General features: G+C 45.5%; 12 protein-coding genes across 18 annotated transcripts in view; 5 read left to right on the top strand and 7 right to left on the bottom strand.

The window, feature by feature from the left end:
• The window catches only part of runx1t1 (RUNX1 partner transcriptional co-repressor 1), a 47901-nt gene extending 34054 nt beyond the window's left edge, over nucleotides 1-13847 (top strand). The window contains exons 5-11 of one of the 3 annotated variants that reach the window (XM_084695930.1): nucleotides 3689-3870; nucleotides 7602-7915; nucleotides 8838-8926; nucleotides 9419-9614; nucleotides 9864-9932; nucleotides 12444-12634; nucleotides 13509-13847. In XM_084695930.1, the coding sequence (XP_084552056.1) occupies nucleotides 3689-3870; nucleotides 7602-7915; nucleotides 8838-8926; nucleotides 9419-9614; nucleotides 9864-9932; nucleotides 12444-12634; nucleotides 13509-13823 (1356 nt within the window). In that variant the 3' untranslated portion in view covers nucleotides 13824-13847. Of the gene's footprint in view, nucleotides 1-3688; nucleotides 3871-7601; nucleotides 7916-8837; nucleotides 8936-9400; nucleotides 9615-9863; nucleotides 9933-12443; nucleotides 12635-13508 lie in introns of all 3 variants that reach the window. The other 2 variants (XM_084695928.1, XM_084695929.1) reach the window with 2 other exon arrangements.
• Nucleotides 13848-33292: 19445 nt separating this feature from the next.
• lrrc69 (leucine rich repeat containing 69) lies at nucleotides 33293-36883 on the bottom strand. Of its 2 annotated transcripts, XM_084697095.1 has the most exons (9): nucleotides 36388-36883; nucleotides 36114-36240; nucleotides 35939-36011; nucleotides 35644-35839; nucleotides 35418-35483; nucleotides 35244-35315; nucleotides 34921-35022; nucleotides 34431-34610; nucleotides 33293-34029 (listed from the first exon to the last, which is right to left on the bottom strand). In XM_084697095.1, exons 1-9 carry the CDS (start codon nucleotides 36562-36564, stop codon nucleotides 33907-33909), a joined length of 1116 nt encoding a protein of 371 aa, XP_084553221.1. In that variant the 5' UTR covers nucleotides 36565-36883; the 3' UTR covers nucleotides 33293-33906. The 2 variants fall into 2 exon arrangements, with proteins under 2 accessions (XP_084553221.1, XP_084553222.1); XM_084697096.1 differs by lacking the exon at nucleotides 35418-35483 and having other exon boundaries at nucleotides 33298-34029.
• Nucleotides 36884-37015: 132 nt separating this feature from the next.
• otud6b (OTU deubiquitinase 6B) lies at nucleotides 37016-39958 on the bottom strand. Of its 2 annotated transcripts, XM_084697097.1 has the most exons (9): nucleotides 39867-39958; nucleotides 39701-39776; nucleotides 39159-39313; nucleotides 38978-39082; nucleotides 38538-38738; nucleotides 38192-38312; nucleotides 37983-38044; nucleotides 37663-37769; nucleotides 37016-37441 (listed from the first exon to the last, which is right to left on the bottom strand). In XM_084697097.1, exons 1-9 carry the CDS (start codon nucleotides 39900-39902, stop codon nucleotides 37357-37359), a joined length of 948 nt encoding a protein of 315 aa, XP_084553223.1. In that variant the 5' UTR covers nucleotides 39903-39958; the 3' UTR covers nucleotides 37016-37356. The 2 variants fall into 2 exon arrangements, with proteins under 2 accessions (XP_084553223.1, XP_084553224.1); XM_084697098.1 differs by having other exon boundaries at nucleotides 39701-39927.
• Nucleotides 39959-40491: 533 nt separating this feature from the next.
• Nucleotides 40492-52003, top strand: pip4p2 (phosphatidylinositol-4,5-bisphosphate 4-phosphatase 2). 2 transcript variants are annotated; one of them, XM_084697193.1, is made up of 8 exons: nucleotides 40492-40730; nucleotides 45672-45820; nucleotides 47200-47306; nucleotides 47583-47706; nucleotides 48304-48381; nucleotides 48922-48974; nucleotides 50090-50180; nucleotides 50546-52003. In XM_084697193.1, exons 1-8 carry the CDS (start codon nucleotides 40625-40627, stop codon nucleotides 50687-50689), a joined length of 852 nt encoding a protein of 283 aa, XP_084553319.1. In that variant the 5' UTR covers nucleotides 40492-40624; the 3' UTR covers nucleotides 50690-52003. The 2 variants fall into 2 exon arrangements, with proteins under 2 accessions (XP_084553319.1, XP_084553320.1); XM_084697194.1 differs by lacking the exon at nucleotides 48304-48381 and having other exon boundaries at nucleotides 40494-40730.
• A 1010-nt stretch (nucleotides 52004-53013) lies between these two features.
• necab1 (N-terminal EF-hand calcium binding protein 1) lies at nucleotides 53014-73923 on the bottom strand. The gene is made up of 13 exons (XM_084695503.1): nucleotides 73721-73923; nucleotides 71237-71261; nucleotides 69995-70103; nucleotides 68077-68102; nucleotides 67637-67734; nucleotides 63181-63317; nucleotides 58497-58618; nucleotides 57868-57944; nucleotides 57477-57530; nucleotides 55888-56000; nucleotides 55205-55282; nucleotides 54164-54255; nucleotides 53014-53592 (listed from the first exon to the last, which is right to left on the bottom strand). The coding sequence occupies exons 1-13, from the start codon at nucleotides 73805-73807 to the stop codon at nucleotides 53564-53566; spliced, it is 1047 nt and encodes a 348-aa protein (XP_084551629.1). The 5' UTR covers nucleotides 73808-73923; the 3' UTR covers nucleotides 53014-53563.
• Nucleotides 73924-76015: 2092 nt separating this feature from the next.
• Nucleotides 76016-85870, top strand: tmem64 (transmembrane protein 64). Its single transcript, XM_084695917.1, has 3 exons — nucleotides 76016-77565; nucleotides 80959-81114; nucleotides 82799-85870. The coding sequence occupies exons 1-3, from the start codon at nucleotides 76870-76872 to the stop codon at nucleotides 82982-82984; spliced, it is 1038 nt and encodes a 345-aa protein (XP_084552043.1). The 5' UTR covers nucleotides 76016-76869; the 3' UTR covers nucleotides 82985-85870.
• Nucleotides 85871-89836: 3966 nt separating this feature from the next.
• On the bottom strand, nucleotides 89837-93489 carry tdp2b (tyrosyl-DNA phosphodiesterase 2b). Of its 2 annotated transcripts, XM_084695916.1 has the most exons (8): nucleotides 93427-93489; nucleotides 93132-93289; nucleotides 92861-92982; nucleotides 92507-92692; nucleotides 92197-92288; nucleotides 91957-92075; nucleotides 91261-91431; nucleotides 89837-90746 (listed from the first exon to the last, which is right to left on the bottom strand). In XM_084695916.1, exons 2-8 carry the CDS (start codon nucleotides 93279-93281, stop codon nucleotides 90453-90455), a joined length of 1134 nt encoding a protein of 377 aa, XP_084552042.1. In that variant the 5' UTR covers nucleotides 93282-93289; nucleotides 93427-93489; the 3' UTR covers nucleotides 89837-90452. The 2 variants fall into 2 exon arrangements, with proteins under 2 accessions (XP_084552042.1, XP_084552041.1); XM_084695915.1 differs by lacking the exon at nucleotides 93427-93489 and having other exon boundaries at nucleotides 93132-93378.
• Nucleotides 93490-93562: 73 nt separating this feature from the next.
• acot13 (acyl-CoA thioesterase 13) lies at nucleotides 93563-94639 on the top strand. Its single transcript, XM_084695921.1, has 3 exons — nucleotides 93563-93723; nucleotides 93928-94112; nucleotides 94260-94639. Exons 1-3 carry the CDS (start codon nucleotides 93640-93642, stop codon nucleotides 94417-94419), a joined length of 429 nt encoding a protein of 142 aa, XP_084552047.1. The 5' UTR covers nucleotides 93563-93639; the 3' UTR covers nucleotides 94420-94639.
• Nucleotides 94640-94644: 5 nt separating this feature from the next.
• Nucleotides 94645-99212, bottom strand: c4h6orf62 (chromosome 4 C6orf62 homolog). Its single transcript, XM_084695918.1, has 5 exons — nucleotides 97699-99212; nucleotides 97221-97397; nucleotides 96921-97046; nucleotides 96554-96688; nucleotides 94645-95946 (listed from the first exon to the last, which is right to left on the bottom strand). Exons 1-5 carry the CDS (start codon nucleotides 97825-97827, stop codon nucleotides 95821-95823), a joined length of 693 nt encoding a protein of 230 aa, XP_084552044.1. The 5' UTR covers nucleotides 97828-99212; the 3' UTR covers nucleotides 94645-95820.
• Nucleotides 99213-99290: 78 nt separating this feature from the next.
• gmnn (geminin DNA replication inhibitor) lies at nucleotides 99291-102923 on the top strand. Its single transcript, XM_084695919.1, has 7 exons — nucleotides 99291-99450; nucleotides 99885-99955; nucleotides 101159-101260; nucleotides 101486-101630; nucleotides 101914-101996; nucleotides 102259-102369; nucleotides 102481-102923. Exons 2-7 carry the CDS (start codon nucleotides 99902-99904, stop codon nucleotides 102634-102636), a joined length of 651 nt encoding a protein of 216 aa, XP_084552045.1. The 5' UTR covers nucleotides 99291-99450; nucleotides 99885-99901; the 3' UTR covers nucleotides 102637-102923.
• Nucleotides 102924-102977: 54 nt separating this feature from the next.
• LOC146295170 (armadillo-like helical domain-containing protein 2) lies at nucleotides 102978-104143 on the bottom strand. The gene is made up of 3 exons (XM_084695920.1): nucleotides 103945-104143; nucleotides 103441-103622; nucleotides 102978-103229 (listed from the first exon to the last, which is right to left on the bottom strand). Exons 1-3 carry the CDS (start codon nucleotides 104141-104143, stop codon nucleotides 102978-102980), a joined length of 633 nt encoding a protein of 210 aa, XP_084552046.1.
• Nucleotides 104144-104519: 376 nt separating this feature from the next.
• Nucleotides 104520-135522, bottom strand: ripor2 (RHO family interacting cell polarization regulator 2). The gene is made up of 22 exons (XM_084695914.1): nucleotides 135314-135522; nucleotides 122397-122517; nucleotides 120682-120834; nucleotides 120303-120381; nucleotides 119893-119916; nucleotides 119500-119553; nucleotides 113913-114062; nucleotides 113637-113700; nucleotides 113283-113326; nucleotides 112922-113047; nucleotides 112635-112783; nucleotides 112199-112328; nucleotides 110497-111210; nucleotides 110093-110274; nucleotides 109414-109579; nucleotides 109194-109326; nucleotides 108800-108961; nucleotides 108246-108416; nucleotides 107885-108087; nucleotides 107520-107603; nucleotides 106799-106889; nucleotides 104520-106605 (listed from the first exon to the last, which is right to left on the bottom strand). The coding sequence occupies exons 2-22, from the start codon at nucleotides 122489-122491 to the stop codon at nucleotides 106505-106507; spliced, it is 3075 nt and encodes a 1024-aa protein (XP_084552040.1). The 5' UTR covers nucleotides 122492-122517; nucleotides 135314-135522; the 3' UTR covers nucleotides 104520-106504.
• Between the last annotated feature and the right edge of the window lie 3497 nt (nucleotides 135523-139019).

The following is a 139019-nucleotide window of genomic DNA, read 5'->3' as shown; positions in this document are numbered from 1 at the left end:
AAAAATAAGTGCTAAAGGGAAGAAACCATAAGAGCATGTAGTTAAGCAAGTTACCATTAAACAACACAAATCCCTAAGTGCAAGTGTACCTGTAGGAAAGCAATAACATAGGATTAACTAAAATATCATACAACAGTTTAAATCAGCTACCATTAACCAACAAGAGCAACAGTCTAAGCAAGAGGCATACATGTTTATCCCATGAGCCGCGCTGCCTTGAATTTCCTGTTCCTTAGCGTGTGTGTGTGCGTGTGTGTCTGTGTGTCTGTGATTTGAAGGATTCTTATGTGCATGTGTGTCTCGCTATACATGCATTAGCATCTGGTGTGTGTAAACCAACTTGTATTTGATCAGAAAAAGAAACAGATAGAGTGATTTGAACTGACATAACCTCAGCAACCATAGCAAATGCTGGGTTTGGCTGCATCACAATGTGCCTTTATTCTGTGTTGGAGGGCTAGGGCCCGGCTCCCAAATTGATTTTTCTCTCCAGCTAAATTTGGAGGCGTTATTTCCCATTTTGGACTATAAGCACTGTAACATGAGAGAAGGTACTGGAGTGACTAACATTTACTTGTGCCCTTGATTCATTGCATTTGTCAGTGAGACCTGGGTTATTTCCATAATTCTTGGGCTGTGTGTGTGGGTCTGTGTGGATGTTTGTGTGTGTGGGTCTGTGTGTGTGTGTGTGCGTGTGTGTGCGTATTTGCGTGTGTGTTTATTGAGACTGAGGGACTCAAAGAAACATTCTGGACTAACTTGAGATTTGTATCAATGCCCTATTCAATCACTCGAACCACTCAGATAGGCAAATCGTGATCTTCCACTGAGATTGGATGATGTGTGAGCCGTAATGGTGCTCAGGTGAAAGACAGCAAACGGGTTTTGTTTTGGTTGAGCGTGAGAAACGGCTGGGAGGTATGGAGGCACAGGGCTCCTGTGTGGGTGCTGTGTGGGGCCGTGTCCACATCGGGCTGGGATCACATCTTTGTTGACGGATAGAAAACATTGAAAACCAGAGAACGCAGAACCCCTCTCACTGGACTCTCTCTAAACCTCTCGCTGAATACGTTTAAGATCTCCAAAAAACTCTCCATGTATAAATAGTATAAATAAGCGATTCATATTATAAATACACTCTCTCCCCCTCTGCCTCACACTGTCCCTCTCTTCTCCCTCCCTCCCTCCCTCCCTTTCTGCACCCTTTCTGCACCCCCCCTCCCTCCCTTTCTGCACCCTCCCTCCCTCCCTTTCTGCACCCTCTCTCCCTCCCTCCTCTCTGATTGACAGCGACATAACGCGGTTGTTATTTACGACAGCCAGACCGCACAGTCCCCTGTCCCTGAACACGGCTACCACAGAGGGCCTTGTGCCTCCTAGCCTCCCGGTGACATTACTCTCAGCTCCATCGCGGCCATCGGACGCCCTGCCCCAAATTGGTCCCAACAGAGACGTCTAACTGGTTGTGGACGGATAGTGAGGCGAACCGGGACCTTTCTTTCTCCATACTCGCTTTTTCTTTCCTTCGTGGGTCTCTATCTCATTCTATCCTCTATTGTATTGTATTGTCTTCTCTCTCTCTCTCTCTCTCTCTCTCTCTCTCTCTCTCTCTCTCTCTCTCTCTCTCTCTCTTCCCACTCTCCCTCTCTCTCTCTCTCTCTCTTTCCCACTCTCCCTCTCTCTCTCTCTCTCTCTCTCATTCCCCTGCGCTCTCCTGGCCATATGGTCTCTGTATTACTGAGTCGGAAGGGAGGGCCGAAATCAAAGATGCAACTTTTCAGGGTTTTTTCCGCCTCTCCCAAGCGCTCTCTCGCTTTGTCTCTCTCGTTCTCCCTCGTCTAATTTTAGTGCTTTCCCTCAACGGAGCCTTTAATACCTGGGACCATATGGTGAGGGGGAGTTGGGAGATGTGTGTGTGTGCGTGTGTGAAGGGGCTTTTATAGGTACGCAGAAGCCCAGCTGCAACAACGTGCACCAGGACAGGTGGGGGGGGGGGGGGGGGATTCATTAAGCTAATGTTACCTATTAATTTTTTTTCTCCCCATTGTAAAGTTGCTTGCTTTAGTGTTGCAGTGACTTCAAGGTTCTTAGAAAAACAACCTTCAGGACATCGCCCATAGCAAAGTAGCACCATGCGTCTGTGTACATTCAAGGGAGAGAGGGTATGATGTGCATTATATGGGAGGATCAATTTTGTTTAACATGTTGCAAACACATGACTGTTTTACAACCCTAGATAGTAAAAGCTGAATCCTCGCAGCATCTACAAAATGCGGTTGTTCTATGTGTAAGCATTTATAGTGGGATACCATCATAAACGCGTCACCGTAAACACAATATGGAAAGATTGGCCCAGTTCGGATCCAGTCCCAGCAAATCTCATCAAGTCCGGTTGGTGCGAGAGGGAAGATGACTCGGCTAAACGAACGCTGCAATTATGAGGACCTCCTGATTAACACAAGCAAGCGTTCACCGGGGTCAAAACGATCCATTTTTCTTTTCTTTCTCAGAGGGAAGTCAGAAGGGTAATTATCGTCGTAAACTGGAGATGGATCATTGAGTCTGACAGCTGTGAGGAAGGACAGTAGAGAACGATCTGCGTTTTTCTCCGCCGGCAGGTCAATAACTACTATGTTGTGGTGAAATATGGAGTCAAGAGCGCATCCTCAATATTGGACCAGTTTGGACTTTGGATTGGACGCAAGTGGTCATTTGGGAGGATCGGGGAGCCGCAATGTAGAGAGGCAGAGAGCGAAAGACAAAGGAAGAGGGAGAGGAGGAGCAGAAGGGTGAGGAGAAGAGTGCGAGCCGTCTGCGCGCGACAAAAACGAGAGGGTTAGGAGCGAGGGGAAGATGAGCGGGGACAAAGAAAGCCAGACAAAGTAACAGTTCCGTCGTTCCCGGAAAGGCCAGTGCCGATCTGGACGCGGCAAATGGCCCCCTTCTGACTCCCCCACTTCGTAACGAGAATGACACTACCCTTTCATCATGTCGCCTCGGAAAACTCTCCATCAGGCTTCTTTGAAGTCACACGGGCGTAACTGGCAAAACCTCTCAAGAGCGTCTTCAGAAGAAAGCAGGACCACCCCCCGTCCTCCCATGCCCCTTCCCTCAATCCCCCATCCGGCTCTCGTTACCTCACCAGAATGAAAGGACGAGACAGAAAGGAGTGAAAATACCTGCTATTTCCGACCCCTCTGCTTTGAAGGTGGCACTCTGTGTTTCCTTCTCTCTTTTTTGCAGAGAGACCCCGGGAGGACTAATGCATGCTGGGTCAGTGACAGGAAGCTGGGGTCTTGATGGAAATGGGGAACAGTGCACTGAAGGGGGAAGTGACACGGCAAAATAGTCTTCTGCTCTCACTGAAAAGGAACTTGAGAGTTTCTAATTTCAAAGGTCAACCAAGTGTTCTGCAAAGCACCTTGTGTGTGTGTGTGTGTGTGTGTGTGTGTGTGTGTGTGAGAGAGTTCTTTACCTCAGTAGACCTGTCGCAAAAAGGCTTTTTCGTGAATGACTGACTGATGAATTGATGAATAACCACCAACACTCGTTTTTTACCCTATTACAGAAACCCCGACGTCCGTTTCCCCACTTGGCAGAAGCGATGCTTCTCGTCTGTATCTCTGCACCTTGACACACTGAAAAAGCAGCTTCAACCTCCAGCGCTAACCACCGTCTCCCCCTACAGGCCAACCTGCCGCTACTGCAGCGGGAGCTCCTCCACTGCGCCCGGCTGGCCAAGCAGAACCCGGCCCAGTATCTGGCCCAGCACGAGCAGCTCCTCCTGGACACCAGCACCTCCTCGCCCGTGGACTCCTCCGAGCTCATGCTGGACGTCAACGACAACGGCAAGAGGAGGACGCCCGACAGGTGAGTGTTAGGTTCCGTGGGGACCGTTGGGTTGAACGTGGGGAACCGCCGGTTCCACACAGTGTGGCGCATGCCCGTCATTTGGGAACGGGGCTGACAACCGATGGATGATGGATGAGTCCGTCAGTGGCGCTGCGATCCTAATAACAGGAGAAGCAGGTCTAATGATATGCTTCTTGGTAAAGGGGATGCCGAGGGGTTTGAGTCTTGTGCCGTAACTGCTCCGAGGCAGACAGGAGATGGACCTGTCAAGAATATGAGATGTTATGTTCTGCGCCGGGGTGCATCCTTTCAGCACTCTGTGCCTTGTGGCGTGGCTCATTGGGTTTGTCAGCTCCTCTCCTTAATGGTGCACAACCAGCTGTGTCCACCAAGACTGAGATGCGTGAGTCAGGGCCAAACTCCCATCTGGAGAACGGAGTGCAGTGTGTGTGCGTGTGTGTGTAATGTGAGTGTGTGTGCAGGTGTGTGCGTGTGTGTGTCCACGTCACCGTGTGTGTGTGTTGAGTTGAAGTAAGACTCGGGCTCTGTCCGGGGTCCCTGGCCCTCCGCTCCTCAGCCCAGCAGAAGGGAGCTGAGACGAGCGATCCAGGGAACGTGAAGACCGTAAAACCCGGCCGAGGCCTCCAGACTGGCAGTCTCTAGTCAAGCCTCCAGAGAGGCAGACAACCGATATTCCATATTCCGGCCATAACGCTGAGGCCGATGTGTGCTTTTCGAATTGTGAGAGGAAAATTCCAACGGAGATAACTTTTTTTTGTTGTTTATCATATATATATATATATATATATATATATATATATATATATGTGTGTACATATAAGCAGGGAGACCTTTTACTTTTTATATTTGCTGAGGGGAAAAAAGAAAGGAATAGAGGATCAGGTATGAATAATTCTCACCTCAGTTCCCAGAGGTTGGTTGAGCTGCCTTCTTTTCTGTAATACCTGCATATTTGCTGCTGTGTGCGGCGCAGAGGGTGAGCCTATGGGGAGGTAGGTATGTGTGTGTTAGCACGGAAGATATGCAGTTTTATGTCTGTACGTGTGTGTGAGTGGGTATGTGTGCACGCTTGCGTCTATCCATGCATTCGCTCACCTATGAGGTCGGGCATGTTGGCGTGCATCTAAGTGTGTGTATGAGTGTGTGTGTGTGTGTGTTTGTGTACACGTGCATGTGTGTGTGTGTGTGTGAGCCTGGGGAGATGTGCTAACACATACAGATGAGCCCTCCACACCAATCCGGCTAGCTAAGCACCTCTTGTTTCTGCTTACCTCTGCTCTGCTTCCTTATTGGACCCCAAGCAAAGGGATATCGGAATTTGAATGGAAATTTCACTGGTCCTTAATCACAGAATACAATGCATGGTCAATTCCCCTCTGATTAATATCACAGGCCTTGGGGAATTGGTTAGGAATACACATTGCACCTCGGAGTGCTGTGCCTTTTTGCATTGCGGAAGTCTTGCACATGTTTGTTTCCTTCCCCAAGTAAGGTTTGTGTAAGAGTCAATGTAGTCATTCTCATCCTAGGTTATGTATACCGTATTGCCGCATAGTCATTTGAATAACTATGGACCAGCTCTATACCCTCTACCCAGCTCTATACCCTCCGCAGAGTCCTGGAGGGTACATGGGAGTTCGCCCAACCAGTCTACACATGTTTTGTGGATTTGGAAAAGGCGTTCGACCGTGTCCCTGGGGGGCTCATGTGGGGGAGTACGGGGTACCGGATTCCCTGATCGGGGCTGTCCGGTCCCTGTACGACCGGTGCCAGAGTTTGGTCCGCATTGCCGGTAATACGTCAAACTTGTTTCCGGTGAGAGTTGTACTCCCCCAGGGCTGCCCTTTGTCACCGATTCTGTTCATTACCTATATGGACAGGATTTCTAGGCGTAGCCAGGGCGTTGAGGGGGTCCGGTTTGGTGACCTCAGGATCGGGTCGCTGCTTTTTGCAGATGATGTGGTCCTGTTGGCTTCATCGGGCCGCGAGCTTCAGCTCTCACTGGAGCGGTTCGCAACCGATTGCGAAGCGGCTGGGATGCGAATCAGCACCTCCAAATCTGAGGCCATGGTTATCGACCGGAGAAGGGTGGAGTGCCATCTCCGGGTCGGGGAGGAGATCTTGACCCAAGCGGAGGAGTTTAAGTATTTCGGGGTCTTGTTCACGAGTGACGGAAGAATGGAGCGCGAGATTGACAGGCGGATCGGTGCGGCGTCCGCGGTGGTGCGGGCTCTGCATCGGTCCGTTGTGGTGAAGAAGGAGCTGAGTCGAAAGGCGAAGCTCTCTATTTACCAGTCAATCTACGTTCCTACCCTCACCTATGGTCACAAACTCTGGGTAGTGACCAAAAGAACGAGATCACGAATACAAGCGGCCGAAATGAGCTTTCTCCGCAGCGTGTCCGGGCTCTCCCTTAGAGATAGGGTGAGAAGCTTGGTCATCCGGGAGGGGCTCAGAGAAGAACCGCTGGAGGGACTATGTCTCTCGGCTGGCCTGGGAACGCCTTGGGGTCCCCCAGGAAGAGCTGGTGGAAGTGGCCGGGGAGAGGGAAGTCTTGGGCCTCCCTGCTTAGGTTGCTGCCCCCGCGACCCGACCCCCGGAAAAGCGGTAGATAACGACGACGGCGACGTTATTTGAATAAGCCAATAAAGTATGGATAGAACTGCTGCACCCTAGAAAAGGGGAAGACAATTGTGCCTATGCATACAAACAGATTGTGTGTGTGTGTGTGTCTATGTGTAAGCATGAGTGTGAGTGCCTGCCCTTGAGTTTGTGTGTGGTTCTGCTTGTTTGTGTGTGTACAGTGTATGTGTTAGCGTGCGTGTGCCTATGTATGTGTTTACAAATCAGCATTGTTGCAGACCGGGACAGCCACTGGCACAGTGTGTGTGTGTGTGTGTGTGTGTGGGGGGGGGGGGGGCGGGGGGATAATAGAGGAAGAGGGTGCAGGGAAGGGAGCAGGGAGGGATGGAACATATGGACTGCCAGGGTTGAGCATTAGGAAACCATAAAAAACTGCTCATTAAGAAGTTCAATCTGTTTCTGTGGAGGGAAATGAGAACTGAGAAAGAGAGAGAGAGAGAGAGAGAGAGAGAGAGAGAGAGAGAGAGAGAGAGAGAGAGAGAGAGAGAGAGAGAGAGAGAGGGAGAGAGAGAAAAAAAGCGTGAGATAGAGAGTGAGAGAGATAAGGGGATGGGAGGAAGGGCTAGAGGGGTTTAACCCTGAAATGTCAATAGGCACACACGTGCACATGAACACACACACACACACCTGTATTACACACACCAAGGGGTAACTTTTCCCTGAAACAGCCTCAACAATTTACCACCAGATTCCCCAGGTGCAAAGTATATGTGTGTGTATCATGCCATGAAGATCATTCTTAGGAGGACTGTTGAGCTGTAGAAAAACGGACCTTTCTGCTTATTTCCTCCTTCCTTCTTCTCCTTTCCCCCCTTTTCCTTTTCTCTCCCCACCGCCTCTTCCTTCCGCCTCTTTCCCCTCCTCCTCCCCCTCTCATTTTCCAATCGTCTTTTCTCATCTCTTTCTCCTCTTACCCCGCCTCCCACTTTTACATCCTCCTTCCCTTCCTCTTCACCCCTCGCCTCTTCCTCCTTCCACCTGATATCCTCCACCTATCTCCTTTTCTTTTCCGTCCTCCTCACCCTCTTCCCACCCCCCCCCCCACCCTCTCGCTCCACCCCCCCCCCCCCACTCCCCTTCCTCAGAACCAAAGAGAATGGATTTGGGCCTGAGCGGGACTCCCTCCACGCGGAGCACCCCAACAAGAGGCCCTGCACCATCAGCCCGGGCCAGCGCTTCAGCCCGTCAAACGGCCTCTCCTCCTACCAGCCCAACGGGGGTCTGGCCCACCCCACGCCCCCGCACCCGCCGCCCCACCCGCCACAGCACTACCGCCTGGACGACATGGCCATTGCCCACCACTACCGTGACTCGCCCTACCGCCACCCGCCCAACCACAATCACAACCACCGCGGTGGCGGCGGGGGCGCGGAGCTGAGGGAGAGGCCACGGCCGCTGGGTACGAGCCCCCCCCCTGGGGAGGGAGGGAGGGAGGGAGGGAGGGAGGGAGGGAGGGAGGGAGGGAGGGAGGGAGGGAGGGAGGGAGGGAGGGAGGGAGGGAGGGAGGGAGGGAGGGAGGGAGGGAGGGAGGGAGGGAGGGAGGGAGGGAGGGAGGGAGGGAGGGAGGGAGGGAGGGAGGGAGGGAGGGATTAAGGTTGAGTTGAGGAAGCAGGAAGCAGACAGAGGTGGGAGGTGAGAAAGGGGGAGAGGGGAAGTGAAGGAGTGTCAGAGCCTGGGGGGGTTATACAGAGGCAGGGGGCTGGGGGGAGGGGTTGGGGATGGGGTCATGGTTGGGAGGGGGGTGGGATCACTGCACAAATAAAGAAGAATCTGTCTTGAGTGTATCGCGGTGTGGATGAGGCTTAAGCTTCAGCCCTCAGTGCATGTGACTAGTTGGGTCTAAAAATACCAAAGACATTAACCATGTCTGGCCCAGTGATGGATGTCTATGAGAATGTGTGTTAGCTTCATCAGTGTGGGTCTCACTCACCAGCTAGGTGGTTATCCCCTCAGGCTAGTTCTGGAGATGGAAGAGATGAGGTGGGGGTGAGGGGGTGGAGGGAAGGAGAGAGGGGTGAAGGCAGTGTGTCATCCGGGAGCTAATGAATGATGGACAGACAGGAAGAAGGAATATTCCATGCGGGTCTGTCCATGAGCGGGCAGCAACTGACTAGCTCTCTCTCACTCTCGCCCCCATTTTTCCTAACCCTCTATTTATCTTCCCCCCCCCGCCCCCCCTCCGTCCCATCCCTCCATTTCCCCTCTGTCCGTCGTATCTCTATCTTACTCTCTTCGATATCCATTCCATCGCTTGGCCTTCCATCCATCTCTCTTCCCTTTTTATCCCTCCATTCCCTCCCTCCTCTTCTATCGCTTCACAGGGATGCATGGGGGGAGTCGACAGGAAGAGGTCATTGACCACAGACTCACAGAGAGGGAATGGGCCGAGGAGTGGAAACACCTTGACCATGTAAGAAAAGTAATAACATTTTTTTATTACTATACTGTGCCTAGTCCACCTCTAGCTCTTTCTGTGACTACAGAGTCGGTGTGTCGCTTGAAAAGATGATGAAAAGAATTGGGGGGGGGGGGGGGGGGATTCAATACTTTTGTTTGAGAATGACTACGTACTGCTGTAGCCAAGGTTGACTTAAAGAGAGATAAGCATTTTGGAAAAGGGAGAAAACGTTTTTATATGCGAGTGTGCACTTACAGTACTTCGATCGCGTGCGGCCCTCAGTTTGAACGATTTCGGGGGCATTCACGTTGGAGTACCTCGCGCGGCGGGGGGGCGGGTTTGTGGGTGTGTATGTGTGTCGACAAGCAGTTCAGCTCAGAACGGGGGGGGAGGGGGGCGACGCGCGGACGGCTCGTTGTCATTGGTGTGTGTCTGTGTGGCAGTTCAGCCCTAGTGAAGCCTCTGTCTGTGTGTGCGTGTACTCAGCGCCTTGCCCCTCCACAGCTCCTCAACTGCATCATGGACATGGTGGAGAAGACGCGCCGCTCGCTCACCGTGCTGCGCCGCTGCCAGGAGGCCGACCGCGAGGAGCTCAACTATTGGATCAGGCGCTACAGCGACGCCGAGGACCTGAAGAAGGGCACTGGCAGCAGCCAATCGCGGCAGCAGAGCCCGGCCGGACAGGAGACCGCCACGCCAGGTACGGATCACTTGAACGAAAGCGGAATTTCCGCTATGTCGTTTTTGCCTTCTAGGTCCTTACTGTAGACTTTCAAACGGCCTCAGCTGGAACATAGAGGTTAGAGGGATAGAGCACAGAGGTTAACTGGTTAGCGTTTGGATTAGTAGTTTGCGGTATGGTTGTTTATAGTTCGAGTCGAACATTGTTGGTGTTTGATCCTGACAGATGACATGACTGTGTGTGTGTATGTGTGTGTGTGCCTTTCAGAGATCCACAGGGAGCTCATGCACAGGCCCGTGTCTGGTTATGTTCCAGAAGAGATCTGGAAGAAAGCCGGTGAGTGGCCCTCACGCCCCACTGAGAGCGTCCTGTAACACGCACCCAATGAAGTCACACACACACACATTGTTTATCACACCAGCATGGTTCCAGGGTTCACGCTGAATTCTTCCCCCATACGTTCGATACTTTTGCATTGGCAAAGATTGTCACACGGCGCTCTCCCTAGCGTTTTGCGACCGCGTAGTTATTAGCAAGCTTCTAAACCCAAAACAGGTGTCCTTTTCATCTGTCTGCGGCATTCAAACACGTATTATTCAAACAGAAACACTGCTATTCTCTGACTAAGAGCCTCCCTTTAGAATGTTAACGCCTAGAGCACTCAGCCTCTCCTCAACTAGAGACTCTAAAGCTACAGACACAGAAGCCTTGGACGGAGTTCTACACACTAGAGAAAGAATACTACATGGATTATACAATAGTAAGCCTGGAAGACAGAGTTTCTCTGTATGAGGTTTGCACACTCCAAATATGATGTCAGATCATGAAATGGTTTTAACGGTTCTGTATTTTTTCCTTTTTTTAAAGCTTGAGTAATCCAACCTCATTTTTTACAGCAGTCTAATGGTTTAGCTATTAGAGGTACAGAAGCATGAATTCTGCTGTTGTTTTTTGTAACCGAGGCTGGTTTGTCATACCATAAGAGATTTTTATAATACAGTAAAACATTTACCAGATCATATTTATAAAGCGAGCTGATTTATTTAAAAGACTTCATGGTTCCACACTGAAATAGACTGACCTGGAATGGTCGTTATTGATGTTCTTGGACAGCAGCTACGATGTTCTAAACTGCTGAGGGAATGTTCTAGAATATCAGGAAGAGTTCTGTGAAAGGCAATCTCATATGTGTATCTACCAGTCAATGGCACTTCTTTGAAACCCCCGAGGGAAAGGAAATTGACGCCCTTGCTTGACCAAGCGTGATGTGTGAAAGATACTCTGAACAAGTAATATGCATTTAAATTGAATTGAGTAGCACAGCCGTGACTCGACTACCAGCTCTCTTCCCTTCAGACTGATCTTCCATCTGTGGTGTTTGGTGTAATCACACTTCCCTGCACAAGGCATATATCAAGAAGCACTGAACAATTTCCATGACCTCAGACTTCACAGTAGATTTAAGTTCCAGTGGAGAGAGAAAAAAAAACAATTTAGCTCAATCACAATAGAGAAAATGTCTACCTTTATGAAATAGCTTATACGTGCAGATGAATGTAGATGTTTTGATATGGTGTAATGTAAAGGCAGCATGCCTCTCCAATTGAGGGGAGGACAACTGGGCTATTGGAAGATGGAAATATATTGGCTAGAAAGAGGTGTATGGGTTCCTTGTTTCATCCATGTTTGTGACACAATCTTTTTTTAGTCCGCTGTATTATTTTCAATATAATATTGTGGTGTGAAAGTGACAGCTTTGAATACGTTCTACAGAGGTTTGCAAAATTACATTCTTTACACAACGGCAGACTGCAGTGAATACATCTGTTTCAGTGGGCTAAATGTTTACAGTCGGTGATAAATATTCAAGCACCTTGCACGATGCCCTGCCGGTTCCCCACATTCCACGCTGCATGGGCCTTTGGGATCACAATGGAAATGCATATAAATTGCTTGATTTGCATACACAATTAGTCCAGTTACTGCCTTGATGGGAGCAAACAAAAGAGAACTGCCTGGCTTTGACGTTCAGCTGGAATTCCACTGTTTAACACCCACGCTTTCAGGTTAGCGAGCACGCAGGCAGAAAATTACTCAAAAGTTGTTACATTGCTTTTTTTTTGATTACCTGAGATCAATGCCATTGCACCTTTACACAGAAGTTTCAATATAAATCGAAAGCAAAACAATACCAACAAAAAGGTATTTCTATGATGTTTACCCATTGTAATCAAAGACAGGAATCATCAGTCCAATTAATTTTGCAATTAGGCATACACGTGAATTCTAAACATCATGCATTCACTTGCTAGTGGATCAAACCAATTACACATGCTACATTTTTTTTTTCAAAGGCATGTGCTAATTGGTCTTTGATATGCAAAGACAATAATTCGTTTCAACTTAGCTCTCAGTTCACAGTCCTTCCTTTACAAACGCCTGAGCTACAGGAAATAAGGGAATTAGTGTTTAAAATCAAGTAGGACACATGAAATCCGCAAGAACAAGAACAAAATCCTTTGTTCTTGTTGAAAGTTCAGGCTTTAGTAGATAAAAGGAGCAGTCTCACTTTGTCAACATCTCAGGTTTAAAAGACTCCAAATTCAAATACTGAGTCGTATTTGGAAAAGGAAAAGTGACAGCAGATGCATTAATCTACAGGTGTAAAGTAAGCGAACCTGGGTCCTTCAAACCCGGCGACAGACTTAACCTGACTTGATGAAGTGTTTGGCTCCTTCAAAACCACGCTAGCCTTGTCAGGGGCAGCGAGCTGGCTAAGAAGGTACAAGGATCTCACCGTGGTTTGTCAGCTGGGTATTTGAGGTCCTCTCCCGCCCTGTCTTTCAGAAGAGGCTGTGAACGAGGTGAAGAGGCAGGCCATGTCGGAGCTCCAGAAGGCCGTGGCGGAAGCCGAGCGCAAGGCCCACGACATGATCAGCACCGAGCGCGCCAAGATGGAGCGCACTGTGGCCGAGGCCAAGAGACAGGCGGCCGAAGACGCGCTCACGGTCATCAACCAGCAGGAAGACTCCAGCGAGGTAGAACCCCCCCCCCCCCCCAATTCCCACAACCTCCATCCTTTTAACGAGTCATTCATTATGTATCAAGTATTCCAATGCTCATTTCTGAACTGATGATCTTGTTAGCTTTTAAAGCTTTAATACCACAAGGTAGAGGACGATTAGTTGTCACCATGATCACTCCGAAGGCAAAGGAAGATCTTAACGGAAGCTTAAGAGAAACAGCAAACCAATGAGATGACCAACGCAGTCAAGTCTGTCTGTGCCAACCCCCACCACAAACACTCCTCTTTGCTCCGCCCCCCCACATTCGCTACCGTGTTTGGAAAGGTAGTGCAGATTTGTCATTGGGAAACTGAGAACGCAGAGCATCAGCTACTAATTGCTGTTGGTAACCTCAGTGGTTAATCAGTTGGGGGGGGGGGGGGGGGATCGGACGCAGACACACATCTGACTTTGATTGCGAGAGTCATGTTTACCGAAGGGGGTGGAGGGGGCGGGGGGGTCGCTCCCTTTTTCAAACCTCCCCAAATCAGGTTCAGGAGCTGTTTATAACTGTGGTCTGCCGTCTCTGGTGCACCAACATGCTGTCGTAATTGTCCACGTCGTTAGCTTGAAGAAGGTATACAGAAAGGCCTCAGGTGTAATCTCAACCAGAGCTTGATCTCCTCTCTAGTTTGGGAGGAGCTAACGTGTTACTAATGTGCCTTGGTAAATCATTTTTATTTGAATCGATTCAGCAAGGGAAAAGGAGATATCAATGTTTGTTTGTTTTTCCTGTCCTTGAACATGAGTATCAAATACTGTGCGGAATGTGTTAAAATGACTTTTATGACTGTTAGCGTTTTGAACGTGGTTGTAACCCACTTTTCTCTCCTATCCATCCATTTAGAGCTGTTGGAACTGTGGGCGCAAGGCGAGCGAGACTTGCAGCGGCTGCAACACAGCTCGCTACTGCGGCTCCTTCTGCCAGCACAAGGACTGGGAAAAGCACCACCACGTGTGTGGCCAAACCCTCCAGGCCCAGCAACAGCAACAAGGAGGAGGGGCTGCCCCGGGGCCCGAGACCCCCGCCCCAGTCAGCTCCTCCTCTGCCACCCCGAGCAGCGGGGCCGGTAGTCCGGCCGCAACCCCGCCTGCCAACGCCACCCCTCGCTCTGCTACCCCAGGCACCCCCTCCACCGCCCTCGAAACCGCGGCGCGCTAATAATGGCAGACGCTCAACCCCCCCCCCCCCCCCCCCCCCACGTATACTCCATTGTCCCTAACTCTCCTCACCTGCCCCAACCCCCAACGTGACTGTCTCACTTGCCTCACTTACTCAAAGATGCTAATGCTAAAGCGAATGTGCTAACAAAGAGAGATGGCGACGATCTATCTATCTTGGACGGAGTAGTGACCACAAAGCAGTAAGAGCTCCATATCGGGTCATATTGACTTGCCATGATTCAAGAACGCAAAGATATTCTTTGTTTTTTAATTATTAAATGTCCTTCAACCTTTACTATCGCTATTATTGTTGTCTATGTTGTCGTTGTTGTTGATGTCATTGTTGCTTATCTTCCGTTTCCTGTAAATATGAACGTAAAGAGACTGAGCAGAAAGAGTGGTTAACTCCAGACAAGTATATCTGACCTCCCCATTTCTTTTCTTTTTCTAACAAATTGCTTCTATTTCCTGTACCTGGGATATGAAACGAGTTGACCTCACAAAAGACACTTTACCAAACAACATACCAAGGGATTACGACATGACTTAGCTGTAGCCGTGTCAAGCTAAAGACCACCAGTCCTCTGCTAAAGAAAATCAGCAGACCCATGTGTCCTGGAGGGCGGAGAGACAGGCCGACTGGACAGAAGAGGAGCAGACACACATTTTGGCCAGAAGGATGGACGCTGAATCTCTGGGTTGCAAACTGGGCTTCTACAAGAACAGGGCAGATGTGCACCAGATTGTGAAGAACCCCAGCTGTTCATCCTGTGCCCCCCCTCCCCCTACTACCCTCCCTCCCCTTCCCACTACCCCCTCCCCCTGACTTTTAATAATATCCAGGTCAATGGGCTGGGAAACACAAAGCTGTCGTACTGAAGGATGGCAAAGGCAAAGGGAATAGCAATCTCGGATGGGACATAAATCTTTACCTTACATGTGGAGGGGGTACTCTTGTCTAGAGAATCTTTGGGCGATGTCATCGGATAAAGGAACAGCTTACAAGAAAGGTAGTCATCAGCCCACCCGTGTGCAAAACTGTCAGAACCTCACAATGACAGCCACTGACAACCAAGGGCTGACACACCACAACACCATGACACATCCCGGTGTCTTTCTCCCCAGACTCTGGACAGTGTAGACCTTCGTACCCAACTCTAAGCCCGCCAATATTCCTCTATACTATTATGTTTTCCTCCTTGTAGATCTCCCAGTGTTTAACATTTCTGTCCTGTGGCGTCACCGATGGTTATTTATTGTATATGTGTTGGACGCTTGTGGAAATACATAGTACTTTAAACAGTCACTACTTTTTGGTCCTCATATCCCTCTTCTAGCCAGTACAAAAAGAGAAAAAAAAAATGAAACATAACTTTTCTGAGCTGCTTTTCTATTTATGTGTGTAAATGGTAGTTCCTTAGTAGTTCTTTGAGAAGGAAAGATGCATTTTATTTTTTATCTGTTTGATTTTTCATTTTTTATTGGTCGTAATTTTTTTGTCCTCAAGAAAAGACACGCTATATCTCAGAGCTGCTACCACAGTCTGAACCAGATTTTTTTCTGAGAACTAGCATGTTTCATGGAATGCTAACCTTTTAATGTTTTTGTACAAGGGACGTACATAAATGTATTTGCACTGTCACAAAGGTTATTTCAGCATGCTTATTTTGTCAAAACTTGTTTTTCAGGTATAGTGCCATGCTTCACCAATTTTTGTATGTAATGCTAGCGTACCTGTTCCGTGCATTTATTTTTATTTTGTAAAGCTGGAAACGTGTAAACACAACCCACTTATTGTTAATATTTAGTTTTGGTTTGTTTTTTCCTGACCAAGATGTCATAACTTTTACTTTAAATAGTTACAGACAGTGCATGCACATGACTGAACATTTGTTCAAGTATTTGTTGTTATTTTTCACAAAAAAAGAAGAAAAAACTCTTTAAAAAAATCTCTACAAAACTAACTATCCAAATGCAAAGGTGTAGATTCAGATTGACAGCTTTAACAATGCAGAGCACCAGGTAACACACAGTATTAACACAAGTTAAAAAATGTGGACGACAGCCAAAGACTGACACCAAGGACCAAATCCTGACTCAAGATATAAAAAAAGAGGTTTCTTCAAATAACTGTATGGTTGTTTATTTTTTTGCTGTATTTTTCCAAGCTTTCATGAGTTGGAGTGGTGGATGGCGGTTTCAGTTTCAGACTTTAACCCTTTCCTGTTCAGAAGCATGACCAGCCCTTGCTCAGCTTGTGTGGGCAAACTAAGAATAGTGTTTCACAGCATTGGAGATCATGTCTTACAGTGGAACAGGAGCAATAATACCAAGGGTGTTACATGACAACCGCTGTATCCACGACAATGGATCACTTGTTGTGTTTGTGAGGTCTCCTCCCACCTCTTATGTTAGTGTGCTTTTTCTCTCATTACACAAATATCAGACTTTGCCTCACATCAGCTTTAAGCAGTTGGGGTGTCATGAACCCTCAAAAGGCAAGAGAGTTGCCCGACTTTTCAAAAGTCATTTAAACTCCTGGTTCTTTTCTCAGTGCACGTCGGCAGTTAGATTCCATACAGATAACAACGTCCTCATCTCTGAACTTGATGTCTTCAACACAAGGCTAACAAACCTCAATGATTGGCAGAAAGAGAGCACTTATCCCAACATACACAATGCTCTTTCCCCTAAATACCATGGTGCTGCGTACAAGCGTATTTCACCTTTGACCTCCTGGTGAGTAGGTTCTACACAGGTTTCAGATTGTTCGGAGTATTTTTCTCTCTCCTTCCTCAGCTCTCTCTCGTACAAAACCTGCATTCTTGACTCTAAAGGGTTAAATAATCCAAAAAGGTGTCTGACACCAACTCATGACTCCTCAGAAGCTGTGAAGAAAGCAGCAAAGCTGTTTAACACAAATGTGTTGTATTCAAAAGTATAAACAAGATATGTGTGTTCATTGCTATCAGGGCAAACCTGGGTAAAAACATGAAGAAATTGCTTACCGAGTCCTTGAGAAGCTCTACTTATATCCCTCCTCTCTCTTCTCTTCTCTATGTCTGTTTTGCTACAAATTCCTCTGTGGCAAAAAGTCTCACTCTACCTCTTACAGCACGATAAGAGCACCAGTCAATGAGCAGACACTGGTCTAGTCGAACCAAATGGGCACAAGAGAACAGGAAATGAAACCCAAAGTTGAAGCTCATACAGCTGCAAAACCATATCACTACTTGGTAACAATGCAGACCTCATGAAAAAAAAAAAAAACTTAACGCATAGAATAAAATGAGAAAAAAAAAAGAATAAAGAACTTTTGTTACGTTCCTTTATGCTTGTCACATTTCTAGGATACGTCGAAGCTTTGATTTGTAAATATACAGATCAAATAAACTGTGCTACATATGAGGAAAGTGGCGGATCAGTTTTGAAGATAAAAGCATTGGTTACAGATAAGAAATGGTGTTGTCTCCTTCTCCCTCTTCTCTTTTCTCTTTGTCTCTGTTGTAGGACACGCTTAATGGCTTGTCCACTAGATCTGTTTCAAAGAGGAACAATTCTCAAAATATGAAGCTTGTTGAAAAGATGGATGAAGGCTTGTGAATTTAAGCATGCCAGTTTTTTCAGAAACAGTTTGAGGGGACAATTTTATTTCATTTTCTTATTTCGAAAGAAAACATTGGAAAATTGCCTCGGGGTACAGTTTTAAAGCAAATAACTATAATTTGGGGTAACTCTGGGCCAGGAACGGGGTGGTTGGGAAATTTATTGTGAAAAAACTGAAATGATTTGAACTTGTTGTGCAATACTTAATTCAAACAGGAACCACCAAATTGACTGACCCCAGTGGTTTTAACATCACATGGGTTTAGTACACTCTAGAACTTTGAGTCTACTATGTCATACTTGTGGTTTCTCGTTTCAATTCTTTGTTTTTTTTTCTTTGTTTTTTTTTTTCTTTTTACTTTTTTGGGCTGTAATATATGGTCTGTCAGTCTGTGAATCTTTGCAGTATAATTCTGGTATTGTTGTTCTCTTTACAGTGTAATAAATATGTTAATACCTGCCTTGGAGACTTGAGTTGTGTTCTCTTTGTAGACAGAAAGAGAAAATGAGTCGGTACGTTGTCTCTATACCCAACTTTGTTCCTTGTCTGTGTTCCCCATGGAGGAATAACCAACTCCACGTGTTAAAACATGAAAGCATGAGATGCCCCCTGACGTGTTACTTTAAGTGTGAATGTTTCTTGCAAATATTACTGCAAGCCTAAGCTGTGCTCCGCAAATGCACTGGTTTCTGATTATAGAAAATGTTCCCTTTGAAAGCCACTCAGTTGGTGCTCTCAAAGGCATTATTCCCAAAGCACACTCTCTCCCCGGGTGTCCCTTTAACTGAGCATCTTTAAAATTGCCAAGATTTCAACCCTCTTGAAATGTTGTCAAAGTGGCCTCATCCAATATTTTACCAGGGGATGCAGTCTTCAGGTGTTTTTTGTGGTCTTGTCTGATCATGATTAATGAAAGATGACTATGTTTTCTGAGCCCACAGCACCCATCGGCGGCGTGTTCTCTGTAAAGAGTCCCTCACCCATTAGGTATCGGTACGCAATGTCTTTGAAGTCCTGGGTCCCAGTGTTGCTTTTTGGGAACTTTGATCAGGCTCACAGCTAGCTGCTAAAAGTGGTTCGGTCAGTTGTGGAGTTAGCGAGACACATTGAAAAAAACGGATTGAAGATGATCCCCCTCCACAGACACACGCACACACACCCTTCGATATGACAGTGCATGAGAGGGATTTGATGTTTCAAGGCATCGAGTGTTGTGGCAGTGCATTACTTACCATGCTTTGATGAACACCAACTCTTGAGGTGTCAAAATTATTAAGAAAATTATTAAGAACCAATAATGGGATTTCAGCTGGTAAAAGTGGTTATAAAAAAACAGAAATGTATGGATTTCTTTATTGGATGCACACATAATGACATAAGAAAACATCATAGACATTGATTTCAGGCCAGCTAAAAAGGTTCCAAAGATGATTATTGCAATAGCGTCTTGATGTGTAACATAATTTGAATGTCTTTTTTTCACACACATTTAAAGCAGTTGGGGCGACAGAGTTCTAAGTGACTAGTGGTCAGCCATTTGTATTCCCCTACATATAAATTGTTTAATGTGTCGTCATAATGCTCAAATGTTTCAAGTTATTGAAACATTGAAACAGCTTGAGAAGTTTTCGGCCTGACACAAGTTGCTTTTCCCTTTTCTCGTCTTCCACCGAATTCATATTTCAACTAAATAATGTATTGGTTTAACTGACAAATTCTTGTCTTCTTTTTCCTTTCAAGTTCAAGCTGAATCCTGCTGGTCATGACTCATTGCTGGAGTGTTTGGGCCAGCTCAGCTGTATTAAAAGGCTAGGCAGACACAGTTGACATTGAAAGAGGTGACAGCTGTCAACCAATTAGATTAGGGCCGTTGACAGGAATCATTTAAGCACATTTAGCCACCCCCATCAAAGTCACAATTAACCCACAGATATAGCGGGAGTCTGACCTACCCCCGCACCACCACCCCCATACCTCGCCATTTCTTCCTTCAAAGTTAACAACAAAGAAGCTAGGGACCATGCCGTCGCAACCTCCTCCGGAGTCTGCGACAAACCTTTTTTCGAACCGCTTTCTCTCCCTTTATCTCTCCATATTACCACTTAGACTAGATAAAGCTGGTTGGATGAGCTGCAACGTGGCGATATTACTGCTGCCATTCTCCCAGAAAAGTTCATTGTTAAATTCCATCTCTCTCTCTCTCTCTCTCTCTCTCTCTCTCTCTCTCTCTCTCTCTCTCTCTCTCTCTCTCTCTCTCTCTCTCTCTCTCTCTCTCTCTCTCTCTCTCTCTATCGTATGGCGTTCCACAGCAGACAGGGCTTGAATTAAGCGGCAGTCTGGGAAGCTGCTCTTGGCCGATAACAATACAAATGGATTTTCTCAAACAGAGAAAAACAGCTGTCTCCATTATTTGAATGCTTCACCTTTCCCCGCTCTATTAATTGGGTCTTTGATCACAAGCAGAGGTGCAGAGAGCCTGATAAGAAATAGGTTATTAGTAAAGTAGCCTAGAAGGTCGGCTGTTGGGCGCCGGCGCAGGCTGCGCGCGATGAGATAAAGCGACGGTAATGCTGGTAAGCGCGAGTGGTGGTGAGTGATAGGGCCAAACCCGTATGGCCCTCGCTATGCTTGCAGTGGGAGAAGAGCAATACTCTAGACGCTATGATAGCTAACGCCGGATACAAATTCAACTCCCCGGGATAGAGCGTGGGATTGAACTCCGTAAAGACTGCTTCTAAACGGTTTACAATTATTTTCTCTGCCCTCCCTCTCTCGCTATAAATCAAACCGTGTGTTACAGAGTTTTTCCGCATTATTTGTATTTGATCTGTAAGGTGGCAAAAGTAACCATAGCCCTTGAGGAAAATGTAGTTATAAATTGTAGCCATACTAAATCTCCCAGAAGCCTATTTATTTTAATCACTTCCCAATCCTCGGGGTGATTTGCAACACTTCTCCGGCGAATCTTCAGGAATTCCCTATCTTGTAATCCCTTTTTATTTTTGGTCTCTTTCTCCCCGCAACCAAGGGATAGTGGGCTTGTCTGCAAGGGGACGGCGCTGCATTTGTGTTCCGTTAACGTGGTAAGAACGAGTGCAAGTGTTGATATTAAATGACTGAACACAAGGTTATCTCCTCTCCACACATGCTTGGCTGCCCCAGGCCAGGGTAATCTGCTAATAGCCTTCAGAGTGAATGACATTATTACGAGGCTGAGGGTGAACGTCTCTTCTCGGGGTTGGCTGAGCGATGCACGCGGCCGACAGAGACTATCAGTTTGGACCGAGGAAGCTCACGGTGGATAAGACCGGAACAGAGAGGAGAGCGGGCTATGTTTTAGAGCGGGGAGGAGAGATAACGGGAGAGGGATAGACGGAGGGAATACTGAGAGATTAAAACGTAGAAGTGAGAGAAGAGGGAGAGGAAATAGGAAAAAAGAGAGAGAGAGAAAATAAAGAGCTCTGTGGTAGAGGATGGAATGAAGTAAGGACTAAGGCACCTGCAGGCCAAGGACAAAGTAGACATTGTGTCCTCACAGCCTCTCCTACCAGCAGGTGAGCTCAGGAAGGAGAGAGAGAGAGAGAGAGAGAGAGAGAGAGAGAGAGAGAGAGAGAGAGAGAGAGAGAGAGAGAGAGAGAGAGAGAGAGAGGGAGGGAGGGAGGGAGGGAGGGAGGGAGGGAGGGAGGGAGGGAGGGAGGGAGGAAGGAAGGAAGGAAGGAAGGAAGGAAGGAAGGAAGGAAGGAAGGAAGGAAGGAAGGAAGGAAGGAAGGAAGGAGAAGTAAAGAAAAGATTGAGGCTTTTCAAAGGCTGGGAAAACATGTAATCCATCCAAAACACAGCCTGCTGTTTAACACACACACACAGATATGTAAATCCAAGCCGCGTATCGATACGTAGATTACAAGCCTATGGAACAGTTGTGTATTTGTGTGTGGTATACTGTTGTAGAGGCAGCTTGTTGCGTTAAATGTTCCCTTTTGACTGTACTGTAGGATTGAACACAGTGAAAAACCTGACGCAGCTATACCCAGGCCTCATTTGGAATCAGAAACCAAGAGTTTATAAACGACAAACATCAAATTTGTTATTACTTTTCTTACTTTGTTTTCATTGATTTTATGTAAAGCACCTTGAGCTGCAATTCTTGTATGAAATGTGCTACATAAATAAAGTCTTATTATTATGATTATTATTATTAATATTTTGGACACTGACTTTGTGGGCAGATACGCTTTGTGAAAAGTGCAGACACAAACGCCTTGCGAGGAGCAGAACCCGGGAGTTTCTCGGGCCAATCGGTTCTCCCGCCGGCCCAGGTGATTGATGGGTAATGAGTTCTGAATGAGGAGCGGGCGAGGGCACCACGCTGCTGCCTACTGTGTGTTTAGCACATGATGGATGGCGCTCAGAGATCCCAGCACGCCGCACAGATTTGACGGCGCACGCAAAATCCAGGAACGCGTGTGTTTTTTTGTGTGTGTATGGCTATGGGTGTGTCCGATGACTCAAATCTGGGAAGGTGTGTGCACTGTACAAGAAGTAAGGCTAATCAGGGGAGGTTTGTATGTACTGCATGGACACAGGAACAGCTAAGGGGATCAGGCCGTATTCAACTGAATTCATTCTCGGAGGCGATGTGCACAGATTCACTTTCGGCGCATCCAGTGAGTAGACTTCTTATCAGCGCCAGCACATTGTGTGTCCAATCAGCTGCCATCTGATCTATTCCATTCCATTCCAGGCTAAACCCACCAGGACACCAAGGCCATTTTGCCATGGTGCATTCTGGGAGACTCAACACACTGGAATGTTCCATGCCCATTTTAGACAACACTCCCTCCGGATCGGTTTTATTTTGGATCAAAGACACAAGTAGGGTCTCACCAGTCGACCAATAGATAAATACAGGAGACAAGAAGCAGGAAGGGAGTTTGTCCCTGAAGACGCGTATCTATTTGCGTTTCTAATAGTACTGAGCTAGAGTAAGCTAGATGTTTAGGTCTGAATAGAGATAAGTGAAGACAAATGACCTCCACCACAGTATAACATGTTATGTGGGAAGTTGAACTTCAAAAGATAACTGAAACTTGGTTTCTCTGGAGAATTGGCAGGGGTCTTTTGAACTGAACTGAAGCATCCAGAAGTTGCAGAGGCATCCCTATGAGTTCATTTGTAACCTTGAGACTGGTACATCATTCTATAATGATATAACATAAAAACACAGGACCGTTACCTGAGACTGGCAACTGTCTCTTCCCCTTGATTCCTGTCTAAAGCTGTTTTAGCTCAGGGAGTGCATTTGGAAGCTATGCTGAAAACTCCCTCATAGAGCCTGCTGGGCGTAAAAATTCTGGGATGTGCGTCCACTCGGCAACGCAGGTCAAAATGGAAGCATTACTGGATTTGAACTCTTTGGACTTGACTTAAAGTTGCTGAATGTTACACGGTTTGGGCTATGTTCTCTTAAACCCTTTGAGGGAGTAGTGAGAGCTCCTCTGTGTCTGTCCCAAGCTCCTCGGTGTGCACCTGAGAGGGCTTCCAAAACCGCAAGGTCACCCGCTTCTGCCTTCCTCCCTTCCTTTTTACCTCGCCGTCTCTCTTTAGTTCACTCACCCATACGCAGTCTCAATCCTTCCAGACCCCCCCCCCCAACCCCCCCACCACCACCACCACCCCTACCCTCACACACACTCCCACATACACCATTCCCTGTTCCCCGGGCAGCCGTGGAGCAGTAGAGTGAAACAGGGCACGGGGGGGGTGGGGGGGGGGGGTGGCGGTTGAGGCCTGCTGGCGGTGCCATAAAGGAAGAGGCAGAGATATGAAGGAGAGGTGGAGGGTGGCGGTGGTGGGGGAGGGGAGGGGAGGGGGCAGGAGGAGGTAAATAAGTGCGTCTGACGAGGCGAGGAGTGACGGGACACACCTGAGCCCCTCGCGCTGGCGTGATTAATATGGCGTCCGGGAGACGCGGCGGTGTTAAGCACCCCAGAGAAGCACACCGGGAAATTTATAGCCCCTGCCCGGCACCTTTCTCCCTGCCCCCCCTCCCGCTTCTCAACTCCTCCATCCCTCCTCCACCCCCCTCCCCCTCTCCCCCTGGTCTCTCCCCAGCTGTTCAGCACCTGGATGCTGGCCTGAGAGCCAAAGAAAAAAGCAGGAGAAAGAGAGACACTCGCACATCCATCTCTCCGAGGGGGTATGTGAGGAGGGGGGGAGGGGGGGGAGGGTGAAGGGGGGGTGGGTGTAGGGGTTGGCAGGTGTTTTTCAGGGACCAAGGTGAGCTTTGTGCATAAGTGTGTGTGCACGTGTGTGTGAGTGTGTGTGTGTGGGGGGGGGTGGGCTCTAGGATACAGACTTTGTTGCTTTGCTCCAGAGTGTCCTCAGTGTTGGAGGGCACGCCTCACAAAGGTAACTAACTGCCTGCAGTCAGGGATACAGGTGTTCATCGACTTTTCTATTGTCGCTGTCCTTTAAATCATCGGACTACATGCACAAGGATGAATTCAAACAAACAAACAAACAAATGAAATGGACGACACTTCCATCAGAGTGCCCAAACTCAGCGGTTGACCCAATGCCTGGGTCCTGGCAGCAATGCATGGACTGAATATTAGAAAGTATCACAGCCGTGTTATTTCCATATCTCTCGAGTGCCTTTTAACTTGTTTGTGCTGGTTTGTCAGCGAAGCTGAATATTTCATGCTAATGCAACTTGCATTGCTAACTTTCAGTAGGCAGGAAAGAACACACATTGGATTTTTACAGAAAAAACACTGTATACTACTGTCCCTGTAGAGGCTATGAGATTGGTTTCATTTTGGTGATTATGTATTAATAAGTCTAAATTAAATAGGATGCCCTGCAGGCATGTCAAATTGCCTTCACGACTGGATGATATGTATCTGTTCATGGGATGAATTCTTCATGGCAAATGTTGCTTTTCTTTACACTTTAGGGAATTTCATTTTACAGATTAATTTGAATATTTCGGGGATTGTGTTGTTTTGGGTTTCTCCCAAAACATGCAGAAAGAGGGGAAAAGAAGTGAGACGATGTTATTCCATCACTGACTGTCAAGCAAACATGAAAGTTGAACTGATACACTCAGTAAAACACAAAACCTCATGTATGCAAATGGTTTTAAAAATCCAGTGTCTGATCCTCACTAAAGAAAAATTGTAAAATGGAGGTATTATATATATAGTAATATATGACTTAGTTTATATGATATATACAAATACTAATAAAAATTCCCCCCTGATGTTACTGTGTTGAATGTGAATAGCTCCTCACCCACTTCCAAAGGCCATGTACTCCTCTCTCCACCCAGTCCTCTCATGTAAGCTGCACACATTAGTTCCCTCAGCCAGCAGACACTTAAGGCAGTGCAGCTTTGCCACAGCTGCTCTACTCTTTATCAGCTGAGCAGGTGTCTGAGAGGATAGGCCTGCCAGGTCAAGAGAGGTCTCTTGCCCTCTCCTCTCTTCCTCCCCTCCTCTCTCGCTTTCTCTCTCTCTCTCTCTCTCTCTCTCTCTCTCTCTCTCTCTCTCTCTCTCTCTCACTCTCTCTCTCTCTCTTTCTCTCTCCATCTCTTTCTCTCTCTCCTTCTCTCTCGCTCAGGTTTTTCCAGATCTCATAAAGCTCCCAGTACCTTTTCAAATCAATCTGTGTTGGAATTCCCAAGAATCAGCTTGAGTCCAATTAATCCTGCTCCGGCTCTCATCTCCCGCACAGTGACTACTTTGACTCTGAGCTGAGGGGTCTCCCCCAGACGAGTGCCGACAAGCCCCGACAAAACGTTGCCAATTACCTCCTCTACCCTGTCCTCCTCCTCCTTCCCACCTCCTCCTCTTCGTCCGCTCCCTCCCCTACATCCCCCCGGCTCTTTCTCCACCTCCCGTTCACCTTCCTCCTCGCCCACTTTCCCTCTGCTGATCGCCTCCTCTCCCCTCCGTCCATCAATCCACCCTCCCTCCGTTCATCCTTCCCCCGCTGCCTCCCACATCTAACACAAATGTTTGACCGAGCTGTTCTCACAGGATGATCCAGCTGTGAGGATGATCCAGCTGTGCCAGTGTGAGCAATAGCCGGGTGCGTTTGACGTGATGCATGGTGCAGCCTAATTATATAGATGCTGAATAAATATTTACAGATGGTGAAAGATTTGTCTGTCTACGGGTAGGTCTGGAATAGTGATTTAAGGTTCCTTTTAGCAATGGCAGAAGAAAGTGCCGGAATTCGGTCGTGTCTCCGTGCTGGGAGTGGGAGAGCATTGACAAAGGTGTCGAAAGAAAGTCGGGACCAAAAGCCTGGGTTGGTCAGCATGTTCTCATGTAAGATTGTGTTCTTGTGCATTATGAAAACAACTCTGCTATTCCTGGTCATTTCACTGTACGGAGCCAAACTTAAGCATAAAGAGAGAGTAGGAGAGGGCAAGGGCCCAAGCTTCTTATCCATCTCCCGTTTCACTTTCAGCTTTACGATATGAGCTCGGAGAAGACTTCACTGGGGACTTTTATGGGTTTCAAAGTAAGGAGGGTCATATACAGAGCAGTTCTGTCCTTTGAGTTATCACCATCTCATGGGCAGAGCTGTGAAATACAGAGCCACATGGTGTTTTTATGTTCAACTTGTTTCCTTCCATGTGCTGTACCTGTGTATGTCTGGAGATGTAGCCCGCGTGTGTGTGTGTGTGTGTGCGCTCACCTGCCTGAATCTATGCATGTGTGTGTGTGTGTGTGTGTGTAGGGCCACTACCATCTGGTCAGCTCAGCCTCCGGAGAGCTCCCGGCCAGCTTGCTCACCTGGGCTGTGCCAACCCCCCCCCCCCACACACACACACACACACACATCTGAGCAGCCTGCAAGATGGCGCGCCAGCCAGGCATGGCTGACAGAGGAACAGGAATATAACAATGGCGTGGACCGGCATTCCATACTTTGAAAAAGAAGTGGCACCAGAGACACGTTCCGTCCACGCTGACGTGGGTCTACGGATGCGTCCCCTGCCCGGACCATGTCCAACCCCCCTGGCCCACTGGGGCTCCGTCTACTCACTTGGCCGGAAATCCCGGCTCCCTCTGAAGGGTTGTCCTCTACTATCAATTACCAACCTACCTACCCCCCCCTCCCCTCCCTGCCCTTCCTCCCTTCCCATCAGGCAAGGTGCTGCCTGTCCTCCAGTGCTCCGCCCCCCCCCCCCTCCCCACCAACACCGCAGCAACGGGACAGACACCTGCGGTGTGTTTGTCACCCCTTCCGTCGGCATCTGTCAGCGCGCACGGCGTCGCGGGAGAGAGAGAGGGGGGCCCCCATCTGTTGTCGCGCCGTCGTCTCGCTTCGAAGGGGCAAGCGGGGCGAGGGCCTCTGCGCCGGGGAGCGCTTCTCGGCTCAGCGAGGGTGGGGCCTTTCCCGCTGGGCGTTTCTCCACGGGCACAATGACACGGCAAAACAAGGAATCATCCGGTCGATCGTCCCATTTATAATAGCACATCGATACTGTAGCCCCACTTTCAATCTTGTGCATTTTGTCGAGAAGCTTAGTAAACTCAACTGTTATTAGTTTCATAGAAGAGCTATTCACACACATTGCGTTTTAAGTCGTTTATAGAAGCACATGGAGGATATAAGTACTTAGGTGAAAACTAGGAGATTAAAGGAACCTGCCTGGCTTGACCATTACATTTCTAAACCCTTCCTTTATCAGTCACACAGTCATCCATTCATTGATGTTGGGTTGAAGCTGTCTTGTATAATAAACAGGCAGATGACACAAGGATATAACACCAGAGGAGGCACATCGTATGAAGACATCCATAGCGACAACACAGCTGGAGGGATTGAATGCTTATGGCTCAGTCGTGCAGGCCACAGCCTTGTGAAGGCATGTTTATCTTTCGTCATCTGATCAGCAGCATCAAAAATCAAAAGCGGCGTATTGTTGTGTCGCGAATTGAACAGGCTCTCATACGATTCATTGAAATATGAATTTGCAATGAGGTTGTTTGGAACGGCGTGGCCTGACTGCTAAACCTATTTACCACGTTCTCTCGGGTCTAGAGGAGCGCCTGTTGTTGGGCAAAAGTTATAGTAAAGTCAGTCTTGAGATGTGTTGTTAGTTATCAAGATTTAGGCCTACCTGTCCTTTCGCCTTGTCGGCCATCTTGACTTTACCTATCAACATCACACTTCGAACGTGACACCAAAAAGTTTTGGGCACTCTCAACCTTTAGGGCTCTGTTTGGATGTGACACAGAGAAAGAGAGGGAGGAGAGAATGGGTGCCAGTAAGCAATAAGGGTAAAGGAGAGAGAGATTTTCCGATAATAACCAACACATTCCTCAAGGACGTTTCCCCCCCACCCCCCACGCTCTCTCCCGGCCTCCCATGCTCACTCACCCCAGCCCAGACAGATGTTTGGCCAGCGAAGCCTGGAGCGCCACGGGCACTGTGTGTTCTAGAAAAACCCAGGGACCAGATGTCGCTACCTGGTGTCCGCCAGCCGCCAGGCCAGCCGCTGCTCGCAACACCAGGCATGCTCCCGCACGCCAGGTCACATGACCTTTGGTCGATTCTTTTCAAGCCCTGAAGTGTGCTGGGCCGCCCGTCATAACCCGTGTCAGAATAGAAACATACACAGTCCATGGTTTGTTTGAGTCGTGGTGGGTTTGACATATCCATGTTGAGAGACGTAATTTGTTTAGCCCGATATTCAATACATTATCTTGACTATACATTACATGACCATACATATAACACAACAGGAATATTTCTGATGCAGCCCTGAAAGTGGTTTTCATATGGAAATGCCCTGGAACACTGGAAATATAGAATGGCAAAAGACACTGCAGGAAACAGCAAAATAAATTGACACTGTTAGTAAAAATAAAGCTTTGCAATCGAATTCAAAGGAACATGACTCATGCAATTGCTAGATTCAGTAAAAGCCAGCCAACCATCACAAAGAACCGAAAGGGAATATTTAAAAAAAAGACAGAAAATTGCTATTTGACTTTATTGTAGATGCCATTTCACTTTGTTTTGTAACATAAAAATGTTAATCCTACCTTGGTCCCCAGCCATCACTGAAACCAAGGAAAACTTTGCAGTGTGACTGTAGTGAAAAGCTTATTTGTATGTTTTAGTATTCTGAAAATTGTTGTTTTGCTCAACTACAGTACATATGAGGTTTGTAGCTTGTTGACTTGGACTGACCCAGGACTGTCAGATAACATGCAGACTGAAGCTAGTTGGTCAACCTTTTTACAGCTCATTTGAAATGTTGCTTTGACTGAATACAGTACTAATGTGATCTTATTGCAAAAAATGAATGAATTTAGGACTGTCCGCCTGGGCAGGTTAACTCACACTTGCATTTTCTCATATCAAAGAGACTGGTTACACACAACAAGAACAGGTACACTTGTTATCATCAAGGATCTGAAACTTAGAATTCAGTTTGGCTTTTCATTTCAACAATGCCTTCTTTCGAGTAGGTACCTGCCTTTTTCTTCCTAAGATGCCGCAACATGCTTGTCTGCATCCACCGATGTATTTGCTGAGTGCATTGGGGGAAACAGCAGAGAAACACACTGCCCCCTTGTGTCCACAAAGCAGAACGACAACAACAACAGAGAATTGATTGCAACGACCATCACACTGACAATGCCTTGGTAGTCTGGCAGGCAGCAACTCAATACCAGATCAGCCATTCTGGGACGATGTGAGACAATAGATTGGACTGATTGGAGTGCCAGTCCTCCAGCTTTTTACAGTGGCTCACCGCTTGGTATTGAGTGGCTGTTTTTCTCCCTCTTCAGACAAAAGCCTCTAATACAGCAATCAATGCCTCTTATTTTAATAGCTCCCTCTTATATTGGTAAAACTTGAGAATATCATAAGAGACTGGGAGAAGGGGGGGGTGGGGGAGGAGTTGGAGAGGAATGTGTGAGTGTGTGTGTGTGTGTGTGTGTGTGTGTGTGTGGAGGGGGTTAAATTGATGCCAAGACGTTTTTCTGAAATGAAAACTGTGAAGTGAAAGCAATCATGGATCTCTGGGACTTTTGAGAAATGAGAAATTGAGCTGGTTCGAGGTTTCACGGATGGAGAGAGAATAGAATGCAGATTGTTCTGGAAAGTGTCCTCCTTCCGTTTGGATGACGTTGAAAAAGTACTATTGAGTAACAACCACTTGTATTGACAGTCCTGAACATTCCATCGGAAGGGGACGTTTGAATTAATGTGCGCATGAAAAGTGGTTCAAAATTGACCTCATTTACTTAATTCATCATGCCTTTGTGTTTTCTTTACCCACTTAGCAAAATGGAAGCATATCCTATTAGTAAAATCTGATCGAAAGGCAAATAAATCATGCATACAAAACACAATGCAGAATTGCAGACTCCATAGTAAATAGACCAAGTCTCAGATGACTTCAAGTCATTTGAAAGAGACCAAATATGTTTTCCAACTCATGCATCTCATCTCCAGGACCCGTCGGCATGGCAATTTCACTCCTCCATCAAAGCCACAACGCCCTATACGATCATTAAAACATTCTCTAATAATGGTTCAGCTTTAACTGCAAGAAAAGAGATTGTTTTGACAAAAGTCAAGTGTTTAGCGCGTTATAGTGGAACCAGGCAGTTTTATTGTAAAAAAATTATATATACATTTCCTTCACTGTGCAGTTGAATACAGTTCCTCTTGCTGACAATCACCCCTGCTTTCAGTAAATCGGGCACAGATGTTCCTGGCTTGTGGAGATATGTTTTGCTAAAGTTAGGGTACATAATTGGACACATGACTCAACAGTGAAGCTGGTCTTCCTCTCTGATGTGTTTGAGAGCTCTAGTGTTAAACCACACAGCAGTGTCTAATGTCACGTTAGCAAATCCTAAGTCCATCATCCTCCACTGACAATGCCCAGTCCTTGACAATCATGTCAACAAGGGCCTCATCCAGCTGATTGTATACCTTTAAAATGAACCAAATAAATACTAGTTGCTATGCATAGATATTTAAAATATTGTAACTGTGAATATTTCTTTACATTCATGAATTTATATACATTTGTATTTAACATACGTTGCCCAGGAGGTGCACCAGCAAAAGCAGGAGAGGCAACTGTGTTGATTGAAATGTATTTCTTAGAAGATGACGCAATGTACAGGATAAACACTTTATGTATTTGACTTTGACATTTTCGCCAAAAAAGAATGTTGACCTTTAACACATTTGTATAGGCAGGACCTGCACACTGCCGCAGGTCAATACCTCTTTGTACGTTTGGCGACATCCATGGCTCTTGTCTGTTCACTGAATTGAAAACACCTGTGGGCGGTTCATAGCCGCATGGGCAGCAAAGGCTATCTTGGATTTACTTAAGTCAAAGTTTATTTGACCAGTTGCTGACAGTTGCCTTCGTCAAGGCTGTGCCAAATTGGGGAGTTTATCAGACTTCATCGAACCTAATTTGTCATCACGGGACACACCAAGGTAACAAACACTAATATTGTAGGCTACATTAACATATCTTATTGCTAAAATGAATGTGACTGTCAATGATTCAATATTACATAATAGACTATTTAGTATTTACTGAAACAGAGACCACTCAACACAAATGTAATGAGCCCAGCACCTGTACAATCTCATCCACACACAATTAATGACAATTTACCCTTTATTTGCATATCTCATTTGTTTGTCTTTCAGCTATTGAAACATGAAGCTACGTTGTTCTTGCGAAAGCAAGAGTCTTCACAACAATAAGGCCTACAACAATAAGGCCTATGGGCTTCAAATACAGTCAGTTAAATAGCCAGAGGGAAGGCACAAGGAGACCCCCATGCCTTTTCAATAAATCATAAATTTGCCAGCTATCACTCAACCTCCGAAACACACTAAATTAGAATAGATTTGCAACCAGCTACTTTACATTTACTTTACTCACACCCCACGAGGTAAGACACAGGAGATCCTTTTCACCAAAGGCAATATTCTCTCCTTTTCTTTGTAATTATCCGAGCCAGACTCGCATATTAACATACGGCACGCATGTCAGGAATTTTGCGCGGAGTGTTCAGCCTTCTCCAGTTGGAGTCGCTTGCCTCTCCGTATGGTGTGTCTCCTCCTCCCAGGATAGCGTCAGCCACCAGTTCATCTCCATTAACGTCAATCAAGAGCCACAAAGTTCTTGATTTATGCGGAATGTTTAGGTACTCCCCGAGTACATGTAATATATGCAGCATGAAAAGTGTCTCATCTGTGTTATGAACAAAACACAGGCTTCACATGGAAATTGGGTTAGTGTTTGTGTGGCGGTGGGGGAAACTGATCTAAAACAGAAGGGGGGGGGGGGGGGGAGCAGCTGATAGACTAGGCTGCGTATGAGCAATGTGATTTTGTGTAGAATATATGCATGTATCTGCTGAGGGGCCATACTCCAGACAGACAGGGCCTGGGGCCCCTCTGCCGCTCCTCCGGTGCTTCAGGACCCAACATCTGCTGCCCAGGATAATGCCTGTTCATTTCCGACGACCTCTCTGCTCCACGGCTACCAGGATGCCAACACGGGCCAGTGACCTAAATATAGACTCCCAATGAAATGCAGTCATTAATATGCTATGAAGTGGACACTTCTCTCAATTGGGATTCACAAACAAGTATGAGGGCATGTGTCCTGTGTGGGTGGTTCCTGTGGGACTGTACTTACGTTATTGGTTATTGTAAGCACTGCACTCCAGCCTGCCTCTAGGCCTTCCAGAGAAGATCAGATGGAGCCTGGCCCTGGTGGTGTGTCTATGTCTCCAGGCATGAGACTGCCGAGCCAACGAGCAGAGAACCATGCTGGTGCTCTGTTTAGTTCCACGAGGTTGACCATGGCTTGGCGCACTGCCCTGTCCAATCAACTGCTGGACTGATTGCAAGGGAATTTTGACATTGCTAGGCACACCAACCCGTACGCACACACACTCACATTCGCACACCCCAAACACAAAAGAACAGACCGTTCAAATAGATGATACAGTATATATGACATGGTAGTCCAGAACACTGGATCAATGTCTTTCACGTTCATTTTGAAACTGATTCATAAAAACAATACAAGCAAATGTTTGTGCGAGTGAAAATAAAAGGCAGAGATGGTTGTCTGGACAGAGAGTAGGCTTGTGGCTCTATAATTGGCATGTGATAGATGAAGTACTCTCTCTGCAATGGGGGAGAGAAAAAAGTCATTTTTTTAATGCGTCCAGGGCCACTGGAGCGAGAGAGAAAAAGAGTCATTCTAATGACTGACGACCCAACGGCTATTTCCACTGTCCACCCCTTCTCCCCGCAGTCCTCCTCATTGCCCGCCTCCTAAGTGCACTTTCCCCGCCACTTGGAAAATTGATTGAAACAAAATGTCACAATTATGCCCTGTAGCTCACGGCTTCAATTATTCATCAATTAGGGGGCTTTTTTTCCGGACCTGATTTTTCATTCGGTTTGCGCGAGATGTATGGCTCCCCTGCTGTTAACCAGTCCAAAGTCATTAGTTTCTGGGTTTGCAATTAAACCTGATGCATAATTCATCAGGCCCAACTCTGCCGACACACTGCACAGCGAGCTTGCAAGGCGTGGATGGGAAATTAATTCGGAGAAATGAAGTTTTTCTCGCAGGTTGGAACAGATGCCGCGGCCTGAAGATGGAGATGAGGCATGGAAGCTTAGGTGCGGTAGATCAACTCTGATAAGGGAATAGGATAAGATTAGATATTCACCGCAGCATTACAAATAACCCGTGCAAAATCTGTATATAAAGTGTATTTTTCATTTTTAACACAGTTACATGGCTATACCAGTCATAAATCAATTATAAAAGTGCCATTTTATTATGAATTTGTTATCATAAAAAATAATAGCCTACTCTAAAGGCAAAATACAAAACTATAGGCCTTACGCTATGTGAAATATGTCAAGACAATTCAGTACAATTACTATATTTAATAAGCTCTTTTAGAAGGAATTGATGTTGTACTCAGTCGGCTATTAAAATACTTTTACTAACTAAAATAGGGCATGAAGATTTAAACACTGCAATTCTTAAACATCCTCTGTCGCCACCTACAGCATACTGCAGTTACTACACATCTGCCGAGGCTACATTACATTTACACTTAGTCATTTAGCAGACGCTCTTATCCAGAGCGACTTACAGTAAGTACAGGGACATTCCCCAAGGCAAGTAGGGTGAAGTGCCTTGCCCAAGGACACATTGTCATTTGACACGGTCGGGAATCCAACTGGCAACCTTCAGATTACTAACCCGACTCCCTAACTGCTCAGCCACCTGACTCACTCCCACATTAGAATATAGGACTATTTTGATTGGGCTTGAGGTGTGAATATTTGGCGGCTGGAAAGGCATCAATAAACAAACAGCGTTTTACAGCTTTGAAGTAAAATGTCATTGTTTTGCAGATAGCTTTTAATGATCTTCTCTCTCGACAGAGCCAACACCATAGAAGGAGTGTCCACTCTTGTTGAAGCACTTATATGAACAGAGAAGCACACGAACTGGAATGGTCTGGTGACTCCTTATCCGCATGTCCTAAAACAAAAGCAAGATGAGATCAGACCGTTGGAGACATCCATTAGAGGCCATGTTCCTAACCCCTTCGATTCCCCTATTCTTTCCTTCTCTCTTTCACTGCCATCTGAGTCCTAAAGCCTGGGATATGTTCTACCGGAGGGACCCACATCTTGGAGTTATCATGTCAATAAGAGTTTGAAGAGTTGGGGGGAGAGCTGGAATGCTTCTGCCACTAGGCTGTACACATTCCTAATGTTTTACCACTGAACTCATGCACATTGTGGACACAACTAGGATTATCCTAAAATGAATGAAGTGTTTATTGAATTGAGAAAAAAGCGGAAACAACGAGACATCTCTTACACCTAGCACCTAGGTATGACGATACAAAGCGGCTTCAATGGACCTGAGTGACGTACCTTGTGGAGGTCGATGAACTGGACACACTCAAGCCAGGTGGTCAGGAAGGGCAGGGAGCAGAGGCCACAGAGGCCCCAGCCCCGCAGCGTGCTGGCCAGGGTGGGCCGGCAGAGCAGGGCCTCGTGGACCAGAGAGAACTGGTCCCTGTCCTCCACCAGGATCAACCTGGCAGCCTGCTCCTAGGATCACACAGCAGGCAACGCGGTTGTTCTTAGTTTCACTTCACACTTGGCCTTTATTGTACCAACAAAATCCTGGGTAGATTATTGAAATGACTTTGCCTGAAGATGTTTGAGAGAGTGTAAATGAAGGAACGGTGGAATGTTACTGGTGATTGGCCTTTCAAATGGTGCTTTTTCTCAGGTCAGCTACCAGAATGAACTGCACCACGTCTGGTGACAATTGGCTTCTGGGCGTTTCACAAACAACTATTCCAGATGTGTTGATGGGTACGGCTCAGTTTAGGTTGGGTACACTGGAGTCGTGTACCTTTAATGACAGCACCTCCACCTCTTGCACAGACTCAATCGGTTCACAGGGCACAAAGTTGTTATCTTCACAGTGCAGCTTTCTCAAGTTCATGAACTGAAACTGAACAGCACCATCATCATTGCCTAGTGGATCCATAACAGTTGTCCATATGACATGCCATCCTTACCATCTCTGCAACTGTAGTCTATCATGTCTTGTCTTATACAGTATATCCTGTTTATGTGTCTTTCACTATGCCTGCTTTCAAGAATTACCCCTCTGGGACAAATAGTTATTTGAATTGAACTGAACAAGAAAATAGTGCAATAGTTGGTACTTACATTAACGGGAAACATTGATAAATCGTTGCCAGCCACATCCAGGATTCTAAGACTAGACCAAGATACAATACCCTAAGAATGAGAGAGGAACTTTAGGGGGCAACGTTCAGACTTCCCTTTGAAGTTCAGCATTTGATATGTAAAATTGTAGACTATTAAGATTGTCATACTAACTCCTTCAACTGACAGGCTTGAAGATACAGAAATAGTTTGCTGGACTGTATGATTCCGTACCTTGACCTATTTTCAACAATATTTCATGCACTTAACAAAACAACTATTTGTCATTAGCCTACATACTGACTCAATTAAACAATGTACTTATTGACAGAATGTGACATTTCTGACATGTATTAGTTATTTATTCCTGGGCAAGCGTAGTCCAGAATGGTATCTATACCTCTGGTAAGTCTTTCAGCTTGTTTCTGGCCAGGTATAACCTGGATAAACGTGACAAGTTGTAGAGCTGTTGCGGCAATCGGATCAAATTGTTATTGGTCAAGTTGATCTCCACAAGTGTATCAAGAGAGCACAATTCCACAGGGATCTCCTCCAATCTGTTGTCAGTCACACTGAGGGTTTCAAGTCTAACCAGCCTGAGAAAACAGATGACTGTGGTCATAGAAATGGTCATGTGCAATCGATGATGCAGGTGTTTCATGTTCAAAATATGGTTGAACAAGCTTCATGTGCACCTGTCTATTGCTGATGGCAAGAACTGAATGCAGTTGTGATTCAGATTGAGAATAACCAAGTTAGGGAGTCCACCTAGGAGAAAAACGGAGTGTTGAGATTGGGGTTGTTGACTGATGTAGCTAGGACTAATATGTGGTTCGAGCCCTACGACTGCACTTGTGTGGCAGAACATACCCAACACAGCCGGAGGCAATGACGTGATTTGGTTTCCAAATAGGTAGAGTTTTCTCAAGGAGGTCAAGTACCCCACAACAGATGGAATTTCCTCCAAAGTATTATTTCCCAAGTTCAGTTCTGTCAACTGCATAGCAACAGACAGCAAACAGACAAAGCAACGTTTGAGTAGCACATCAGTGACATATTTTGGGCATGGCTTTGTTTTTAGGCTACAGCAGGACTACAATATTGTTTACTGAAACTGAAGCAAAGTGTACTCATGCGTACTCACGTGCTGCAAAGACTGTAGTTCCACAGGCAAAGTTGTGAGCCAATTGTTGCTAAGCTGTAGTTTTGAAAGATTTGTTAATTTTGAAACGGATTTTGGAACGTGCTTTATCTTCTTCGAGCTCAGATTGAACGATTTTGAATTTGCTTTTAATGCTCCAATAACCACGTTCTCAGCCATTGGATACCCTATCTAGCTAGTCACCTGTAAAACAAGTTACATTTTCCAACCCCAGGCCTTGAGCACGTTACCATAGAAACAAGACGCAATTCCAGTAAATCAAACATTTACGACAATTGCGACATCTAGCGTTTGCCACCACTCAATACAGTATAGAAAGAAAACTTTAGCAGGTCACCTGTCCTAAAAGTTGATTTATATTGATCACAGTGGCGAATAAATACAAATAAAATAATGATATATTTTTGGGGGGGATGACACCTTTCAGAACATCTCACAGTAAATGAGCCCATGTTGGTTAAAACAGTGGAGGTAAAGTCTAAAATCAGGGGACAAATCAAACAACGTATTGTCGCAAAACATAGATAACTACTTTTCTTTTTTAGTACAGTTGATGGCCTATCTTGTGGAAAGTTGCGTTACTATCTGTGCATCAGTTATAATTTACAACCGAGTTTAGATTGTTTTATTGTAGGCCTACAAGTAAATGTCACCATCAACAAACATACAGAAATGTAATTGTTGCATAATGCTGCACATTGCCATCATTACACATTTTCAATAGATTTCGCTAGCATAACATGAGGAATATTTCCATGTTGTTGAAATATGAATGAGCTGTAACGGGTGTCTTCCAATCTTCTGTTGACTGCATCAACTATTCAGTCAATAGCATTCACTTTAGCCAAAGTGTTACACTTAGCAGTTAGTCCTTGCCTCACTAATCCCTCGACTCTTTCATATGGATGGAACAGCAAATCTGACATGTCTGACATCATCCTTTGACTCAGCTCAGCCCTCCTCTTCAATGGCTGACTCTTTCAAGCGCTCCACAGAGTTATAGTGCTCTCCCAGTCCGTAGGCGTGGCGCATGTAACTGAAACACAACAGGGACAATAACTGCAACGTAACATTGACAGAAACTGAAACCATTCGGACCAACATAATAGGAGGAAGAGTCACTACTGCTAACTTGCTATAGCAGTTCATAAATGCGTGCCATCGTGCTCTGCTCCTCTAGCATTCAAATATGTCTTTAAACGTATATTTAAACCCAATCCTGTGGTTGTTAAGTTACAAGTTCATTTAAGAACTTACATAAGGGTGACAGGTGCCTTGTCGTATTCTTCTCCGATCCTGATGGTAGGTGAATCCGCTTGAATCACTTCGATTGGCAGTTGGAGGACTTGGGTCAGAGCTCGTAACTGTGAATAAAAAAGACTTGTGAGCAGTTTGAAGAGGATTGCAGAAATTAAAAGACATAATTGAATATTTACCATTTGCCACATGCTACACATGTCATAAATTATATCACCATCATTTATGTCTTTTATATTTTGGTGGTACGCACCTATGAATTAGCACAGGTGGGTTTCACTCTATATGATTCAGTCATGAATGGTTCTAAATAATCTTACCTCCAGGTGACCACCCCAAGCAGCTGTGTGCTCCACATCGTTGCAGTACTTCTCAAACTCATCTGGAATCAGTCAGGCACACACACACACACACACAAACACAGTCAGACGTAAGCATGGGAAAGGAGATGGGCTTTGATCATGGCCCATGTTCAACACATTTATGACAGGTGACGTCTCCAGGCGTGAGCCCCCAGCTTGGTCCTCACCTGCCGTGTACATGTCCCCAGTGCTGGTGTTGGTGAGGAAGGGGAGGAAGTCATCAGCATGGGTCCTCATTTGCTGGGCGGTGTGAACACGGAGCTCCTTCAGGCTGAGGGTTAAAGAAGGCTGGAATAGAAGAGAATACACTACAATACGACTCATGGGCCTTCATCAAGTCTCACTCCCCTCACACCAAGTGATACTTTTTTTGGGGGGGGGACATGTCATGGTGCCACATCAATGAGTGCTGAGTGAGGTGCCATGAGCAAAAAGACAATGGTAGGACAACGTGACGACACTAGGAAACTGGAGCGGGACAGGAATCGAACCAGCAGCCTTGGGTTTACCTACCACGCCTCTCTGTGCCAGCTGGTCTTCCAAGGCACGGTACATGCAGTGGCCATCAGAGGAGATCTCCCTGATCTGTAACTGTCTCTCTGCCAGCTTCTGAGATAACTTCAGGCCCTCCTGGTGCCTCAAACCAGACAGGTTCTCCACCTCAGCTTCAGCTATGCGGTGCTGCCTCTCCTTCTCCTCTGCGGCCTTCTTGTCCTGACAAGGATAGAGAAAAACCGACTTTCAACTTCTACAAATATAATATATAAGCATATAACATATAAGCTGCACCATGAACCTTAGAAACACATTGCATAGGGGGTTTATATTTAGGACAAAAGATGCATGTTTTAAATGGTAACTCCATGGCTAGAAGAGTAGCTATGTAGTTATTTCACAGTAACCTATGTAAAGCCAATATGCACACATGAGGGATAACAGAAGTTGTAGCTCACCCGCCTCTTCTGGGCCTTAGATACGCGCATTTGCTGGGCATCATTTTGCTCTCCACCGTCCAGAGCAAGAACTTCTACTTCCTGCACCACCTCCTCCACAGCCACCTAGCAAGTTAAGAGTGAACTTCATTTACACTCGGTGACGTTATACAAGGCCCCTAAACAAAGATTGGTCACTTACCTTCACTTTAATATCTGCAATATTATTGATCTGCTTGATTTCTTCTTCGTGCTTTTGGTTGAGCTCTGCCTCTAGTTTGGCAACGTCCTCGGTCAGCTGTTTTCTTCTTTTCTTGTCGTTTTTGGGGACTGCATTTTTCATACTCTGGATTTTAGCTGTCAAAATATGAGCAGATCAAATTGGTTGCAAGCTCCACTCATCCCTCAAGGAACAAATCGAAAGAATGGGATGAGAGAATCGTAGTTAGCAACTCCAGTTCAATTCAATAACTGTCAGTCTGACAGAGGTAAACTACTAGCACTTTAAATACAAACTATTCTGATTCTGATTATCTAGGTCATTAGTAGCTAAACACTAAGCTGATATATGTTAGCTAGCTAACCGTTAGATGGGCTGGCAAGCTAATCAACCTTACTCACACACACACACATTATCAATGGGACTTTCATTGCCAATTCCTCGTGGTTCTTAAAGAAAGTGAAAACATCCAGCAACAAGATAATTCCAACTAGAACTAAATTTACACAGGCTAAATGTGCTACCTTGTAGGTCCTTCTTTTCCTTGCGCTGTTGCTTGGCCAGTATTTCCTCCGGCGACTCTACCTCCTCCATACTGTACTGTTTTACAGATAACAAATCTTAACAATAGGATAGATTGACGATCAATATAGTTTGCTAATTACACATTCGCATTGAGTATTATCTTACACATAGTAATGTTGACCAGTCATCAATTAAAAACATGCTGGTGCGCAGAACGCATCCACACACGACTATGCTTCCGGCAGCTCAGTGAATTCTATTGGTCAAACTCAACTGCACCCTTTGATTGGTTAGGGCTTTCTTTCCGGTCCTGCTAAAGTTTAGGTAACAGATCGTGCGTGCACGCACGGTTGCCTGTGTTTGGTATGGGGAGGTTACATTCAACATATTTACTGTTGAATCACAGGAGGATCCAATACAAATCCTGAATTAATGAGACAACTGACTGTATAGCTGTGACCTATAGCATATAACAGTTCACTAATTACATTTTCCTGTCAAGATCATTCATGTTTCAATAGTTCTGTCTAGGCCTATGGGACATGGTTTTGCATGCATTTACAGTATTTCCATACATTAGGCATACACGTATGCACGGGGATGGGAATAGGCCTCATGTATTCCGGGTCTTTTGGATATTCTTCAGCTATGCAATCATGCGCTAGAGGAGGACAGGCCAAAATATTGATGCCATGTGGCTTGGAGAACTCCTATATTTCTGTGGGGGATCTGTTCATTCTGCATTCCCTTACGCACCCCCTCCAGCTGACGTCTTTAGCCCCACCTCCGAAAAACTGCGTCTCTGGCGCCGAAGCAGTACCGACAATTCGCAGGCTGCCCCTCTCCCAACGAAAGGCTGGAAGCAGGAGAGCAGCCGTTGTCCTCCTTGTTTATTTGTCCGGTTTTTCTAAATCCTTGCAGACATGGCCTCCGATGGCATGGATGAACGATCTCCACTGTTGTCAGCACCGAACTCCGGGAATGTCACACCCACGGCACCGCCGTACTTGCAGGACTCGAGTCCCAGAGGTAAATCAATGTTACCCATGGATGTATGCTGAATCATTTTGGGGCGTATCGTGTTTAGCAATGTTTTGCATAGTGCGTAATTGAAATGAGCCACAGATTCGGTAGGATCTTCCAGACCGGCTACCTAAATGGAGGTGAAACCGTGAGAACTGGAGCAGTGGGTTAAAAATGTAAAGCCTGTATTGTATCATAAAAGTAGCTTCTCTATGCTGCAGAAATGCGTACATCACAAACCGCTTGTATGGTTTTCATGTATAAAGACCTGATAAAACAGATGGATATTCATTTATAAGATTGAGTCGTCGCAACATTTGAAACCTGTCGTCCAGATACAAATCTCAGAAAAGAAGTGTAGCCTTTGTTGAATGTAATTTAGGCCTGTAAATAGATCATGACATCGAATGTTACAATACGGTACTATTTCCAAAATACTTCACTGACCCTGGTGTAGGGTTATAATGCAGACTCAGTTTTGTCTGTATAAGCTACTCATTTTTGGGGGAAGGGGGTACAGCCATATGACTGTAAATAGTATCACATGATACAAATCTGTCAAAGAGCAGTAAGCGTTCGTTTATTTCATCACAGATCTACTAGATTGTCTATTTATCTCATAGTATTGTATGAATTGCGCTGTGATTGCAAAGGTTTCTGAAGTCTGCAGCAGACAACCAAAGAATCAGAGTAAATGCATTTTCATAAGGATCATAGCTAATCATTGCTAATCTCCAAATGCCCACAATGATTATTGACTCACACATGCCAGAGCATTTAGCTGAGGGAATAAGAAGACCTAATATTCCTCCAGTTATGCACTTCAGTTGACATGGTTATACGTATTTTTGAATCAAGTCTGCATACTTCCCATGTTTCTGCACTGAAGTACATGGTGCTCAAACAGGTCTTTGACCTGAATAACCCACCGATCTCAGTGGGATCCTGAAATCCTGAAAAAAAATCCATGAAATTCACCGGGAAATTCTAACAAACACAACCAAAATACTAACTGTAAACAAACGGTAAAAGCTGCAAGAACTGGAAGATAGCCTAGTATGCATATTGAGCCATTGTTCAATATGCCTGATACAGACCATTTAAAAGCCCTTACATTAGCACACAGTACTTGGAGGGTGATTTGATTTGGGGGTTTTTTACAAGCAAAGTGGGTTGAATTAACCTTAAGACTTCAACCTTCAGTCTACCAATACTTTTCCCAGAAAAATAAGGAGTTTGGACATTTTGAGAAGTCATTCAAGCATTGTTTCTATCCAGTTTCAAAGACAACATTATTTATCCTTTGGAAAATGAGTCTAAACGGATTTATCGTACTTTTAATACTCTTTAGGCACATTCTAGGACAAAACGACAGCGAGAAAGTGATTGGAACAGTCTCAACAGTAGAATGTTTAATCGGATGTGAAAATCCATATTTCAACACCGGATCTGATACAGAGTTTGAAACATTGGACTGTAAAAGCCTCTAAGGTAACTGCTACGTTTATTTGATATTCAAATCAAAAATAACCCTTTGTATACTCTTTATGACCTAGTTTCTTTATTTCAACCGTGGATTAAAATGCTTATTCAGTTTCTGTTTGGGATTTCAGAGATTTAAAATAAACATGGTAAATGGGATAATCGGAAAGTATCTGTTATCATGTTAGGCAGAGTATCCCATTGAGAAAAGTTCTGTTATTCAGGAGAGCTCTGGATACAGGGTAGAAGTGCTGATCTGGGATTGAGGAAGTGATGTCGTGAGCTGACAGACTGCTGCTTACCAAGCACAAGTGATAGTAGGAGTAGTGGTCAGCTTTAATCAGAATTAAGATCTGAAAATACTCAACAGATGCTCAAGATGTCAATACAAACTTCCAGTCTGGGTAAAGTGAAAAAAAATTGTATAGTTAGGGTATAAGTTGTTAATTACATAAGCTAATTACAAACTAGTTATAAGGCAGTATCCACAAGCAATAAAGTTACCACAACATGTTTCACTCTTTTAACCTTTTCAACCTTTTATCCAGAAATGGAAGTGATGCATTAATAACATGCATCCTGACATTTAAACCTATTTAAAAGTATGGTAGGCTATTGTACTGTTGGCATGTGTATAAAGAGACATAATACAAAAATATTCAACATGGTGTAATGCTAAGTAGCTGCATTAGGAGCAAGAGTATAACTTTGTAGTCTGAACAGAGATGTACACTCACATAATGGAATATTTACAAGGGAAACCCTGTTCCATTTGCTTTCTTGAAAGTCAACAAGGCCCATGTTATCCATCATCTAACTGTCAGATGCCATCATGGAATCGGCCTTGCATGTCTGTAAGTCTTTGCAAGCACTGAAAGGTAATCTAGACAGGCAACTCTAGCTAGTAGGCCTAGACAGAAACCTACCCACCCATACAATCCCCTGTTACATTCCGAGGGCCACCCATAACCGATACACCCATCCAGGAGAATGCATGGATCCAGACCCACTTAGACACACATTAAATATTCCCTCTCACCCACTCATTGGAACTTTCATTGTAGAAGGCCACACAACCCCCATGTAGTAATAAAACATGTGTGTCTGGAACAACTGGTTGCCACTAGGCATACAGCCATACAGGCAGGCAGACAGACAAGTGGACCAACCACCAGACAGACAAACAGATGGAAGGCTGTCGCTTTGCGGTGGTTGTAAAAATGGTGGCTCGTCTTACAGTACAGCTCAGAGCTGTGTAAGGGCTCTGCAGCGCCCAGCGTCTCCTATTTCTCTCCCCGCCTATCTCAACTCCCAGAGGCACCCCTGGTCTGAGAGACCGAACCGTCAATACGTTACGAAAGCGCCCTGTGAGGCCGTTTTCTGGAGTTCTACCTTTGAGGGTGTCAAAACAGTCTGTCAGAAGCTTTCAGCAGCAGGGACCAAAATACAGTCACGTAACAACTGCTTTTGTGTCTTACTTACAGATTCATTCTGCTGTATGTTGTCTCTCGTTGCATGATATCACATGAGCACTCAGGCTGTCTTGGCCTATAGAAAGATCGAGTAGAGTAGGAAATATGCCGTACCCCAAGCACCTAGCACTAACCTAACATACATCAAACACCTCAAACATTGGCAGGTTTCTGAGTCATCTCTTATTGTGTGACACGTGCCCATACCGCCTTCTACGAGAGAGAGAGAGAGAGAGAGAGAGAGAGAGAGAGAGAGAGATGGCTCAGGTTGTTGAGGGTTTGTGCTGAGTTAGCGGAGGCAGTCCAAACAGAGATGGAGAGTATCCATCTGTCCCTGTGGTGTCACACCTCGCATGGCACTGTCACTGCTGCCAAGGTTAATTACACTTGTTGACGTCCCTATTATCTCCCTGCTCTCTCTCTCTTTAGAAACACATGACCTCTGTTTGTCTTGATCTTACGGTAAAGTAGCATTCATTGAAGTCCTCCTCACACTGTGTGTGTATCATTGTGGATTTATGTGTTAACAGTTTTTGTAACAATTTAGTAACAGTGTTGAAGTGATAGTGTGACTGGGTTATAGAAGAGTACATAATTATGGTAATAGAAGAGAAAAGTTCAGGGCAGTAAATTGTACCCTCTCTAGTTATGTACATGATCTATTAGGAGCAATATTTGTTTTTGCTGAAGATAACTGTGTTCTTTTGGGTGCTTATAGTCACACATTCATTGGTCTGTCTGGACAAGACGCTGGAGAGAATGAGAGAATAGAAAGAGACAGTTTTTCCTCAAACACTAAGGTTCAAGAGAGCCTGCTTGATTCAGTGCCTTGCTAATTGAGAGGGACAGGCCTCTGGCTTTGAAACGGAAGCATTCTCCACTCCTTGTGTGTGGAAGGAGGGCAGAAGAAGGAGAGTAATAGAAGACAGAGAACCAGGAAATGAGTGTAATAGATAGGCCTTATGTAGCGCTGTGTGCATTTAGCAGGGACAGTAGCTGTAGTAAAAGTAGTCTGAGAGAAATCTGTAGTGCAAAACCCTTTAGGAATTCACTGAACAGGTTTAAGTAGGGCTTAGGTGAATAGCTAGAATATTTTTGAGCTATACACTTTACCCCTGTGTTTACTGTACCTACTCTTTAAACAAAGAGATTGGATAGGGTCACACCTAGTTTTTCTTCACGGATGTCAGCACCATGGATGTCTTATGGAATACATAGCATAGCCTTGAAGTATGTATGTGCATGTCTCAACAGGATTTCAGAAAGAAAAAAATGCCTCCAGTGTCTGTAGTCAATGTCTTTTCTGGCCCTTATAGCTAAATAGGGTCTCTGTTTTCTTGTTTTAAATTGTCCTCTTTGTCCTAACGTACACTTGTATTTATTATTTTTGTCTTGCAAGTTTTTACTTGCAACTCAGTAGCCTATGTGTGTGGCCTACAAGCAATGTTAGCTCATACGTCTATCAATCTCAAAATGGCCTCCCTGGAAAACAGTTTTAAAGGATGTTGGGACTGATTTCTCCTGTGAGTGTGTACAGTAAATACAGTGTGTATCTGGTCTCGAGGACCCAAATCCCTAACGGCTGAAAGTGACTATGACGTCTTTACAACTCCTCCATGTGACTCCTCTTCTACAGAACACGTCTGATTTGACTTTTACACTCGCTACATTTGAATCTTTAAAACATAAAACCACTCTCTGGTCACACTGTTTGTAAGAGTAGGTACTAGGCTGTGTCTCCTCTGTTAATGTACATGATTTCAAACCAGGTTTATTAATTTAAATAAAGTTTGTGGTATATGGTAATTCTATGTAGTACTAAATAAATCGTTTTATATCAGTCTGTTTGATATCCTTATCTTCCTTTTAAAACAAAGACACAGTTTACCACCTTTAAATTGTTCAACTCCAAATGCAATTGTGTCCTCAACCCCTGAACATGTATCTCAAACATAGTTTTTCACCCTCTGCCTCTTTCTGCTCCTGTGTTTAGCTGAGCTCCCTCCGCCCTACACAGCCATTGCCAGCCCAGACGCTGGCGGAGTTCCCGTCATTAACTGCCGGGTGTGCCAATCTCTCATCAACCTGGATGGCAAGATGCACCAGCACGTGGTCAAGTGCACCGTGTGTAACGAAGCCACGGTAAGTCCACTGGCCTGCTGCCCGTCAGCCTGGCCTGATCCCCCTGCCCCCCCACTGTGGCCGGGTCAGGGGACAGTGTTGCTGGCAGAGACTGTGGAGATGAGAGGACTGGAGGCTGCGTCTGAGGTCGGCTAGGGGGGGTTGTTTGTCCAGTTATCCTTGAATCCCTTTACTGTAATCTGTCCTCTCCTCTGTGTCTCCTCATAGCCTCTCTCATATGATATTTATTTGCTTGAAAATGACTGTCTGATAAGATGGTGTAGATTAATTAACAAATAGCTGAAGAAATGAATGGCTGAACCAATGATGGGCTGAACATGTGTCTGACTGTATACGAATAGCGGATGGAGCGAATGACCTGCCGAACAAATGGCTGTCTGGAAGAATGGCTGGTTGAAGGAGTGATGGACTGGTGTCAAAGTGAATTGTCAGAAAAGCTGGGGGTTTGATACAGTAGGGAGAGATGAAATGGCGTGTAGCTGTTGCAGAGAGAGAGGAGAAGGAGCTATGTGAGAAAAAGATTGGATGGTGCCTCAATGCAAGGTTTTATGTCTTCCTAAAATGACCCAATACATGTAGGTTCAATGCTATTGAGCTCATTTATGGCTTTGATAATGCATGAAAGGTCATCCCCCCAAAATGTTTTTTCTACATGTATCTCAGTTACTGACTGAGTTTGTTTTTGTTTGAAGGAGTAACTGATATTCTAAAGCAGCTTTTGCTCCAAAACTTAGGAAGATCTTCCTCAGGATTTGTTTAAACATTGCAAGCATGTGGTAAGGAAGGGGCTTCCTCTGCCCTCTGTTTACATAGAGTAGAAGATTCATTCATTACATAATTTTCGGGCCAAAATGGGAGAAGTTCCATGTGTAAAAGCAGTTCTTGCTTTCCTATGTGTCGGTTCAAACTGCATTCCCCAACCTCCTCCTGAATCTCCTCAGCTGAAGGACCAGATATTGAGTGGGTCCATTTGGGCCTCGCCTTAATTAGAGAGTATTAGTATCCCTGTTACTACTCTGTCTCGACATCGATGAGGGTGTCTACTGTTTGGGTAGAGTTTAGCATACAGAACTCAGCACTATATGTAGTTCCAACTACACCTACTGTACAATTTCTACACCAATTAACATAGGATTTAATATACTATGATAGAATAGCAAATTATATACTCAAACCTTTATGCAAACCAGCATTCTGTATCCCAGAGATTACTCTTCGCCTGGTAATTAATCGGATAGGAATGCTGCATATTATGACACAATCAACAAACACGCACTGAATTGTACAGGAGATGATGTAACCGCATACTTCTGAGCTAAGCTATAGCTTAGCAGGAAGACACTGTACAAGGTCATATGTGGTCTTTATTTGGGTTTCAGCCTATCAAGAACCCTCCCACAGGGAAGAAGTACGTGCGATGTCCCTGTAACTGCCTCCTCATCTGTAAAGACACGTCGAGGAGGATAGGGTGCCCCAGGCCCAACTGGTAGGTCATTAAACCGCTTCTGCATGTTTAATCTGACAATCAGGTACATCTGTCATGGACATCTGTCACCTTTAATGTCCCTGAGACGTCTTCACAAGTTGTGTCCTTTTAATACGACTATCGATAGGCGTATCTTGATGGGTTGTTGATGTTTTAGATAAGGTTTGAACATCAAGAATGGGGCGGGACTAAGGGCTGGTTTCGGACGTGGATTGGTTTCTGCAGAATGTTTTTATCGTGTCATTACCCCTGCGACTCTCCCCTGGCCACTCACAGCAGACGCATCATCAACCTGAGCCCGGTGATGGTGATCCCTGAGGAACAGCCTGCCCAGCCCGCCCTGCCCGTTCAGCCAGAGGGCATGAGAGTGGTCTGTGGTCACTGCGGAAACACCTTCCTGGTACGGACTCCCGCCCCAAACATGCCTTGGGACCAATCAGAAGTCTGGCCTACTACTTTTGTCCCCTCCCTTTTTGTGTGTTAGTGTGTGAAAATATGCTAGGTAGAGAGTTACAGCTATTAATATGGAGCTGTAGAATAGGGGGACTGATCTTATCTCTGGATGCTAGGTTTAGTTACAGGTGTTTTTATCAAGCTAGTAGTAACATATTGTTCTTGAATCAGTGGATGAAGTCATTAGATCAGTCCTCAGTTATTTATTATTGTTCATTCTTTAGATTATCATATTCTTCTGTAAGAATATTGTAAATTTGATATCCACATAAGATGCTACCTTTTCCGTATTCAAAGTTGCCCGAACCCATTACTTTTCAGAAATTCTATGGGGAAAGGGGAAAGTAAAATATGAAACGTAAAGGCATACTTTGTCACCTCAAGTATATAATTTACGTAAAAATGTGCTTTGTAACCTGGAACTGAATCTTGTGCTGACCCCTGCCCTTACAAACAAGAGAAGCTCTCCCTGGTTAGTTAGAGCCAAAGTACCCCAGCGTTGTTGATGTGTGCCCGTTGTGCCTGTGCCCGTTGTGCCATCCAGGGCAGTGAGGACTCCAGCCCATCCCAGGCCCCCCCTGGCCTCGCCCTCGATGGCACCCCCCCTCCTTCTGATCAGCAGGTCTACCAGCCTGACAACCCCCTCCACCACCCACCCCCCCCTCCCCACCCCCGGTCTGTTCTGGGTGGACATTAACTACATTAATACCTACATTGGCTAACCCCCCTCCCCCCCCCCCCCCTTCCAACCATTCACAATCGTTAGAATCCAAAATAACCAAAATCATAATCATTAAATGGGGAGGAGGGGGGAATTGTTTATTATGAACACTAATTATTAACATTTTGGTGGTTTTGAGTTCTTCAAATGACACCCGGAGCCCGTTCTCCATCCTTGCTAATCGTAGGATCACCTCAAATGTGGTGGAACGTGGTATTGAGTGGGAGGCGTGCTAACTTGCGGTGAAATCCTTGATCATTTGTGGTTGAAATTTTGCTGGACTTTTAGAGAAACTTAATGTAGAGTAGATCTATGTGTGTGTGTGTGTGTGTGTGTGTGCGTGCGTTTTGTGTATGCATGCAGGTGTGTTTGTGTGTGTACCATCCTCCCTTCTCTCTACCTGAAGCAACTTCAACCACATCTTTATCTTCTCCCTCACAGTGGATGGAACTCCGCTTCAACACGTTAGCCAAGTGCCCACACTGCAAAAAAATGTAAGTGCTCCTATTGTCTGAGTGCTGCGTGTGGGGGGATTCAGTGAGCGTGTGTTAATGTCTTTGTGTGTGTGTGTGTGTGTGTGTCTTTTACTGATTTGTGGGATGCAAAGAAGTACATAACCGGTCAGAACAGCCAGGGAGTGCCACCACAGGCCCCGGACTGTCTGTCAGACAGCCAGAGAACCAGAGAGAAGGTTCCACAGCACCAGGCACTGAAGAGTGTGGTACAAGTTGGGTCAGATGTACAGTGTTTATTGATAGTGATGGTGGGGGAGCAATCAGAAGGCTCTCTGGTAGATGGGCAGAGTGAGCATGCTCTGAACTCTGTGGCCTCATGACAGAGAGGAGAGAGAGAGAAAGAAGAAACAAAGAAAAAGAGAAAAGCGAGGGGGGATTAGGGCCGTTCTAAGCCATAAGAATTGTTACTGATTCCTGAAGAATGCCTGAGTCTAGTCACATGAGGGTCATATGAGAGGTTGTTGGGGGGAAGGCGGGGCGTGCAGGGCCAGTTTGCACTTTTAACCCACCATGGGTGAATAATAGGGGTGAGAGGCTAAGGCTGACCTGGGATCTGATCCTGTGGGCACTGTAAACTTGGACAGTATGAAAGAAGGGGGCTTCCGTTAGCCAATCATGAGAATTCCCTCTCACAAGACTGTGGTGGCAGCTGTTATGCCTGGAGGATGGAGAGGAATGTCAAAATGCCCGGGAGCTTTTAAGACTCATTTGCTGGACTGTGTCATGCAGTTCTGCCTTTATTGAAGTCATGTCTGTATAGTGGTATGATAATATCTCTTAACAGTGTATTATTATAATGATAATGCCTACCCTTACAATATAATTGAGTAAGACTTTATTATCCTGAATGGGGCAATTTGCTTTGGATCTGTAAGTCAACAATCCTACAACAACATCTAACACATGCACATCACACAGCATATCACCTATTCACTACAACAACACCAGTAAAGGTCTTTTTTATGTTTTTAATGTTTAAGTTCAACAGGAAGCAATTTCCAAGTTCAGTTTAGTGATACAAATGTTGAACACAGTAACTAACTTCACCCCTTCAGGCTTCTCTGAGTGTGGACTAACAGGTTTTCTGTCCTCAGATCTTCGGTTGGCAGTGCCCTCCCTAGAAGGCGCTGTTGTGCCTACATCACCGTAGGAATGATCTGCATCTTCATCGGAGTGGGATTAACAGTAAGTAGCACATTCACCCCAACTGAAAACCACATTGTTCCAGACAGCCTTCTTCCACAGTGTATCGTGAGCACGATTACGATCATATCATAATCGCGACAAAGGATCTGCGATAACATATTATTTTTATAAGATCTATAAAAACTATAAGTTACTTCTAAATACTTTTTCAGGTCACATATAATTTGGTTTGCAGACAGCACAGTAACTTGCTAAGAAGTCTTTAATCTGGAATCTATCAAAAATTAAATAACAACCTTTTGTTTTGGGGATGTTTTCTTCCATAAAACAGTAATTAAACTTCATGAAATGATAATAAAACCTCAATGAACCTGTCTCCTCATCGTGTCTCCCGTCTCCGCCAGGTGGGCACCCAGGACTTTGCCAGCCGCTACCACGCCACCTACGTGTCCTGGGCCTTTGCCTACCTGCTGGGCCTCATCTGCCTGATACGAGCCTGCTACTGGGGCGCCATCAAAGTCAGCTACCCAGAGAACAGCTTCGCTTAGGCTGCCACCGCACACGCTGGCACAGCCCGTCCAGAAAGATGGAATGAGAACCCCCACCTTTTTGTATTTACATCTTTCTTCATGTCGTTCCGACTTTGTACAGGTCAAAGGTTGGGTCTGTTTGACGCTGTTTGGTCTGCGAGGACTCAAATCCAGCCTCTGGTTTTTGGTTTAGCGAAATCCATGCAAACTGATGATTGAGATTGATCATAGGATTGATTTTCAGATTTGGAGGAATCGGGTTTTGTTGATACGGCAAAAATGGGAGATTGAAATGAGTTATATTGAAATCAGACAGTGATCAAGCTGGTAATTTAAGATAGCTGTAATCACATGAAGACCGGCTGGATGTTGCCTCTTCCTGAACGAGTTGTAGCTACGACCACAAGGAACATAATGGTACCCATTTTATGTATTGCATTTTGTCACCAACCAGACCAAACGAGGAGAACTTTTCAAGAACAGTCTTGCCCATTGCACTGCAGTTATATGCAATTCTTGTGTTTTTTTGCTGCTAGATTCCCCCCAGCTACTTAAAGCTGCAACCATACTGTATGTAAATCATCCACTCTGCCTGTGCAATGCATAGTAGGTCTGTCATATATGATTTTAATTCATCGAAATGATCAAACTCAATAAAGAAATTGTCCTTAAATGTGTGCCAATGCTGCCACCCAAGATCAGTATTTTGTCAAGAGTATCCCAGCAAAAGGAGCTTGTGTGTCCTACAGTATGTACTGTTTGCAAAACGCTGCTTTTACTCACATAGAGCAATAATTGTTGTTTTTGTTTTTGCATTTTGGAGTGCAAAACTAATGTATTACTTCACCGCATAGTAACAGCCTTCTCGTTTGTGAATGAGATATTTAAACTCACTCATGAGGAAACACTGTTTTGCATGTTTCCCCACCCTTATGTTTATCCCTGACCGACGGCAGTGTTATTTTCAGTTTTGAATAAAGGAAAAGATACTGGTATCTTATGTTCTTCTCCTCTGCTCTCCTCGTGCTTTTAGAATGGAAACCTCTTTCCCTCTCCCCCCTGCTTATCATCTGTTTCCCTGACTCCAGTGACCTGTGACCACTAGTGTTGCTGTACTTAGCTAGGGAAGCCTCCTCTAGGCTAGTCTCTAGGCTCGTGGGCACTGTTAAAAAAACAACCTTGTTCTGAATGTTTGAAAGTTAACCAATAAAACTCTTTGTACATAGTTTAATTTCAGTACATGGAAAAATGTAGCTTGAGTTTGATGACGAACGCTCCTGGGTATCTTTTTCAAAATGATAATTTATCAATAAAATGGAAAAATGTGTCTCATTCCTTGAATTTGTGTTGTTTGTAGATCAAATATTGATTCATATCAGACACACCGATGTAACATGTTGGAACTATGCGCCTTGTTTTCTTTCTCAAGCTTTGTCCCAATGATGTCACTAAGCACTACTCCCTTAACATACTGGTAAAGAAAAAGCAAGGTGTTAAGAAGTGTGCCAATGATAACTCCTCTGATTGCTTAGAAGCATTGGCTCAATGTCTCTTACTCCTTTCCCTCTCCCACCCCACATCCAGTCTATGTGTGTATGTAGAGAGATATGGCTTCAGGAGAGTTGACTTGGGACAGCAAGGTGTTGTAGCTAGTGACATTCGAGCCTTGCTGATAGTTGTATTGATAATTAACAGGGATTCTGTTAAGGGACTGAGGGACATATCTGAAGACAGAATGTTCTGAGAGAAAGAGAGACTTTTGTTGAAAAAGAGAAACATCTTGTTTCTGGTGTTTTCTTCTGACTGAAAGAGGGTTCCCACCCTGATGACCTCTCTGGAGGTCACCAACTGCTTAGGCTCAGCGAAATGAAAATATTGTGCTTCTGTCAACCACCAATGAACTATAGCTATTCCATCTGATGCATTATCCTTCAGTCTATATTTTGATTCTTCTTAGAAATCGCTCTGCATGTGAAGAAAGTAAACGTTTTTGAAGAAAGTCCTCTTTCAAACAAATCGTGATCCGTATGACTAATAAGTTAACAACTAATCTTTCCTAAAACCCCACAGAAGCACTTTTTGCAGTTATTCAGCCACATCCTGACTCTTTTTTAAAGTGTTGGTTTGGGTTGTGATTGCTGCTCCATTTAAATGGAGGTTGGATGTTGTACTTCTAATCAACAGCCACTAGGAGGCAGTGTTTGAGCTGTTTTATAACATTACAGACTTCCTCCGACATCTCCGACATACCACAAAGCAACTCAACTACTGTCCATCTAGATACATTACAAATCAAGAGTAGTTAAATAAGATGCAGAGATGACAGACAACAACATATCTTTATTTTATACACATCTCAACTACAGTTTTATAGACATTAAAATACAACAGGTAGAATTGTCATAAAGATAGACTTAGTTTATCCTCCCAACACCTGCTACACAAGTATATGACAGGTCTCTATCATATACTCAGCTCAAGCGCTAACTCAAACACACACACACACACACACACTGTACGTCTGGCTCATACATCCGCTACGAAATGGCTGATCCACTGCTGAAGATGTCATATGTCAACACAGTGATGGTGTCATTTGTCAGATTGCCATTGAGCTGGTTTCAATGGGGTCATTGCTTTAGAAACGTCGAAACACATAGGAGTGCAAACACGACCACTACGACACTAAGAATGAAGGAACATGGAAATGTCCTGACTAGGAGATTGAACTATTCACCATGACTTCACGGTAACAAGGTGACAATAGAGTGTTAGTGTGGAGGTGCACCCCCCCCCCCTGATGACTAGGTTAAATGGTAGACTTCTCAAACTACAATTCTGATTAGTCCCAAGGTTGATAATGGCTGTCCACATCTGGAAGGTCGGCCATTGTCAGTTGTTGTTCAGGACCCACCAGGAAGCTGAGAGGAAGTAGGAAGGGACGGCAACACGTGAACTATGTACCGGATCAATCCATGATTGAACAGCACTCTGACATCAGCACATCTACTATGAAGCTTGACTTTGCTTCTTAGAAAACATCTAATTACAGCAAGATGCCAGCTGTGATCTTGAACAGGATAATCAGAGATTTAATTATGATTAGAGGAGTGGAGAGAATGAGACAAGATCAATGGATTATGATTAGGGGACATATGGTACAGGTTATCTAACAGTTTTTATGGTCAAAGTGGGATTTATACCACATGGTACATCTCTCTAAGATACTTGCCAACACCAAGATAGCTATGGACTGTTGGCTGTTGAGACACAGGGATTAGTTTGTTGTTAATTAGGGTGAAAAGGCAAGACTAATTTAGTAAGATGAAAGACGAGAATTTCACATCAGTCACTCGAGTAAAAATAACTGAGTAGACTAATGACTTCACTTTGAAATGAGAAAATCAGACATAACGAGTGGATTTCGTTAGGAGGGGAGAATGAGGCTGGAATGAAAATGGAACAGAAGTTGACTTGGATGAGAGTGCCTACCAGGAACCAGCATGGTGGTCATCATTTCAGGGGTCTCCAGGAAATCCACATTGCCCCTCTGGAAGGTCTTACTGTAGTTGGTCTGTAGGTGACTGCCACAAACATAGTCGCAGGGTTTGTCATTGTTCATAATATTAACATCCATATTTATTTTACATCTAATGAAGCCTTGTCTTTGACTCTGCATCAATGAGGGATAGGTCACATTTGGGGTGAAATCAAAAAACCTACTGTGACCAGGGTGTTTAAGATCAATTTCAAACCAACCTGCTCGCTCCTGTCACTTACAAAATGCACTGCTCTATTAAAGGTAGAACATATCGGTGTGTTTACAGTTGAAATGTTAGTCCAACTCTGATCCAACTTCAAACATAGCTTTCTTCTCCCACACAGTATATGCAAATCAACAAATAGCCATATGGAGTGTGTTCCAATACCCATACTAATTTCATGATGAAGTAGATTGCAGTATGCATACTGTATGCCACAGTGCTTACTTCTTAAGGGCAGCCGCCAGTGGCGTTTCTAGACTAATTTTACGGGGAGGCCCAAGGGGGGGCCAGTGTTTAATCAGAGGGGCATATTAAAAATGATATTTAAACATTACATTAAACTTTAATTTTTCTTAACGTTAAAATCATACAAACGGCTTTGGCTCTCCCGCTTCCAGCTCTTCAGCTCTCTCAGTACCTTGATATGTTTCTCTAACTTTTTTATGTACTGGGGCAAAAAAGGCTGCAATGTCCCTTCCTCGGTTCATGATGACTACTAGAAAAAAAAAAGAAAAAAAGCTCAGGGGGGCCACAGGGGCGGCCAGGGTCATTTCTACAGGGGCACTGGCCCCTGTAGGCCCCCATGTAGAAACGCCCCTGGCAGCAGCAGTATGTATTTGAAGTAAAAGGAAAAGTATACCGTTTGGGACACAGGGCATGTGCCTTCTGACCTTGTGCAATGATGATGCACTACAGATGTTCAAACATGTCATCTCGTGTTAGCATTAGTGTCGACGCTGGGCACGAGTGCACGCCAACGACAACTTACTTCTTCCAAACGTTGTTGTGCTCCCAGAATTCATAGAGGATGAAGCGTGACTCATTCGCGAGCCGCTGCACTGCGACACTGCCGAGAGGAAAACGAGAACACGTTACAAGAAATGATTAATTATGTAATTACCAACGTGACGTTTTATGAACCAGCTTGTTTGGGTATTAATTACTCTTGTTTGGCTTTGCCAGAAGAATGATGGTTGTCAACATGCCATTTTGTTTTGTTTTTCGCTCAAGCTCCGTTAAAAACAAAAAAAATGATGTGCTAATTAAGTCTAGCTGTTAATTGAAAACCAACTGAACTCACAGGCAGTTCTGAGAATCTGTACAGACATGTGTATAATGATCCTGTAGTAGGGCCATGCTGAATGAGAGACAAAGATCGTCGTTTTTATGTCCTGCTGTGGGGGTCAGTTCAGGATGTTAGGTAAAACAAAGGCAGAATCGACACAAGCCTACGCTAACAGCACAGTGTGTTAAGCCTGACTGTTTCAATCTCAAGGCATTCTTCAAATATAAAGTCATCAAGATTTATTCTTAACTTCTAAGGGTTACGGGGTTCCTCACAGTCACTCCTTGATTCTAACGTCTTCTCTTAGCAAAGACAGAACAAAGCTACAGACTATCTATAAATGGACCAGGGGGGAGATAGGGGGAGACCACAGTAAAGTGACTGACTGTAGACAGCCGGTCTGGGCACAAGCACACTGCATGTACTGTCTGAGTGCCAGGCGGAACTCCTCCAGGTCCTCCTCCAGCACGGACAGCTGCCTCTGGACGATCAGGATGTGCTGGGCGGGGCGGGAAGGGAGACAGAGGGGGAGTGAGTGAAGGATTTAGAGGGAGGGAGGGGAAAGGCAGGTGTGAAAAGTGAGGTAGAGGGAGTGAGATAGAGGGGAAAAAAGAGAGGCAAGTGTCTGGTCATGATGAACTGAGGGCATGAGGACATTGTCAGCGCATTTCAAGGCCGCCTGAATTCCTATTCCACCCTGCTTTGTGCAACGTGCTTTAAGGGGCTTGCCAAAAGTTGTGGGTGAACATTTTCCTATCCTGGGATGTAGACCCACTTAGCATCCAAATGAGAAGCAGTGCAACTGGGCCAGTGAAGGAAACCAGGTGTGAAACTCTCTGCTTCCGTGGCCCCGGAAGGCAAAGGTACGAACAATGTAAACAAGCACAAGGTTAATAATAGCCAAAGCTATTCTTCACATCCTGTTGTTGCTGAGGAGTTTTTGACAGAACTTACAAGGGCTGATGGATACAGGAAGTGAAAGCTTCCGCCCTTTGGCCAGTAGCGACCTCTGAGTCGGCGGAGTGGCTGATTGATAGTGGGCTCACATGGTGAAAACACTCAGTCACGCCACCACACACAAACACACACGCTGACGCACACACGTATCCACTGACATAATACTTACCTCACAGAAAGACGCATGTGTGTATGACTGCAGACATTAACATGTGTACTGTCTCACTCCAATAACCCCTCAGATCATTAGATATGGGGTACATTATTCATATGGCAATTCATCTGATGAATGAAAACACACACATGCTTTGAAAAACAACTAATATGTCACAAAACATTCACATTAGAGAAGATAAATGAGCTGTGTTGTTCCCTAGAGTTTGCTAAATGAACGGTTCATGGTAAATTCGGTTGAGTCTGAGTCTATTAATAAGTTGAAGTGACGTTGTGTTTTGCTACAGACAACCATCTGTCCGTGGTTGCTGTAAAAGGCATTCAAGCACACACTTTACACTAGATTTCTCATGTGTGTGGATCTTTCACACACACACACACATAATGAGGCACTGATACCGTAGCGCCTCTCACACTGCTGAGTTTACTCCACACGTCCATAGGGGGCCTTGCAGCTCTGCTAACAGGTACACACACACTGGTGCAAGGTCACACGCACACACAGACAGAGACTCACGCACGGACATTCACACACCCACACACACAGCCTTCTGTGTTTGCTAGGATAAACGAGTTGCCTGGACATTCAGAGTGTATCTGGATAGCTGGATAAATGACCACCAAGGCTGCTCCCCTGCAAGAATGTGAGAAAGGCGAAAAAGGGAGGGGAACTTAACAAGTTTCAGCCCCGCTGTTTCCTTGACAACAGATTTTGAATGCGGTGTCTCTCTGGGTGATTCCCACCGGGATGAGAAAAATGGCAAGAGGCAGGGGGGAGGGAGATGGGGCGTAGAGGAGGAGAGTAGAAACAGTAGATAATAATAGATGATTGTAGATAATTTACTGATTTGGTGGTGCTCTCCAAGACCTCCTCTTCCACAGGCTCCAGACGAAGCTCCTAGGAATAACAAGGGTTTTCAGCATTACAGGGTGACGCGTGCGAAAAGGCGCATATGCATGCACGCGCGTGCGAGGATACTTCAATATTTGTTGACTCTTGAGTCTCTCATGTTTCTATGATAGTTCATGAAAAAAAAAATGTTGTGACAGCCTGGACCAGATGGCAAGGAGGATAGAGAAAGAGCGATCCTGATGGAGCGAGGGATGAGGAATGGAATGAAAAAAAGAGAGAGGATAGAGGTAGAGTAAGAGAGGGAACGCGAGATATTGATACATACTGATGGACGCGAGTCCTTTTACGCTAAAAGAGGTGAAACAGTCAATAAACGATTTACCTTCTTTTCTAGACGGTCAATAAGCTTCTGCAGTCTATTGACCTGTGTCATCCATTGATTATCCTCATCATACACACCTGGAAAAGAGATTAGGTTTGTGAAGGTTCATCAACATTTGGCCTTGACTTACCCACGCACACTGGTGCAAGACTTGAAGAAGATATGGTCATTTCATGTATAAATTGGATTTGTTTCACTTAATTGCTTTTGCAGAAGCATGGTGATGATGCTTCTTAACTCAACCGTAAAAAAAATAAAAACTATGTGTGATGGTTTGAAATTCAGTCCGTGCCTATTAGGCTGTGCATGTATTGCCTTGAATCAATCCCCAGTGGAGGTATGCTATTGAGGCTGAGAAGGTGATGGTTGAGATAATTCATCGTTTAAAAGTACACTATAGATTGTTACATTACACATACATGCATGTACTATTGGTGAAAGGCAGACATTTAATATCCAGGAAAGCCTTTTAATACACAGCATTTTGACAAAGTGGGAATGCACATCCAATGTGCAACTTCACCAGTCGATTTCACCCACGTCTTCGAAATGCATGCATGCCATCGCCAGTGTGCGTGTGGCCTTTCTGAGGGGGCTGTTTTGGGGTGGTTTGCTCTAAGAATAGCCACCTGAGTTGACCAGGCTGAGGAGAGGGTTGTTGGGAGACAGGCTGTTATTCCTTTGAAGTCTTCGATTGGAACGCCTCCCAGACCACTGGATCGTCAACACCTCTGGCTTCATTGGTCCTTGTCTGGAAACGCACACACACACACAAACACGCACACACCCATCACTAATGTTGCACCCACACACACAGCCTCCCATCCATGTGAATATGACTCTCTCTTCATATTTATCCTATTTAAACAGAAGAGAATACACACACACACACACACACTCCGCAGGTAAGGGGATCCAAGCCCGACCCCTCACTTTTCACAGCTCCCTTTCCTGCCACCCACCACATACACAGTATGCTAGAAATCAGGTCGATATCTCATGCTGTCTGTTCTAGACTGCAACTGTTCTATTCCTGGACCCTTCTCAGTTGGTGTTAAATGACAAAAATGCGTATCTGGGTTGACGCTACAAATAGGCACCAATAAATAAAAGGAAACTGGGTATGTGCGTGTGCGCTTCTGTCATTATTGGATTGAATTTGAGCATGTCTGTGTCACATTTACACATACTCATATGTATACTATGTGGGTGTGTTATTCTGTATAAGCATTCCAATCATTCTAGTTGACCAGGAAATGTAGCTATGAACACACAAAACGGACTCTGCATCATCCAAATTTGGAGCCTTTGGCCCCTCATCCCCCCCCTTCTTCACACGGCCGAGACTGACACCCGGGCCGCGGCGGTGCGCTGTGATTGGAGGGTCACTCTCCCCGCCGTCTTCCCCTGGCAGGCCTTCACTAATTAAAGCTGGAGCGACCGTGAGTCACTGGGAAGGTTGATGTCGCTAGCTGCTATTCTAGCTGCCGAGGTCTGCCTGCTATCGCCCGTCAAGATAACTAGGTTTGGCCCGTCTGCTATGGTGAGAGAAGTATCGCCACTCAGCTCGGTTCTTATCAAGACAAGTCGTGTCTGAGAATATGGACCGACAGGCTGTTCTGCAGGAAAAACTGTAGTATTTTACATATCAAATGCAAGTCATTAACAGTGGTCTATTAGGTCATTTTTAGTATTAGGTCAGCATGGAAGATGACATAGGAGGAGATAGACTAGAGACAATCTTTCTATACAGTCTTGTCCTGTAGCGTCCAGTAGGCGAGCGTGAGAGTGATCTGTTGTGATGACCCCAACAGTCACCTGCGGTCATCACTGGCATTATGTCATGCCAACACGACATGACATCATCGAAATCCGAGGCAATGCCATGAAGGCAGTTGTGAGGGTGTCTTTGTCCAGGCTGAAGGCTTGCCAAGCCAGCCTCATAGAGACCAGAGTTTGAATCCTGATCAGTGTGTTTCTATGCTGTTCAACAACGTCTCTGTTTCTCTCTCCAATTGAATCATAGTCAAACAAAGGCAAAGATTACCAAGGCACGGGTGACAAAATCACGTAAATAATGATTGAATATTAAATGTCACTTGCGCAGAGCGCAATATATAAATATTATGAATGTTTCTTTGGAGTGACAGCAGGTATTCTGGGGTGACTAAGCAGTACATTTTCTTTGCATAATTCTCCATACACTCCTTCCCTATCGCACTGAAACAGGTGATTGAAAAACAGGTGGTGATGAACATTTTCGATCAGGGGATGTTATTTGACACGGTTCAGTCCTTTTGGACATCATTTTAAACAAACGTATTCTAAGGAATTCAATTCATATTTCACATAATTGATTCATGTTATTTGTCAACCACATCACATTTTCTTATCTTTACAGGTGCATAATTGCCATAGCATGTCTGGCTATGATCTTACCCAAGTCGATATGGAGATTTGTACAATACAGGGATGGATACAATTCAGTGGAAGATTTATGTTAATGTAAATTATACATTGCTGTTATTATTGTTATTATTACAACATTTATACTTGTTTATAAGAAGACCTGCATAATCCAAATGACTGGATAATACAATCATTGATCAACCAGGAATAGTCCAGGGTCTCAAAATGTCATTCTGGCATAGAGTTGAACTCCATCACTTTATCTGGTGGTGGTGGTGGTGTGTGGGTGGTGTGGGGGGGGCAAACACATCTGTAGCTAACAACATCAGACAGAATAACAAATTGCCCTGTGCTGTTTCAATTTGATCTCAGACGTCAGCTGCTTTCGTCACCAGCGAGATGCAGCCCAGTGGTTATCCCCAGCACTCCTACTGTGGTAGGAACACCTGACATGGTCAATTACTATTTTCAAATACTGTGATCTTGCTTCCTTGATTGATCATTGTGAGGCCTAAGGGTCCTTTTAAGCTCTTACTGTGACCAATCAAATGCGGTTCATAGTCCATTTTGAGAGCAAAGTACTTTCAAATACTTTATTTACTTTATTTTCTTTATTAATACGTTTTTTTTGTGTGGTACAATTCACAATTTTCAACACAATTTTGGAAGTAACGGTATAGAAGAACTATTAGTCTTCTGTCTTTTGCTGCTCATGGGGACTGCTTAAACCAAGGATTTTCAGAGGGAAGTCTCACTTGCAAAAAATATATTTTTTCATGTCAAAGACACGTACCAGAATAAACACAGGTTGAATAAAAATATAGGTACAAGAACGATCATAAAAAAACAATTTTGTTCCATTTGGATGGTGTTAGACTCCAGGCCATGCTTTTGCGTTCACGAGAATGACATAGCACATAGACCATGGGGGGATCCTAGAGGGCTGTTAGGAAGGGCAGTCTGTGAAAACAGGCTGTTCTACTCTGGGGCTCTGGGAACCGGACTGGGACTGGGATTCACACTCTGAAATGACTTGTGAGGGGATGTGAGAGGGGGAGAGATGAGTCAGGGGGAGAGGAGAAGAGAGGAGAGGGTCTCTTTGGCCCAGAGGGCAGTCACCCAGCCCCATCAATAGCCTCTGCGGACTTGGTAAAAGCTGTCAACATGGAGGATATAGCCCTGGTGTGACATGACAGAAGAAAGAGAGCAAGTCCTTCAGGTCCTCTAATGACCCACAGTATGGGTCACATGTCACCATACACAATCTTATAAATTCTGCAAATAACAAAAAATACCCTGGCTAAAATAGTAAGGCAAGCCTTGCTTGTGACTATTAATACCCCTTTTAATATCTTTCTTTGTCCTTACCAAGCATATAAATGCATACATGCTGACTGTAAATTGTAAAGAAAAATCTCTAATGTAAAAACGTAGGAGTAGTAGGACCTAACAGACACCAGAGATTTTACCCCCAGGCTTCAAGACTACTGGACAACCCACAGATGGCCTAACCAACGCATTTGCTGGTTTTCCTTTTCCTGCTTTTCAGTTTTTCTTTCCAATTTTCTGTATATTGTCATGACTGTCATATCCTATATTTACTTATGTTCTGTTCATTAACATAAATGGACATCTGAGAACGACGACATAGTGACTTGGAACACACGGCGCACACCTCTGCATGACCTCCGCATGACCTCAGCATGACCTCCGCATGACCTTCGTGGATGTGAGGATGATCCAGCTAAGTTAAGTGGTGCACAACAAGGTGACTTGCAGAGTTCTGTACAGCCCATATAAGGAGACAGAGGGGGTGGACAGACAGATGCCTGGAACTCGTCCCCCTCATCCGCTCAAGTCTGGGGCAATCATCCAGGTGGAGGAACGAAAAAAGAACTTCCAGGAGCGACATGTCCCCGCTCTGAATACACTTGAGCAGCTAACTCCTGCTGTTGAGCAGCGAACTCCTGCTGTTCGCAGCAACTTTTTCCAGGTCTTGCATTCCCCCCCATACACACACACGCGCGCCCACACTGCGCACAGAAACACACACACATGCACAGCTTTAATTATATCAGCCCTCTGGAGTGGGAGGTTGGCTGGAGACTGAAGATATAGCTAATCAAACCACATACTTATTGAAAGACAATGGAACAAATCTCTGAATGCTAAATCACCTCCCAGCCACTAAGCCTACACGCACTTGAACTGGAGTGAGTGTGATACTGCCGGTTCTGTCTATAATGGCGACAATAAACGCTGAAATTAGAACCGTCGTATTTCCTACAATGTGTCAGACCAGTTCCCTCAAATAGGCTCCACAGAGAGAGCTCGACTTGGATTGAGTCCCGGTGTGCAATCAACAACCCACTCTAGGATCACACACAGATCCAGAGATGGAGCCTGCAAATGTGTGTGTCTCTGGTAAACATATTATAAAGCAGGTGGTATTTTGTGTGTGTGTGTGTATTTGTGTGTGTGTGTGTGTGTGTGTGTGTGTGTGTGTGTGTGTGAAAGATAGAATGCGCTGCAACCATTACAGTTTTTCTCAGTTGTTGACACACAAAAAGCGCAAATTCGGCACAATTTGCACAACCTTCACTTCATGTACCAATCGCTTAACCCAATTCGGCACATGGACTGGTATGTGTGTGTCATTTGAAAATATGGCTGTGTGTAACAAATGAAAACACGAGTTCCGTTTTGTGAACAGTTACTTTTTGTGGTAACAGTAAACAGGTTTACTATTTGTGTGTGAGGTATTCAGTTTGGCGTGTGCAGTTTTGAGAAAGCCGAAACGTGTGTTAAACAATCGTGAAAAACTGTAAAACATCAAAATGAGGCTCCCTGACTTGTGGCAGCGAGTAGAAAGGTTTCCAGCCCCCAGGACATCCCTCCACCTGCCTCTCCTGACGCGTCTGCTCGGCCGTGGTCTCCATGGCGCACTCCAGGGAGCTCTGCAGCGAGTGGAGCTGATTGGTGGTCTCTTTCAACAGGAAACGGGTCACAAACTGCTCCAGGTGGGTGGCTTCCTGGTAGTCCTGTCAGTGAGGAACAGAAGCAGGGAGGAAGAAGAAGATGGTTTTGACAAAGACACGGGGAAGAGGAAGCAGAAGAAGAAGACAGTCACTGTCTTGAACTCATCTGACAGAGCGACAGACTCGAACACGTACCCAGCTTTCTTCACCAAATCTATATCCATGTGTGGGCCCCCTTGGCCCACAGTCCCTGAAAAACCATGCAGTTTACTGTCTTTCAATCAGACAGCCAGGAAAGGAAGGGCGGAGCTCTTTGTCTACCCTCACAGCAAGACTGGGGCTACGCAGTGTCAGAGCTTTGATGACGTCCCTTATTGTCCACTGATTCCTGTGATCTGACAGCCTTTGAACAAGAGGTAGGTGTCTGAAGGTAGAGACTGAGAGACAGGTTGAGAGAGGTTGAATTAGGACAGAGAGAGGAGGGTGTATGGGAAAAGAATAAGTGGGAGACACGGAGCAAAAGAGAGGGACAAAGACAGGAAAAAGAAAGATGGCTGGAAGGAGAGAGAAAGAGAGAGAGAGTGAGAGGGAGGGAGAACGAGAGGGAGGGTAGTATAAAGAACGACTGGGAGAGCAAAAGAGACAGATAATGGGAAGGAAAGGGAGGTAAAGGAGTTGAAAAAGGTGGAGTAGGGTATTTGAGAAAAAAAGTGAATACTATATTACCATTTTTGCATTTCCTACAGCCGTGCCTGTTTCAGGCGCACATTAGTGCAGTCAGTGCTCACTGCGGTGCCCGTTGGGGGTTATTTTTATTATTTTATTATTTATTGAGTTATTGTTTCTCGCCAGGTCCATGGCTCCATTGCTTAGTGCAGCACAACATGGTACTGAACCACTCATCCAATCACTTCATAGTCGACGATGCATCACTGAGCAAAACACCTGGCCTTTCATACAATCATAAAATTCATACAATGCCCGGCTTCTTGAGATAATCAAGCCTCAGATATACACACACACACATATTCCTGCTTCATAGTAAGATGTAATCTCAAATTGTATGTCATATGATATATTTTGCATTCTGATAGGTAAATACCCCTCTAAACAAGTGTAACCTACATTGTACAGAGTGGCCGGCAATTTGCAGCCAGGCCTAGCTTCCTTGATGGACAACACCTGCTACTGGCAAACCCTTTCCAGTACACTTGGGATTTCAGCAACCCAGTTTGTTGTCAGCGTAAATCAGTTGTTCATTTTTGGATACCACAACACCATGACAGGCAGTACCCAGAAGGTAAATTAAAATGTAATGACTTTTGGAGTTTCGCTAAGCTCAGGCGAGTGCAGAGGCTCACTAGAGTGCAGGACATAATCGAAGCTTCCTTTGCTAACAAGACGCGCCTGTAATTGCATTTGCATAACACACCTGCTGTCAAATCTGTTGGTACACTCCACAAACAAAGGGGGGTTTGATATTAAACATGGTACAAGCCACAGATGGCTCTCATGGTGGTAGTAAGCAAAGTGAGTGCATGAGTGTGGTTTTTCAACAACAAAAAATTCCTCAGGTCCCCCAAAACAACAAGGGAATGAACGTACAAGCATATACATGAAGTTATACAGACACAGACACTACATGTGCATTTGCATACAAACACAAGCACACACGCACACATGCTAATTATATGGAGAACAGGCGACAAGCTGCCAAGGGAGCTTGTCTCTCTCACACCAGCTTTCCCTGCTCCCAGTGGCCTTCATTAGAACCCAGGCATTCACCGGCTCCAGCTCCTTTTCATCCGAATGACGTCTTCATGTAGACCAGGAAGAAACACTGCATGAGCAGGGTTATATAAAGAGGCATTGCCTCTTACGGGACTACCCATAAGAATAATAGTCTCCTTAAAGAGGTGGTGTCTTTTGAATATATTAGGTTTTAATTTCATTCAATGCAGGTGCGGAATGACTGGCAAGCATCTAAACAAACATAAAGCAACGGTCACCATGACAACTGAGAAAGACATCAGTGAGACTCAATCATACATAACAATCTAACATTCTCCCACGTGTTGCCACCCCCCTGACTTTCTTATATTGGTTGACCTACAGTAATGCGCGGTCAATCTTATTAACACGTGAACAGATGAATCGTGGGGACATGAACCGTGAAAGCAGGGGAGGTCAGGCATGAGCACCATGGCTTTTACAAGTCTAGTCATGGCTCCTCTCCTCTTCTAATACACGCCTCGACTTCTCTACTCCATCAGCATGACTCGCTGCTATTTTTTAAGTGGTTAGGGAATACGGCTGTTTCCGTCTGACGAATTCACGGGATCTTGTCTTTGTTACCTTGAAACAGGTGGGTAGCATCGAAAAAACAACACACGCCGGCATACACATGCACACACAGAGATATCCCGCGCTCCCCTCCCACACGCACAGACACACACACACTGGGCTGGACTCTAACAAACAAACCCCAGGGTAAGTGATGACTAATCCAGCCTTCACTCCACACCTCCACATAAGGGCGATATCTGCTATTAAAGATGAAAACATTGGCCTTGTCGAAAACTTCTCTGTGGATGACTCATTCTAGTGTTATAGTGAAGGTGTATGTGTGTGTGGGTGTGGGTGTGTATGTGTGTGTGGGGGGGGTATGGGTGTGTGTGTGTGAGACACTCTGAATCAAGGAAAAGAGGAAGGATGATGTAAAGTTTATAATTTGTAGTCTTTCGGGGCCACAGAAGCCTCAGTATTTGACAAGCTCACTTTTTACTTCCTGAGGGGGTTTCATGTGATTCAAGCTTGTCGCCTCTTTCTGTTCTGATTGGTGAGAGGCTCCGCAATTTCTCCATTGAAATCGTGTTTCGTTCTCTCATGTCCCATCTCCCCCAAGATTGAGTTGTTTGTATTGTCAAAGACGTAACATTGAATAATAAGCAGTGTTTTGATTGGATGCTGAATACATTAGTGAAAATTGATTGAGGCATGCTTTCGAAGTCTGTCAGTCTCTTGGGGGTTGACTCACAACTTAATAGCACTTGAAGGGAAATAAATTATTTATTTTCATGGTCAATTGAAGACCAACTCACAAACACATACACACATCTCATTCGCTTTCTCTCTCTTTCTATGGAATACTCTCATTAGAAGGTAACTTCCTGATGAGGCAATTTCCTTTCAGCTCTTTATAGGGTGTAATTCAAATGCTGGAACAGCAACTAAATTCATCCACAGGGTCTTGCATGAAGATGGCAGATATTGTAAAAAAAAATGCCACCCATTGCTTTTCAACAATACAAATGAGAAATGAGAATGTTTCATCATGAAATACCTTTTAGTATCCACAGTTGTCTATTAGTCAAGCTGTGAACTGAAGTTGTGGGTGAATCCTATGGTTAATGTGGAAAAAGATCACAACCCATCACGCTTTCCCCTTGCCCTCTCTGTAGTTACTTCTGTCATCTATCCTGAGATGGTATGCTGCTTTCATGCATTTACCTGTTCCATTCTGTTAGCTTACTGTTGTCTTTCTCTTGCTCTCTTCTTCTTTTCCTTCTGCAGATTTTCCTCTTTCTGTTTCTTTCCTCTGCCTTTCTTCGACCTTCAGCTTCCTTCAGTTTCCTCCTCCTTATTCTTTCCAGTCTCCTCCTTTCCACCTACTCCTTGTCGTACTTTCCTTCCCTCCCCCACATCCTCGTCTCTCCTCGTTCTCCCTCTCTTCCCTCACCCTTTGACTTCAATGTCCTTATCCTACCATTTCACTGCAAGATTTCGACATCTTCTTTCCCATACCTTTCATACTCCCAATTTCTCAACCTCCACCTCGGATCTTCCTATACCCTTTATCCACCTCTCCCTTTTCCTGCAATTATTCCGTCTCTCGCTCAGTTTTTTTTCCCCTTTTCTCGCTCCCCTCCCTTCTGTCTTCCTCCAGTCTTCTCTCTTCCACCCATGCTCCATTCCCCCTTCCTCTCTTCCCCTCATCTCCTGTCCATCAGGGGGTCTGTAAAGATGTAACACTCAAACTGAAAGTCCAGGACACCTGGGGGCAGCTTAGTGGAGAAGCTGCTGATAGATGCGTGTGAACAGGGTCAGACTACTAAGCTCTGATCTAAGTCATTAGAGAGATCCAACAGAATCATACATAGACACACACACACGCACACAGACAGACGCACACCACTCATGACACACACACAACGAGAAACGGGCATGCACACACACGTACGTATGCACACGCAGCCACAAACACACACTTTCTTGTTGGACTCCTATCAAGAACCCTGCAATGCTTAACATCCTAAAATGTCGTTCACAATCTCAATGTTGGTATTTTGTGTGGTATTTCAGTTTTGAAAGAACATGCTTACCTTCTTAGTTTTGTCCATGGCCTTCAATATGGAAGTGTTCAGGTCCTCCAGGGCAGCCAAGACATTTTCATAGTCGCCAAGGTGCTGAGAGAAGTATTCTTCAAAAGACACACACAGTCCTTTGTGAGGACTTAAAAGATCCTGACAAGGACCTTAGGTGTTTGTTGTTCATCTATTTATAGACTTGCCACTGAAACACTATGTGTGACACCTCTGCTGTGCCACCGGGGGGGGGGGGGAGGCTGAGCGTGTGGACTTTGACACAAGAATTTCATCCCACACAATGGCATTGTAGGGAAATTGTCAAATGGTGCTCAAATCCTTACAAGCCCTTTGACTATGAGGGTGTAAGAAATCCAAGATATCCAAGGTGTTTGGAATATCTCACGGCCATGTTGCGCAGTGACTCTTAAAGGGAAAGATTCCACATCATTACTTACCACAGAGCTCATCCGTGTCCACGTTACTGCAAACCAAAATATGACACTATTAAATTGGAACTGTACAGGTCATTACACTTACACAACAACAAAAAATGACTAACGTGTTATTTATTACTAGAGTTTTTAAATTGACTAAACAGAGAGTCGTGACATCCACTTGGGACGTTTGTGCAAATGATGCTGGATTCTGCCTCAGGTGTTAGTTTGGGTGACTGAACCTGACCTGACTGTTTTTATTTGAATAAGAACTTGAGGCTTTGGGTTGTCTGAAGGAATTACCAAATTGGCCAAGAGACAGGAAACTCCTAACAGGACTGGAGCAAAGCGCCAGACAAAAGTCCAATGACACGTGAGTAATGGTCAAATAACTGTGGACTATGTATTTTTTAGATATAGGTGTATATTTGTGCTTGTATTTGTACTACTGTGTGTCTGTGAGCGTGTGTATTTGAGTACAAGAATAACTTGCCAGCCAGGGTCACCACTGTGGAGATAAATACTATAATTGACTTCAAACAATTGCCAAGTACCGGATTTAAATTCCATCATTCATATTGGAGTTAATGGAGCTACTAAAGATGGCCCTTTGGAGCACATAAATAGGATTCCTGTGTTTGTGCTTATTACCAACAGGATCTGAACATTTTCAGATGCAATGGGCTTTTATAGAATTCAAGTTAATCTCACCAATTAAAGCTGCATTCTTGAAAAATGCACAGAGAGAAAGGTTTATATTTTACGCTGCAAATAAAGGTTTCTGAGGGTTAAGATTCCATTTGGGTGATGCATTTTGAAACATCTATATTCTACAGCCACTCTAGTGTTTATTCAGTTATTTTTGATGATGTTTAATGGATCTGCTAAGGCCATGCTGCTATGGAAACGAGGAAGACTGGATTTACTGGAAATCAAAGCGCTTCACGACAGGAGAAATCAATGAATATCATTGATGTGGATTGCCAACCAACTTTAGCTTACACAGACACACACACACAAATACACTAAGTGTACAGACCTACACACTCTCCAGCCACACAGACCAATTTTAAGGTTCTAAAATGTCCTATTTTGACAAGCTGACAGACTGATAGAGATTGCTTCGACGGGTGTTCCCAGAGTTTGCAGAGATTGTGCTGTGTCATGCTAGAGGGACGTTATTCACCGGTCCCCTGTCACGACATAATCTTTGGTGAAGTGGCTTTTGTGAGGAAAAAGACAGCACAAAGCTGGGACTGACCATCCCAAGATAGTGCCAACCTAGTGAGCTAGCCCTGTAGAGGCATGGAACAACCTCATGCTGGCCCAAACCAGAAAGGGAATTAAGAATGTCGAGATGTCCTTTTCATCCAGAGGTCTCATAACTCTGCAGAGGTAAACAAGCCAGTCAAAACTGATCACTGATCTGATCACACAGTCTTGATCAGAGTAATTTGAAAACCCTTTCAAATACTTTGCTATTTTGTTGGCCCAGTAAAATTAAATAATGGGAACTATCGCACAGAATTGAGTCATTCTGCACTTAGGATCTGGATCATTCTGAACTGAGTGATCCTCTGCACTAACTATATGAACTATTTGTACATCGCTTTGTATAAAATCATGTTCTAAATGATTATGTAAAAATGTAAACCAGATGCCCCTTAATTACTGACACCAAAAAGGATGTATTTGAACGTGTTTTGCATGTATTTGAAGTTGAATGTATTTGAGGTTTCCTAGAGTCTCAGGGAAGGTTACTCATCAGACGAGAACGGATTGGCAAACCACATCTGCAGAACGACGGCAGCGCCGTGGGAGCTGCTGGGGGAGAAACAGCACCTGGGGGGTCACGTCAGTGTGCCCAGTGGTATCTGGTGCCTACAAGGCTCAGGGAGGAAGCATTGACAACATTGCTAAGTATAGTTGAAGAACTTACTCTGTGTTGTGGGTGTCTATGGTGTGGAAGAGCTCCTGAAGCTCATCCACAGTCAGAACGCCATCCGAGAAGTAGGCTTTGAACTCTTCAAAGGACAGCTTTCCATCATCTGAAGAGAGCAGAGTGCTATTAATGGTAGCAGACAACCAAACTGTACCTTTGTAGTGTGTGATTGATGTGATGTCAGTACAATTCAATGTCATGTATTCAGAAGCCCTATTCCAAATGTTGACTAAATGACTATTCACCCATTGCATTGCATTTAGCTTTAGATTGAATACCTTTTAACATCACCAGGTAGTTTGATTTAAAGAGATTGAGAAAACCTATGCTGGAGGATGTTTTCCAGGTTTTTGTACTTGCCACTCCACAAGTAAACCATGTCTAGACTCTGGGCTCTTGAGGTTATGTTTGAAATGATGACTATGTTGATACATTAACCTAAGTGGACATTCTGCCCACATCATTAACCAATCACGACATCAGAGAAACCCTGACTCATGGAGAGGTTGGAAGATACCTTCCACTACCATCCACTCTCCATCATTACACAAGCCATACCTTCCACTACCATCCACACTCCATGATTACACAAGCCATACCTTCCACTACCATCCACTCTCCATCATTACACAAGCCATTACGTTGATTTCATTGCTCCCCGCTATATTTATGTATTTATTAAAAATAAAAGTAAAAGATAGTAGGCACAACTGTGCACAAATTATGCTTTGATTTTAGTCTTGGGAGGTAGAGGAGCAGGACTTTCTCTCTATTGAGTCATTTCACGGGGGAGAAGTCTAGAACCCCCAGAAGGCATGTCTGAATGTGAGTCTGTGTAATGATCTTTCAACAGCCCTGACTGTCAGTTCTTATAAAAACAGATCTGAAACATAAAAAGAACATTTTGAAGGACCAGTAAAGAATTCATTTTTTGGGAACTTTGGACATATCCTGCAGAATATTTTCCCCAATACTTACTATAATTAACGTGTTTGTGTTCCACCTTCTGTTTAAAGGTCGGCTATGGACACATCTGCTGTCATTTGGGTAGAGGGAGCACGGGCTGACTGTTGTTTCCATGACAACTAACACAGCATCATCAGAGAGCAATGTTCCGAATTTTATTGAGAATATACATGCGTTCCTAAAGATGCCCCTCATGCAATATCGGAATGAAGTGGAAGGGATACACAGCATGTATGGGGGAGAGACCAGACAGTGCGTGCGTGTCATTCTCACCATTTTTATCCGCTCTTCTTAAAATCTGAAATGAGAAGAGAGGAGTCAAGCAATATCTCATATTGTCAACATGTGTTTATTCATTTGTGTGTGTGTTGAGTGTCTGTGCATGTGTGTGTACACATCTATGTCATTGATCTCTCGCTGGACACACCAGCTGTAAATGATTGATGCTGCTGTTTCTGCAAACTGGAGAGTTCAAAGAGTTAATGGCGATGACCACACTAGCTTTGAAATATTGTTTTTTCCAACTCTTTTCCATCTCTTTTGGCCAGGACCTAATCCCCAAACAGATTTTCATCTCACAAAAAAATTTCAAAGATCATATTAACCCTAATCTGTTGGTTGTGAACTTCAGTGTGTCTCGTTGTAGCTTGCTTGGTTTGAGATGCAATCAGGTAGGAGATACGTTTCGATTACATGGGAATTGCACCATAAAGATTTGGGAAAGCTAACCCCCAGTTTGCACCTCGCTAGGGTAGAATGTTGTAAAATAGTACATTTGATATGTATCCAAATAATTACATTTTACATTGTATTTAGTCATTTAGCAGACGCTCTTATCCAGATCGACTTACAGTAAGTACAGGGACATTCTCCCCGAGGCAAGGGTGAAGTGCCTTGCCCAAGGACACAACATCATTTGGAACAGCTGGGTATCGAACCAGCGACGTTTTGATTACTAGCCCGATTCCCTAACTGCTCAGCCATCTGATGCCCCGAAATACTTAATTGTAAAACAATTGTGCAGGCACGCTATACATTTTGTAGTTTCACACACTACCAAGGGAATAGTGTAACAAAAGCAGGAGACATTCTGACAGGCAGGGAGACAGACATGTTATTGGTGGTATGTTGAAACAGCAGGTTCAGAGAAGAACACGACTGAATGCAGGCACACTGCAAACCTTTTTGTTCCATGTTTTTTTTTTTTTTCACTTACACACCCACTTTTATCACCCCCTGGTCCAGTGGAACCGACAACCACATAGGCTAACATTTAGAATGATTCACTTCCCACAGACCCAAACGCCACAGTCTTAGGGTTAAAGTGGTATAGAACACGTTTGGTAAAGTGTTAAGACGCAACTTTCCATAATAGTTAAATATAAAGACCTAAATATCTACCTCCTTAAAAGTGGCATTACGGTATAAAAACAGGCAGCAAGCCTCGGCCTACTTGCTGCAGTTTTAGCAGTACGGGGACTGTAAGAAAATGACGTGAACGCGCTCCCCCGGTCATCCCCAGGGATAAACTGTTGCTTGTCATACCGTCGCCGCCCCAAAGCTTTTCATGTCGATGCGACTTTTCATGTAGCAAAAGGATGCTGTTGCATGTGTTCCTTCATCCTATGTGACAGGAGAAAGGTGAGAACAAGGTCCATAACAATGGATGGCAGAACCGTATCCTCAACCAACCATCAAGTGGAGTGGCAGTTACTTAATTTTAATACAGCCCATAAATTGCTTTAAATTGGCCAGTACCGGGGTGGTAAAGCAGGATGCATGCAATTCAGATATTGCATGTTAAAGTGCAGTGCCCGTTTGAGTGATGCATGGTTTCATCGCCCAGCCAACAGTCACCTATAGCTTAATTAGAAAAGTGTTACAATTTTAGACTTTTTGCTATTTTGGAACTGGGAATCTTGTTGCTGTGTTTTCAATGAATAGTCCAATAGCCTAGGCTATTTATATGTCGCAAATCTACGTTCTTGGGTCATGAGCAATAGGCTTCACCTGCAGCATTTCAATCATATAATGAGATAATCGAGCCACAGACAGACAGACATGAGCTCACACACACACACACACACACACCCACACACACACACAGTTCCTGTATTATTATTCTTTTATCAGAAATGGATCCAGGGTTGCCAGACTGATGGATCCATCAACAGCCTATAGCCAAGATTGATCTAGTTTTTGACAAAAGCAAAACACCAAAGCATGAAGATAACTGAAAGGTTCTAGTTTTCAGGCCGTTTAAGTTGTTTATTGAAACAGCAGTGCCAACAGCTTTGAGAAAACTGTAATTGGGTTAGAGGTGACACTCAAATTCATGGTTAGCACAAATTAAATGTCAACCATGTCAAATCAATTCACTTTTACAACCAGGATACATGCACGCAGCTGGATTTATGTGAGCACTTTAGCACTGCAATGGCGAGTAACCCCCGTGCAGTTCGTGGGTAAAATTTTTTTTTAATGACAAACTAAATAAACAATTACGATGAAGATTAAACAAATTGTTCTTAATCACAGATACACTATCATGTGTTCTGAAACAAAGCTTTAAATCAAACAGGTTATGTCGAAATTGGTACTGTTAATACCCAAACACCGAGATAGGCATGGTAAAACAGTCCAATTACACTAAAAACTATATTTTTCTCCCTTTGGATCAATGTAATAGTGCCACAAAACTTGAATTGAGAATATGAAGACTATATATTTCTAAGCATATGCAGATAGCCTACTTACATCAAGAAAAATGGACATTCCTTTCTTTAATTCAATTGGAGTGCTGGCTTCTTCCGAAAGCGACTGTACTTCTTCGGAACAATCCATTTTCCAGTAAGCTATCTTATTAGAAGTTTCCAAAATGAAGATGGAGAACGGTGAATGCTCCACTCATACGATTAATGCTCCGGATGCGTGCGTCCAAACTAGCTTTGCAGGTTGTTGCGATGCGCCTCTTGCAACTATGCAGGAACGCCGCTGTCATCCAATGGGAGGCAATAGAACAGACCATATTTATTTTCTAATTCTGCATGCATTACATTGGCCGCAATTGGTGTGTTTCACGTTGCCAAAGGTTCAAGCTTATTAACAATGTGTAGTTTATTTGAAAATGCACCAACAGCCAACAATAATAACTGCGTTTTTTCTAAAGGCTGTGGAACTGTCTCCCAACCGTCAATTTGGTAATTTTACACTGGGTGGATCAATAAAATCTGTAACTTCTTACGGAATTTTTGTAATTTTGTGTGGTGAAATCCTTTTATTTAAAAGGTTAGATGTGTTTTTTTGAAGAAATATGAAGAAATATCACAGCTCAAAACGAGAAGAAAGCCTTCTCACTGTCAAACAAAATCACACATCTGACAATGTTTTCTGTGATAGTGTTTATGTTCTACATGTGCCTGTGTCTGCTTCAGATTCTGATGAGAAACATCTGTCAGTGTAATAGCCTAACAGGCCTAATATTTTTGCTCTATACCCCACAGGCACAGTTCTTGCGTGATCTTCAACATTCACCAGTATGATAATCTGCATGTCTGGTGTTGGTTGCATGGGAGCCCATGTTCTTGTCAAGGCTGTCAAGGCCAGTTGTGTTTTGAGGAATAAAGCTACACTTACACTTCAGAAAAGAATTGTGAAAGAACCCAGACCCAGCTAGATGGAATTTGGGAGTTTTTTTGCTCTAAGGTGGATTTTTAATTAGAAAACCGTTTTTTATATTATATGTTTTGTATTTTCTATATTTAAATTGTACTCTGAGCGCTGTTCTGTACCCTGCTGCTGCAAACAGAAATGTCCCCACTGCGGGACAAATAAAGGATATCTTATCTTATTGTTGACTGAATCTCCACTGATTGTGTTCCAGACTTCCAGAACACAGCAGCATTGGTTTATGCCTTGGTCACCTATACTAAGCAGCATAGTTATATTGGAATATGTTATAAAGAATATATCTGCTTCAGATAAACAACTACCATCACAAGAATAAAGGGACAATTCTCTCAGTGCATTTTGAACCAGTGGTGTCATATCTATCATCACCAAGTGCTTGCTGTTGCTTTTCAAATGTAGTTGAAACTGTTTCTTAGTTCTTGGGCTGAGACAGGCAACTTTAGACCAACAGCTACCTCTTGTGGGCCGTTATAGTAACACGGCCAGATATCAGTTCTAAAGGCTAATTGTTTCACAGTCTGTCATTTTATATACTTACATTGCGTTTAATCAGACTATTATTTAGCTTGAGAAAATCTTGATTACACAACATACTGTCTACATTTGACTTAAGATTATAAGATAAACAGTAGCTACACCCGTCAACACTGAAAGAGGGAGTGGTTATTGGAGAAAAAAAAACATTGGTCAACAAAACCGTTTTTCTAATTTTCACTTTAAATGTAGTTCTTGTTAGATAATGCTGGTGGACTATGAGTGCATAGATAGTACTGCTGTATCAGCATGGTTCCTGACTCGTTTTGAAACCCTTATCAATGTCCCTAGAACCCAGTTTTGTTTCATCCTCTTGGTGTCACGTGTACTCAACAAAAACCTGATCCGTTATTACTTCACAAGATCATGTTCATCCTGTGTACTGTGACGTTGCATTTTTCCAATAACTGTGAAACACCAAGATCACGGTTTCATAAAACATGAAAACACAACCCCTACCTACAGTTACTTTATTGCATTATTGCTGATTATATCAGAATGTAACTTACAAAAAAGAAAACATATATATACAAACATGAATAGGAGATCATGTAACATAGGCCTAATGAAATAACATTTTAAACAAATGGATTAATGAATGCATAATTATATAGTAATTTCCATTCCATCAATGACGTAAAGAAATCTTGTGTGTGCTGTTGAATCAAAATGTATTACAGTACAGAAGTTTTGACGTAAATGCAAAAAGCAAACCTCTGGAATATACATAGACTTAAATATTAAGGAAATATAACTTGCCTTTCTCGCGATGCACATCGGCCCTAGTGATTGGTCAGGAACAGTTAAGGTCACATGGGTACTTGGAATTCTGGGAGACAAACAGTGGTCGGTATGAATAGCATTAGCGTCAACAGCAGTTACTACTACGGGTGCGCGAATATAGACACAATCGGCTTCAAAACAAGCAGGCTCTGTCAACGACTTTGTCACTCTTGCTGTCACTTTGCCCGGGGAAGTGTACTAGAAGGTCAATTTCAGTGTCTCGAACGTTGAAATGGAACTACTTTCAGCAGCAAACGGAAGACTGGCTAGCTAGCTAGCCAATCTTAGTGGAAGAACTGCTGGCAATGATTTATGCAAAATAGGACTGGGGAGTATCAAAAGTTCAAGTCTTCCACGGATACAGTAACCGACGTGTGCAATCGCTGTCTTCAAATCGGTTCCTGGATTTCAACTGTATTTTTAGTTTGTAGAATAATTGATGTGTCCGTTTGCCAAATTAATTGATCCTGTCCAACGCTTTGATTTTCTGTGTTGATAATTGCGAGATGGCATGTGTCTAAAATACAGCCCCGTTACAAGTGGTTTGATTGACATGCTTTACAATTATTGTAACTCAGATACATTTAGATTAACTAGATGTGGACAAACTATTGGGATTGCTAACGAAACATGAGAAGAGCGGGGCTTTTTTCTGATACGTAGTCGACTGCAACAGGCGTCCTCTGTTTTCTGGGGGCTATGGGTGTCAATAAATAGCTATCAATAGCCTTACCTGTTCACAAATATTTGACGAGTTGGCCCATTGCTCTTATTGTAAGTTTAAGTCTTTGGAAAACGGGCGGGTTTGAATCGGAAGTCTCATCCTTCGCGTCTAGGGATACCCACGCAACATTAATCTGAGCGGCGCTGTCGCCTTGGATCGATTATCCTGGGCCATCATGTGGACGTCGGGGTCCACGACCCTCCAGCACTTTGTTAAGATCCTGAAACATGCTGCGGGTAAAGGGCAGATTCAACTAAACCGTTGGTTGCAGAGGACATCCACAGATGATTGCGACAAAATAGACATATTGATATGCAACGCCTTCGATGAGAGAGGCACCGTCGGAAAACCTGACGCGGACACAGAAATCAACGACACAGGGATTTCATTTACCGGTGACTTCAGACACCCGTGTTGTATTACTACCTGCTGTTTCAAGAGCGCCCTGCTCGCGTGCATTTTGACTGCTGTGTGCTTCTCTTCCGTGGCTCTCGTGCGCCAATACCTCAAGGATCTTCTCCTATGGGTCGAAAGTTTGGACAGTTTTGTCGGAGCCTTGCTGTTCATAGTTGGCTTGATTATCGTTTCGTTCCCTTGCGGATGGGGGTATATTGTTCTCAATGTGGCAGCGGGCTACCTCTATGGCTTCGTACTTGGTATGGGACTAGTTATGGTGGGAGTTTTGATTGGGACCTTCGTGGCCCACCTTGTGTGCAAGCGGCTATTAACTGACTGGGTGCTTAACAAGGTCGGGAACAGTGAGCAACTCAGCGCCGTCATACGAGTTGTGGAGGGTGGAAGTGGACTCAAAGTTGTGGCCTTAGCAAGACTCACGCCGATACCATTCGGCCTCCAAAATGCAGTTTTTTCGGTGAGTAGGCTTTTGCCAAACATTAAAAGTATTAATGAAAATAATCAAGCATTCGTGGTCTTGTATCCCCTATATGAAACCAGCATATAGTCTTAACGTTTCTCCCCAGGGGCCATATAGGCTATGGTGTAACATGTAGGATACCTTTTTGACATTCCTCAAATTAGTTGCACTTTCCCGACCTTCTGAATTGGACAATGTATGGAAAAAAAATATGGAAAGTTGGATTGGCACAATTCCCTTCATTCACAAGTAGCCTATAATAGAAACTCCATAAGCCATATCTCTTAGACAGTGACATGTGCTGCAAAGCCTTCCAGCTATGTTCTGTACACAAGCTTCACCTGAAGTGTTAGAACATTATCTCAGTTCATCTCTGGCACTTGACAAGCACGGTGAACAGGTTGAACAGTATGTGACATCGTAATGACTGCGAGGCACGACACAAATATTTGCAATAGCTAGGTGGGTTTATAATGGTGGACATTTTGAACCAGTGATGTCATATCTCATCACCAAGGTCGGGACATAGTTCCTATTCCACCTAAGGAACTCAACCTCCACAAACATTCTTACTATGCTCACCACCTAATAATCTGTGTTTGTATTATTCATTTGAAAATAAATGATCATCAATAACATTGATACAAGAAATAGCATTATTTATATTTTAATGGATAGAAAAACCCAATGTTCCACGTTAGAAAACAGAATACGTCACATGCACAAGAAGAGAAAGCAGTATTTTTTTATGGCTTAATTTCAGCCAAGTTTCTCTCTTAAAACTATACTCGGCATAGCCTCTCGATCCTGGGTGACTGATTAGCACTTTCCCCTTTTGAGTTTGATTAGCCCTACTGGAGGTCAGATGGCTGAGTGGTTAGGGAGTCGGGCTATTAATCAGAAGGTTGTTGGTTCAATTCCCGGCCATGCCAAATGACGTTGTGTCCTTGGGCAAGGCACTTCACCCTACTTGGAGAATGTCCCTGTACTTACTGTAAGTCGCTCTGGATAAGAGCGTCTGCTTAATGACTAAATGTACTACATGTACTACTTCAACCATGGGTCCTACGTTGAGCCCTGAACATGAGGCACATAACAAAGCTCCCTGTTCAACGGTAGAATTTCACACACCAGCAACTCTTGCTGAACCTGCTCTTTATGCCGGTCAAATTCAAGGGCGGGTTGGTGCTTCACTGGCGGGAAGAAAGAGTACTATACGCTACCAACGACTGCTCAGTCCTGTCAGGCAATCCATTTGACGGGTTAAGGTTACTTGTCCTGATGGATAGGGATTTGTGAGGTGAGTAGCTTGTTAGCAAGGCATACCTAAGATGGCAGATCAGTACCCATCCCCCCGTCCCCCTCCCGTCACTTAAAACTCAAGACGTCTGTTGAATGATTTAAATATGTCAGAGTGCCGCTAGCCAAAACCATATCTGCAATGCTCCTCAAGTAGCTTGCCTAACTACAACCAGCGTTGCTGTAGCCAGCCTACCCACAGTTTAACGCTATTTTAGTCTAGAGAAGACGTGTCAGAGGCCAGGCCGCTCAAGGCTACCGCCTTCCCGAAACACGTTTGTGAGGAGAAACCCTGCAACGCTTCAGTTTTGTCTCCAAGCCCAAGGGAGCCAGAAACCTTGGCCACTCCCAGATTCTTTCTCGGTTAGCCATCACAATGCTCCCTACCTAGAGGCGTGTGTCTGTCTTCTGTTTGGATGAAACCCAATCATAGGTGGGGATTGTATTAGGATGCACTCAGGTGCGAGGTTACGATGGAATTCTCCCCGTGGCGCCTCTACCCTTGGTGAGAGCTTTCTGTAGACGGGGCTACATTTCCAATGTGCCCCCCTGTGCACTTTTTTGCTGAAGCGGATAATACTGCTACGGTAATCTAAAACGCCATAGACTGCATGGCTAGCAAAAAATCCAAACTGGGCCCAGGATGAGAGTGAAGCACATATCCAGGTCCCATGCTGTGTATCGCATTACACGATCACACGTCTGCATCCTCCCACCAAGCCTCATCCATCTTCCAAAGATAATGAGGCGATAAAGGAAGGGGAATTCATCAGCTGAAATATAGTCCTACTGACGGGGAGGTATGGTTTGCTTGGCCTACCATGTCACCGAGGGACAAACTCCCTCATTCAGTCAGGCTACCCGTGCTTATTATACACACCGTCTTTCCTGTTCCCCAACAATTTCCCGCCTCAGTTTCTGCAAAGCGACTAGGCCTAGGCCAGGGTTTCCCAATCCTGGTCCTCCCCTGGCCTAGGCTACACGTGTCTCTTCTGTTGGGAATATTGTGGGGATTGTCCTCAGTCAATTGTTCTACCCCACAAGATACATTTGCCTAAGCGCTAACTCTAATGGTATATTAAACATTGATTGGGTGCCTTATTTTGATCTGCTGGTTTGTATAACCCATGGATTCAGAGTTATTTTCTAAATAGGTGAACTATACCACCCAGCCCCTCCCCTCACCCAGCCCCTCCCTTCACCCAGCTCCAGCCTCGGTCAGAGCCGAGACAGCTGTGAATGCCTCTCTGAAAAAGACTCTACTGAGCATGTGAGCTTTTAGAGCCAGAAGAGAGAGAGGAGGGAGGGGGGTGGGGAGGGGAGGGAAGAGAGATGAGGTGGAAGGAAAAAGAGGTGGAGGAGAGAGCGATGCATAAAAAATGTGTGTACTTGGTGAATTCTTCATGGTTATCGTATCTGAAATGAATGTTCCTTAGGTAGTATAGGTTTGGTTACTTCAACACGCATGTGTCCTCTTGTCGCCTAGCCGTTCACCTGCTAGGCTTAGCTACAGCGATAATATATTCAGTGCCAAGGTCATGTCAACACACACACACATTTCCAGGAGGTTCAAGGGTGCTTGAGGCCCAATACCAAGTTTATATTTAGGATTTGGTCAAGTATAGAGAAGGAACGAAGTCCATCCAGAGAAGAGAGTGAATTGGCTCCATAATTGTCAGTTACTCAAACCTCTGATTAGTGAGTAACGGAATAGAATCAAGTAATCATTGTTGGTGTTTGTCATACAACTACTACACATATTGATATATAATTGTATATTCAAATTTGACAGTAAAACCCACGTCCTTGGGGCACCCTGGTGGATCAGTCAAGTGTGTGTACCATGTAGGCTAAGGCTTACCACAGGGGCCCAGGTTCAAATCCAGCCCAGGCCAATTCCTGCATGTCCTCCCCTATCTCTACTTTACCTACCCTGTTTCTCTTCACTTCATCTGTCCCAACACAGCAGACATACCTCAAAACAACTAGCCTTAAATCCTGCGTTACTCTCCCAGGCATGCTGGTTCTCAGGTGGACAGCCGAACGCCACAGATGTGGGTGTTCACGCATGATGTGCTTTCTGTGCACCAGATCACAGACGTGTCCTTGCCAAACTACCTGGTGGTCTCATCCATGGGCCTGCTGCCCACCCAGCTGCTCAACTCCTACTTGGGCACCACCCTGCGCACCATGGAGGACGTCATCGCGGAGCAGAGCATCAGCGGATACTTGGTCTTCAGCTTGCAGGTGAGTGGGATTCTTTGTTAAAAAAAAAGACATTATCTGTAGATTTGATGTGAAGAGAGAAAAATCGTCCACCTTTTCTGTTGTTCGTTTTGAAAAGGTGAGAAACCTAGAGAAAATGTTAAGCTACGGTTGGGATTTTTTTGTGTGTCTTTTCCGGTTTTCTTCCGTTGCTGGGGTACATTAAGCTCATTGTGCACATCTGTCAACATGAGGAAAAAGTACTCTTTCAGTATTTTCAGCTTTGAGAAAGGAATTTCAGCTCTCTTCCCCAAACGCTAAAATTGCAAAAAATACTGCATGTTATTTGATCCTTCAACGTTAGCTTTAGACGAGTGTCTGTGTGTTTCATCACTTTGTGTCTTGGGTAGTGACAGGCAACATTCTCTTGAGCTATTCATTTAAATAATCTGCCAATGTACTGTCTATTTAGGGCCCAATATCAATTTAATTGGCTTCAGGTTTCTAGTGTGTTTACAATTGAATGGTAGCCTAAATGCTTAGTTTGTCACAAACAGGCAGCTTTGTGTTTTTGTGGGCTCAGCTCTCCAGAATGGCTTTGTGTTTGAGGGTTTCTTTGTTGCCTTAAATGGAGGTGGATCCAAAATTAAACAGCCTTCTTGCTCTGCCCATTAATTAATGCACGCCATATGATTTCTAGAATGTTCCAACGGCACTGTTGTTGTCCCGCGTAAACTGAGTGAACCCAAAACTTCAGTTGTATGTAGGGCAATCTGAAGAATGACGCTGTCAAATATACTTCACCAAATTCTGACATCTCCCCCCATCTCTCATCCACTTGAAGACATAGAACACACACACACACACACAAATGACAGGCTTTAACAGCACAGATTTCATCTGTATAGAGCCTCTCCCTGGAGCACTGGAAAGGTTGAGCTAGATGACTCGTTCAAGGGCACAACGGTTGCGGTCCGGTCTTCATAGGAGCTGGCAAGGCCAGGAATCTGGCAAAGCCACAGATAGTTACACCTGTTCAAGTCTGTGCAATTTTCAGTGATCCAAATGTGACATAACTGAACCAGCTGGCTGTTAGCTGGCTAGCTCTGTAAACATGGTAAAACGGTGCTGTAGTTCGTTCACCTAGGTTACTCCCCAAACAATGTATATGTTTGTACTACGTAATCAACTCGACGGACAGTTGTCATGTCTATGCAAAACGGACTTGAGTGAGGCCCTATTCAAATAATTCGCATAGAGAAAACAATGGACTTTCTGTCAGTGGCCCTAACCCTAACCTTCCTAAACAGTGTCTCCACCTGTTCTTTTTTCTTCTTGTTTTTCTATTCCCCCAGCCCAATAGTGTACTCCATATACAGTACAGTCCAATACTTTCTCCTGCCCCCATACTTTAAGAAGCCGTAGCAACAAAAAAAACAAAAAAAAATATATATATATATTTTGTTTTAATACTGCCTGCTTTCGAATTAGTGATCTATGCTTGTTAAATATGGTGTAGGAAATGTTGTTGAGAAGCAGTTTTTGTCATATTTGCCAAATTAAACTTCACACCTTGATAGCAGCCAATACATGTAAAGGTTTGACGGTAATATTAAATCAATCCTGCATCTATGGGCGTCACGAGCTTAGCTTCTATTCCATACTATTCAAACCAAGCTTTAACTGTGAGGACAAGTAACCAGATTCACTCATCTCTCTCCTCCAGATCATCATCAGCATCGGGTTGATGTTCTACGTGGTCCACCGCGCACAGGTGGAGCTCAACGCCGCCATCGCCGCCTGCCAGATGGAGCTGAAGACGTCCCACATGAACGGCAGCTCCACCAATCACAGCGGCTTCACCTACTGCAGCAAGAGGGCCTCGGCAGGGGGCGGGGTCAACGTGGTCTGAACACTGAACTGGCATTGGGGGGGGGTGAAACTAAAGTGTTACACACACACACCCCTCCCCCTCTCATGTAATCAACGGGTAGCGAGGTCGTACTACGTTCCATTAGGGTGTGTGATCCTACCAAGAGGGCGGGTTGTGTGGATCTGGCCGGTTTACGGCAGAGGACTGCAGAAGTTGTTTGCAAACCAGGTAGATGGTGTGTTTTCTTCACCATCTGCCCACCATGGCACCTCCCCCCCCCCATCACAGCCAATATCCAGGCTGAGTTCTGTGGATAATCTCTTTTAAAGTGCGGGACCATGGTTCATCAACAAACTGGTATCCTATGAGCGATGACTTAATGGTGTCAAAAGACATACATTTGTTTTTTTTGGTTGTTGTTTTTACCCCCTTTCCTTGAAACTGGACTTATCCGGCTCTGTTACAAGGGTCGTTATGCAGATGGTCATAAGTTAAATAGGCCTCAGTTGAGTATGTAATTACAACAATAGGCATAACTGCTGCCTGATAATAATATGAATGTGTAACCTAGATCTTTTTACAAATGTACCAAGGAGATGTCATTTTTAGAAATGCCTACTTATGTGCTGTGCATATTCCAGTGATTTGATTTTCTTCATTTCTTATTATTTTCTATACATTTTTTAAGTAATTTAAAGTCAATTTCTGATTAGCAAAATGGAAAAAAATGTATTATGAAATTGGGGTTTCTATTTTGCGGTTTAGTTGAATTCTCTTTTCTGTTTCAAAGTGTCTTATTACTAGGATAGACAGGAAAAAAAGGAAAAGGAGAAATGTCTTTGTAAGCGTTCTAGCCAAACGAATTCTGCTGGCTAAGATCACATCAGACAATTTGGCCTGTCTGTCCAGGATTGTTTCAGCAATAATGCTGCGCTGATCTAGGAACAGATGGATAAAAGTGCAAGTTTCTCAGTGGGACATTTTTGAATGTTCTGCCAGGAAAACTGAGTGCAGTATGATTGACTCGAGTGTTAGCCTAACCAGTCTCTTCTCTTTGCCAGTAGGATTCCTGCAGGAGTGAAAACGGCAGCCATTTCTGATCTTTAGAAATGTTCTTTAATTGGAGGGAAGCAAATTTTATTTCAGCTGTTTCGTTTTAAGCTATTTAGATTCTTATTTTGAAAGTTGAAACTTTTGTTTGCTGTTTGATAGTTTGTTTTCATTCATTTTGCTGTGCAATACAACTATACGATGAACGGCGTGATTGTCAATTTCAATGCTGTAACCAAACACAAAAAAGTTTCCTCCATGCACACAACGGACTGGTGATGTGACAAAACTGTTAATTTTCTACGTGCCATAACGCTTATTAACACCTTTTGAGTCAAGGGTACACGTGACTTACTACTTAGTTATTACTATGTAATTATCTACATATGACTATTATTTCCATGTCAGGTTTGATTTGAAAGACCTTTCGGACACAACTATAGACTATCCATAGATTTATTTGCACAGTTGACAAACAATATTTTTTATATTGAAATGTAATGCTGGGTAAGGATTGGTTCATTTAAGTGGAGGCTTTCTTGAAAATGGTGTCTGACAATCAAACAGGATATGGACACAAATGAATGAATGTGATCATGGTGTGTATCAAACATATTTTATATTCTATCGTGTTGCTGCTCCTCAAACTGAAAGGTTTGATTGAGGGAATATTGAAAAGGGCTCCTGTTTTTTCTCTATCTCAAAATTCTGAGTTTTATTCTTATTGATGGCCACAATCTTTTCCCCATCCTCTTATTTCCCTACTCTGTTCTTAAGACAGCACAGACAGTCAACATGTACGTCAAACACATTCCCTTGCTGTTTGTTCCCTCAAAACCGGTTAAATTACTTTGTATGCTTAATGTCTTTTATGGAATGTCCTCACATTTCTTCTGTGGTTAAAAGGAACCCTTTCTGTCAGAATTTAGCAATAACGTATAATAATGTAAAAGCAAGCAATCTTTTTATTTGTATTGTTCTATGAACCAAAGTCAGTGATCAATTGGATACAATTCAAAGAGTGATTTGCTCAATTTTTTTAATTATTAGAAATAATATATGAGCTGATAATTCCCCATTTTTCAGCTCCCAGATGACTACAACTTCAATTAGAATCAAGTTCATTTTCACCCCGGCACTTGTTCTTGTAAAGGATGTGTCCTAACATTCCCAGGCTTGTGCAACAACAACCTGCCTGTCACCTTGTGCTGCCTATCTGACATGTATGGACACTTAAATGCTGCCTATGACTTGGTAGTAGATTAGATTGTTCACTAACCATCAGCAAACTGTCAAGCAACCATTCTCCCAAACAAACTCTTGCTTTTTGTCACCGATCTACTTTAGCAGACTGTTTGGTTTATGAATATTTTTACGTGATAAGGCTATTTAACATTTTAAGGCCTATTCAAATAAAACATGACATTTTCACTTTGTTGAGGGGAAATAACAAACTACTCTGCCAAGTCTAATGCAAAAAAAAAAGGATTTTAGACCATGATTTGCCATCATGGTGTTGCTTTAGAGATCTTTTTTTATATTAGCTTTGGTCCTTCATAGGTTGACTCTAACATAGACATAGTTATGCAACTACAGATTTCTATGGGAAGTCTTTCATAGACACCCTGCAAAGCCCTTGAATTTGAGATCTGTTAACTACTCCTTTAAAAAAAAAGGACAAGTTGAATGTCCGATCAAGAGCCTACTGGTACTATGAAACACTTCCCCCACCTGTATCAAGTGCATTACACATATATACTGTATTTTGTAATACAGAGAATTTTACAGTGTATTAATTGATATTTATCGCTGTACTATGCTTGTCCAGTGTTATTTATGAAAGGAGGAAATAAAAAGCTGTCACTGTTTCTTAAATATGTGTTTTTAGTTTATTTCAAAAATACATTTTGTTTTTGCAACTGGCTTCAAAGTTCGATGTTATCTATTGCAACCTTGCCCTGTTTTGATTATCTGGTCAATGATTTACAGAGGTCAAGTGATATAAAGTAACAAGAGTCATCTTGTTTCTAACATTGTTTGCGGAGTGCTGTCAGTTGTCTGTTTATAGTTTATCTGTAGGGAACATTTTGACCAGCTGCGATCCCTTAAACAGATATAAAGCCTCATAACAGCTCACTCAGGTCAGCAATGTCACACTGGTTATCAGGAACACACCTCAATTGCCGCAGCCTACATACAAATGTCAAATTAATGACGTCCATATAACGGACTTGAGATGAGTCAATATATTGTCGCGACTCAATATAGGCCTACAGTATGGCTCTTTCCTTGGGAGACGCTGTGCTGGATTACCGCCGGCGCGTAGCGTCGGTGCGCACGAGGACATAAAGTCCTCTAGTCGTTCTCACACTGCAGCTCTCCTTCTAACGCGGGCTTCTGGCGCTGCTTGTCGGAGCGATTTCTGACTGGGGTGCTGATGGATGTGGTTGTGCTGGGGTGGAGCAGCAGAGCAACACAGGCAACACTTAGGCATGCCCTTGCCTTGTCTGTGACAGCTATCTAAGAGGGTAATTCAGCATTGGGGGAAGGGTAGGCTTGGTGGCTTGTTATGGTGTCAGACCAGGGGGTATGTTTCCGAACATTTTTGTGGCTGACAGAATAGCTTCGATTGGGGGCCTGAGAATGGCTGTGTGTCTCCTGATGCCAGACAAATGAATAAATACACACAAGTGCTGCTTGGTCCTGCAGCCATCTGCCTTGAACTTGAACTGCAGACAAACAAGGCAAATATCCAGTCCCCTCCCAATCATAAGGACAGCTGTCAGGGTAAAGGTGAGCCTTGATGCTAATCCTAGGTAATATCTTTCTCATTCCTTCACATGGTTTGGGTGCAAACTTCCAATTGGCAGGCTGGTCCTCTACTACTGCCCCTACTGTGCCCAACAACATTACCCACACTGCACTATTTGGAATAAAAGGGCCCACATCGATAAGGGCACTGACTTGCATGATGACATTAAGAAAAAGTGTTATGTTGCACTGGTGGCAATGACTGAGCAATACACGAAAATACATGTTGTGCTTTCTTGAGCCAGGGTCGAGGGCATCTCTCTGTAACAGCTGGCAAAGACAAACACGAGGGAAAGTAAGGTAGCGTTACTCTTCAAAAGACATCTGTGGCGGCGTGAACGTTTTCAGTATCGTGGCTGTAAAAGGTTGATAGGTCCTGACAGAAGGCTGTTACTCAAGTCTGCTGGATACAGTCACGTGACTGTCCTCCTGCCCAAGACAGCTGCTGCCTCCATCTGTATCTTCCAGAGAACTTGCGAACCATCCCCCCCCCTCCGTCTCAGGAGTGGCTGGACGGCAATGCAAAGGAGAAAAGTATACCATACATCTGAAACCTTTTTAATACATTATTTGGATTGTGTTCTTGCACAACTCTCTAAGGGTTCTGGCAAGGTTATCTTGTCCTTCCTCAAGCCATTTTTCTTTTATTCGTGACTTAATTGTTTGTGCAACACTTACATTATACACATACAAATCTCCCACTTCTTTTTAGAAGGAAATTCCAATACATGCTATGTCCAAACCTAAGCTTAGCTAAACCTTATTGTACTAAGATTGTCAATCTCTAACCTTCTACTGCTTGGGTTTTAAGAAATGTTTACGACCTTCTTCAATCTTGGCACCAAAGTGGCAACAAAACTTCGTCTGTTAATGATCATTCTGGAGAAGAGGTGCATGGCTGAAAGGGGACAGGGGCTTGTTATGGTGCCTTCTCTGGGGCAGTCACAGCCATGTCCTCCCACGGAGGTCAGCTTGTCTCTGAGGGATGGGCGTTAAAGCCAACTGTCTTGCACTCAGCAGCCCTCCCAAATGTCTCAGAGCACTGAGGAGGACACCACAAGGACAACATGGGAAGAGGTTTCTTGACAAGCTGGCTGGGGATAGGACCCGAAATGTCATCTTACTGGGGGGTCACTTTGTGTAATTTATAATATTATAATAATATTGTCCTTTTTGTGTTTTTGGGGGGGTGTTCATGTGATGCTCAGTGTGTGTGTGTGTGCTAGAGAAATTGACTTGGTAATGAAATTGTTTAACTACTATTTCCAGTCACCCCTAATCCCATAGGCCCACTAAATCCTAGAGCTTCTAAAGCAAATACAATATAACTTCTGAATATAGAAACACCATGGCAAAATTTAACCTACAACATACTGTGTCTAATTTGGACGAGAGCAAAATTGATTAGTTTACGTCATCTTCTGTGATTTCATAGTATTCATGTCTGAAAGAAGATCTTTTCACAGAATATATGAACTCCAAAATCCAGAAAAATTGATTATGAATTGAGTATGGCATCATCCTCTGCCAGGAACCTTGGGGTTACCATGGATGACGAGCTCTCCCTCATGGCCCACATTGCTGCAGTCTCCCAGTCGTGTAGATTCGCCCTCACAACATTCGGAAGATCAGGATATACCTGTCTGAGCACTCCACCCAGCTGCTAGTCCAAGCACTGGTCCTCTCCAAGTTGGATTACAGCAACTCGCTGCTCGCTGGTCTCCTAGCATGTGCAACCCGCCCTCTTCAAAGGATTCAGAACGCAGCGGCCCGCCTGGTCTACAATCTACCCAGACGCTCCCATGTTACCCCGCTCCTCATCTCTCTCCACTGGCTACCCATCAACGCCCGTATCAGATTCAAGACCCTGGTACTGACCTTCCGAGCAGTGAACGGGACTGCACCCGACTACATCAAGTCTCTCCTGCAGCCTTACACCCCCACCCGTCACCTACGGTCTTCTTTAGACAACCGCCTGGTGGTCCCACCGCTCAAGACCGCCCTTTTCCAACACAAGTTCTTCTCCTTCCTGGCCCCCCAATGGTGGAACCAGCTCCCAACCTCCATCAGGGACACTGACTGTCTCCCCACCTTCAAGAAAAGGCTCAAGGCGCACTTCTTCCGGGAGTACAACGGCACTGAGGAATGCTTGATTGGACCTGATGTTAGTTTCCTCCAGGATCACAATGACTCTTATTGAGTGACTTGTTGCTCTTGTAGGTTAGTTATTACGAAGTTAACTTTTTTACTTGCTGTGAAATATTTTACTGTTGATTGTTCTTTTACAGGTACTCTTTGTGGTTCATGTTGTTTTAATTTGTAACTTGTATAACTGCATGCTCTTATGGTTCTTCCCTTTGGCACTTGTTCAGTTTTTTCACAATGTATGCTTCATGTTTTGGCTGCTTGCAATGTTTGGGACTACCTCGTTGTTATGATTAGTGACCTATGCTCTTTTGTAAAGCTCTCTCTTGGAAGTCGCTTTGGATAAAAGGGTCTGCTAAATGCATAAATGTAAATGTAAGAATCAAATATCCTTAAGGGGCTACAAAGTCAAGGACAGTATAAAACATTTAATACTTAAAAAAGCTATGAATCTGAATGAATCTATGAGATATAAATATGTTATTGTATTTATATTCAGTATTTACTCATCTTTGTGTTTGAGGACAACCGCTACTTCACTTGCCGTAAAGCTTCCAATTGCTGTGGTTTTTCGAAGTTGACCTTGCAAAGAAACAAAACACTGCCATCTGCTGATTGTAGTGCATGTCCTGTAGTACTATAAATTACAGTGGCTTTGTCAAATACTATTTAAAGATCAATGTGACACTATCACCTTTCCATACAAATACTAGCACAGATACTGCACTCTAGCGGTCTGATGTTGTAAATGAATTGCACTAAAACCCTACCTTGCAATAAGACATGGCTTCAACATGCTGGTTGTTGTACTGTCTTTAATTGAGAACAGATCAGCCCATACACCCCAAGGTGGCTTATCTATGTTCATAGTTCTATGTTCACACCTGAGGGAAAGTAGGCTACGATTATGCCAATTATGCTGCAGGTTATGTGGATTTGAAGGTGTAGAATCTGGATTTGAATTAGAAATGTGTGGAAACAAATGGCCCAACACGCCCTGCTGTTCCATCTGCTTTAGTATACCAAATGAAGTCAGTATCTTACATCCTTTGAAAAATGACTAAATAGGTTAGATTCATATTTATTGAAATTCTCTCAATGTAAAAACTTCACATTCGACGCTACATTCATTCATTAAACATATTGACATGATCTATGCCAGGATCTTTACAGGTGATATACCAAATATTTAAAGTTTACTTAATCGGTCCACAGCAGATCACATACTTACACTTAAGCCTTTTGCCAGTATATGAAATGCTTAGTCTTAAATGAGGGATCAAGTCAGCAATGGACGTCATAATACTTTACAATTACCTCCTGGGTATGCGTGAAGGTTACTTCTAAAAGGCACTTTCGTGGGAAATAACGGAACAAAAGTACTGTGCCACAGGATATCACAAACACCACCTTGGAAGGCACATGCCTTTGGATATTAAAACAAAGCTCTAGTCTTCAGACCCTGTCACAACACAGGGGGGGGAGGAGGGGACCCTGGTTCTCAGGACGGGCCGACAGTGAAGCTGCAGTAGATTCCCCAGTGGTCACTGGTGTAGCGGCCGCAGTCCAGCTTCTCCTGGCCCAGAAGGTCCATGTGGTCCGGAGCCAGCAGGGGGGTGTGGGAGCCCTCCTTGGCCGGGCGCAGGTAGACGCGGTCGAAGCGACAGCGGCTGACGTAGGGCACGCTCTTGTTGCTGTTGGCTTTGGTGTCCCAGGTGTAGCGGCAGTGCTCCTGCTTGCCCAGGCGCTCCCACACGTCACACACGCCTGTGGGCAGGCCGCCCACTTTCGCCACCTGGGACAGAAACGGCCGAGCAGGAAGTGAGTCGGCATACGGCCTAAGCGAACAAGTGTTGTCGGGGGGGGGGAGCGCGCGGGGGGGGGGGGGGTTGCTGTGACATTGATGGGTGCCCAATAGAGTGGTTCCTCTTCTCGTGTGTGGGGCTGCATAACACGCCTAAGGGGAAGTCGTTCTGCCCCAGGCGGGGGGAGGGGGAGGGCCATGGACAAGACCTGGGAGTGAGCTAAAAACGTTCCCACAATAGATAGCTACTTTGACTGGCTCTATGGACAATCAGTTGTCATGTCAGTTCTATGTTTGTTATCATCTGATTCGACAGAAACACCTGTTCTGAATCCTGTTCATCGGCCAAATACAGTATATTAATATTGCTGCAGCTAGCTCAATCCTGTGCAGGTTGACCTTCGTTAGCTACTGCACCAGGTAAGCTAAATCAAGCCCAATTAGAACCATTTCAAGATATTAAGATGGTTCAGTCCCTTTAAGTCTGAAAGGAGTGTTTACGTACCTCCGTGTCTCTTAGGTTAGTGTCCCCTCCGAACAGGGCGGTGACGTGACCAGGGGCTTCTTTCATCCTCTTCAGCACCACCTTCAGCTGTTTCATACGCTCCTCTGATTGGCCTTTACAGCTCTCAAAGTGTGACGTCATCAAGCAAAGCTCCTGACCCATAAACCGAACCTGTCCCAGACAAGGGATTGTGTCATAGTTTCATGAGAAGGGGACTCATCCATGTACAGAATTGTTTCAATGATTGTGTAAACTATGAGAAAACAGCTCTCTGCTCTCTCAGTAGAATCTTGTCTCTCTCTCTCTACTGTCCAACACACACACACAACAACAAAACACTCGGTTTCGCATCAAGTTCTCAAGCGGGACTCTAGTGTGAGAACATGCCTGCACCCACAGCCTTATGTGCCTGCCGGTATGTTTCACTGTGTAAGACTCTAGTTTATCTACCTCACTCTGTCTATTTCTTTAGAGAATACTTCCAATTTATATCCATCCTTTGTTACAGCACTATCAAAGTTTCCCTAGTAGAGACAGTTCATTGTTCAAACCGACATACAAGCTTGACTTCTTGAATCAGTCACCCTCAGGGTCAAAGTCACACAAAACCAACAATCTGTCACGTAAACACAGACTAAGAATAATCAATTTTTCTTTGACTATTCCATATAAGGCCTCACTCTGGCAGTGACCAACCTGAGCGATAAGGAGATTTCTCATCATCTGGGTGCTTGGGTAAGCAACAATCTCACTGTTCAGGAGCTTGACTGTTGACTTCTTTAGCATCAGACCAGTGAAGTAGCCTTCTTCACCTCCTAGAATTCAGTATACAAATAGAGGGGGTTATTACGGTCTATATGTTTTGCTGTGTTGTGGGCCTACAAAGGGGTCTTCCAAATACAGATCATTGTTGTCCTTATGTTTTCCTTGTCTTACCTTCAATAATTGTGTAGCTGACAGCCCGTTTCTTCAAGTACTGAACATATGGTGGAATAAGCTCCTGTAGTAACACCACGTCAGGTGTATACCTGTGGAAAAGAAGATGAAAGAGAAAGTCATGCTGGAATAGTCAGATCAACGATTTTATCACTGTCAAAGGTGGGATTCTAAAACTCCATTCACTCAGACATGACCTAACCCTAACAGAGATGTTATGCCAAACACAAATGTATGCTGTTCGAGCAGATACATTTAGTGTGTCCGAGCTGAACATGATCAGTAATGCGCAACCAACGGTGCCACTTACAGGGCCAGGTATGAGCACAAGCCTCTGGCTCGATCGCCCAAGTTGTCCGTGTCGAGTCCGTCTACATTCCAGGTGATCAGGGACAGTTTGCCGTCCAGTCCCGGGTCCCTGGGGGATGTGGGTTCAACTTTGGCTGCTGTTGACTTACTGCTGGAAGAGGCAGGCTCCTCTTCGGTCAAGTCAATGCTGCAAGATTTAAGAGGCACGGTTGTCATGGGGGGCCTATCTTACAAGGAGTTGCTGGGTGCATGGGTTTTAAAACGCAAACGTTTGCGTTTGTCATAGCATTAAAAGCTGCAGTACTGCCCCCATGCAATATGAATGTTAGACTAAATTATTGAATCCAATGCTTACCAATCTGCTTTGGTGTTGTCAACCTTCTGTCTCTTCACTTTGGGGCTGCTGTCCCATTCTGGGGAATCCGCCACTTCAAAAACAGCCTCCATGTCAGCCTCAAAAAACGAGTTCAATGCTCTCTGGAAGGCAATGCAAGAAGCAGTTTGGCAAACTTTAGGGTATTGCTTTATTATTTGTCTTTACTGAAAAATACTGTCGGCTAATTGATGACGACAACAATGTCAACATGCTTGCTAGAGATCTGACGAGGTAGCTACAGAAGATGTACCTCCATTTCCCATTCATTTTCAGCAAGATAACACTGAGCCACAGCGCTATCTGAGCCTGTGATTGAAGCAAACTCCTCACATTGACCTGTTCTGGTTTCTTCCACCGAAGTTTCCACCGACGGTTTGACTGACTCGGTTACAGAGCTCATCTTTATCTCTAAATTCGTAGTTTACATAGACACAGCAAAGTATCATTGGTAAATATTAGTTTTCGCTTGAAGTGTACCTGCCAAAGCAATCCGTTAAAACAACAGATGGAACCAAGGTTGGAAGACTATTAAAAAATGTATTTACATTATTATTTACTTGGTGTTACACTGTATGTCCTGTGGTGAATACAAATGACATTTTTTGGAAAGAAAGAAAAATAAACAGCCCGACGGTGTGACGAAATAAAGTAAAGTGGAACCATATTAAACGTACGCGGAACGAACACACAACAGAACGGCGTTTGCCGAAAGGAAATCAAACTACAGAAGTTGACATTGAACACTTTCGGCACTAACGATGGTTTCCCTATCTTTGAACTCGTTAAAACAAATTATGAGGGCTATGGTGGATAGTCCCGGGTTCGATAGAGTGTTAAGTAAGGTACGTTCCCTTCACTATTCTGCGACATAATGTGTGGATAGATGTTGATACTGCACACTTTGCAGCTTGCTAGCTCAGTCAGTAAAAGAGCTGTGGTACTTTCTTGCTGATTTACATCTGACAGGGCAATACACCATTTCACATAAATCAAAAGCTTTTCCGAATGTCATGCACACTTCAACTAGCATTGTTTCTCACTCGTAGGTAGACATTGTGTCCGCTACTCCGGGCAAGGTGGTTTGCGAGATGACGGTAGAAGAGGAGCATACAAACCGAGGAGGGACTCTTCACGGGGGGCTGACAGCCACGCTGGTCGACGTCATCTCCACCACCGCAATCATGTACACAGAACGTGGAGCGCCGGGAGTTAGCGTTGACATGAACATAACGTAAGTTGAACATGTTAACTACGAAAGTATTTTGTCTACACATACAGTGCATGGGGGTTCTATTATATTCTACCCATATTTCCTGCTATGTTACCATGCATTACAAAACTGTGTTGAGAATAACAAAAAGCAACAACATTTTGACAGGTACATGAATGCTGCCAGGGTTGGCGAGGATGTGCTAATCACTGCCCAAGTGCTGAAGCAGGGCAGGACTTTGGCATTTGCTACTGTGGACCTCACAAACAAGTCCACAGGGAAACTTATTGCACAAGGAAGACACACTAAACACCTTGGTAGTGCCTAGTTTACCGACTCATGTCGGTAAATCACCATATCATATAGTTCTGTAATAAAGCAGTGTACAGTGAGACAAATCGTATGTGCCTGAAAACTGTAAATACTTGTATACAAAATAAATGGACAACACAGAGTTGCTTTAAATGTTTTGCACTGTATTGGTATATGTTCAGCAGTGTTGATGTAAGAGATTGAGAACACAATGAGGAATAAACCCAAGACATGACCCACCTTAACCCTTCAAATCGAACATGTTTAATCAAAAAAGCAAAATTAAAATGTGCTGACCTGTGACTCACACACCCATTGACATTTGCACTGCAACAATTAGTTCTTATTTTAGAATGTTTTCTGGCTTTCTAATTATGGAATATAACAATCCAAAAACCCATTAATTTTCTCAACAACTTTTGTTCCATTGTTAGGTACATTAGCTTTAGGTATTAGTTCCTCTGTAATCAATTCCCCATAAACCCACACCCAGAAAAAAAAAAACTAAAAACAAATGAACCCATCTGATTTCAGTAGCTTGAATGTTTACTACATGAATAACTTGTGGTAACAACCTTCAGAATCTAAACCAACATATTTCAACCACTAGGTCTGTATCACACCTTAGACAAAACTGTCCAATCAAGTCATTCATAGATCTTACCAAAGCCCTGCATGGTTTGTCTCATAGGAAAGCAATGACACCCAAAATAAACATTCTAAAATGTCCAGCAAAAACGAAGGCGGTTAAAGCAAAAGGAAGCGATACCTACACCAAATGATTCTTGACAAATATTTTTCATCTTGTTTATATCTGCTACACAGGAGTTTTGACGCCTATACTCATCTGTCCTCAAGACTTTTCAGATTGCACAAACTGTAAATTTCCAACCCATTTCCCCTCCTTAAAAAATTACAGTGATGCTTTGACAATCCTGTATGACAACATGGACAAGAGAGAGTCCACCATAGGAGCAGAGTGACGACCTGTGTTGTTTGTTCCTGTTTTGATGCAACGTAAAGAGTTCCTTCGGTGACTGGTTTTGTTTACAGCACAGCTCCAAGAGAACAATCAACCACTCAAATCAATGTTCGTGCAGGTTCAGATAAACCAAAAACAGATGAATGGATGAGGGGAGGGGGGAGGAGGAGGAAGGAAGGAAAAAAGGAGAAACAAATCCCAGAAGGAATTGGTACGGGGAGGTGGTTTGGGTTGGGTACACCCAACAAACGGGATGGAAAAATCAGCATAGGGAGGATGGAAAACTAGTGGTACAACAACCAAAAGAGGGATCCAAGCACAAGTTCAATTCTATTAAATGGAAGAATGGAGATGAGATAAACTTGCTTCAGTAGCTTGGGGGTGGGGGGAGGTTAGCAAGGGAGTCTTCCCTGTGTGGCTGGGTGAAGGAGGCCCCTAGTCTGGCATGTACGGACGCAGGTGGTCCTCTATGTTTCCCACCCCCCAGCAGGTCAGCTGGTCCTGGGGCAAGTACAGGCATAGGCTGCACAACTTGAAAACTGTGGCCTTGGTTTTTGGAGTCTGGGTGGTGAAGGCGAGAGGAAAGACAGAGAGAAAACACAAAAGGTAAGTCATTAACATTGCCGTGGAAACAGTAGCAATAAGGCCAAGATATTTCCTTGGCACAAACGTTTTCTAAAGAGCCAGAATTGGTAAAAGTGGTCTTTTCACTGATTACTGTTTTTGCACAAGCTCGATTGTATGATGGTGCACTCTACAGCCGCTATTGGAAACATTTCTGGCCAGTCAATAAAATCAGCTCTGATACACGTTCCTAAGTTTTCCAATGGCTAGGCCAAACTGTTACTGTCAAACGCCACACAGTTAAGAAGGTCATTAAAATATTAATAACCTCTTTAAAAAGACCATAGAGTCCATCTTTACTTTATATTGAACATGTTTGCATGTCAGAATGCCTTTAAAAGCTCTTACCTAACGAGCCACTAGAGAACAGCAGGGTGGTTAACGTCAAGCCCCGAGTGACCAATTGACTCAAGTCAAGGCTGCATTGTCCTTGCAATCAGAATCCTAAGCTCGTCAACGCAATGTTCCGTGATGAATGAGAACAGTTCTGGGTGACCCTGTGGCACACGGATACTGGCCTCTACTTCTGTATCGAGGGACTGACCTGTAAGTGCTGTCTATCCATGAAGAGGAACACAGACTGCGCCGGGTTGTTCATCACCATTCCAGCCTTGTCCTTGCGTCCCGCAGCGTGCAACAACTGCTTCTCGTAGTCTCCGTGATGAAATTCAAACTTGGCCTGTGGGGTCAGAACAACAGGATCCAGAGACTAAGACTGGGCAATTCCTTCAATCACGTTCTTCACCGCAGCGCCAAGGCCCTTCCATACCATTTTCTACCAACTGACTGTTTATTGGTGCACATAGGCCTGGTTGGCTTGACCAAGCCGAGCGATTTGAGAAGCACCAGGGCGCTGTGCCAGATGCCACAGAGGATAAGCAGGTGGAAGCAGCCAAGCCTCAGCGTCCTACCTGAACAGGCCTGTAGGGCTCGTCATCCGCCCCCTTCCATCTGGAGAACAGGAGGCAGACAATCTTCTCTATATCATTGCGCGGCCAAAGGATGAAGTCCATCTCCTGAGTGCAACCAATGACATCCTGGGACAAAATACAACAACAAGCAAGGTGTAAGGACATATTGGCCATTCAACCAAGAGCCGACTTCAGCATCAAAAGACAGATTCAGACAGACGGATGGTGGAAAGGATTTGGATACGGCCAAAACTGGAAGCATGTTTTTTTGCGCGGCTTGAACGCTCACGGCTGACTTACCCTACGCATCGACTGGTATCGCGGAGCGTGCAACTGCACAACATCTTTTTGCAGGAGCTCTATGGAGCTCTCCAGGGAGTAGCTGGACTCCTGCACACCTCTGAGGATGTTCTCTTCATAGTTGTTGGTCATCACCGGAACCACTTCGGCTACCTCGAAAAGTGCAGACTTCTTTTTCTGGCAAAGTAGAGGGGAAAATGATTGTCAATGAAATGTTAACATAAAATAAAAAAGCACAACATTCTAGGAACATAAATAACATTGTTTCACTTAAAAGTCTTGATTTGTTTCTCTCGCCTGTCAGCCTTTAAATGTATATGTTTTAGAGAAGATCTTTGGTTCCTTTACTCTGACCTTCTCAGATCCTGACTGGGAATGAGTCAAGGAAAGACTTTGGAAAATCAGTCAATCTTCATTCAATGTCCCTGTGCATCTCATAGACTAGTAGTAGACTGTACTTCATCCTTCTAGGACTAACCTTCTCTTTGAACACGAAGGCTATGTAGATCTTGAAGTCAAACTGGTCTGCCAAAGATTCCCTTTTCTTCCGAAGTTGAGCACGGAGTCGATTCCTCGTATGATTTCTTCGCGAGATTGGGTCCCCCATGGTTAGATTTTGATGGTAGTGGTCTTTTTCCAGAATATTTGACTATAATTTTCTGTTTTGTCTATTTAATTTAGAGCGATATAGCTAGCTACTTTGTGGAAACAATAGCCTATATCCAATGTAATGCAAGCTCATCAAAATACCCACAAACTACCAACTGAAAAAATAAACAAATGAAAAATCCATCTAAGTCATTTCTACTTTTTGAAAGGGAATATGCGCAGGATGACTGCATTACTGACTACATTTCTCTTCAAGTTCCTTAAGAGATCATGTTGTTAACGCATGAAGGCCAATTGAACTTTAAGTTAACAAGTCACTGGCCACAGGCTACAGAGAAGTTTTAACTGAAAACAACAAATTACATTTAGTTGCACTTTTCCTTTGTTACTGACAGCAACAAAAATGATAACTACTATCAAAACCCATATTGACACTAACTTTTCCTTGCTAGTGAAATAGAATACACAAACTAGCAAGCTGACAAATCCTCTATTGGGTTCCTCTCAAAAAGTCGTCCATGGCTGGCTGTTTGTGTTTATTTCTCTGAAGAGAACGCGTTATGAACGTGTTACTGAATGGTTGGGGGTACAGACAACCATGGCAGGTAAATGTAGATGCCAGGAGACGTTGGCACCGGATAACAACATTGAAGTCTACACAGTTGCTTGACATTTCGGGTTTTTACTGCCACTCAATTGGCCCTTGGCCTAGGCTGCCATTGTCGATACTCATGATGACGGCGTATTTAGCTGACTAGCCAAGTTGAGCTAGCTAGCTAGTCTAGACATACACTTTCAACACTAACTAGTTAGTGACCCAGCTGGCTAGCTACATTGTATCTTCAAACTACTTGGCGTGACTGAGGCCTATGCACGTCTGGCTAGCTAGCAAACAGTCATCTTTCGTTTACATTTTCTGCCTTGTTCAATTTGGCTTGGTATGTGATGTCGACAGACTTGCACGGATGACTGGCTAACTGTTGTTGCTCGACGTCAGCATTTTAGAAGATATTTTCATTCTTTGTCATTTTTTCTGACAATCTCGTCGAGAAAATCAGATGTATTGCCAACAACTGAATAACAAATGGTCAAAATCTGTTTCACGAGCTGAAGTTTCGAGGTATGATCTGCGGCTCGTTCGTGCTTTTTTTCTTCAGTCGTCACAACCACCAACCCTGCATGCCATGTCAAGATAAATTGACAAACCAACTGAAATCCTCCGTTCTTTCAGTCGACACACGGCGTGGTTTGTCTCCCGGCGGACCCATATTTAACGATGTTTTGTCAAATGTTTTGTTCGGTTCCTCCGGAGTGTTCAGCGCAGGGTAATAATGGCTCGACTTGTCGTTGAACAACCTACCCAAAATGGCCGAACAGCGTCACTCAACTACAAATATAGGACAACGTAGCTGAGACATGTGATCGAGAATAACAACAAACATCCTCGTGAGAAAAAACTACAAGCACGTGATCTGACGCCATTATTTAAGTCGCTAGCGCGGGCACCTGAAGAAAAGATAGCCAGCTGGGAAGTTCTCTTGGCGCGTAGGCATAAGACGGAGCGAAAATCGAGTAGTTGGACACAGAATTTACGTGTTGTACTGTTCAGATCGAGTCCAAGGTATGTCGTTTGCTAATTACCTTGCACAACCTCATGGAACGTAGGTGAACTTTGTGGTGACTAGCTGATCACTTTACAACTTAAGGCATAAGAACTGTTAATTTAGCTGCCCAGTAGTAGTAGCTACAGAACTACATTATCCTAATTGTCTTTATAACGTTAGCACGATTGCTTTATATACGTCGAAGGTTGTTTGCGAGTTTTAATGTTGGTAGATTAAGGGATTGAAATGTGTAGCCAGTTTGTTAACGTAGTAAGGCTGCCATTATAGTTGCATGGGCAATGAGTAGCATGTGCCTACACTATTGTGGGCAAACGGTGTTTTGCTTTTGGCGCTTTTTCAGTGGTACAGTAAAGTGTCGCACCTGTGTGGGTGGGATTCTATTGTTACTCAGGGCTAAGTATTGTAACAATTCTGTTTGAACTTTCTTTAGCTAAATTCAACGAGGAAATGAATACCAGCCGGACCTTCAAACACGTAGAGAACTCTTCTGAGAACATTAAGGTATATTGTTCGGATACCCGTGTACCCCTCAAGCTTTAAATGCTGTTTCGGACCTGGTCACTACTTGTATTTGGAACCAGTGCTGGTGTATATTTTTGGTTAATGGCCAGCCATCTGACCGCCACGCCAAGTTACATTGAGAATTAGTGAACTGGCCATTTGCATTTAGCAGACGCTCTTATCCAGAGCGACTTCCAAGTAAGTACAGGAACATTCTCCCCAGGGCAAGTAGGGTGAAGTGCCTTGCCCAAGGACACAACGTCATCTAGCAGGGCCAGGATTCGAACCGGCAACCTTTTGATTAATAACCTGACTTCCTATCACTTAGTATACCATGGTTCTTGTCATTTATATTAAAATGGGGCTACAATCAGTTGGCTTTTAATATACCACTAGTAACATTTTAAATGCCATTCAGCAGCCTCTTTAGTTCTTTCTTCTCCAGAGTTCGCTTTGATCGTATTACTGTAAAGTAAACATGGAGTTAAATATTAAGTGAGGTTAGCCTTACATTTATTGACATTCAATAATCACAACCTAGCAGCTCCTTATCAGGCCTGGAACGCACAGATGTCTTAAAGTTATTCAACACACACACACACACAGAACCCCCTTAGGCACTGAGACTGCAGCCTGGAACTTACTTCACCAAACAATGTCACAACATTGTCGAGTTGGTGAAAACATTAACTTGTTTTAAAAACTCTCACCGAGCCGCGGGTGACCATTTTCCCACGGTCATTATGTGTTTAAGAATGCTCACGGTAAGATAATAACCTGGTGGAGAAAGGTCCAATGACAGCCCGTGGGAATCTGCAGCCAAGCCATTATGCTTTGGAAGGTTAGACCTGCCCCTTTCCCACGGCTATGGGCCAGTCAGACATGAAGTTGGTCATGCGCTTACTGACTCACTTATTTCCCCCTTCTCTGAAATAAAAGTGTAACGGACTATCAGGAGAATGGCGCCTAACCCAAGGTGACTGGAGTCTTAGCTCATGGGTCAGGTCAGCTTGCTGCCTAGTGTTTCCCACAGGAGTGGAACACTTTCGGGGGGAGGGGGGGGGGTGTAAGCAAGCACCACATACGCTAGCCATTTGGTGAAGTTTCCTTTATTAGTAAAGGATTGTTGTAATGCAAGGAACTTGTTTGCATAAGGGACACAAGTCATTAATTCCAAGTTTGGGACTTTTTTTCCGTTTTTAGAACTTTTTTGCAGCATCCGACCAGGGAATGGGACCCCCCAGGAAAAGCCTGCAGGTTCTCCAGCCCTCTGCTGTCAACATGAATGTGGGCAGGATAAAACTGGTACGTAGTGGGGCCAAGACCCTGGTCATGTGTGGCTTCATCTGACTGGCTTGATCATTCAGTGAGCCCCCTGCCAGCAGCACACAACTTGTGATTATACTGGGCAGCCACTAGATTTGAATGAATAAATGGTGGTATATAGAAAAAAAGTGTTGCACTGTGTGAAATCAGGTTGATCTCTTGTGTAAGACTAGATGGTTAATCTGGTGTGTTGTCCTTTCTCAGGCAGGGAAGGCTGTGCCCAAAAGGAAACAGTGGAACCCAGAACAGGTGAAGGGTTCCAAGAGGTCCAAGGCTGAAGTCAAGTCCACACAGACGGAAAACCTCCCAGATGGCCTCTCCACAGAGGCATATGAACTCATGGTCAAAGGTAGGTTGTCCTTTTTAGCTCGCGTTCACCAGCTAGCGCATACGATTCTTGGTGGCTCGCTCTTTTTGAAATGGGTGTTCTCGATTTGATCTCGGAGCAACAGCCTTTTACATCTGTGCTCATCCTGTATTTGTGCTATGAAGTCATTTGGTCCCAAATTGGAACTGTGTTAGTCAGTGTTACTTGGGTAACTCCTGATGGAAACAGCAGCCATCAGTCTCTTTGGGGGGTACGCCAACCCCATTTGTTTCTCTGTGGTTGAATGACTTTCTCCCTCCTTCAGAAACCCCTCCTTCAAGCTATTGGAAAGAAGTGGCTGAGGAACGTAGGAAGGCTCTGTACGACGTTCTCCAGGAAAACGAGAAGGTGAGTTAATGGCTCATCGCGGGCAGACTAATGTTTAGCCATCCAAGTAGCCCTATCCCACGCTCCCAGTGACTGCTGGAGTTTAGCCAAGTACTTTTTGATTGAGAACAATGAGTTTGCTCGGTTCAGGTTTCAGGTAAGAGCAAGCTATCGCCATTAATCTGTAAAGGAATGTTTACCTTTTTTATTTGCCCACTGATTGCAAGAGACCAAACCTCCATATTACCATGCTCTTATTGACGTTGACTTGTGTTCTGAACAGTTGCACAAGGAGATTGAGGCCAAAGACGAGCAGATCGCCCAGTTGAAGAGTGAGAACGAGGAGCTGCAGGAGCTGGCTCAGCATGTCCAGCACATGGCCGACATGATTGAGGTAGGTCCTACACTCACCAAGAAGTGGAATTTGACACCAACACGTGGACACACACACTAATTCTAGAAGGCTGTTGTGGAGGACATGCCTGTAAATGTTTTGTCTTTTCAGAGGTTAACGGGTAAGAGCCCAGAAAGTCTTGAGGACCTGAGGGAGATCGCTTTGGATGTTGATGAGTTGGAAGCGCTTGAAGAATCAGATGATGACTGCACACCAAGTGAGGAAGAAGAGGAGGCGGAAGTACAGAATCAAGCTGAAGCCAATTGAACAAGTTAATTAGTCCCAAGTGGACGTTGGACTGAGTTTTGGAACATCCCCCTTGCTGCTTAATGGTTCTTTTTACAGTATTCTGACAGGAAAGGCTGTACACAATTCACTGTAAATTATTGGTGTTTATTCACTGAAACCATTTGATTCTGGGGCTTTGAAAGGGGAAGGCTGGTTTTGTTTTTAAGATTTTTTTTTTTTTGGTGTTGACACTTATTTGTGCAGTTTTATTGCATCGTTGTTTTTTAATGTAGATTGTTTGAAATAAACACTGGTTTTTATTTAAAGATGCATTCTTGTTAACATTTGAAGGTGTTCTCTGGGAGCCAACTTTTTGTATCTCAACTTCTTTTGTTTTCGGCCATCTTGATTTGTGCTGGCCAGAACCCGAGAATGCAAAGCAGTTCCTGGGCATGGTTCTTAGGCCAGCCAAACCAGTCTTCTCCCTCCAGGACCTCCAGGCTCCCCCTGAGGCTCTGTGAGCTCATGAGGGTGCGGATCGCCGGGACGTTGTTGTAGCACAGGGTGTTGAGGAGGTAGCAGCTCCACAGTTTGGCTCTGGTGGACAGGGGACTAGCTGGATCCACCAGCTCCTGGGTCATGGACAATGGACACATCAAGTTATTGCTAACTGACATTTAGATGAGTTATGGGATGTTTCTGTTTTTAGCTTCAAAATTGGCTACTTAGTCCTCTTCATTACATAGACTGTTCCGATTTTGTGCCTTGATCTCAAACGCATTGGTTGCTTTGATTCAGTAAAGGAGTTTTATCGAAGGACTTGTTGTATTCAATAACAATTACCGTTAGGATGTGGAACAGGCCGAGGGTGCAGGCTTCGCGCTGGTTGCTTAGATGCATGTAACACATTCCTGTCAGGCTCTGTAGTACCCTGATCCTTTGATCATCTGATATGTCTGGAGATCGCAGGAAGTCAACAATGGTGGGCATGTACTCTGCAACGCACATCGCAACTCCATAGCTACCTGGGAAATGACGCATACATTTTGAGTTTGGACATCATTCTTTTCTTCATTTGGAGCCTTTGAGAAACACTCCACTTCTACATAAACAACTCCCTCCTTCCCCTCACTGTTCAGCGATTGGCTACACTAAAAGAGGGCTTATAAAGTGCTTCAAGCCATCAACTATCACAATCCTGGATTGGGGAGCCAGTTGGTACAATAATTGTGTACCTCACTGGCTACTTTAGATTCCTTGTCTCGTTGTACACTAAAAGATAGTCTTATTGTATGTTTAGTGTTAGGTTTTTTGTGTGTTTGGCATGTAAACAGCACAGTAGCCTACCAGTGTATGCCAGTAATCCAATGTCATGGACTCCCTGCAACCTTATATCCAGTGGCAGTGCCGGATCCTGAATAGCCTGACCTGCCATTTGAATTTTCTTCTTGTGATGGTTCTGAATTCCTTCGTTGGACTCCTCAGCTTGAGGAAACAGGTAATGTTTGATGTAGCTGTTGTAAAACAACAAAACACGCTGATACATGGCTGCTGTCATCTTTGTGGGCAAAAAGTACAGTCATCTGTTACATGTGTTTACTTTTGAATACAACATGGAATACAAATAGACATAGAATACATTCTGTGGTGGAATGTTTGAACTGAAATTCCAACTGTCTGGACAGAACTGGCATTTGGTTTAGGTGGCTGTATTCAGATTCCATTTGTGAATTGTGCATCCTATTAAGGTAAATTAATTTGTGAAGTAAACTTGCCGTTCGTCTGCAATGAACTATCTGCCATTTATGTTTTAGCACTTTTGTACTGTTTTGTGCTGTATGGCATAGCCCATGTTGCTGCTTCAACCCAACATTATTGAAAAAGAACAAATTATGAATAAAACAAGACCAAATAGGTTTTCATAATTCTGCAAAAATAAACTTTATTGCAACTTTCAATGAGCAAAGGAAACACTGTGAACCAATAAGAAGTGTTTAGCTAATGCAATCAGTACTAAAGCCAGCATAACAAAGGGTAACGAGTTCAACCCCAAGTTTCAGATTTCTATTCATTAAGCAAACAGCTGCTTTTATGAGTAAAATATAAGTACATGTACCGATCTGGGCAAAAACACGTACACATTTGATAACTTGGACTTGAGTAGAAGCAACATATTGCCAAACACTCCTAACACTGGTCTATAGATATTGTGCCTATAGATACAAGCAAGTAGCTCAAACATGTTAGATGAGTCTTTAAACCAAACGTACCAAAATACTGCAATGCTATTCACATCATGGGGAAAGCTGAGGCATAATTATGCAAGAAAAGAATGTGTTCAATGCCAAACTGTTCTAGAAAATTGTCTACAAGCCTTCTTCCGTTTGAGCAATAACTTTCAGACATTTACAGTTCATACAAACAAATAAGAAAAAGAAAACGTCACAAAAATATTACCACTTTTGTGTTATGGCTTTTAGACAGTGTGCAAATCGAGACCCATTATTAGTTAGAAGATTCTGATAGTCTTTTTTAATATGTTGTGCTTAAAAAGTATTTGTTTGTGGCCAACTTCCAGAATACATTCCTCTAAATAGGTAATGAAGTCTTATAAAATATTTTTAAATTAACATTTTTGATTTTCCTTTGGTTACATGTCTATTGAGTAATAAAGAAATATTTCAAATATATACTGTATTTTATTTATTGCAACGTTTTTGGGAACTCTATATTAGCAAATTTAATTTATAATAAAAAATAGAAACGACCATCCAACCAAAATATCAATCGCTGAAAATAGTTCAATATCTAAGTCTAATTGTACTTCTTACTAAGATCATCCCCAATGGTATTAACGCATGTTCTTTCTTCATTATAACACTTCAAATACTATCAGAAATGATCAAAACAGAACATAATTATACTGCTCATTTACATGCAAGATACTGTCTCCCCTCCACTCTTACTCCATGAAGTCAAATCCAAAACAATATTAGAATCACAAGGTTACGTGTAACAGAATGTCATAGAACATAAATTAAGTTATAAAAAAAACTAACAAAACTGTCATGGTGGCTTGGCACCAGACTCAGTAGTCAAGTTAAAATGAAGTAGGGTGAGTATGCAGTATGGAGCCTGATCTTGTGCCAAGTTAACCCTTATCCCCCATATCTACGAAGGCCATTCTGATTCTGGATCTATGCCTGAAGGGACGACCTCACCTTACAGCTAGTCACAACAGATATACGAGCTAATATAGCATTCTGGTCTCACGACACAGTAAGAAATTCCATTTTGTTGTGTACACTCTGTTCCTCCCAGGAAAAAAATAAATATTCTCTCCCATGTAACCCTGACCCTAACTGCTACACTGCTAGTACCTGTTACAAGCATGGAGCACTGCATTTCAACTCAACAGTCCTCCATTACACCCAACTCTTGCACCATAAGCATAACAGCTGTTTTTTTAATCCCTGAAACTTGACAGAACATACTAGATAAAACAGAACACAAACTTAGGCCAGTTTGATACGCCACACACATTACCCTGGGTAGAATGTGCAGTATTTACATGCCTTGTGCCACAGTGCAACATTTCCGTAAAAAGCGCCTGTTTCCTAATCGTCTTCAAATGAATACCGCCAACAAATGCAAATCATTAATCACAATTATATCAAATACCATAATTAGGACACTGGAGAGGAACAATGTCAAACGCAACCGTGATAATGGTCATTATGATAACAATAGTCATTATGATAACAATAGTCACTGTGAAGATGTTCTGTGCAATGGGAGGAGGTGGTATGGTAGTGTTCGTTAAGTGGCATTGGTTAAAAGGTTAAGGGGGGAGAGGGGTTGCAGAGGCAGGGCTGGAGGGCTCAGGGGTCCAGATCCTGGCGTGGCCTCAGAAGGCGGTGGTGACGGCGTTCCCTCTCCGTGTGCCCAGTCGGACCATCTCCCCAGGCACCGTGTCCAACTGCTCATACGCCAGCCGCCCCTCCTCACCTGGGCGGGCGACACGCACACACACACACAGCTCAACACGTCAGCCCACTGGAGAGACAGTCTTTTAACCGTAAACGTCCTGACGTGCTTTGTTGTATCTGAAGAGACTCTCAGGAGACCACCGTGGACGAGAGAGGAGAAGAGGTCACCCTGAGATTCTTTGCAAGGGGGGGGGGGGGGGGGGACGACTTACCAAGAGTGAGCAGGGTCTCAACAGCCATGTGACGTAGCTCCTCGTCTGCTGAGTCACACAGCAGTGTGACTGCCCTGATGCTTTCTACTGCCTGAGAGACAGACAGACAGACAGACAGACAGACAGACAGACAGAGACAGAGATAAAGGTAGGGCAAAGTACTGTTTGTTGGAGTAGTTGTGACAGAGGAAAAGAAGACACCAAGATAAGAATTGTTTGCTGGCAGTGTCATGGCTATTCAGGGAAGGATTGGGAATGAAAAACCGTGCAAGATTACAATATTGAGAACAGTAACTTGAGTAAAATAGATGTCAAATGCATCGAGTGAAACATGCTGCTGTTAGGAGGAGGCTGGTACTCAGGTCAAGTTAGAATGGACTGGGCTCCAAGTAATTGGCTGGTAGAGAGAGATTGACAGGCGTAATACCCAATCACAGTGGGCCATCAGCCCACCCACCGAGGCCGGACAGACTGGACTTATTTGTATGTAAGCGAGGCCTGGCTGGAGTTATTCATATTTCACTTTGCAGCCATCGGCCCCAATTGTCTGGAGTCCAACTGGGAAATCTGCAGCTGGCCAGTCAGTCATTGTGGGTATTGATAAGATAACGGCACTGATGACTTAATTAACTCATCCTACTTATCATGAATGGCGTTTCTGGTCCTGATACTAGCACTCGTCAGGCTAACAGCTGCCAGCCAGCCAGCCGGTCACACTGACCTGTAAACAGCTGAGAGCAGTGCAGGCAGCCCTCTGGGTGTGAGTCTGGGCCTCCGACAGGGCCTGGGTGTAGCAGTCCACTGCCTGCACACCAGGAAAATATATGAACACTCGGCTCTTTTGGACGTGACAGACAAACAGGGCGAGGCTTACATGTGGAGAGAGAGGGGGGGTGGGGGGTGGACTGAACGGCTGACACAGAGCAGACAGACGACACATCTCTCTGTTCCTCTCACTTTTCCAGTTCTCCCTCTCCCCCTTTCGTTCGTTCGGTCGCTCACCCCCTCCCCTCTTCCTCACTCCCTCTTCCTGTCTCACGCGCTGTAAACCTGTCCCCCCGGCCTGGCCCCGGTCGCTGTGCTCACCCTCGTCCTGAAGGGGGGGTGGGAAGCGGCCGAGGTGAGGAAGGTGGTGGCGGCCTGATGGACCAGGGGGTCTTCCAGGGTGAGGAGGGAGGCCAGGGCCTTCAGGGTGGCCTGCTGGGGCCACAGACTGGCCACACACACCTTGTCCAGCTCACACACGCGCCGCTCGGAGTCTCCGCTGCTCAGGGTTTCGGCAAAGATGACTGAAGGACACACACACACACAGCGGGTTAGAGCTGAAAGAAATATAGTTTTGCAGTGGACAAAAGGTACTGTTTTGGAGGTGTGTAGGAGAGGAAGGCCATGTCCATGTGTCTGTGTAAACATACTAAAGTGTGTGTGTGTGTGTGTCCTGCCTCACCTTCCTGAGCCACCTGCAGAAGGTGCTCCTCCATAGACGTGACGGCGTGGTCGCAGACGTAGCCGTGGAACTGGAAGACGGTGAGCACGTCCTGGGCCAGCGCCGAGGCAGGGGGCCCGGCGGGGGCCAGCTCACTCCTGTCCACCATCTCACTCACCACCAGACGCAGAGCTACGGGGAGAGAGAGAGAGAGAGAGAGAGAGAGAGAGAGAGAGAGAGAGAGAGAGAGAGAGAGAGAGAAAAGAAAGAAAGAAAGAAAGAAAGAAAGAAAGAGAGAGAGAGAGAGAGAGAGAGAGAGAGAGAGAGAGAGAGAGAGAGAAAAAAGAAAGAAAGAAAGAAAGAGAGAGAGAGAGAAAGAGAGAGAGAGAGAGAGAGAAAGATAGAAAGAAAGAGAGAGACAAAGAGAGAAAGAGAGAGAGAGAGAGAGAGAGAGAGAGAGAGTAAAGGGAGGGATCCAAAAATGTGGACCAACGATAGATGTGAAGCTCAGGAGGAAAAAATGAAATGAAATGTGCTGCATTTGCTTGTAGTAGTAGATGTTGAGGGCCACTTACCGGTGTCCGCAGCCTGCGGGTGTCTCTCCAGCAATGTTGAGGTCAGGTGGTGGTTCATGTGCTTGAACACACAGTCCAGCGTGGTGTGGAAGAGGCCACCGGAGCCGCTCCATTCTGACCACAGGGCCATCATGGCCGGCCGCTCTGCTAGCCCTGGGAGTACTGAGGGCACAGGCGGGGGTGGCAGGAGAGTCAAAACAAGTGTCCACCATCACCATACTAGGCTAGGAGCCCAACTGGAGCCACACAGCCCACCGTCACAGCTACCCAAATGAGCTTTGCACACCTCACACAACTCCCATTTACAAAACACACTCCTACACACAACACACACACACTCTCTCTCTCTTATCTAAGACATTAGCCAGACATTACCTAGTCATCTAGTACCCACCATCTGCAGCAGAGGTGACGGTCCCCAGTCTCTCCACACTAATCTCCCCCAGCTCCTCCAGCAGCACCGTCTGGGCAGACAGCTTGCTCAGCAGGGCCCGGCGCTGCCAGGGGCTCCTCCCACTGGACATTTGCTGCAATGACACGCGAGAGAGACGGCGTTTATTAATATCCACAGTCGTGCGGTCCGAGGCAGGCATATTGGTAGCGGCGTATCGTACCTGGATGAGGTGGTTGCAGTACTGCAGGTGGATGACGATGGCTACGTCCAGGTTTTCGTTCCCCGTGGTGAGGGGTAGGGGGCTGCCTGCCACGCTGTTGCCCACTCCGGTGTCCTCTGTCAGGGCTTCGCTCAGGTGGCCCCTGGCCTCCGGGTGCTGGCCTGGTCTGGAGAATTGTGAAGGCAAGGCGCATACACAGAGTCACCACTAGAGGGCAGCAGTACAGTAATTATTACAGGCAAATCAAGGAACTATACTGTACATCATCAGACATTATTTGTCGTGGCTATGAGCTACTACTGTTGAGTGTAGCTTGTTAGAGTGATAAATCCCTTTTTACATGCAAGGTACAAGCTTTCTGTGCTATATGAATCCTCAAGGAAGTGTTCTGAGACTATTGGAACTAGTTCACTGTTCAGGGGTGAGAAACATTGGTCTGGGCGGGCCAGGGGATGGAAGGAGAGGCTAAAGAGAGAAGAGGAACAAAGATGACTACTCTAAGCCCCGATCTCCCAAGAAGGACTAAACAGCTGCCACAGAAACCTGGATAGATAGAGAAACGGAGGGGGGGGGGGGATCACTGTTCTCTCACCCTCGATCACCCATCATCATATTTCTCTTTACCCCTCTTGCCTATCCCCTGTCCACCCCTCCCTCTCCCGCTCCCTCCGGTCCTCACCCCATCCGGTCCGCCTCCATGTCGTAGAAGGCTGCACGCGGCAGGCTGAGGGCCGGGGCGGCGTCGTCTCCCGTGTCCTCGTCGTCAAAGTCGGAGGTGTTCAGGAAGTCAAAGCTCTCCAGGGCGCTCTCCACCGTCAGGCTGAGGCTGGAGGAGCGGCTCCGGTGACCCGGCAGACGACACTGTTGGGGGTGGGGTGGGGGCGCGGGGGTTTAGAGGAGCAACAACTTGAGAAACCTGGCAACCGCAAACTTGGCCCTCACCAACATTATGAAACATAACGAGAGGAATACTGTAAAAATACTGTAAACATGACAGTCGTAGTGGGCATTTTCTTCACCCATGAGGTCCACATTGATTTGAAATCCTCCCAGTAGGGTCGTCCCAGACAGGAAGTGACCTACCTTGAGCAGATCCTCCAGCCTCATCAGCTCCTGCTCCAGGTCTTGCAGCTCTCTGCAGCGCTGGGTCAAGCCCTCCAGCCTGATCAGCAGGCTCTGGAGGGCCTCCTCCAGGCTACTCTCCAGGAAGGCTCTGCTCCCCTCGCCGGCCCAGCTCAGGTCCCCCATCTTGGGCAGGATGTCGGACGACGTCAGCCTCCTCACCAGCTGCCTGGTCAGGCTCCCGGCCTCCTCCGTGTCCAGTTCCACGGGCTTCAGCTCCGAGGCGTCGTCCTCCGGCGCCACCGCATGGTCGAGGAACACGTCCTCGGGCGCCACGGTGGAGAGCCGGCTCTCGGAGCAGAGCGAGGGAGCGACGGACGCGGTGCCAGAGGGCGGGCCGTCGGGCTGGGACTCGGCGCCCTCCCACTCGCTCTCCGCCTCCTCGCTGGCGAGGCTGGCGCTGCCCCCACTCTCCTCGTCCTCTGCTCGTTCGTCCTCCTCCTCCTCCTCCACCAATCCAGCGGGGATGCGGGCGTCTTCCCTGGCGGCGTGGGGAGGGATGCGAGGCGGCGAGTCGCTCTCTGGGGGGGTGACGGTGATCTCTGGGTTGGACTGGCCCGGGGCGAGGCTGGGGGTGGGGGTGGAGGCCGAGGTGTCGGAGAAGGTGAAGGAGAGGCGCTTGCACTCGGCCACGCCGCAGCCTCCGTTCTCAAAGACGTCGTCGGGCAGGGTGGACTGGGGGGGAGAGGGGGAGTTAGAGGAGGGCGACGGGGGGAGAAAAGGCTCAGAATGAACGAATGAACCGTTGTAAGAGAAAGAGGAAAAGCAATATCACGGAAGGAGACTGTCTCGGTTTAACGTATCAAGAATTGGACGGCATCGAAGTGGAATCCCGGGGGTGAACGCACGACAACACTGGTTAGCACAGGCATGCACAGACACACCAGGAGGCACAAGCCAAAGCACATGCACAAGCTGGCATCAGAGATACTGGAGGTGGGGGGGAGGGAGAAAGAGAGAGAGAGAGGTGGGGGGCAGAACCACACAAGATGAGGGGAGGGGCTGGGCGGGGGGGAGGGAGGTAGGGAGCGCAGCACACCTCACTCACATAGACCTCCAGACTGGACTTGGGCCGGGGCCGGAGGGAGGCCAGGTCCCCGAACGACCTGGTGCGCCTCAGCCTCTCTAAGAGGTTGTCCCTGAGCGCCAGCAGGAAGGAGAGGTGGTGGCGCCCGGCGGGGGGGTGGGGACGCCACTTGGCCGGCGATCAAACGCGTCCATAGCGGGTGGGTAATGAGGCAGGTGGTTTAGACGGGGAGTAAGGAGGGGTGCGGTTGGGTTAGGGTTGAGATGGTGATGGGGGAGGGCGGGAGAGGGGGGGTTGACAAGTAGCAGGGGAGCGGGGGGCGGGGTGGGGGGGGTCAGTCAGAGGGGAGGAGTGTTGGGTTAGGGTTAGAGAGCGTTAGCACGTTTACATTCCCGTACACATGAACACACACACAGGCGCGTTCGCAAGCTCTCGGCTCCGCAGTCAACACAGGCTGGGCGAGGGTGTTCTTGCAGGTGAGAAGTGCTCCGGCAGTTCATATACTTCTTACCGACTCTCTCCCTGACGTCAAACCCAGCGGAAAATCCAAACGTCACCCGACAAAGACAAACGATCTCCCCTCCCCCCTCCCGTCTCTCCCTCCCCCGAACCCAGGAGGCTGTCAGGGGGACTCACAAAGAAGGAGGTGTCCTGGAAGGTGGGGGTCTCGGGCGTGCCCTGGCTGTACACAGACACCCGCCTCTGCAGGGCCGCAGCCTTGCTCACGTTGCCCGACGACAGGGTCAGATCCTCCACGTCAAACGGACTGAGGTTTGGAGGGACGCACAAAGAAGACATATTGTATTTTCTCCAGATGCTTTTTTTTTCCTTTTTCAACTAAATACTGCCTGTTCTCTCCTGCAGCGGACAGTGTAACGTGACTTCATAGGTACTGACATCTAGTAAAACCTGTATAGGTCAAGGACGATATGTTTATCGCTTATAAGACATTGCGTACTGGATCCCTTGTTGTCATTAAGGATTGCTTTGAACAGTTCCCAAAACAAATAGAACAAATGCATTCACTATTAGAACCAATGCAAGCGAAGCCCTGTCAAAGAGATGCACTCACAACCAGGTGACCTCCAGGTTGAGTTTGATGGTTCCCAGGTCGTTGACGTCCACCGCCACCACCTGGGGCATGGCGGTGAACAGGTCCTTGGTCTCACAGATCACGCTGCCCACTAGGATGTGGGTGGCCAGCCCCTTCAGCTCAGTCACCTGACGGAGACACAGAAGGGCCAAATAGAGTTTGTTCAGTTCATTAAGATGAATTGAATAGATGACATAGATAGATAGATAGAATAGATGTTGGTTTGTGGAACGGGGGGGGGGGGGGGGGAGGGCCGCGTACTGCACCTTGATGTTGATGAGGTCAGAGACGAGCGGCGTGAAGACCATCTCCTCTCCATCCCAGCTCTGTCTGGAGTTTGACTCGATCTTGCCCTTCAGCTTCCACCTCTGACGGCCGTAACGCATGAAGATCTGAAGAGAGACAGAGAAACAGAGACACAGAGAGAGAGAGAGAGAGAGGGGGGGGGGCGGGGGTAGGGAGAGAGGGGAGTGGGGAGGGGAAGCAAGGTCAGCGAGTAAAAAGAGAGGGGGGGGGGATAAGGTGTGTGTGCGGGGGGGTAGAGGAAGAAATGTCAAGCTTGCTAAAAGCCAAGTTATTGATGATGACATGACAGTGATGGATTAGAGGAACAGACATTCTACACACCTCATACTGGTCTCCTGGACAGAGCCTTGCAAATCCTGCCAAACCTAAAGAGAAAACCAGATGGAAAGGTGTAGTTATAGATTTGTCGAAAATCCATAAATACTAAATACATTTGCAATTACAATACATACACACTTGCATCCAATACAAATATACTTAGTAGTATAAGTATATTTATATAAGTACTGGTTTTTGCTAACATTTAGAACAGGACACGTCTGGAGCATAAAAAAAGCGAGCATTAAGCATAATCATTCGCTTCATCATTCAAGCGAGAGGGTCTCTTAAGTGCATTCTGTTAATCCTTGCTTTTATTTTAAACCTGATTTCCTAGTTCACTGGACCTGGCACTACCTTTCATTTTGATGTGGAACTCCCCGAGCAGGTTCTCCAGCTCCCCCTCGAAGGTGCTCATGTTCTGGGAAGGGAAGCAGAGATGAGCTACTGACAGGCAGCACAGCCCTCATTCATCTTGTGGAGGTGACAGTACCTGCGAAACGTCAATCAAGCTGACGGATGTGCGGGCGTGTGAGAATGGGCGGAAAATATTTGTGTCCGTGTGCGAATGTTATAGGCATGTGCGTTTATATCAAACGGCGTGTACATGATTGTGTGTGTGTGTGTGTGTACCTCTGTGTACTCCTTGTATCTGCGGTTGACCTCGGCTATGCTCTCGCGCGTGCCCTTGGTGGAGGGAGAGGCAGAGAAGGCCTGCTTCATCCGATTTGCTCCATCTCTCAGTTTCCGCTGGATGCAGAAGGCCTCGTACAGCTCATCCACCTGTATATACACACACACACACACACACACAAGAAATAATTATAGACAAAGATACAGAAACACACTTATACACATACAAATGCAAGCACACACAACTACAGTGGCAAAATACTTCAAAATAAAAGTTGGATATTGTCAATGCATCGCAACATTCAGCTTTTAAAAACAATATCTGGTCTACTGGATGGGTTGACTGTTTCCACTGAAAGACAGTGGAAAAACTGAAGCCTTCCTGGAAGTAGAGCAAGCCTACACCCTTGGTCTGACATGCAATCCATCAAAGAAGGATTACCAGGTCAGCATCATACTAATATTTCTTGAGGTCCAGACCAAACTTCTTCCTGACTGTCTGACAGTGATGCACGGACCGAGACTGCACCCCTCAGGATTTCCACGCCCATCACTTGGAAGTGTGAAAAGAGAGGAGGGGAGGATGGCAAAGGAAAGCGCCGTGACAGCAAGGCGAAACGAGAAAGACGACAGAGAAAATCCGAATCATCCTCGCCATGCGGTGAGCGTGGCCCGCAGTCTGGCGTGTCACCCCCCCTCCCCCACCCAGAGGAATACTCAGGCAGCGAGCATCGGAACGACAGACGGCATCGAGAGCTCACAAGGCTCCCTGGCCCCCCCTGAGGACTGCAGGACGAGCAGCACCACGCAGGGTCAACACCACGCCACACAGCCTCCACTAAACGGCCAACACGAGATCAACATTAGGCCCAATGATATCATTAGACATGCAGTCATTTCACGTCTATTCCATGTTAGGCCATCAGAGAGACTGTTTTGCTTACTCATGCTAGCCGGTCTCTGAATATTCTCCCTCCATCCCTCCCACCTAATCCTCTCGGGGGGTGTTAGAGAGAGGATCCAATTTGCCAACGGCGGCACTGCGGAGAAAGGCGCGAAAACAAACACTTGGAGCGTCCCACATCAAAAGGAAATATTCAGGCGTGCCCCGCGGGGGCGCAGTGAAAGATTGATGCATCGCCGTCTTTAAACTGCTCATTAGAGAAAGGAGGAGTGTGTTTGTGTGTGGGGGAGGGGGGATATGGACCAATCTGGCAACCCCCCCGCCTAGACAATAGCGAGCGTGCAAGAATTTCGTGTGTGTGTTTGTGGGAGGGACGAGATAAATGAGGCACGCTGGAAGGTGAAACGGGGACCATTGATTGGTTGTCACAGACATGCAGCCACAGAAAGCGGGGTTTGGCCACACTGGATCCTCTTGTTGGTGTATAACCCTCCTATGTCCTCCTAAACGACGTCATATTGTGCGCCACATTCAGATATTAAAAGTGTGAAGACGGGTTGATACGGTACACACACACACACACACACACACAGGGTTTGTGGGATGCCCACGCAAACCAAATCGTACCAGCGCCTTACCCTAACACACACATTTCACACACACACATCCCCCGAACACCCCACACAACCCTATGGCGATAAGTGCCCCATGTGTGCCACCCCCCAAACCCAATCTCATTTCATACCCCGCCCGCCCACCACACACACCCCTACCCAGCCTAGACCAGACCCGACGGCCCCCAGTCTGTGGTTGGTTGTTTATTTGGGGTGCAACGGAAATGTGCAACTCGTTAAAACTTGAAACCGCAACTGTTTAGTGCCTTCACTTCTGATTGAAACCCGCCAGCCCAAAGCAATATACTCAAGACACCCATAACGCACTTACTACACGCATGGAGCCACTATCTTTAAGAACAACACGGTATCCCTACACAATTATAAAAGCCACTGATGAAAAGGTTACCATCTTTGAGAATGAAGAAATGGCCTCCTGGGACCATCATTCACGACAACCACCAGTGAACATAGAAAGGATAAGAAAAAAAGTTGACATGGTGCCTTTAAGGAAGGTTTATTTAGAACAGAGAAGAGAAACAACTCTCTCGACACAAAAAAGGTCACCATGTGCAGTGGCCCGAGGCGTCAACCCAGGGTGTCACTCCACCACAGTTACCTCCCCCCTAATGCGACTAAGGGGTGGGAGAGGTGGGGCCGTTTGAATGAAGGTAAACAAACCGATGAACTCTTGTGGGTGGGGAGGAGAGAGATGAGGAAACGAGACCTTCTGTGGTCTAAGGTCTCAGCTAACACCCGCACTCTGGAGACGAAGACAGATATACAGCACTGACTGGTGACACACAGCTACAGGGGAGCGTGCACGTACACAAGGCATGCGCTCGCCCACGCGGACTGACATATCTGAGGCGCGCACACACACACGCGGGCTGGCAGCACACACCCCTGTGGAGCTTGATCCGCAAGAGAGTTTTTTAATCTTCTCTGGCTTTTGTCCTCTTAGAGTTAAGAGAGGGGGAACAGCCTCACATAGGTTTAGTCAAGCCCACCCAATCACACACCCACACCAACAATCTCAGAGCAGGGACTGAGGTTACACATTATTTCTATAAAACAACACAATAAAAAGAAAACGCACACCGCATAAAAACCTCCACTTAAATATAATGTATATCTTAACCTATACGGTATCTGTACTATATCTGCGGTGTAAAGAAGGAGATGGGGAGAGGGGGGGGGGGGGGTTCCTCTTAAGTTAAGACTATGTTTACCATAAGCTTTACAGCTTTAAGGCTTTTCTACCACCCACCAAAAACACATTAGACCAAGGGCACGAGCAGGCAAGATCGTAAAAAGATTATTCACACCTGCAGCATAGCCTTGCCACATCAAACACCATCGCACACACTGACGGTGTCAAGGGGGAGCTGGTGTGTGAGTGTAAGAAAATGAGAGGATAAGAGAACTGTGTGTGTGTGTGCGGATATTTTTACGACACTAAAGTAGGGAGCGAAAAAGGCCTTTGTCTCAAACAAACACAAATAGCTAGTTACCTGTATAAAGATTGCACCTTATCTAAAGACCTTGGGATTGAAAGGCATTGTAGACACCTGCACACCACACACATACAAAAACAGGACCCTTCTGCTCAAAAGTCATATGAACTCAGTATACATCAAGGCCTTGGATATCAAAGCAATTTAGCTTTCATTTCTCCTGTGGAGAACGTGCTTTGTAATTTGACAGGCAAAACAGCCGTCCGTGTGATTCATTAGCGCTAGCGAACGAGCTAGTTGGCTCCGCTTGGTGTCTTTGTTCGTTTTTGGTTCTCTCACACGTTGCCTCGTCGCTGCTGTTGTTATTGTAGCAGTTCGTCAGGGGGTTCGGAGGCAGCGCTGTATCTAGGTCAAAACAATTGAGGGGTGCAATTGTCGGGGCCCTCGTAACAGAGTGGGAGGAAGAAGACAAGCTCCGGGGGCTCTGATGAGGGTCTTTAGAGAAGGTGCCGGGTGCTTGAGAGGCCATGCAGGTGTGTGAGTGTGTTCTGCAGGTTTGTTCTGAAAGGCAGTGTGCGTGTGTGTACACCCTGTGGAGATTCCCTGGCCCCGGGCTGTATAACAGAGATAAATGAGCTTGTGTTGTTGCTTCTCCGTTGAAATAAGTGTGTGTCTGCTCACAGGGAGTCGAGCTTTTGGTTGAACTACTTGTGAATGCAGTTCTCCGCTAATATTGCAACTACATTTGCGACGACATTGGCATTATCGTTATGAAAGTATTGGACATATTTAAGACTATGCTGATAGAGCCCAGTGCCTGCTGGGAAATGAAGTGCTAAGGCGGACGTCCAGCTGATGCCAATCTGTGGGTGGTGGCTGGCCGCCTTGCTGCCTCCGCTGAAAGCACACGCACTCACACTGAATCTGCCTGTCAGCAGATGGCTCTCTAATGAGATCAATCTTTGTGGAGTGTCCGGCTAGGCTAGGCTAGGCCATTTGTTAAGAGTAGCCAGAGAAAAGCTATAGTCAGGAAATTGAGGTTGCGATTGGGGAGTGTGTGCGTATATGTGTGTGTGTGTGAGTGTATAATGACCAGACTTATCCCCTCCAACACCACATGGTGTAATAGTAAACCTTCTCTTTGTGCCTACGCGGCGATTTAGTCATTAATGTGTCTCTAACGCGGTTGACGATTAAAGGCTCAAACTGCTGAATCATTCTTGTGCACAAGTGTATGTTTAATTGGCCCTGACAGTTTCTCTGTGCTAGAGTGACCGTGACGACGCAGCCTGCAGCCATAACGGCAGGTGGCTATTCTACTGACAGGAAGTAGGGCGGGTGGGGCAAACAGGAAGTGTTTGAGACAGGTGGTGATGATGATAGGAGGTGAAGAGAAAAGGGGGGGGGGGGGAGTGGAAGGACATCGCTTTCACAGAAAACACAGAAGCTGCCAGGTATAATTAGCACTATAGTCATCAAAAAACTATACATAGCCCTTCTTTAGTGTGTGTGTGCGCGTCTGCTTTGTGTCCGCATCTGTGTTAGTGTGTTAGTTCGGCCTGGTCTACACACACACAGTCCTTTGAGGCTGTGTGCCACCAGGGGTACTTAACGATCGCCTATCAGCGGGGAGGTGCCGGGTATGACGCACATCAGGCTCATCATGCGTTACTCCTGCCTCTGGTCTGACGCTCTGAAGTGATGTCCGCCCACTGATTGAAGATGTAATTGGCACACAAGGAACGAACAGGTGGTGGGATTCAGGCTCTATCATGTTGCCCTGGTTAGACTTGTGTGTGTGTGTGTTTGTGTTTGTTGGTGTGTGTGTGTAGAGATTGATGACAAGAACTAGGACTGCCCAAAGCTTGATCGACTTCCCCCCCCCCCCCGTCCCCCGTCCCGTCCCCCGTCCCCTGTCCCCCGTCCCCCCCCGTCCCCCGTCCCCCGTCCCCCGTCCCCCGTCCCCCGTCCCCCCCCGTCCCCCCCCCCCGTCACTCTGTGAGTATGTGTGTGCGTGCGCGTGCATGTGCGCGGACGCGTGCGCGTTTACGTAAAGAGTTTGTGCGCCACACAATGACATGATCCTCACGCCTGCTGGTCGGTGTTACCACGGTAACCGCTTGGCAGGGCGCTGTTGTGTTTTTTTGTATCTGTGTTCCGGGAGCTTGGTTTGATACGCAGAGGGGGTGGGGGGGGGGACCCTGGACATTTTGGTAGAGCAGCCAGCCCTGCTACCAACACAATGACCCGTCGTGAGGTCAGAGAGACGCCACCCAACCTTTCAACACTGGTTAGAAGCGGCCATCTACCAGTAGGCTGGAGAGGGTTCGATATGTGTTAGCTACGCAGACAAACCTGACAGGCCAAGTAAGGCAGTATCATGTGACACCAGGAGCCATCTATGGGTCAAGGAAAGGGTATTTGTGTGTGTGTGTGTGTGTGTGTGTAGGCATGTGTGTAAGGGTAGGTGTTTGTGTCTGTCCTTGCATGGTCAAAGGCCAACATTCCAAGAAATGAAACATTAGCAAGGCTGTGTAAAGGCAGACAGGTGACACACGGTAAGACGAGATCCCAGACGAGCGACCCCTGTCCGTGATGGCAGCACGACCCACCTTGCTCATGTGGAACTCCAGCCGTCTCATGTAGCGCTCGATGGTTTTGATTTGCTGCAGAACACAGAAACAGAAAAGGTCGTCAGTGGCCTGGGGTTTCCAATGTCCAAACTTAGCTGTTACAGCAGGTTACGAAGGTGACATTTTGGGACAAAGGTATGACCAGATGGGTCACACTGAGCCAAGACTCCACACACACACACACACACACCTTTTCTTTTTCTTTGCATCTTACTCTTGTAGTGTGCCATCTCTTGTTTATTCAAGTTCTCTCCGATTATTTCCTCCTACCTCTTTTCCCCTCCCCCATCACTTCCCACAAAGCTCCCTCCTCTCACACACACACACGTCAGGGAGATGTTTCTGGTAAACTCTCCTCCTCCCCTCACTCACCTTGTCGAGATCGTACAGCACTCCCTGTAGCAAAACATACACGGACGAGAAAGAGAGGGGAAGATAAATGAGCACACGCATGTGGCACTTCTAAAGGTTGACAACATTCATGCAAAGCAGCTTGTGGTTGTCAAACACCAAAGGATTTCTATTTTAAAAAACTGCCATCGCTGCTTTGGTTGAGCCATCGAGTGTTAGCCACCGTTAGGTTAATGAGACAACTTAAACGTCCTCGGAAAAGACAGATGCCATGCCGAGTTAGACAAACAGTATTGTCACAATAATGAGATGTATTGTGCAGTTGGATAGTTAAAGTTACGCTACAATAACATCGAAAAAAACTAAACCTATTTTGGCTTAACCCAAGTGATGCTGCCGATCTAAGGTAACCGTGTCATTTCCTGCCTCACCAGTCGAGAGTTCCTCTTCATGTCCTTCATGAGGGACGTGAGCTTGTCCAACTCCGTCTGGTGGACCTCCAGATATTCACTAGAGGGAACCCAGAGAGAGAGAGACAATGAGCCTTTCACATCCATGTATGCCTCGCTCATGTTTGCCATCTGTGTACGTTGGCATGTGCGTGTGTGCTCAAAGCAGAGAGCCAGTGGGCCAAGCACTGACGCTCGGGGCTTTGAGTGAAGGTAAGAGAAAAGGAGTGTGTGCGTGTGTGTGCACCCATCTGACGCCATAATGTGGAATGAAAAGAGAGGACAGGAGCTGAAAGAGGAGTGCTCAAAGTGTGTGTGTGTGAGAGTGCGTGTGCGTGTGTGTGTGTGTGTGTGTACTCACTCCAGGCCTTGTTTGAGGGCTCCGTAGACCTCCTCCAGTCTCTTGGGCTGTGGCTCTCTGGAGCTGCTGGCCTTGTGCCCGGACAGATGGGGCTTCTTGGGCTTGGACTGGGGCTTCTTCTGGGCCACTGAGTTCCCCATGAACGAGTTACACCTGGAGACACAAGCGGTCAGCTTTGACGGTCGCCATAGAATGTTACGACTGCCCGCGGAAAATGCAGAGGACGTCGGGGTCAGCGGAGACACACACGCAGGTACAGAGGCGTATGCTCCCTTTTCTTCAAACACACACACTCGTACGAGTCAGGAATAGGACTAATAACAGAGTGTGATTGTCCATTTACTTCAATGGATTCTCACGTCAGCAAGTATTATACTCACTCAGCAGTTTCAGTGGTGGCCCTGTCTGTGATATGATGCTCATATCTGCAGAGTTGGCCTTTGCCACGCCATGTAAAGGGCCAATCTGCAAATGGACTTCACTGCAACGTTGAAACCTTATGATTTCATTTTCCAAGACTGCTCGTTTCTCGTGTGGGTCTCATGGGATCACTCTGCATTCTTCTGTCTCTCGCACATAAACCTTCATCGACACGCGCACCCTCATCCATAACAAGTGACCGTTCTATCTCCGTAGGCGTACAATGTCTATGTAAATGCTGGCAGTGTGTGTGAAGGTGCTCGTAGAGTGGGTATCGTCTCATCCAGTCGTATGTGTGATGAGGGTCCTCTCTGAAATGCAGTAAAGCTGGATTCCAGAGTCATCTTGAGGCTAGGGTGACAGATGACTTTTCCGGTCGGCACGTCTGAACGCACTGCTGGAGGAGGCGGGTTGGAGAGAGGTCTGAGCTGCTGTGAATCTAGGCCAGCATGGTGGAACGGGAGCGTGGTGGAACGGGAGCGCCTCATAGCCCTGGGGTCACGCTTGCTGACGCAACATTCAGCAGCACGGCTCCAGCAGGGATTGGGTATGTGGATTTGTCACACACACACGTATACACTGCCGTTCGGGCATTCTCTCTTTTCCACATACACATTTATGTTGTCATGTGCACGCAAACACACACACACACACACACACACACACAGAGCATCAGGCCTTTTGAAGCTCCTGTCGAATTCCTTCAAATTCTCCTCAAAGTTCAAATCGCAATGATAACAGTCAGGCTGTCTGTCAGTTGCCTGCTGATCAGATTTATCTAAACCAATTACTTCATTCACAGTGTGTGTGTGTATGTGTATGTGTCTGCGTGTGTGTGTGTGTGTGTGTGTGTGTGTGTGTGTGGTGGAGCGTATTCTCAAATGGGCTTGCTAAGAAAGGCTGGAGTCTCTAAGGAGGTCATTGGCACAGCCGTCAAAACGGAGATGCGAGTTATATCTGCCTGTGACAGGATGAGGAAAACTTTCATCCTTTGAAGGCCGAGACCAGTTTGAATCTTCGTATGTGGAACACGGCATTTCACTTGATCTATCGCAACAAACTCCCAGAAAGTATGCAAAGTCTTACAGATAACTTTTCTTGAGACTTAAATGTGATGTTGCTGTATGACTAAGCGTAAATGCATTAAGGCATTTCCGTGCCTATAGTGGAAAATTCATATCACACGTTCCAAACTCCTGTCAGCTATCTATTATTTCTCTTCCCTCCAACTATGACGGTAAACGGAGGGTACATTTGTCTCCTCAGAAATGTTCAGAAATGAAAAGTAGGCATACCGTGAGCGTCTTTCCTGTAACGTGCTGAAGCCGGCGAAGGATTGACTCCGGATGATGCCGTTGGGTCCCCCAGGGGAGTGTGTGCCAGCCGCCATGATCTCGGGGACACGGGACGACACTCCTATTGAACGACAGAGACAGGGGGGGTTCAAGAACACCAATCATTTCCAACAGGCGTCACAGCTTCAAGGTGATTGTATCATCATATCCAGGTAATGACGTACTTCAACCACGAGTGTCTACCAACACAAACAACATCATCACGTTTACGACCATGCTTCACACCTCGAGGCAACGCGAATTCGACATCTGCAACAAGGTCGAATGAAATGACAAAGGAAAGGACTGAAAGGCCGACAACTATTTGGTTTTGCCCGGTGCAAGAAGTGGAGCAAAAGAGAAACAAAAACAAAAGACAGAAGTGGATTTGCCTTTGTGCGGTTACAGGGTGACGGCAAAGGCTTCAGACAAGTCTGAACAGGTTCTAAAGGTTCCTGTCCTTCATCCCACACTGCTGTCATCAACACCACACTACCCTGCTCAGTAGCTTGGCTGTGCCAGAGTTAGGAACCAAGGTTTTTCCACACAAACTTGTGATAAGGGCTCTGAAGAAAGAAAGAAAAATCTGCCTGAGAATAATGCGAGTCAAGTCACCAAGTCAAAGTGGGTCATAGTGGATGAGCACCTGGGTCATGTCATGGATCCATTGAAGCGTCTCTTTTAGACGAAGCGAAATAGGCTAGCATTCCCAGGAAGTCTAGAAATGTCTATGGTCGAGTGATTAGCATTTGTTTACGTATAACTCCATCCCCATTGGTTGTTATTTAAGTTTATATTTAGATACCTGGGGCTGTCAGACATACTTCTGAAGCATCGTTAGTTGTGTTTGTAGATCTTGAATGCTCAGCTGAGACACCCCAGTGCTCAGCACTTGAGGAACCATTCCCAAAAATAGACCCTTGGCAGAATGAAATGACTGCATTTAGCTACGAGATAATGGCGTCTTAAGCTGCACACCCCACTGGGAGGGACCACATTAGAAGATTGAACCACTGCTTGAAGATAATCTTGGTAAGAGCATGTCCAGTAGATGCAGTGACTGAGGACAAAACTAATTCACGTTCAGTAGTCCGTTCTCTCAATGTATCGGGTCATAACTGAATACACTGGTGGATTTCATGACAAAGAAATGCATTTCAATTCAAATACGGCTTCTCCAAATGGCCCTTTACCTTAGCTTCCAAAAGTGGCTATGACAGCAAATTTAATAAAGCACAAAAACAGGTATTATATTGCTCTCTGCTTTCCGATGTACAATGCACTCCCATTCACTTGAAGCGCTGAATGAGTCAAAACTCCATTGAAATCAAGTTGACCTTTAGACCTTGGTTCACATGACTAGTAAACAAAACCAATTGTTGCCACTGGTGAACAAACAAGTAAACAGCAACAACAGCAGCAACATTACAGTATGAAGGAGTGTGTTGTTAGTCCTTCTGACAGTGTGGCTGAACAATGATCGTCTCCTCAGCACTGCGAACGCCGAGGGCGAGATGTCGCATCATCAAAGCTCGACTGGCCTCAGTTTGACACCGTTTGCAAGCATGCCGTGCACCACTGTCTGCGCGCTTGCTCGCTGTATCCATTTGCCTCATTCTGAATCTCACTCTCACAAACACACACACACACACACATATGGGAAAACGATGTGTCGAGAAACACATCATTCTGCGCTGTAAAAGAATCTGCATCCAACAAAATCATCTCCACCACCCTCCCTACCCCCGTCCCCCACCAATAATCTCACACACACTCTCCCGCTCGTGACCCTGTTGTCCGACGCTGCCCAGGGGAGTCTGAGGCCGGCCACAGGCTACCTGACCCCCCCCCCCCCCCCCCCCAGGTTCCAGGGACGGAGCGTGGGGACGTGGGACACAGAGGCCACCTCACAAAGACGACCAGGGGCCCCGCAAAAGACTAAATGTGGTCCTGCAGCGAACTAACAACAGAACCCAGAAGCCTGGCGTGACCCCGGCTAATTCTAGAACATGAGTTCATATGTGCCCTGGATCCGTAATATGTGCAGGACGAGGGTCGATGTTTGTGTCGGACGAGGATGTCGCGGCTTGATTGACCCTCTTCCCCTTTTTACGGAAAAACAAAAGGAGACTGCATGAGTCAATCTAAGATGTTGTTAACCAGGATTATTTTGGGGTACTTTAAAAAGTCATTTCCCAGAAACATAGGTAATAAAAAACTAAGGTAATATGTTTGTAGTGATTGTTTTTTTATTGGTTGCGTCTGCACAAAAAGCTCATTTCTTTTTTTCCAATCAAACATAATAGGCTAACCATTTCATTGTGTGGTGTTTTGAGTCAAAACACCAGTTAAGACATGAGTGTATGTGTATGTTGCTGAATTTAGCACAAGCTTTACTACAAAACCATACACCTCCATGTTTGCATGATCTACAACCCTCATTTTCCAACCTCGTTTTCCTGAACGTTCACTTCAGAAAGGTTACCTCAGTGCTACGAGGGCATGCAAGTGTCTCATTGTCCTCACTGACAAAACAGCTTGTTTTCCCCGATTGTAGCAGTTTAAAGGAAGCTATGTGGAGCCAGCCCCATTCATGCCCGAGCTTGTCTCGTCCCATGGACACAGCCTCTGACGTTCACCACAAAAACAAACCAGTCAACTCAGCCCCAAATCACAGGTTTCCCTGCGCTTCACGATTCTCACGAGGAGTCATCTAAAAGGCAACTTTCCTTGTCGCCTAAGACACACACGTCATTGCCTCCACCAGTCGAACAAGCCCCTTTTCTCATCCCCCCCCCCCCCCCCCCGCCCGGCTTTCCTCCCTTTCCTTCCCACAAGAGTCGTTCAATGCTTTCAAGACAGCTCCTCCTGATGCATTCTGGGTAGGTGCCAGGGAGACAGTGCTGAATGCGGCTGCCAGTCATGCCATTGAAAGGAGCTTTCCGTCTGGGGTTCTCACACCGTGAGCTCACTCAAGTCCCTCGGTGGGGGCCGGGGGGGGGGTGAGAGAGGCAAGCAGTGTCTCTGCTTGAGGAGAAACCGTGAGCGCACCAAAGTGAAAGAGCGTGCCTTTGAGTAGAATTTGGTGTTTCCGTCTTGTCTGTGTGTGTGTGTGTTGTGAGTGCGTATGAGAGTCGGAGAGTGTGCGTCTGAGTAGAATGTGTGTGTCGGAGGCTTGTCGGTGAACACCAGCCTCATCAGTATTCTCCACCTGGCACAGAGTCCCTGGGGTAGTGGGGGGGGGGGATGATGTAATGGGCCAGGGGGTGAGAAAGGGGAGGGAGGTGTTGCTAATTTGCCCCCGCCCCTACACACAGTTCAAGTGCATCCGTCCCCTCAAGAAACACACAAGCACAGTCTGTGTGTGTGCGTGTGTGCGTTCTCATTTGTGTGTGTGATTGGGGTAATGTTGCTCCTCTAGCGAAGCTGAGTGTGTGCGTGCACGCTCGTGTGCGTGAGTGTGTGTGGGAAGACCACCTTAAGAGGGGGTGATGGTACCAAGAAGGTAATATGGATGGAGGGATTGGTAAGCAGTGTGGCAGAAATGAGGAAGGGAGTGAGGGATGAGAGAGAGAAGAGCGAGAGATTGTGTGTGTGTGTGTGTGTGTGTGTGTGGGGGGGGGGGGGTCGTTCATCCGCTCCCCAGCAGGGTCGGGGGAGTCCAAGGTTGAACACCGCAGGACTAGTCCTGCTGCCTGCTGCCAGCACCAAAGAGACATCCTGAAGACCGGAGACAAACACACACACACACACACACTAATTTTCCAAGCCTCTCTTTTTCTCTCACACTCGACCACAAAAACGAAACATCACCCGCTCTCACCCTCCAACACTGACAACCGCCCACCCACCCACCTTATTTCGTTTTTCATTCTCTCCAGTCTCTTCCAGACCACTGTTCCCACATAACTACCCCCATGTTTCATACAAGAGGCCGCACACATTCGAAAACCCCTGACGCTGCCCTCGGCGTGCGTGAGTAACATCCCAGCCCACAGTGTTCGCTCACAGGAGGCTAATTCTTAATGCCTTGTATAAATTAGCCTCTCCATAGCAACAGCAGACAATACGGCTGGGTTATGTGAAGCCACATTGCTATTATGAGCGGGGCCACAGAGATCTAGGACGCCATCATAAGCCTATGAGGCGACGGGCAGGGGAGAAACAGGGTTAGGCTCCTGTGCCAATCAGGTTAGGACCTTAAAGGGTCTGCATTTCGTCAAATAATGTCACTAAAAACCCTCTAGACATCATGACCGTGTTGGACCGGAATAACAGCAAGCCTGACCCCGGTTTGGAGTATAACCGGTTGTACGGTCGTGTAACGGTCAGTGGTCAACATAGGTGGTCCACAGATTTGCCTTTAAAAAACGCTGTTTGGTTTTTTCATTTTTACATACACAGCAAAATGAAACTATGGATTAATTATTCTTTTGATAAAACGGGATCTGGATCTTTGTGATAGGATTAAAATTGGGAGGATGATGTGCGTGTGTGAGTGTTTTAATCCCACCAGTTTCTCTCTGACCTAGTGCCCTGCTGACCTGTTAAATTCTTGTCCTATAACCAAACGAATATCTGGGAGGGGTGGTAAACATACAAGAAAACGCATGGTACACGTTCCCCACGCCCACAAGCACCAACACGCCACAGCTTTGGCATCCACCGCACACACACACACACACACACACACACACACACACACACACACACACACACACACACACACACACACACACACACACACACACACACACACACACACACACACACACACACACACACACACACACACACACACACACACACACACACTGAAATAAACCAAAACCTCCAGCAACACAGAGCAGAATACCCAGCCCCCTTGCCTGTTCTTGAATGTTTCAGAAGCGTGCTATTCATAGCGCCCATTATCAGCTAACGCAGAAGGGTAGCCGACACACGCAGCCGGAAAGTCACACTCTCCTAATTAGAAAGTGGTCCGGGGGACAGGCACAACATCTCAGAGCTCCACCGTGCTGGGAGCAGTTGGAGTTCTCCACATGAACTCCCAGCTAAGGTGGAAAGCGTGGCAAGGAAGAGAGATTACATAGAGAATTGTCTTTTTCTCTCTAAGAGGCATCAGCGTGACCCATAAAGCTGGTGGAGAAGATGGGGAACGAGAAACACTTGACTGAAAAAATTAAATACCATTCAAGACATTGACTGAAAAAGACATTGGAGAACTTGATTTCACTCTCCAGTGAAAATGGTTAACTGACAAAAGTCTTCTGAATGATGAAGTTGAATGTCCTTCTAGTTGGTTCCTTATCGATGACTTTCACAATTGTGCACGCTGACACACTTTTTGGAGGCACACGCTTTCCAAAGCCATCTGTTTTGTTTTTTTCACGCCCCTGTCGTAAACTACCTCAGACATCCGTAGCTTCAGAGAAACTAGGAACCCAGAGTTGTAAATAACGTGACGTGTGAAGGGACGGAATTCACCGGAGGCTTTGAATCAACGAATATGGGTCAGAGCATCATCATCAGCCTTAGCCCCATACTATGCCTGGGGAAACAAAATGGAATCCTTTCAAACATGAGCAATGACGAACTGCTCTGGAACACAATGAAGACACACACAGGGTAAAAAAAAGAGAATGATAGTTGAATTTTGTTCAATACTGGTATACAACAGGTGACATCAGTTTTTTTTTGTTTGTTTTGTTGACAAGGTCTGGGAACTGAGGTATGGCTTACAACCATTGAGGTTTTAGTACTTTGATACAATAAAGAGTCATATTCTTTCTCATTCATTTGAACTTTCTACTAGAAGCAAAATAGTATTCACACAATATTTTCATGGTGGTTTTGGTACGACAAACTCCAAAAATGGTGAAATAGGCAGAGGCCTGTAACGCAGGCTGACCACAATCTGGTCATCTGAGGCCCTTTAATGCAGTTATCACTGTCATGTGCAACTCTCTCTCACATACATCCACACCCCACACACACATGGTGTGTCATTTGGGAGAAAGACAGGCCAAGCTTTATTAATTGCAGACAACTCTTAGCTAGTCCACACCACAATACAACACAAGCTGATAGGAGTCAGATGAGATTCGACTGGAGTCGACTCAATAACATTATTCAATTGGTTCTTGTTGATTCAATCGCTTCTGTTGGCAGGGGAAAGAGAGTAATGAGAATTTGATCTGCAGGGCATGACTTGTGAGAAAATGCAGTTCGGGGAGTGCCTGAAATGCCACAGAACCATTGTGTGTGTGTGTGTGTTAGAGAGAGATGGGGGAGGTCAGTGACCATCAAAGGAAATGTCACATGAGCCGCCACAAGAATTCCCAAAGCAGGGACACAAAAAAAACCCACCTGACTGCATGACGGATACTCACTTCTTAACCCAAGCAATTCAAGCTTTTAACACAGAAAGTGGTGATATTTTGCCTAATATCACTGGAACCAAAGCCTTTCTGACCACGCTCGTGAAATGCAAGCCGCTTCGATTCAAGACCCCAATCCAGCGGCCCCTTTAATCTGTTCATCCGAAATGTCACGCTTATCATCCTGGCCTTAATTTCACTTCATCCACAGCGGAAGGAAGCTTGTTCTCCAGACCCAATAGAAAGCATAAGTTATGCTATTCAGTCAGTTGAAGTAGGGACACCGGATTTCACAGCAACGCAAAACCAAGAACGAAGGGACTTTGAACAAGTTGGAAATGTCACCGGGTTGGCAGAGATATGCCTGCGACGGATTCTTTATTAAGTGCACCACTGTGAAATAATAAGCCACAGTTGACTTTGGTATGGACTTCCTGTGTATGCACACACACACACAAACACACACACACAAACACACACACACACACACACACACACTCTTGGAGGATCCTTTTAACATTCATGCATTTTCTATAATAACACAAAGGAACACAAAGACTTGAGGAGCACAAAAACACATTTCCTTTTCTCAACTAAAACGCCAACTGGGGTTGAAGAAGCTGGCCTGATCCTATCTGGATGTCAGCTGTGACTGTGGTTCGAGATATCCTAATATGTTCTTTTTGGATCGATGACAGGGAGATTGGCATGCAGATGGTCAATTGGAAGGGCCGTGGTGGATAACAATGGGGCACAGTTGCCCTATCATACATCATTAGACCTAGCTAGCGCCTTGGCACTGGGATGGTGCAGAACACAAACCCTTCCGGAGCAAGGAGAGGATGTGATGGAGGGAAAAGAAGAGAGGAATGGAGAGGATGGGAGGAGGATATTTTGGCACGTACAGGGACATGACCACGACATGTCTAACACTGGGTGAGTATGCTAGATAAAGCCACTATCTAACACTGGGCGAGTATGCTGGCTAAACCCACTATCTAACACTGGGCGAGTATGCTGGCTAAAGCCACTATCTAACACTGGGCGAGTATGCTGGCTAAAGCCACTATCTAACACTGGGCGAGTATGCTGGCTAAAGTAACACTGGGTGAGTATGCTGGCTAAAGCCACTAAAAATAGCACTGCATACCAAAACACGAGGCGGGGTTTGTAGGTCACATCCTAAAGTTCACCCCTAAGCAGTTTTGGTTCATTTTCCTTTCAAACGGCACTGACAAAAGAGTACTAAAAACTGTAGTATTTAAATAAGAAAGGCTGCCATCATCATAGCATTAACACATTGTTGCCATTCTAACAGCGCAAAGCTAACAGCTAGTCCATGCAACCTTGATTATACCGTCCCAATGATGATTGTGCCAGAGAGACTAATTAAACAACAGGACATTGGCTCAAAAGAAAAAACAAACCGGTAGAGAGAATATTTATGGACACAGCATAAAGTGTTCTTTCTCGCAGAAAATACTTCAATGCACATTCATTTCAAATCATTTAGGTCTGGATCTTTCTGCTATTTACTCTACAATTTCATGCAGAGTATCTTTCTACATTACCATTAGCTTAGCTAATGCAAATGATGATTGCCTTTCCACTCAGTAAATCTCATAACTGAAAGCAGTGCGGGAGATGAACTGGGTTAAAGTGACACACACACACACAAAAACAGATACTTAGAACTCTCTTAATAGCACTTATCATTCAGTATTTCACTGCCTAACACACATGCTCATAGCAAGTTGCAGCTGCATACAGAGACTTTGAACTCACGGAAACGAAGATTTCATTATTCAGCGAGGGCACCATGCTATAGTCGGCCTGTTTGATGGAGAAATGAGAAATAGGTAGATGGGTAGGACCAGCCTACTTACAGGGAGAAGTGCACGAGACAGACAAAGAGAGAGACAGAGAGACAGAGAGAGAGAGAGAGAGAGAGAGAGAGAGAGAGAGAGAGAGAGAGGAGCAGATACGCACACTGCCAGATGGACACCAACGCTGTCACCTGTAGTTAAGCAGGCATTGGAAGGGCTCTGATCCCGTCCTCAGCTGCTCCCATGCTGAACATCTGCCATCCTTGCCAACCAGCCACACCATCACCACAGCATAACTGTAATATTACAGCGGTAGTATAGTCTAACTATTGGCCTAGTGTAGTGCCAGTATAGTATCCTATCAGTGTAGCACTGATACTGTAGTACTAACATTACCGTGCTACAATAACAGGACGTTTCAGTACTGAAGGCTGTTTTGCATGTGGGTCAAGACCAATGAATAATAATGTCCACACGTACAGGATTTTGCAAAGTAACACAGATGTGACTGAAGTAAAGCCCTAAGTGCTTCACGAGTGTATGGTTTTACGAGGCTCATCATTTTAGGCTCGTAGAATATTAATCTGTTATCATAACCTGCCCCTGGTGACAGTCTGGGGCGGGGGGGGGGGGGGGGGAGTTGTCCTGCATACCCCCCGGGGCTTGTGGGTAATGTGAACATGGACACCTCTTTGGAGCGATGACAGCCACCGCTTACAGAACAGGAAGAACTGAACACACGGCTGGAACTTCCCCTCCGCCCTGGCAGACTCCTGCGACCGTCTCTGCTCTTTGAAATGAGATGTGAAACCTCTCAAGCAACCTTGCTTGCTTGCTTCCATTCTCCCTCCCTCCATCTCCCACACCCTCCCTCCATCCCTCCATCTCCCACACCCTCTCTCCCCCTCCCTCTCCCTGACAAGGCAGATAGAGACACGGGGGGAAACAAACAGAGACAGGAAGACAGATGCGCTCACATCGACCCATCTGGCTGGCTCACAGCTGTTCAGCCACCAGGGTAAGGGCACCACAAACACAGACACAAAACATCCAGATTATCAGATTATGAATTTGTAAACCACTGGGCCACAGTGATGCTTCCTACCCTGTGTGGTGGCTACCATCTCACCCCCGGTGAGAAAAACGTGCTTCTGTGCCATCTATGCCTCCATCTGCTCTGCAGAGGTGGGCATTAGGGTGTGTGTGCCTCGCTGGTCACTAATGGACTGGTTATTATGGAAGATGGGGTGGGGGGGGATTAAAAGGGAGAGGACCCCTGATTTCCTGATCTGCTTGGAGACAGGGGAGGAGGGGGAAAGGCAACACCCCCACTGTCATCCCTCCATCCTCAACCAGGGCCAGCAAAGAGAGAGAGAGAGGGAGAGAGAGAGAGAGAGAGAGGGAGGGAGGGAGGGAGGGAGGGAGGGAGGGAGGGAGGGAGGGAGGGAGGGAGGGAGGGAGGGAGGGAGGGAGGGAGGGAGGGAGGGAGGGAGGGAGGGATGCCCCAGGGTGGACCAGTAGCCTCTCGCCTCCCAGCACCTGCCACACCATGCTGCTGGGGGGGTGCCCCATGGCCACACACACAGACGAGAACACACAGTCCAGCCAGGACGGTCACTTCCAGGAACACACACACACACACACAAGGAGGATAGGAGAGACAGTTTGCTTCCAACCACACACACACACACACTGCCTTGCCCAGCCCCTAGGTCCAATGGACAGCTGGGGATACAAGGGAGTGTTCACGGATTCCTTGTTGGCCAGTCTCTCCCTCTCCAATTTCACGTTGGCGACATAGGGAATATCCCACCTTTAATCCTCAACATTAGAATTCAAATCCACATCCATCTTTCCACTGTTCCTTTTCATTCCCCCCCTTCCGGCAATACCCAAGCTCCACCACTCCCAACTCCTGCCCTCCTCCGCCCTCCATCCTCCCCTGTACTTCATTCTTCTTCTACATCCTCTCTTTCCTTTCCAGAGAAGAATCCACATTTCTCCATTCCCCTCCTCCCTAGACTGGAGCACATGTCTCCCATGCCAACCCACTCCCCACACACCCCTCTCTTAAGTAGCATCTACACCCCCCCCCCCCCCTTCTTTATCCCCCTTCAGAGTGGGATGGTCGGTACGTGCTTGTCAAGACGAGCAGGCCAGGCCTGACAGAAGGTTCTAGATCAGATGACCCCTGATATAGCCTGTGGCCAGGTCCTAAATCTCCCCTCCCCTCTCCTTCCTCGCCCTCTCTTATCTCATCGCCCTCATCTCCTCCTCACCTTTGACTTCCGCCTTAGGCTCACTCTTCTCTCAGTCGCACTTTTCTTCTGCTTTTCCCTAACGCTGCGGGAGGGGGGGGGGGGTGGGACCAATTTTGCGAGTCACCGCGGCAAAAGTCGCAGCTGTGGGGAAGGGTGTTAGCCGTGCGGCAACGGTGTGGCTAGACTGTTGACTCGACAGGAGACAGGAGAGGCTGTTTTCTGTCCCCAGGGTCAGCTCCAGAAAGGAGCTCTTTACTGAAGCCGGAACGCTCATTCAGGAACACAAAGGCAAATGGAATTTTAGTTAATTGAATTGATTGAAACAATAACATGAATGAAATGGGGGTGTGGGGGGGCTCATTGGATTCTCCTTATCTGTAGCTTAAGAACAAGGTTAAGCTCTCTCACAAAGAAATATGGACGAGAAAGGGGGGATGGGGTTGATGAACTGGATGAACTCCCAGCTTTCTCTCCTCCAGCTGAGTATCCCTGACTGCCAGGCTGCTGCCTGCGCTCCTCACCAAAGCACTCTCAGCTGTGAAAACTGAAGGCACTCCTTTTGAAAGAACGCAAGGCCAACCATTCCTGGGAACCACACACACACACACACACACACGTGCAAACACACACGCACCCAACCAAAGCGCACATGCAGACACAAATGTGCATGCTACAGAGCAGAACAGAACGTGGGAGTCTTCAGTGAGCGCTCCCAGACACTGTGTCCTACTCTCTCGACATTGTTGCTACACGGCTCTCAGAAATGGACCATTCAAATTGACCTCTGACCTCTTTTACGACCTTCTAAACTTTCCGTTTGATGTCACAATCGGTGTCTAACGTGCAGGTGTATGGTCAGGCCCTGTGCCAGCATAGACTGCTCCATTTTAGTGATGTACAGTATTGCTATTACAAACTATGACGGGGGCGCAAGCCTATCAGAGTTTGTTTTAGAGAGACCAAGAAAAAGAGAGAAAGAGAGAGAGAGAGAGAGAGAGGGGGGGGGGGATTTCACAGAAAGAAAAACAAAGCCTGGGCAGGGAAACGGTACTCTGTTTGGCTGGTGTTCAGCCTAGAAGCCGAGCCTGGATTCCCTTCTCCCACCCCCCACCGTCCCAAGCTTCCCCTTCAAGCAGCCCAACAGAGCGCAAACGGTCTGGCAGTCGAGCAAAGCCCCTCCATTTCGCCATATCAAAGCAAGCCTGGTGTTCTCCACAGAGATAGGCATTACCCTTGAAATGTCTCCTCTCAAAACAGAGTACAGCACTCATATGGTCTCCATGGGGTTTGCATTGAGCTTGACTTCCATACTGGAGAGCCTTCATCGGCATTTAAAGGGCAAGCGGACTACAAGGTCCAAATTGACTGTGCTCCAAAGATACACACTCATTTGCTCATAGATTTTGGAGAATGTCAAAACATTGTCTGTTCTACATTGTGACAAAGAAATATACACATCCCGGCTCTATATTTCTCTTGTTGAAGCCTACACTTATCCCCAAACAAGTCACTGTTCTCTCCAAGAATCCCAAGGAAAACGTAAATAGAAATAGTTCATGGGAAAATGTCAAGAGAAGTATTCTCTTTTAGGGCTGGGGCAGAAATAACCATAGACACCATCTTCTTGAGGTTGTTAATCATTCAAATGGTGAAAACGTGCGTCCTGATCAGCGGTATTCCATGTTTTGTGAACCCAGTGCCTGACGATTGGTGGAGTACAGCTATAGCCTACTATCAGACACTATCCATTTCTAAAATCGATCGCTGACGTAAATCTCACACGTTACAGTTAAGCGATCGGGTTGTGCACCCATTTCCCTTATTTATACAGCAGGAATGCACACAAACAACAAATACAAACTGTATCACAAACACGCTGTTGAAGGAACATTGAACTCCTATCTGCACCCCCAATCACGACTACAGCCCTCTCCACGTCTCGCGGCGAAATCATCACTTCCAATTACCACCGATGATGACAAGACCACTGCATTGCCAAACGCTTTAGTGGTCTCACACCTTGATAATAATAACCCCCTTTAAACCTTTGACAGATACTGTTAATAGAGTAGCCATATATGGATCAAGTATTCTAATGCACAACATCAAAACATGAAGATATTCATACTATCTTCTGTAATATTTTAAAATAATAATGAGTTAAGATTTATAATTCTCTATCTGAATTGACATGAGTCTTCCATGTAGAACATTTTCTACGTTTTAACCAGACAAGTGTGTCATCAGTTCTCGTTTTGGTCCAGTAACCTACTGCCCCGCAAACAGCTTTTCGCGTAGTTGCGCTTCCCAAAAGACTCACCAAATGGGCAAAGATTGTCTAAAAAACATACAACCATTGAAAGACTCTAATTTGCATTGTATTTATATACTAATAACATTATTCTTCTCACCTCAGAAGAAACTTCTCACAGCTGGATCGTATGCGCTCTGCTGGCGGACTAACTACGTCTCTCCATCCATGCGAAACAGAGAAACCGCGTTAACTTTCAGATTTTAGATGGAAACCTCTTCTGCACAAACGAATTAAAATGTACCAAGGTACAACTCCGAGCACTGTAATCTTTGTCCCTTGATAATCCCACAGACACCGCACTCCCAAAAGTCATGTGCATTCCAGTTTAGGTTTGTAACGCTCACCCCGAAGAACGGTGAACCAATGAACAACTAGAGTTGTAACAATGGGCGTGACTGTTCCCATATCCCTCCCACATGAAAAATAGACCTATTTTGCATCCTCTTTGGCATACTTGTATACTATAATATATTGCACATCAGATAAAGATGTGTGTCGTGTTTCATTACACATATAACAGTATGCCAAATTTACCGTAGCAGCTCCGCTGTAGACTGAAGTTCGGATCGCATGACTCACTCGGTTCTTTGAATCTCGTTCAATTCAAGGAACATATCAGAATCATGTTGTTCATTTGACACATTGCTGTTCTTACTTACAATTAGATCTATAATTTAGTGGTAAAGAGCGCAACTGAGTTGAACATGTTGAAATCATTCCCCAGCATAAACACAACCCATTTAACTGCTAGCGTTTTGGTGGCATAGTTGACCAACGTTTGTGAGAGGTGGTCAGTTATAGATCCCACCTAAGATACAACCTCAATGATGGCAAGCGAATGAGAGAGAGACACTAACGAGATACTAGAGATATATATAAGGTAAGTTGTACATAACACCCAGTAGTAGGCCTACTAATAGTAGTCCGCAACAATAAGTGTTTGTTGCGTGTTAGAGAGTGCGGTGTCACCGGGCATCAGTGACAGTCATGGGCTACCTATCATGCATGATGGCACGCCGACGGGGGCGACAGAGTAAAGCCATGTCTACACCATGTATTTACACAGCTGTCACTCTGACCCTTATCTCCAATGGGTCCCGTCCTGCTGTTTTGGGAGCAGGGTGAGTTTAGTAGATGCGTTCTCTGTGAGGAGAAAAAAAGCACACAGGTCAACCACACAATATCATTTCTTGTGAAATGGAAATTCCACGGTTTTGTTAGCTTTTAATGCATCCTTTGATTGACGCCCACCGTATGCAAATACCTCGGGATCAAGGACTAGTCAAATGAACTTTCTCCGGTCAAATTGCCACGAGGTGTATACACACACACATCGCATTAGCACGGGGCCATGAGAGGGAGAAAACATCTTCAGACATACAGAAAATACATAATGAGCGTAGCATAAAATACAGGCCAAGTCATTTCGGGGCTCAGAAAATAGATTTCTTGGCATCTGGTCCTATTATGAAGAGTGGCGTGACCTAATCCATTGCTGCCAACTAGATTGCCCTCCATAAGTGGATATGGGTCGTGCCGTGTACAAATTCAATTTGGTTTACCATTGGAAGAAGGAGTTTCTGGAAAATGGCCTGTCCGTTTCGATACGTCACTTTTCAATGAAGCTGGAAAGCGGGAACTTCATCGATGCGCATTTATGTCATAGGGGCAGGAGTAACTTATGCCTGGACGCATGGACAATGGGAGAACGGCCTGTAGGTCAGCAACTTTTCTAAGGGCGACAATTTATGTGTCAACATGGGTCTGACAGCAACGTTTAAATGTCACCATTCAGCTGTGCTTTCTGAGATAAAGATAGGATGATCAGAGGGCCGGAGAGAAAGAGAGGGCCAGCAGAGAGAAACAGAGGCAGATAAGGAAAGAGAGAAAGAGAGAGGAAAGCAGAGAGAGAGAAACAGGGAGAGAGAGAGAAAGGAGGAAAAGGGGGGGGGAATAAAAACATACAGAAGGGAGTGGAGGTGCAAATATAAAAAGAGAGGAGATCAAAATTGAAAAATGGCGCTGCATCAGTTTGTGGCGGTCAGTTGAAAGACAGGGATGTTGGGGTGCTCGGAGGATTCGAATCTGTGGGTCAAATGTGAAGTATTTTGTGACATCAAATTGTCTTTTTACTTACAAGCAAAGAAAGTTGGATTTGATGGATGTTCCGTCACACACACATTGTGGTTCTTTTAAACGTGTGTTTACAACTGTCAATGATTTCTAGAACCCCGCAGAGTTCTGCTCAAGAAACCCTCTCAGGATTTTTGGTGTCAAATCCTCCAGGGGGTTCTATCAAGGAGCCTTGTATGGGTTCAATTCTCAATGCCTGGAGGCGACGCGAGCACACGCACACACACGCGCGAGCACACTCGCACACACCTACGCATTCATCTCCCCTCCGCCACTCAGCTGCTACAGGGTTCAGTCTGTAATTACTACTGTCATCAGCAGCCCCCGACCAGCAGCTATATTTACTGGAGAGCCAACAAATGCACGCGCGTGCACGAGCGTGCGCACACACAGACACACGCACACACAGGCATCCAGACACCCACTCACACACACACACACAAACAAACTCACACTTAAAGGAGCCTTAAACCAAATTCGAAAGTACAGGCAGTTCAGCTGAATTTGCAAGTAAACTGATAATGATAGACAAGCATTGAAAGGGTTCTGACTAATCCTGCTGACAGACGACCTCCAGTCACACCTGTCATTGTCATTTCATACATTCATACATGCGTATACTGTACACGTATACAGTGTATCCGAGTTGAACAAAAGTTGTCACCACAGTTAAGGCCCTGCAATATGAATGGGTTAGCCACAACAAAAATAAACAAGCTTGTTCTTCCAGGATCTGTAGCGACACCTGCTAATAGCCAAACAATCTATACAGTCCAAATGATGAGAAGGAACACAGGGCGGAACCAGGTTCTGTGTGAGAACTGAAGGTGGAGGGGAACAGAATGAATGCGACCCCGTCTGATGATGTCACTGACCTCCATGAAGTGTCCCCCTCCTCTCCAGACCAGCCTCTGGTTGCCATGGCAAGAGTCCTCCTGTTCTTGACGTAACGTGGCATTTACTGGATCTCCCCCCCCCCCCCCTCGTCTTCTCCTCGCAGCTGATTGGCCCAGCAGGACAAGGGTGAGTGGGACAGTCAGACCCAGGCGACACCCACTGGGCCCTCTAACTCTTTCCTGCCTCTGTTCATGTGGAGCCCTTTTCTGACCACTTACACAGGAGAGGGCCACTCAGAAAGGTCACATGGCTGGGAGGCTGATAGGTCGAGGCTTAGTGGACAAACATGCATGGCTGAGAGCGGGATTGTGTGTGTGTGTGTGTGTGTGTGTGTGTGTGTGACAGAGAGAGTAGAGAGAGATAGAGAGAGAGAATGTGTGTTAGAAAGTGAGATAAAAAAGAAAGAAAGATAAGTACGGTGTGTGTGTGTTTGAGGGTACTAGCTTCTGGTCACAGTGGGGTGTTCAAAAACAATTGATTTAATATGGAGGGGAGAGAAAAAATGAATGCTGTGTCTTACTCGTTCATAATTCGCAATTGGTATTTCTATAACCATCATTAGGCTTCTTTATTTATTTTGCAGTGTTGGGGGGTCCAAAACCTTTTTCTTCTCAACATCTCGACCACACAAAGACACACAGTATATCTTTTCACTTGTGGGTTGCAGTCAGACAGCTCCTATTAGATGTGAGCCAATTACAGGCTGGCTTCGCCTGTGGCACATTTTCCTCGGTTGTTATTAAAAGACTGCTGCAGGTAAGTTCTGCCTCCAG

The sequence above is a fragment of the Hypomesus nipponensis genome, chromosome 4, assembly GCF_054491055.1.
Source record: "Hypomesus nipponensis isolate SF chromosome 4, ASM5449105v1, whole genome shotgun sequence".
NCBI lineage: Eukaryota > Metazoa > Chordata > Actinopteri > Osmeriformes > Osmeridae > Hypomesus > Hypomesus nipponensis.
The sequence above is the reverse complement of the archived record's forward strand: the minus strand, read 5'-3'. Positions and strand labels throughout refer to the sequence as shown.

What these genes read in the sequence shown, in the direction of transcription:
- lrrc69 (XM_084697095.1), bottom strand. Translation starts at nt 36,564, where the DNA reads ATGGCTGAGAACGTGGTTATTGGAGCATTAAAAGCAAATTCAAAATCG. An exon ending in AGCTGAAAGACTTACCAGAG is followed by an intron (nt 35,484 to 35,643) that starts GTATAGATACCA and finishes TGTTGAAAATAG; the next exon opens with GTCAAGGTACGGAATCATAC. An exon ending in CAAGCCTGTCAGTTGAAGGA is followed by an intron (nt 35,316 to 35,417) that starts GTTAGTATGACA and finishes TCTCATTCTTAG; the next exon opens with GGTATTGTATCTTGGTCTAG.
- otud6b (XM_084697097.1), bottom strand. Translation starts at nt 39,902, where the DNA reads ATGTTTTTAATTGATGACTGGTCAACATTACTATGT. An exon ending in ACTGGTCAACATTACTATGT is followed by an intron (nt 39,777 to 39,866) that starts GTAAGATAATAC and finishes TCTGTAAAACAG; the next exon opens with TACAGTATGGAGGAGGTAGA. An exon ending in TGGGGACATGTACACGGCAG is followed by an intron (nt 38,045 to 38,191) that starts GTGAGGACCAAG and finishes GACTGATTCCAG; the next exon opens with ATGAGTTTGAGAAGTACTGC.
- pip4p2 (XM_084697193.1), top strand. Translation starts at nt 40,625, where the DNA reads ATGGCCTCCGATGGCATGGATGAACGATCTCCACTGTTGTCAGCACCG. An exon ending in GCAGGACTCGAGTCCCAGAG is followed by an intron (nt 40,731 to 45,671) that starts GTAAATCAATGT and finishes TCCTGTGTTTAG; the next exon opens with CTGAGCTCCCTCCGCCCTAC. An exon ending in GGGTGCCCCAGGCCCAACTG is followed by an intron (nt 47,307 to 47,582) that starts GTAGGTCATTAA and finishes GGCCACTCACAG; the next exon opens with CAGACGCATCATCAACCTGA.
- necab1 (XM_084695503.1), bottom strand. Translation starts at nt 73,807, where the DNA reads ATGGATTGTTCCGAAGAAGTACAGTCGCTTTCGGAAGAAGCCAGCACT. An exon ending in CCATGGACAAAACTAAGAAG is followed by an intron (nt 63,318 to 67,636) that starts GTAAGCATGTTC and finishes CCTCACTGACAG; the next exon opens with GACTACCAGGAAGCCACCCA. An exon ending in GAGCAGACGCGTCAGGAGAG is followed by an intron (nt 58,619 to 63,180) that starts GCAGGTGGAGGG and finishes GTGCGTTTCCAG; the next exon opens with ACAAGGACCAATGAAGCCAG.
- tmem64 (XM_084695917.1), top strand. Translation starts at nt 76,870, where the DNA reads ATGTGGACGTCGGGGTCCACGACCCTCCAGCACTTTGTTAAGATCCTG. An exon ending in TCCAAAATGCAGTTTTTTCG is followed by an intron (nt 77,566 to 80,958) that starts GTGAGTAGGCTT and finishes TCTGTGCACCAG; the next exon opens with ATCACAGACGTGTCCTTGCC. An exon ending in ACTTGGTCTTCAGCTTGCAG is followed by an intron (nt 81,115 to 82,798) that starts GTGAGTGGGATT and finishes TCTCTCCTCCAG; the next exon opens with ATCATCATCAGCATCGGGTT.
- tdp2b (XM_084695916.1), bottom strand. Translation starts at nt 93,281, where the DNA reads ATGAGCTCTGTAACCGAGTCAGTCAAACCGTCGGTGGAAACTTCGGTG. An exon ending in TTGTGCTCATACCTGGCCCT is followed by an intron (nt 92,289 to 92,506) that starts GTAAGTGGCACC and finishes TCTTTTCCACAG; the next exon opens with GTATACACCTGACGTGGTGT. An exon ending in GAAATCTCCTTATCGCTCAG is followed by an intron (nt 91,432 to 91,956) that starts GTTGGTCACTGC and finishes TGTCTGGGACAG; the next exon opens with GTTCGGTTTATGGGTCAGGA.
- acot13 (XM_084695921.1), top strand. Translation starts at nt 93,640, where the DNA reads ATGGTTTCCCTATCTTTGAACTCGTTAAAACAAATTATGAGGGCTATG. An exon ending in TCGATAGAGTGTTAAGTAAG is followed by an intron (nt 93,724 to 93,927) that starts GTACGTTCCCTT and finishes TCTCACTCGTAG; the next exon opens with GTAGACATTGTGTCCGCTAC. An exon ending in AGCGTTGACATGAACATAAC is followed by an intron (nt 94,113 to 94,259) that starts GTAAGTTGAACA and finishes ACATTTTGACAG; the next exon opens with GTACATGAATGCTGCCAGGG.
- c4h6orf62 (XM_084695918.1), bottom strand. Translation starts at nt 97,827, where the DNA reads ATGGGGGACCCAATCTCGCGAAGAAATCATACGAGGAATCGACTCCGT. An exon ending in CCTTCGTGTTCAAAGAGAAG is followed by an intron (nt 97,398 to 97,698) that starts GTTAGTCCTAGA and finishes CTACTTTGCCAG; the next exon opens with AAAAAGAAGTCTGCACTTTT. An exon ending in TGGATAGACAGCACTTACAG is followed by an intron (nt 95,947 to 96,553) that starts GTCAGTCCCTCG and finishes TTCACCACCCAG; the next exon opens with ACTCCAAAAACCAAGGCCAC.
- gmnn (XM_084695919.1), top strand. Translation starts at nt 99,902, where the DNA reads ATGAATACCAGCCGGACCTTCAAACACGTAGAGAACTCTTCTGAGAAC. An exon ending in ATGTGGGCAGGATAAAACTG is followed by an intron (nt 101,261 to 101,485) that starts GTACGTAGTGGG and finishes GTCCTTTCTCAG; the next exon opens with GCAGGGAAGGCTGTGCCCAA. An exon ending in TTCTCCAGGAAAACGAGAAG is followed by an intron (nt 101,997 to 102,258) that starts GTGAGTTAATGG and finishes TGTTCTGAACAG; the next exon opens with TTGCACAAGGAGATTGAGGC.
- LOC146295170 (XM_084695920.1), bottom strand. Translation starts at nt 104,143, where the DNA reads ATGTATCAGCGTGTTTTGTTGTTTTACAACAGCTACATCAAACATTAC. An exon ending in TGGATTACTGGCATACACTG is followed by an intron (nt 103,623 to 103,944) that starts GTAGGCTACTGT and finishes GTCATTTCCCAG; the next exon opens with GTAGCTATGGAGTTGCGATG. An exon ending in GCCTGTTCCACATCCTAACG is followed by an intron (nt 103,230 to 103,440) that starts GTAATTGTTATT and finishes TCCATGACCCAG; the next exon opens with GAGCTGGTGGATCCAGCTAG.
- ripor2 (XM_084695914.1), bottom strand. Translation starts at nt 122,491, where the DNA reads ATGGCGGCTGGCACACACTCCCCTGGGGGACCCAACGGCATCATCCGG. An exon ending in GCCCTCAAACAAGGCCTGGA is followed by an intron (nt 120,382 to 120,681) that starts GTGAGTACACAC and finishes GGTTCCCTCTAG; the next exon opens with TGAATATCTGGAGGTCCACC. An exon ending in ACCCCCCCTTCAGGACGAGG is followed by an intron (nt 107,604 to 107,884) that starts GTGAGCACAGCG and finishes CCTGGTGTGCAG; the next exon opens with GCAGTGGACTGCTACACCCA.